This window comes from Cibotium barometz, chromosome 66, assembly GCF_041138505.1.
Source record: "Cibotium barometz isolate CiBa-2024 chromosome 66, ASM4113850v1, whole genome shotgun sequence".
Lineage (NCBI taxonomy): Eukaryota > Viridiplantae > Streptophyta > Polypodiopsida > Cyatheales > Cibotiaceae > Cibotium > Cibotium barometz.
In genome coordinates, this window is record NC_141111.1 from 11,290,186 (window position 1) to 11,402,685 (window position 112,500).

The window sequence follows — 112,500 nt, forward strand, 5'->3', positions numbered from 1 at the left end:
TCAGCTCAACGAAATCTCTTACAAGGTACTTATTCTAGATCACATTACGATCAGAAAAACAGCATTAAATATACCTTTTGAAAACCATAATGCATCGGAAGTGCATTTGTTTTCTTATTTCTTAAGGGTAACACTTGTCGAGTGAAGAAGTCATTATTTATGCTTGTTTCTTTAAAAATTTGACAATACCGTCGTCCCTGTACATAAAAATATATGTATGTTTACTACATAAAAATATATGTATGTTTACTACATACATATATGTACAACGACAACTATATCGTCATACTTATAAAAAAATATACTTAAATATATTTTAACATACAACACAATATACCAAAATCTTTATGATAGTCGAAAGGCACGATATCCCGTTTCCAGTCTTCTTATTTTTTTTGATTCGCGTTAAATGGCTACTAGATACATATATTCTAGCTACTCCTCCAAGCAAATAGTTGAAATTAAAAGATCCTTACTTAGTAGCTACTCAAAGTGAATATTGTGTTTTTCGATTATATACACCATATTTCTATACGATTCTACCTGTGCGAATATAGTTGTGTATGCGTATATAGAGACACACACCCACACACACACATGAGAATTTGGTCATGATAGCCAAAAGACGCGATATCCCGTTTGCAAACCTCTTAGATTTTCATATTCGCATCAAATGGCTATGAAGGCGCAAGCATAGGTATATATACACACACACATATGTGTGTGTGTGTGTGTGTGTGCGCATATATATACGTATCTATTTATATATATATACCAAAATCTTTATGATAGTCGAAAGGCGCGATATCCCAAATGGCTATGAAGGCGCAAGCATAGGTATATATACACACACATATATATGTGTGTGTGTGTGTGTGCGCGTATATATACGTATCTATTTATATATATATACCAAAATCTTTATGATAGTCGAAAGGCGCGATATCCTGTTTCCAATTTTCTAATTTTTTCTTATTCGCGATAAATGGCTACTAGATGCATATATTCTAGCTACTCTAAGCGAATAGTCGAAATTAGTAGCTACTCAAAGTGAATATCGTGTCTTTAGGCTATATGCACCATATTTCTATATGATTCTACCTGCGAATATAGTTGTGTATGTGTATATAGAGACACACACCCACACACACACGAGAATTTGGCCATAATAGCCGAAAGATGCAATATCCTGTTTGCAAACCTCTTAGATTTTCATATTCGTGTCAAATGGCTACAGAGGCGCAAGCATAAGTATATATATATATATATATTTCTATTTATACTTATATACATATGTATATAAGTATAAATAGAAATATATATATATATATATACTTATGCTTGCGCCTCTGTAGCCATTTGATGCGAATATGAAAATCTAAGAGGTTTGCAAATGGGATATCGCATCTTTAGGCTATCATGACCAATTGCTCATATGCTTGTACCTACGTTTATATAGATATGTAAAGCATATATGTGGATGCGTATGTGTGTGTGTGTGTGTGTGTGTGTGTGTGTGTGTGTGTGTTTGTGTGTGTGTGTGTGTGTAAAGCGTATATGATATATATATATATATATATATATATATATATATATATATATATATGCTTATGGATATGTTTTGAAATGTGCAGTTTTTTGTATGGCGAGGACTAAAAGAGAACTGCCCATAGGCAAGGCAAGGGTCCCGATGTTGGTAACGAAAGCTGTTGCTAAACAGAGGAGAAAGGGAAAGCCTATGCATATTTTGAAACAGGCCAAGTGTAGTAGATTTTCTCAAAGGGTAACTATTTTAAGGGAGTTTAGCAAAGCTCAAAAATGTATTGAGCTCTGTATTCCTAAGGCTCCTTTCCAGAGGTTAGTGAGATCAGTTTGTGATCAATGGTCTCTTCAGATGAGGTGGAAGAGAACATGCTTACTTTGTCTTCAAGAGGCAGCCGAGAATATTTCAATGATATGTGTATAGTTGCTGCACACGCACACAGAATCACCATCATGGTTAAAGATTTGGAGACTCTGAAGAGAGTTAGATGGAGATTCGAGAAGCTTCTTTTTCCTGCTGAAATAATTGATCGTCGTCGTAAAATGAGGATATTCGTATGATACTCCCTGTTAGGAAGCAGCGCGATGACATAAAGATCACAGAGGTTACACATGAAGTTAATACAAGAGCCAAGGCTGAACAGGAGGCCAGGTTATAGCAGGAAGCACTGAAGCAGAAGAATGCAATGGCTATGGAGAAGCCTATAGAGGTTGAGCTTTCAAGGGACAAGTTGTACCAGGAGGAAACTGCAGAATTAGATGCTGTTAATTTACATGAATTGTTAAAATTTCTGAATGGTATATATGTCTTCGTAGCCCTGGACAATGGGGAGAGACAACTTAGTCTCCACTTGGTGGACCTAAATATACTAAAGCAAGAGAGAGATCAGATATCTGACTCTATTTTGTATGTTTGTCTAAAGTTAGTTCTTCTTCATCTGAGTCTAATGTATTTGTTTGCTTCAAGTTTGATAATTTATGGTGTTAATGTTTATTTTTTTATTTGGCAGTTTGGTAAAGTGTAAGATCCCTAGACTGAAGTTTTTATTCTTAATTCTCAACTGGCTCCTCTGCTAAGGATCAAAAGTACTCCATCGGATAACATAAGAAGATGGTTTACCTACTACAACTTCAGGGAAGTCAACATGATTATTTTTCCATATGAATCAAGGTAAATATACATATTTTTGATGTTATTTAAAATTTCGATTGATTTAATGTCTTGTTTTTAACTCTGGTTTTTAATGTTTCAGCAATCATTGGAGCCTTGTCTGCTTGGAGGTAGACAAGAAGATTGTTTGGACTATGAAGTCCATTCTAGGCACACAACCTGAATTGAGACTGTGAGTCTTGCTCATTTATGTTACTCTAAATTACCAAGTCCTTCTCTACAATTTCTGGTGTCTTATTAAATTTGTATGCCTTGACAGTTGTATTAAGAGAATGCTTGCAGCTATTGGCCCTATTTGCCGTGTTGAAGGCATTTTTGATTCTACAATCAAGGAAATATCTGTGCCATATCAAACAGATGGCTATTCGTGTGGCGGCTAGAGTACTATTATACATGCAAAGTACCTACTAGACAGCCTGTTTTAACATAACCCTACATGGACCAAGGTAATAAAACTTGTTGATAATTTCTCCCTCAGCAATCATAAATTTATGCTCTACTAAACTTGATGATTTTTTTCCCTTTCACCGCAGTCAAATATTGAAAGATACGACAACCTCTTTGTGGAGCACTATAGAGTAACCATGATACGGATGATCTTAAAATGTGATGAGGAGAAGACCCCACAGAATGAATCTACTTTCCCAGATGAGGTTGAGGTTCTCGTCGAGTATGGAACTGTTCAGCCCCAGAGCCCAACCAGGGGAAGGAGGAGGAGAGTGTTGAGCAAGAGAAGAACGGTGAGGACGGAAAAGGAGAGAAGGAGGAGGAGAGGAGGGCAAAGAAGAGAAGGGTGAGGAGGAGGAGGGCAGAGAAGAGGAGGAGGGCAAAGAAGAGAAGGGTGAGGAGGAGGAGGGCAGAGAAGAGGAGGTTGAGGAGGGCAGAGAAGAGAAGGGTGAGAAGGAGAAGATGGATGAGGAGGAGAAGAAAGATGAGAAGGTTGAGAAGGGCAAGGAAGAGAAGTGTGAGGTGGAGAATATGGGTGAGGAGGAGAAGAAGGATGAGAATGTTTTGGAAGACCAGAACAACGAGTTGGAAGAGGAGGAGGGAGTTGAGCTCAAGGATATAGATGGAGATGTGGAACATACACCTCAAAAGATTGATGTGAGCTAGTAGACAATTTATTTGTAACATTCTTTAAATTGTCTACTAGCCCACTACATTTTTAAGTAGTGAAGGTTTGTAACATTTCTTATCAAACTAATTGAAATGTTTTTTGAATTTAGAGAGTGATAATTGTAGACGTAAAGGGTCTGCTTCTCATCAAAAGGAAATCTGTTCCTTTCAATATTAGCGAGGTGAGAACATTTCGTGTAGGGTATATGCACATGATGCTGAGGCCAGGAGTGGCAGATTTTGTCAAGTTTGTGCTCTATTTTTTCGGGCTGCCATTTGGTTCTCGATGGCTTCGTAGAACTTGGAACCTATGATCAGAGTGCTTTGCACAAAAATAGGTTTTGAGCCAAGTGACTTTTATTTTATCCACGATCAAAGGGCTTGTGAAGTGCATCCCAGTATGTTTCATCCAAGCAAAGAGGGAGTGCCGCTGTACACTAAGCCCTTTGCCATTATTATCCATCTACCTATTGACATACATAATACTTTAGATGATACCCTTGAGAAGGGGATATTTAATCCAGAGCACACTTGTATATCACCCCTACCTTTTGAGGGAGATGTAGATGATAGGTTTTTGGAAAAGACACTAATTCCTTATTTAAAAGGCTTGTACGATTTTTCTGGCACAGTTCCAGAATATGTAAAAAATAATTCATTTAATTGAAGTAAGTTCTTATAAATCAAAGTGATGACTCACATACATTGCAAGCTTTCTTTCATTGCTAATATAAAAAAGAAGTATTGATAATATAAAAATGATGTACATTGTCTTGCAATCAAAATTGTTGATAATATAAAAAAGTACATTGTCTTGGATCAAAAGTACATGGGTAATTGAAGTTACATAGGAATGATAATTACTTTGTTCTGTAAATCTCTGCAAATAATTGTCTTCTCTCTTCTCTGTTGCACCTTGCTTCCATAGTGAAGAAAGAAAGAAAACTCTGACCGCATTTCATTTATGCATTCGTCTATGATATCTTTCCTCAAATGCTATAGACTGCATAGCTCCCGCACTGAAATGGCAGTAAGCAAGGTTGATTTTGCATCATGTACTTCAAGATCTACCACGTTATTGCCCTCTAAATTGGCCGCTTCCTAATCCATTGGAACTAGCTCTCCTTTGATGTAATGAGACTGTTTGTACTAATATGACATGAATGTTTGTGTTGCTATCATGTACTTAACATTCACTGTCTCTGATGCGATCTGGCAATGGATCTCTTCATGCACTTTCCTATCCCAGCTCTTGTCAAGTAAAGTTGCCAAGAATGTAGAATCTAGATTTTTGCAAATGAGCATAGTATTTGCAATTTTAACCTCACAGACATTAAAAAGCTCCACAAAAACAGTTATTGGTAGAGGTAGAGCACAATTTTCACTATCCGTGTGGGACTACTCCCTCGAGTGATCGCTGCATGTATTTGTAAAGCTTACTCTTAACAGATTCTATAAGGCATGAAGAATCAGGAATTGACCAATCTACGTGGTTCCAATCTGCTTGGAGAGGTAACTTTTCCAAGCATCCATGGGTATTGGCTTTGTCTAGTAAATAGTAAAAGTGGTTAAAAAAACCCTGCATCAGCAAGACTTCTTTTAGTCCTCCCCTCATACTGCAGCTACCCAATGTGTGCATGTATCACAGTCATGATCCCAATCATGCACTCAATTGGTTTTCACTCTTCATATGATGAGGGATACACATCTACATACATAAACAATTGAACCTGAAAATGAGAACAATAATTCAATGATTAATGGTATTAATACTGATAACAATAATGAATTACTTTAAGGTTAAGAGGATTACAATTAATTTTATGTAGTTGCAAGGATGATTTATCCTCTCTGCTATGTACAAGCTCATTGTGCATGTAGACATGTTGCACAGGCACCTCCATTATAGTTGTCCTTCCACTCTCTATCTTGAAGTCTTTGATTCTACCCTTCCATGACGTTATGAAAATGTTCTTGTTGCCTGTATGTTTTCGCCTTCTTGGTTGCATAAGCACCCAGGTTCCCTTGGTTATTTGAACTTGTGTCCATTGGTTCTGTTCATTGAGTGTATTGGAGATAAGTACAAAAAACATTGATGATCTAGGTCTCCTTGGCCTTTGAAGTGTTTCTTCAATGTCCTCCGATGTAGGGTATGACCGACATGATATGAACCGATGGTTTGCAGCCATTGTTTAGAAAATATACAGAACTGAAAGATTAGAGTAGAAGGATGAAGGAAAGCAGTGCGTAGCTAGGAGAATGAAGAGAGCAAAACGAGAAGAAGAATACATACGAAGGTAGTTCACTTTAAAATTTCCCTCCTCGACAAGTAAAGACAAGATATCGAGGATGAAAAATTCTCCATCTATACTTGGGCAGTTGTCTTCAATGCAATTTCTGTCAGATTCTCCAAAAAAGTTATATATTTAAGATGAATACGATTGTTTTTGAAATATACATAAAAACTTTTTAAGAAATTTTAAATAAATATAGCTAATTTTCAACGTTACATTGCCTGCTTGCTCAGTGGTTGGCGGCTATTTTCTCTCTCTTCTAAAAGGCCCTCCAAATGACCTCTGAAATGTTCTATTATGCAACACAGGATCCTAGAGCTCCAATGAAAGAAGAAGACAAAGCACCAAAAAGCAAAAGAGAGAACACCACAAACCGATACCTCACGAGAGCTAAGATACCCATCACAGTGTCTTGACAAAGATGCTAAAGCTTCATGAATAACGCCATCATCATCATAGAGCATCTCGAAGCGCAAGTAGTTTCAATGCGCGTTGCTTCCTTGTTCCTCCAGAAATCCCCCTTGCCACCAGCTTACTAACACCATTGTTTTACTAACCCCTGCTTCATAATACCACCTCCCACTTTGATACTAGTTAAGTATTCCGTGCGAGTCTACTCATTCAAGTACTTTTACTCCTCTAATGAGGATGTCCCACTACAAAGGTGACAAAGAAGAAAAAAACATCGAAAATAAAATAAAGAGTACTACTGGTGGGGGCACATACAATAAAGTAAACTCATACGAGCCCATACGACTAGCTGGATACTTAATCGCCAATACTCCACTAACTTCTTTTCATCTTACTAACTCCCCCACCCCCTCTCATTTCCAGAGAGATAGGAGAACCAACCAAGCGCGACAGTTCGCCGTGTGCCTCAAAAACCTCTTACTGATCATTAGGATGCGATTGACTTCAAGAAGGGAAGTATGTTAACCACATATTGGTTAACACATTCCTATGACAACTATGTCTACACTGCAACTATATATTGTAAATCCCATCATTTGATGAGGGAAATGCCCTAAAGACGCTCCCAAGTATTGAGCTTCAAAGAACAGATAAGAGAATCTTGGTTAGTTGGCCAATCCATAGAGAAAAGCCTTGTAACTATGTTTTGGGCATCTGGGGTCACTTACTTGGAACTATAAAAGCCAATTTCTCTGGTTTGTAACTCATTCTCCCATTTGTGCAATAAAAGTGGAGTGTTCTCTCTCTCTCTCTCTCTCTCTCTCTCTTGCAACTCTAATCTAGCATGTGTGGTGTGCTTAGGATTAGGGTTTGGGAGTGATTAATGCTAATCACTTGTTCCCTCTTGCTTCCTCTCTCCTTCTTGCTTGAGTGATTAGGGATACCAACGCGATCGTCTCTATAGCAGAGAGCCCACACGATCTTTGCGAGAGGTTGCATCACCCGTTGGATTAGAGCAACTGCCTCGGTGTGGAAACAACGAGTGCAAGAGGACGGTGGTGAGGACGAGTGGCTATGGTGGAGCTCTTGAGCCTAGCTTAAGCTTGGCAGATAGGTAACTTCCCACGACACGTTAGGGTAGGGTTTTCTTAACAATAGATGGGTCAAGTTGAGCCCAACCCACTATGTGGGATATTACATTGCCACATGGTAGCGGGAGGAGCAGAAGGATAAGATTTCACTCGAGCACATTGCACACGAGCCCTTGGGTGGTGTTGGTCCTAGCGGGTGATGGTAGTGACAACCATGCCTCTTCACATGAGCAGTGTGTCCTTATTGTAGAGGATCTTACATGTGCAGAGTGGCACAAAAAATAGAGCTGATTATAGATTTCAGGTTTATAGACAAAGATGTCTCGTAGTAGATAAGAGGACGGAGCAAATGTATCAACTTATGGAATTTGTGAACTCTTGACTGCACCACCACCAGTCTAGGCCTACCTATAAAGATTTGGCAACTCCCAATAGTCCACTGCTGTGGCATAGCCTCTTTAACATGCACAATGTCCTCGATGTGCATATTGACCCCACCAATGAGAGATGATGATATTGGTTGGGTGCTTTTTGTTGATAGTGACTAAACTCAGACTAGCTAGGTTAGCTCACTTACATTGTACTTAGATCTATTGAGATAGTAACTAAACCTACACTAGTTAGTTAGCTCACATTATGTAGTTAATGTTTATGCTTTATGAGACATGTCTTTATCAAGCATTGTTGCATTCTACTTAGTTAATGTTCATGATTTATGAATTTTTTCATAGCGCTTCGCTTATCATGTTGTCCTTATTGGAGAGTGCATGGAAAGCACTGCAGAGGAGTGATGCCGATGGTGAAACCAAACTTTGCAAGTGTGTGGAGAGGGTTACCCCCCACACACTTGCAAAGTTTGAATCAAATGTTGCTTGTGCATGATAGGGTTAAAAAACCCATATTTACATGAACCACACCCAATATCGACCATATCTCACATGAACAACGTCCAATGTTGAACAAATTTTATGAGTACACACACTTGCAAAGTTTGTCTCACCAGCTCACCATTGAACTTGATGAAATTAGTCTTATCCTTCACCCCCTAGAACTTGTCATGCTCCTTTGGGTTACCCACATTCATACGTGTATTGGTTGGTCTTCTATCCCAAGTTTCATCAATGATTGGTTCTACAATCACCACACCTTTGCCTCTACTACCACGCATGTTTGAAGAAGGCATATTAGCATAAGCATTGTGGATATATTCATAAGGGTGCTTTGATAGGAGGCAAGAGTAAATTTCACAAGAAATTTCATAATTGAGGGTGCTTATGAAATTTCTTGTGAAATTTACTCTTGTTTCCTATCAAAGCAATCAAATAGGCCCTCGATCATGTTTTGAATAGCTTGCATAACCACTTGCAAATCACCTAGAGTTACCTATGATCAAAGGCAAAATTTGGCATAATTGGCTCTTCATTTGGCACTTATCTTATCCTCATTGGTCACTTGATTAGCCCCACATCATTTCCACCTGTATTGGCACCATCCTTCATCATTTCCACTTGTATTGACACCATCCTTCATTTACCTTGGGTCTTGAATTCTTTTCCTAGCCTTCTCCTATTGCCCATGTTCTTTGGTAGCTTTAGAAAGACTCAAAAACACCAAATTGAGCATAAGTAACTCAAATGGAATCAGAATTTGATGTACTACAACTTGCCACATCCACAATGATGAGAGAATTTCTTGTACCACCTTGGATCACACTTCCAACATGTGCTATACCTCAATGTTTTGGGATTTGTGTCGAGCTGTCACTTTTTGGTACACTATTCCATTGAACTCGGATCAGGGTGTTCTTTATATCCACATGTAGGTCTTGATGAGTAGATTAAGGATCCCAAATTTCACATTTCGAAAATCCAACCCTTTATTAACCAGCATTGACTGTGCAAAAAAGTTAACATCGTGAGTACACATCTAAACGAAGTGGTTGATGGCTCACATGAAAGATCTTCATGAGTAGATTACAAAGGTGCAATTACTTTAATTGAAAAGGTTAGGGTTTTGACCTGATGGCCCACTTGAATTGCGAGAAAAATTTGACATAACCTAGCCACAATGTGACCATAACCCCAATCCCAAACCAAACATAGCAATCCATAGCCTTGCCTAATAATCAATTTGTATCACTTTTACTAATACCAATTTGCATCAATTACATTTACATAGTATCCCACTGACCTTGTAATCATTTGTTTTCCAATCAAGTATCAATTTGTAACAAGCATCACTTGAGAAGAGTGTCAAAAAAGAGCTTTTGCTTGTTGATCAGTCGGGCAAGCCTTACCACCCTCTTACCAAATTTTGAAATCAAATGGCAAAAGTTGAGACCATTTCTTTAGCACCATGTAGCTAATCTCTATCCTTACTGCTTTACAAAAGCACTCATGATAAGGAGAATTCAAGACACACCGTATCCTTAGTCTCTTCTCTAGTATGCCAAGAGCTCCCTCTCAACAATCTGGATTCTAAAATGGATGAGGAACAGAAGTACATTGCCAATGAAAGGATAGAGTTGTTGATTCGGTTATAACAGTTGCATGTACTCATGCTTATCATTATGTTTTTCCAATCTTGATACAAGAGGTTAATGGTTAAGGTTGTCCTTCCCATGGTTCAATGGCTTGATAGTCTTCCAATGGTGCTCTTGCTTGAGTGTCCCTTCTGCAGCCATATTTGGTACTGATGTGTGTGAACACACTAGGACTACCCGGACCCTTTTTTCCTCTTTAGAAGGTTTCTTCCCTCATGCTAGTATATACCCATCTTGGAGTATAATTATTATCTTTGTATAGTACACATTCATTATTTATATATCATCTCATTGTGTGCTCCCTTGAGCTTTTCCATTATGTGTGTGTGCGCGCGTATTCCTTCAACTCTGTTTCCAACATTTGGTATCAGAGTATACACTCCCTGCTCTTGCTGTGCGCGCGTATTCCTTCAACTCTGTTTCCAACATTTGGTATCAGAGTATACACTCCCCGCTCTTGCTGCTGCTGTCTACTCTTCACCCCAAGTTGCATGTCTTCTTGAATCGAATCAAAGAGCCCTTCTAGGAGAAGAATGAAGACCTGGAAGTGTATAATACTTTGTACTATAGTTTTTCGATCAAATTTTCATTCTGAGTACGTTTTGGAAGCCATTCGTGCGGTTTTTAATTTTTCTACAGACATCTTCGAGAATAAGATTTGCACTGTTCTTTATCAAATTCTGGAATAGTATTATCATATCTACTACAAACAGGTGTGCAGATATACGTGAAAGCATCTTCAGACACTCACAACACTGGATCTTGTCTACAAGCTACACTTCACCGACATCGATCTAAACATCTTAGGAGTAAAATTTCTACTCACTTTACTCTCCATTTCTTTCATACACCTTGTAAGTCTCCATTGTCAATGGCCTTATTAGCAACCACCTTGGTTGCATCAAAGAATCACTTAGCAATTGTAGGTTACGTGATTACTTGCTTGGGTATTATAAAAAATGACAGATCGTGATGTATTTCGAATATTATCATTAAAGATAAGCTTGACGAGACCAACTACTCGGTATGATCCTATATGATGCAACATGTAGTAGTAGCCAAAGGGCTATAAAATGTTATGATTGGTACTTAAAAATATCATGGTTCATCTTGTGAACATGATGCAAGAGGCACATCTGCAGACATGAACTCAATTTCACATGATACGTTGCCACACAGAAAAGCATACCTTCAAGAACAAACAAAGTGAGATGGAAGAAATACATAGGTACATGTGTTGCTTGCTTTGTTAATCAAGAGAAGAATCATTCCTCACATTCGATCATGTAAGACTACTAGGCATGCTTGGGATGCACCTGCATCATTATACGAGGTACGTAATAAAGCACATATTGCTTATCTACACAAATAATAAGAGTCAGAGCATGTAAATGAAAGAATCCATTGACAATTTCCTTACAAAAATCATCGATTTTAAGACACAATTAGCCAATGTTTATGAAACATATCCTGACAGTTCATTGGTGTCTACTGTCTTGAATGCGTTGCCAGACTCGTATCAAAGTTTTTCTTCTACCATCAAACTCATGATAAAAGACAATCCAAATGCCTTGAAGTTTGAGAAGTTGGTTTATGTGCTCTTGCAAGAAGAGTAATCCAAGTAAAACAAATTTATCACGCGTACATGAGATCAAACTTTTGCAGCCAGTCGCCGACAAAGAGGCAAAGATAAATTCTTTCCTCAAAGTATTTAAAGCCGGAATCAGAGTTATCGAACAAGTCTGCAGACAAGTAAGGCCACAAGCCAAAGAAAAAGAACAAATATAACTATTGTAAAAAGCCTAATCACTACATTAATGAGTGCAACAAAACTGGAGAAAGAGAAAAAGAAAGACTCTGGTGTGGCTATAGTTAATGTGTCAACATCCAATGCAAAAAACAAAGAATTTACAAACTATGCACATAATAATCGAGCTTTCATTGTGCAATGCAATTTTGATCCTTCGCATAAGGATATGTATACATGGCTATTATAAATGTATATGTCTAGAATTTTGACAGTGGTGTTAATAAGCACATGACTTCTCATTGGAGTTTGTTCTTATCACTTGAATCTACTCTACGAGGAAACACTGGTGCATGTGCAAACAACTCCTCATATCATGTAAAAGAACATAGTAAAATTGTTCTTGCTCTGCTGCAAATGGTGAAACACTCACGCTCTCGAACGTATTATATGTACGAGGATCAAGAAAAAACTCGTTATCTGTCTCTACTATCACTAATGCTAGCTTAGTGGTTCAGTTTATGGATGAGAGACTTCCCTCAAAGACACATACTCTAAAGGTCAAAACCTTCGCACAATAAGTGATGAAACCTACCTAAGATCTCGTAGTTCACAAGGCATTTGAAAAGGTACTACTTCTCCATCTCAATCTTGCCCATCTCACATAGTTAGAAATGCTATGAGTACCTTGTGACTATGGATCTCCATATAGCCATATTTCAGATCTCAAACCCTGATTTAACCAATGGCAATCCTTGTAGCATGTGAGGATTGAAACCATCATTGCTAAGGCATAGTAAAAGACCCTAATAAGAGGGCATCTTTGCTGAAAAATGAGATGCCACAATCCATGTGCAAAAGACATGAAGTGGAGGATGGCCATCTACTTGAAAGGAGCCAACTCCTAGTTCTATAATGCCACCTTGCCAAACTGCTCACCAAATATATGGAATAAGCAATTGAAATCCTAGGTAGACAATTAAATAGAAGGAACTAAATCTTATGATGAAGCCGAGTGACAACTTATAAAATTGCATCCACTAGCCCCAAACCCTACAAGAGAGAGAAAATGTGGCAATGACATTAAAGACTTCATTTAATGAGCTTGGCACACATCATAATTTGCTATCTTTCAATCTCTGCCTAACCCTAAACCCTAGATCAAGTCCCATGAAGGTGCCCCACACATGGCTGCTCACACAACCATAAATACAAATACCAAGCTTTCTATGAATCATGAAAATATGAGAGAGAGAGCTCTATTAACGGATATGGATGGCCAAAATGACCTATGAGACCAATACATACATACATAAATGAAGATCATCGAGGTCTTCCCTCAGACAATTCTCCTTCAAACATTCTCCTACCGTCTTTTTTTAGTAATGAACATTCTCCTACTTCCATCCCAGCTATCTCCCTTGATCTGCATCTTGATACTTGATCCATCTTGATATTTTAACGTGTACATAAACAAATGGAAAAATTTGACATCTTTTTCTAAACTTACTGATCGTCTTCATTTAAAGGCTACTTTTCTTCTTTCAATTATCTTGAAGGTCTTTTTAACTCTAAATCTCCTCAATCAATATTTAAATTTTAAAAAGAAAACTTAAAATGAATGAGAAAAATGGTGGGATCCCCCATCCACTCAGTGGCAAGAAAGCAGCTGAACTTTTTCCATATCACTCCTAGAGAATGAGATCTCATCACCAAATTAACATAAATGGCCTTCAAGAAGTATGCAGCAGTTTATCAAGTCAAAATTAAGAGTTTAACAGACCATTTGCTTGTATAAGGTCTTTATATGGCTCAAATAAAACTTCTTATCCAGTGGCAGAGGCAACTCAGCATCAACCCTTTTGCTAAAAAGATACCGTGTAGGTGCTGCTGCATATTGGCTCAAAGCTGCACATCATGCCTACATATTTTTTAGATTAGAAATACCCCCTTACCATTTTGTCACTACTGATTTAGCGGAACCCACTCAAGTTCCAACTCCAGTAGACCACTCTCCACATTCTGAAGCTTTAAACAGAGTCCCTGCATCACTTGCCCATCGTCTTTGAGCCAAATCATACTGTCCTCTACTAGGGCATTGTCAGTAGTTGCAAGCCACTTCCCTATTTGCAAACGACCTCTGTTTTTTATCCCCTCATGTATCCTTGCAGCTGAGACCAGGGGCTGGAGATCCACCTCGGCCTCCCCCATTGTATCATCTGCTGAAAGCAGGTCCTTGTCAAACACTTGCTGCATTCATACAGATTCATAGACATCCTGTAAGTAAAACAACAATGAAGGGTAACATTAAAAGAGTGTGACAGGGTTCATATTTTGAGCAATGATTGAGCTGGTGGTCTGCCTTGTATGTGTAGTTGAAGACATGATAAGGTAGTCCAAGTCAAGGCTGCCTCCTTTTCATGGCCATGATTGACACTTCTTTTATGGGGTTTGCTAAGCATGTAAGTGGCATCAATATAGAGGTGGATTGATGGCGCTTAGAAGAAGTACAGGCTTTTGATTTCTATGCTTGGAGTGGGTGACTTTTGATGTTCTCAATTACTGAAAGGGGTGAAGTTAAGGTAGGATTGATGATTGTTTTGAACTTGATCCTTGGTGTATTCTGGTGAAGGTGTATAAATGGAAGCACGAGGTGTTTACATGCCAAAGTGAAAGACAGAAGCTGTTGCAGTGTAGACAGAGAGGAAGAGAAACCCCAAACACTGGAAGAGGAGCTTATAAAAAGAAAACTCGCAGATCAAGGAACAAAGCTTATCCATGGAGCAGATGGTCTGCAGAAACCTGAACAGAAGGGGTGAGGCATCGGTCAAGACAATGGACAAGCCCATGAACTCGGACCACTGAGCCTGTGGTGGACAGGTTGCCTTCCGCCACTAAGACTTGAAGATGAATGGAAGGACACAGGCAAAGAGAGGCTGGCACCTGGGTTGTCCCAACTGTGAAATACAGTGAGAAGCAATCAACCATTGCCAGGATTGATGGTGCAACAAGAAGGATCAGGCAGGTAGTCAAAGCTAGCTGGCAAGGGCAACACTTTGGAAGCCCTCTAGCTGGACGAAAGGCCAAAAGAATGTAGGAGGCAGCAGTTTGTGAAGCCATCATACAAGGAGATGAGTTGGCGCTTGGATAGTAGCTGTTGCTGGTGGCCAGAAAAGCCATGTCCAGCATGCAGGAAAAAAAACATGGAAGTGGCGCTCAAAACATAATCCTTCCAAAATTACTGAACTCACGCATGCTAAAGTAGTAAACAGGTGTGTCCATACCACTTTAAGAGGAGGAGGGGGACATGGTACAGAGAGCATAAGTTCTTCATTCCAGACTGGATTCAAATTGCTGTTTATTACACGTGTCTTCACAGTCTGCAACACAGATATGTATGTTAGAAACTCCTCTCGTTTTACTTTTAAACCAAGTAGCAAAACTCTCTCATGAGCATAAAATGCCGTGGTAGTCTTTAACAATGCATGTGTGCCTACGTGTGTACACGTGCACGTGCATGTGCGTGTGCATGTGTGGAAGATCGCGACTGACTGAGAGCTGCCCGTGACTGCCCATTGCTGCCTCTGCAGCGCCGGCCGTGTGCCGCCTGTTGCCTGCCCTCACGTTTCGCCTATCCAGTCTCTCGTCGTCTCTGCTGTTCAAGCGCCTACTGTCAGCCCTCCTGTGGTGTGTCCTCCTTTCTTCCAGGTGCGACTGTGTGTGTGTGTGAGTGTGTGTAGTCTTGCAACCTGTTCGCTTCTGTCTTGTGACCTGCTCGCTTCTCACCTGCCCGCTTCTCAACTGCGTATTGCTTGCCTGCATAAGCTTCTCGTGTGTGTGTCCTGATTTGACCGTGTGAACTGCAGATCCAGCCCTTTATTTCTTTTTGCCTTTTCCCTCTCTTCTGAGTGTGTGTGTGTGTGTGTGTGTGTGAGAGAGAGAGAGAGAGAGAGAGAGAGTCGTATTTCAATCATGGCTTCAGGTTTGGATTTTTGTACATATGCTCGAAAAGAAAGACCTGCAGATGCTAAGCGCCGCCTATCAAAGCCTGCATCACAAGATGATGAACTTACTATGGAAGCTCAGTACGTCTTTGACACCCTTAAGGATCACTTTCAGCAGTCACGACAGGAATGGGGCAAACCGGTTCCAGAGGTCACGTACAAATTGAAATTGCCGTCCCTCGTGAATCCTCTCAGGAAGTTGTCTCAAACTGCAGTTATAATTTTCTTTCCAGGAAGAAACCCAGCGGCCAGTGATGTCGCGCAGTGGATTAAGTCCATCCTTGGAGGATGCTTTGTAGAGGGATTGTATTTTGCTTCCAGAGGCTTTTATGAGGTGCATTTATCAGATGCTTCGTGCAAGCAGAGGCTTCTTGAATTCTCTCCCCTGTTTTACGGGAAGCAGATGGTACATGCTATGCCCTGGTCCCCAAACAAGGATTATCAAAGTCTTATACGACATCATTGTCCTGTATGGGTTGAGGTTGTTAACTTCCCGGCCTATATGCGTGGAGAGTTCCCTGGCCTGGCTTCTTCTTTGGGACAGGTCATTTGTCCTCCACGCCCCATGGGAAACCGTAACAGGTTCTGCATTCTCTGGGACACTGATACACCTACCCCTCCTTCTATTGCAGTGGAAGTTGAGGGAGTGCAATTGGGAAAAAAGTATTTTGAATTGAAGTGGGGTGTGTTTGCAGGAGCTTGTTTTGCCTGCCACAAGTTTGGGCATCTAGCCTCTGAATGCCCAATGGTTCTGCATCAGCCCCCTCCCAATGCCTTGCCGCCCCAGACACGGAAAAGAATGAGAATTTGCAAGCTAAGACAGCAAATACAAATGGAGCAAAGAATGCCAAACCAATCAATCAGGTGCAGTCACTTGCTGGAAAAGGAAAAGATAAAGGAAAAGAGAAGATGAAGGAATCTGTGGGGATTGATCAGGATGGTTTTCAACACCCTAAGAAGGTGGTTGTATCAATGGGATGCTTCTTCTCCCTTACCAGGACAGGCTTCTACTTCAGCTCCTGTCCTTCAAAATTGGGTGGGGGTTTTGAAGAAGGGCATCCCCATATGTGATTCAGAAGAAGGGGATAATGCTAGTGCTTTACCTACAATGTACAGAGCCTCTGCAATGTCTCAAAGTGGAGGCTTTTATGGAATTATGTACATAAAATGCAGCCAGATATTGTTTGTTTGCAAGAGCATAATCAACACTCCATGGTTGGTCATCATGTCTATTTTGGCGGTTATGATATATATTATGCTGGTACCACTACCTACTCAGGTGTATGCATACTGGTTAGACATGAGCTGGAGCCTCAGTTAGCCTTCAATGACAACAGTGGTGGCAGATGGATGGTCATACAATGTAATGTCAATGGTGATATTCTTGAGTTTGCATTAGTCTATGCTTCACAGACCTCTGCCATGAGGACTTCATTATGGGATTCTTTATGCAGATATCCATGGAGATCCAATGCATTCATCTGTGGAGATTTTAATAATTCCCCTCTGCCAATAGATAACACCACTTCAAGATCTCATATGCTATCATTGGAAAGGCAGAAATGGGACAGCATGCTTCTTTCTGTGCAGGCTGAAGATTTATGGGTGCTTCTCCAAGGGTCAGTGCCTGGATATACTTTTCATCATAATGCACTTACTACATAGGCTTGACAGATGGTATTTGTTTTACCCTCAACAATTTGCAGATTTTTGCCCTCATCTCCTTATAGATTTCTCATTGGGCTTGTCAGATCATGCCCCATTGTGGATGAATTTGCAGCTTGGCATGCCTCTGGATGATTTGCCACCCCTCTCCAGTAGATTATTGCATGTTAATCAGGCTTATTTCCGACATCACTATTTCCAGCAAAGTATGGCAACTGGCATATGACTGAATGGAGGAATGAGGTTAAATGGGCAAAAAGGACAACACAACAATTGATTGAATTTTCTCAGTTAAGGCCTCTCTTTGATTCAGAAAAGGAAAGAATGAAGCCCCTCATGGATAAGGACTGCTCATCAAAAGTCTTTTTTCAGGGCTTGCATGCTACTCAAAAGAAAAACTCATGCCTAAGGGCAAGGAAGCTAGATGGCTCTTGGACGCACTCTTTCTCTGATCTCCAAGATGAATGCTATTATTTCCAGAAATTATTCTCCGCTCCTGGTTCCCCATCAAATCAAATGACTGAGGCTAGGACTGAATTTCTCCAATATGTTTCTGGAATAGTGGAAATGGATGAAGCTCTTACCTTGGAGAGACCTTTTACTGACATAGAACTTGATAATGCATTGTTCCACCTCAGCAAATACAAGTCCCCTGGCTGGGATGGCCTTACGGTGGAATTTTATATTTCTTTTTGGGATGATTTGAAAGAAGTCCTCTTGCAAATGATCAATGTTGCCTGGCAAGAAAATCAGTTGCCACACTCTTGGAAGCATGGCATAGTCAAACTTGTGCCCAAAAAACATCTGTGTGACCATATGTCACATTGGAGGCCTATTACTTTGATGCCTGTAGTTTACAAACTCATTACCAAAATGATTGTGCATAGGCTTCACAGGATACTGGATGCGGGACTTCATCCTCATCAGTATGGGTTTGTGCCGCGAAGACAAATCCATGACAATATATCCAATGCCTTGACTGCAATTGAATATGCTAAGTATTCGCATCAAGATGTGCTTATATTGCAGGTGGATATTGCTAAGGCATTTGACACTGTTCAATGGGATTTTATCTCTCAAATCATGACCAAGTTGGGCTTTGGTCCCAAGATGGCAAATGCAGTTTACTGGCTTTATTCTAGCTCTACTTCTCAGTGCATTCTTGGGGGTCATCTGTCTCGGTCATGGACATTGGGTCGATCAGTTAGACAGGGCTATCCTCTTAGTGCTCTCTTATATGCCATTGCGACCCATCCCCTTTTAATGTATCTTGATCATCTTACAAACACAGGACAGATGACTGGTCTTAAAATCCCTGGAGCTCCATCTTTTTTGGCACAAGCATATGCTGATGATTCCTCCTTTATGCCACAAAATTCTTCCCGGGAAGTTCAAATGCTTATGACCACTCTTTCATTGTATGGCTTGGCAGCGGGACTGCATGTCAATTTTGACAAATCTAAATTACTTCCCCTGAAACAATGTGACTGGCATTCTATTCTTTGGCCGGGTCAGGTGGTGCATTCCAAAGATGTAGTCAGCAGACATTTGGGATATCCCATAGGATGGCATATCACCACGAAGCAGCAGCTAAAATGGATAATATAAGATATCATGTACTTGCAAGGAAGGCGACTATGCTGCATACTTTTTTCCGCCAACAACAGCCATGGACTTGTATGCTAGCATCCATGTGTGTCAACATGAGGACTTGTGCTTATGGTCATTGGATTACTGATCATTGGGAGGTTGTCATTGGGAGATTTGTAGGGAAGATACCTGGCTGTCCTTTCTCTACTGCTCTGATACTTGACTGGAAACAAGTACTTTCTAAGGTCAAATGGGCTCCTGATAATTGCTCGGGGACAAACTCAATGAGGAAAGAAAGTATTCATTGGAGTGCCATCTTTGACATTCCACTCGCTTTACAGGAACCTGTTTGGGCATACAATCTCATGAAATTGGGAATTAGATACATACATGATGTGGTAGATGATCAGGGCTATGTCTTATCTTTTCCTTAGGCCACTGCTTCCTATGCATTGGGAATGCATCATAGGTCTATATGGAAGAAAATTGCTGATTTATTACATCCTTTTCTACCTGTTCCTCCTATGGCTGACACAGACAGGCTTACGGATTGGCAATTGCAACCCTCTGCTACATGCACTCATCCTGTTCCTCTTTCCGCCTTAACCTCCATCAAAGCTTACAGGCTTCTTCAGCCTGCTCCATGGATTCAGCAACATGCTAATTCTCTGTGGCATATAAGGAAGCCCCTCTCATGGTGGCGGAAGAATCTCGGGATGTTATGGAAGTGTAAAATGCCATTGAAACAAAGACTTTTTCTTTGGAGATGTATGACAGGCACATTGTCAGTGGGGGTCACACTTGCTAAACGTCGCATTGCACCATCCACATGTTTAAGATGTCAGGCTCCTTCAGAGACTTCTTCATTTACTTTGGCACTGCCCATGTTCTAGGATCCTCCTCAGGAGAATTTCAGCTTATCTTCGGCTCCGTTTCCGGAGTCACAGATTTGGGAAACATTTCTGGCTCTTTGGCAGATTTATGAGGTCTTTGTCTCAATACTCAGTATTTCTCTCTTGGGTGAGATATTGGGCTCTTTGGACAATCTGGAGTGAGCATAATTTGGCATACTTGGGTCGGCAGATTCACAAGTCATATGAATCTTTCCGAGCCTCATTGCGGCAATCCTTATATGATGCCTGCCATGAGGGTGATATGGATGCTTCTTGCATAGAGCTTTTCTTTTTATGTTTCTGATCTTTGGGATACTCTCCATTTCGGAGACCTCCCATCATGTAAATTTATGAGCATAAAAATATACTGCACTGGATATTACCAAAAAAAAAAAGTATTGTGTGCGTGTGCATAGAATGGCCTTTGCATGTTTGCCTCAGAAGTGTGCAATCAATTCTTATGGCATACACAATTTCCCTCCCACTCTTGGTGTGGACAAAACAACAGCTTAATTCTTTTATGTCCCAATTGATGGAAGCCTTTTGGAAGACTTCTAACCAGAAAGAAGACCCATGTCTGCTGAAATCTGATTGTATCTACTCCCCTAAAATGCATGGTGGGCTGAATATTCTAAATATTCATTATCATGTCTTGGCTAGGAAAGGCACTATGCTTTCCAGATACTTTGCACAGAGTCAACCATGAACTCTGATGATCTCACATTCCGAAGAAGCAGGGGGAAGCTCGACTCCAAGTCCCAAAAGCTTATCTTTGTGGAATATAACTCTCTTTCCAAGGGATACAAGTTATATGATCCAGAGAGGAACGAGGTTGTCGTCAGTAGGGATGTGGTCTTTGATGAGCATGTTCCGGTTTCCACTGTTGATGAGCTGCCACTTCTTGGAGACCTAGAGGATTCTGATGATGATTCCCAGTCTATTGTTCCTGATGATGATTCCCAGTCTATTGTTCCAGCTGGACAACCTCACTCAGTTCAGGAAGTTGAGCCCGTAGCTGGAGATGAGTCCTTGCAGCAGGCAGCAGGAGGCTCCGCATTCTGTTCGAGTACCCAGGCAGTTAGTGGACACCCTTCGGGAGTTGGGTGTCACGGAGCTTCCCTCCGAATGGACCACAGAGGACAGACCTTGAAGATCGTTAATAGTCTGTGATAAAAGTCATTTAGCGGAGCTTTTACAAGTAAACTATGCTTTGATGTCTCGTATCATGTGGGACAAAGAGCCCACTTCCGTCAAGGAAGCCCTTGGACAGGATACTTGGAGGAAAGCCATGCAGGTGGAACTCGATGCCATTGAGAAGAACAACACTTGGGAGTTGGTACTGAGGCCGTCGAAACGGTCAGTCAGTGTCAAGTGGGTCTTTAAGACCAAGTATGCGTCAGATGGGTCGGTGGACAAACACAAAGCCAAACTTGTGGTATGCGTCAGATGGGTCAGTGGACAAACACAAAGCCAGACTTGTGGCTAAGGGTTATGCTCACCTTTGCACCGACAGCAAGAATGACCACGATTCGGACCGTTCTTGCCCTTGCTTCTTCTCAGCGGTGGCCCGTGTATCAGATGGATGTCAAATCTGCATGCCTTAATCGCGACCTGCAAGAGGAGGTGGTGTATCAGATGAATGTCAAATCTGCATTCCTTAATGTGACCTGCAGGAGGAGGTGTATGTTGAGCAGCCTCCAAGCTTTGTGGTTCTAGGTTCAGAAGGGATGGTTAACAGGTTAAGGAAGGCCTTGTATGGTCTTATCTCTTTCGAGAACGCGCCATGGTCACGTTAATCATCCTTTATGTGGATGATCTCATTCTCACCGGCGGTCATGTGGAGCACATTAGAGTGACGAAGGCTGCCTTGTCAAAGGAGTTTGAGATGACCGACTTAGGCTTACTCCACTTCTTCTTGGGATTGGAGATTTGGCAGACCCCGAGGGGGTTTTTTGTCTCTCAACAGCGCTATGTTCATGAGTTGCTTGAGGCCTTTGGGATGGAGAACTGCAAGCCTATTACGTCGCCGATGGACCCGAACACGAAGCTGGCAATGAATGATCCTTGTGAGCCAGTTGATGCCTCTCTGTACCGAAGGCTGGTTGGTTCATTGATCTGGTTGCTGAACACCAGATTGGACTTGAGCTTTTCTGTTGGGCTGTTGAGCTCATTCATGCAGACACCGTTGAAGTCTCATTGGGGCGCAGGATTTCGGATCTTGCGGTATCTACAGGGTACAAGGATCTTGGACTCTTTTACACGAGGGGGATTGATGGATGGAGTCTGACTCCAAGGATGGAGTGACTCAGATTGGGAAGAAGATCCAGACACGAGGAGATCCACATCAGGCTACAGTTTTTCCTCGGCTCAGGAGCGGTTTCATGGAGCAATAAGAGGCAGCCAACTATTGCCTTGTCATCGACAGAGGCAGAGTACCGGGCTGCTTGTGGTGCTGCTTGCGAGGTTGTGTGGCTGCGGAGGTTGCTTGGTGAGATTGGGTTTCCACAGAAGGAGCCCACAGTCATCCAGTGCGATAACCAGAGCTGTATAGCTATTGCTCGGAACCCGGTATTCCATGCCCGGACCAAGCACATAGAGATACAATATCACTTTGTTTGTGAGAAGATCTTGGCTAGTGACATCTTGCTTCTTTATTGTTCGACGGAGGACAATGCGGCAGACCTCTTCATGAAGTCTCTACCTCAGGCTATGCTCCGGCGGCACTCCAGCTCACTGGGGTTGGTTCCACATCCAGGAGCTTAGAGGGGGTGTTAGCAGTCATCTCCTGTCTGTATATTTACACTAGGGCCTCTGTTGTGGGTGTGCCTGCCCGATTTAGGTGTTTTCTCATTTTTCCCCTCTCCATATTTTTCCCTATTTTTCCTTGGTGTGGGAGGTAGTCCTGTGCTTGTTGGCTGGTCCAGATACTCGCCGACTGACCATGCTGCTCCCCAACTTTCCTCTGCTGCTGCTGGCCGACTAAGAATTGCTGGCCGACTGGAGGAGGGAGCTGGTCGTGTGCTTTCTGGTGGCGGTCGACTGCTTTTCAGCAGGCCGACCGGTCATCTGGGGCCATATAAAATGGCCCCTTGGTCCCCCACACATTGTATCTTGTTTTCCGGGATTTTCTCGTGTGTATAGCAGAGTTATACGCTTCTCTCTCTCTCTCTCTTCATTTCTATGTTTTTCTGCAGTGCACTTGCTCTAGTGTTTTCAGATCTTGTCTTCATCTCCGCTGCATATTCTGACATATATAACAATAACCTAGCTATTATTGGCCCTTGCTTTATTTATAATCTTTCTTCCTTTATTGATAAACTTTCCTACTTTATTTATGAGCTTTAAGCCATTATTAGCCTTAAGCTATTAATTATAAGCTCTTAGCCAATCTAGACCTCATCCTGCTAGCGCCCTTAGCCCACTTGTGAACCCTCTGGGTCCCCACACCTCAGCTAAGCCCTAATGCTAACCTAGGTTAGTCCACGTCTGTCAAATCCCCACGGATCTTCCCTCGTGATCGATCTTGGTTCGAAACTCGAATCCTGCAAACAAACGAACAAACAAACAAGCAAGGGGGTGCAGGCCTGACTCACCTCCCAACCATGACAGCCGTGGGCAAGCCCACAGTCTTGGCTGTCCCCACCGAGCCACGAGCTGAGCTAACTAGGTTGACGTACCGACCAATCTCCTCCTCGTGACGTCCCATACCGCCACGAAGCTCCCCTCACGGGCCTCGAGACTGCTGCCGGCCTCGGCTGCATAAAGCAGGTGCACGTCTACACTAGATCCAGGCTCCAAGACCATAGAGCTCTCACAAACTCGCGAGACTCTCTATAATACAATAACTAACCTTGGCCACCCTTTTATAGGCTCTTGGCCGGTCATCGGGCGTCCACACTTGGCCGCCCGCCCGTCCATACTTGGGTGCCCGCCCGTTAGTATATCCCTAACTCAGCTCGTCAATCAGCCTGCCTAGTTCCAAGCTTCCCCAAGCCTCGAAACTAGTCTTGCATGCGTATAGCACACGGTAGATACACACTATGCACATGACATACTCCCCTTCCTCTAAGAGCTCACTCCTGAGCTCACTAAAAAGCCAGGGTAATCTCTCTGAAGAGAAGTCAATGTCTCCCATGTAGCGTCCTCCTGAACACGATCCTTCCACTTGATCTTGTATTCCGTGATAAGCGTACTACGCAATCTTCGTTCACGAAATCCAAGAATCTTTTCAGGTTCATGCCGAACAAATGTCATGTCCTGGACATCTATAATTTCTTGAGGAGTAACTAACTGATTTGCTCCACCCAGTACTTCCTTAAGTCTACTGACATGAAATACAGGATGAACTTTCACATGAGAAGGCAAATCTAATTCATATGCAACTGAACCAATCCGTCGTGAAACACGAAACGGTCCACAGTATCTAGGGGATAATTTCGGAGATCGACCTGTTCGTAAAGTCTCGGAATCTTTCGGAACTCGCAAATACACCATCGTTCCTTCAGAGAACTCTGAACGATGTCTATTAGAATAAAACCTGTCTCGATCTTGAGCACTTCTAATAGATTCCTTCGCAACTTGTAACATTTCTTGCATATCTTGCAAAAAATTACGTGCTGCATCATGCTGAAGTCCTGAGAATCCTACTGTAACAGGTGATCTAGGTTGAAAACCATACATAAGCATGAAAGGACTAAACCCTGTACTCGTATGCTTAGTGCTGTTATATGCAAATTCTAACATAGGAAGATAATCCTCCCATGAACTCTGTCTTTTGGATACATATGCTCGAAGCATATCCTCCAAAATCTGATGCACTCTTTCAGTCTGGCCATCAGATTGAGGATGATCAGAGGAACTCAAATTCAAAGTTGTTTCCAACTTCTCAAAAACAAGTTTCCAAAAATCACTCGTAAACTTAGAGTCCCTATCACTTGTCAGAATATGTAGCGGAAATGACAACCAAACTTGGGTAGACAAGAGCAAGTAGACTGCAGAAAATAATCAGCACAAGAAACATAGAGAGATAGGTGTGTAAACTCTTCTCTATACACAAGATCCCGAAAAACTGAATGAGAAAGTGGTGGGGCTGAGGGGCAATATATACAACTCCATGTGGGCAGTCGGCCAGCTACAGATGGTGCCCACGACTGAGAAAATACCAGTCGGCTAGCAGCCTGATGCCCACGAGACTGGTGTAAGAACAGTCGGCCAGCAGCCTGATGTCCATGACTGGTGCAAGAGCAGTCGGCCAGCATTGGGGTGCTCCTGGCATCACCTGGCAGCCCTCCCACCACTAGGAAAAAATGGGAAAAATAGGGAAAAAATACGGGGAGTGTGGAAAAATGATATACGGGCGGGCACACCCACAACAGAGGCCCTGGTGTATACAAATAGACAGGAGATGACTTCTAACACCCCCTCTCAGCTCCTGGCTGTGAAACCAACCCAAGGGAGCTAGAGTGCCGCCTGAGCGTAGCCTGAGGTAGAGACTTCGTGAAGAGGTCCGCCGCATTGTCCTCCGTCGAACGATAAAGTAGCAAGATGTCACCCGCCAAGATCTTCTCACGAACAAAGTGATACTGTATCTCTATATGCTTGGTCCGGGCATGGAAAACCGGATTCCGAGCAATAGCTATACAACTCTGGTTATCACACTGGATGACTGTGGGCTCCCTCTGTGGAAACCCCATCTCGCCTAGCAGCCTCCGCAGCCATACAACCTCACAAGCAGCACCACAAGCAGCCTGATACTCTGCCTCTGTCGAAGAAAGGGCAATAGTTGGCTGCTTCTTGCTGCTCCAAGAAACTGCTCCTGAGCCGAGGGTAAAAGTGTATCCTGAAGTAGATCTCCTCGTGTCTGGATCTCCTCCCCAATCTGAGTCACTCCAACCTTGGAGCTTGACTCCATTCCCTCCTGTGTAAAAGAGTCCCAGATCCTTCGTACTCTGCAGATACCGCAAGATCCGCAATCCTGCGTCCCAATGAGTCTTCAATGGCGTCTGCATAAAAGAGCTCAACAGCCCCACGGAGAAGCTCAAGTCCAATCTGGTGTTCAGCAACCAGATCAATGAACCAACCAACTTCCGGTACTGCGAGGCATCAACTAGCTCACAAGGATCTGTAACGGTTAACTTTGTGTTCGGGTCCATTGGCGAAGTAATAGACTTGCAGTTCTCCATCCCAAAGGCCTCAAGCAACTCATGAACATACCGCTGCTGAGAGACGAAAAAACCCCCTCTGGGTCTGCCAGATCTCCAATCCCAAGAAGAAGTGGAGTAAGCCTAAGTCGATCATCTCAAACTCCTTTGACAAGGCAGCCTTCGTCACTCCAATGTGCTCCACATGACCGTCGGTGAGAATGAGATCATCCACATAAAGGATGATAAGTGTGACCATGCCGCGTTCCCGAAAGAGATACAGGTTCGGATCTGCAACCAATCTCTGAAATCCAGTACGAATAAAGAAGGAATCAATCTTCTGATTCCAAGCCCTGGGAGCTTGCTTAAGACCATACAAGGCCTTACGTAACCTGTAAACCATCCCTTCCGATCCTGCAACAATAAAGCCCGGAGGCTGCTCAACGTACACCTCCTCCTGCAGGTCACCATTAAGGAACGCCGATTTTACATCCATCTGGTACACGGGCCACCTTTGAGAAGAAGCAAGGGCAAGAACGGTCCGAATCGTGGTCATCCGCGCTGTCGGTGCAAAGGTATCCTCGTAGTCGATGCCTCGCCGCTGAGCATAAACTTTAGCCACGAGCCTGGCTTTGTGTTTGTCCACCGACCCATCAGCCGCGTACTTGGTCTTAAAGACCCATTTGACACCAATGACTGACCGCTTCGACGGCCTCGGTACCAACTCCCAAGTGTTGTTCTTCTCGATGGCATCAAGTTCCACCTGCATGGCTTCCCTCCAAGTATCCTGTGAAAGGGCTCTTTATCCCGCATGATACGAGACATCAGAGCATAGTTCACATGAAGAAGCTCCGCCGTGTTGCTTTTATCTCGGACTCGATGTGATCTTCGAGGGCCGTCCTCTGTGGTCCACTCGGAGCGTAGCTCCGTGACACCTGACTCCCGAAGGGTGTCTAACAACCACCTAGGTACTCGAACAGATCGTGGAGACTCCTGTGGTCGCGGGGGCTCAAGTGGCGGCTCCTCGACAGTGGATGCTGGAACATGCTCGTCAAAGACCACATCCCCGCTGACAACAATCTCGTTCCTCTCTGGATCATACAACCTGTATCCCTTGGAAAGAGAGTTATACCCCACAAATACCAGCTTGCGGGACTTGGAGTCAAGCTTCCCCCTCTGCTTCTTCGGAATATGTACATACGCGTCACTCCCAAAGACACGGAAGTGCGAGACATCGGGTTTCCTGCCAAAATATGCCTCAAATGGAGTAATATGGGGTACAGAAGTCGTCGGAGAGCGGTTAATGGTACGGACAGCTGTTGCCATAGCCTCACCCCAAAGTTGACGAGGAAGATCACGATGCTCCAGCATGGTCCTCGCCATCTCCACCACAGTCCTGTTCTTACGTTCAACAACTCCATTCTCCGAAGGCGATCCTGTATTGGCCAATTCCCTCTTGATGCCATGATCTGCACAAAACCGGAAAAATACAGTCGAGGAGAATTCACCTCCTTTGTCAGCCCTGAGAGTCTTGACCTGAAATCCAGACTCTTTCTCCACCATCACGTGCCAATCCTTGAACCGAGCAAAAGCCTGGTCCTTCTGGGAAAGGAAGTAGACCCACGTGAATCTGGTACAATCATCAAGCAGCATGAAGTAGAGAGATCCTCCCAAGGATGGTATCTGTTGTGGTCCACACAAGTCAGTGTGAATCAACTCCAATGGTTTCGAAGCCCGCCTGGAAGCCTGCTTCGGAAAGGATTCCCTGTGCTGCTTACCACGTATGGAAGAACTGCAGCGTCCTTTTCTATTACCAAAATCTGGCAAGCCAACCACCATCTGGTCCCGGAAGGCGCGCCGCAAAGCATCCACATTTAAGTGGCCAAAACGAAAGTGCCACAAATCTCCGACCTGAGAGCCTGTCAGTGAGGAGAGTGCAGAGAGCTTGTAGATGCCATTCTCCACACCGCCTTCCCAGACAACTTTGCCTGTCTCACGGTCCCTTAGAGCAACTGAATGCTCCTCAAATCATAGTTACCACGGAACGGGAACGTTCCGGGAACGTCGGATGCTGGAACAGGAGCGGGAACGGGAACGGGAGCGGATCGGGAACATCGCGGAACGCCACGTCATATGACATGTCGGCATTTAGGACTAAAATGACAAAACATTTAAAATATCCAAGATTAAACTTTAAAGTCTTAAACATTAAAAATTTGAAGAGTCCAGACTCCAAATAGAAACTGAAAAGAAAGTACATCGCATGTGGAATCTGGATATATAGAAACTGAAAAAGAAAGTACATCGCATGACAAGTACAAAACTAGCCTCAAGGGCCAAGGTAACTGGTGAGTCCAAGACTAGTCATCAGCAAGTGGGATCTCATCCTCCTGTCCAGGCTGTCCCTCAGTCTGCTCATCCTCATGCTGCTCCACATCATCCTCTCCCTCTGGCTGATCCTCACCATCATTGTCATCAAGATCAAGGCAAAATCCAATAAATGGCTCTGGAGTACACTCAGTCCTGAACTTGTTAAGCAAACGCAAGTTTGCATTAACAAATACAAGGTCATTTGCCTTCTGGACACCAAGCCTGTTCCTCTTCTTGCTTGCAATGTTTCCAAAACTGCTCCATAAGCGCTCACATGGCGAGGAGCTAGCACCCTGGCTAAGCACTCGAATGGCCAATCTTTGCAGCAATGGTGTATCTGCCCCATAATCCTCCCACCACCGTGCACTGGATATCTTGAACCTATCATTCTGTGCATCCTGCAAAGCGAAGAGGCCTCTCTTTTGTCGATAGAAGGAAAGGTCTTCACGAACCCTCCTCCTATCATCTGCACTGGGTACAAGCTTCCTCAAGATATCCTCCCAACCCTGCACAACCTCAGCATCTGTCTCTTGTCCTTTGCCTTGAAATTCTGGATCCACCACAAATGCAGCAGCCTCTAATGCAGAGTGATACTCTGTCCACCTGCTTGTCGCAAGACGAGATAGCTCCTGTCTCCTACCCCCATCCAAAGTCTGTAGAGATAGGTTTCTCTCAATCATCCTGTCCATCCCCTCATACACCTTGCCAATGCAAGGCTCATCTCCATCAAGAAGCCTCAACATAAGAATGATTGGCCGCACAACCTGCAACAATACCTCAACAGTGTCCCAAAAAGTGTCATCAAGCACAATGGACCTGCATCGAATACCTGCCACTGAGGTACGCTCTCGCCATGCATCCCACTCCTCACAAACTACAAGCTGCCTCAAATGATTCTTCACTTCAAAAAGACGCTTTAGCATAAGGAAATTATATGCAAAGCGTGTATCTGAATACTTTAAGAGATCCTTTGGGGATCTCTGTCGATATACAGCCAAAATGTAGTGGTGGCGAGTGATAAATGAAACAATGTGATTGCCCATTTCAATAGAAGGCTCCACCCACTGCATCTTACCAATATCTTTGAGGAGATTGTTGAGCCCATGTGACATGCAAGGAGTGAAGCAAATATGTGGGTACCTATCCTCAATGATCCTCCCTGCTGCCCTGTTTGAGTTCTCTCCATCAGAAACAAACTGGATGACATTATTGGGACCCACGTACTCAATGGCTTCACTCCAAATATTTGCCAATCTCTCTGCAGTTTTGCCTGCCTCTGAATTGTCAATAGCTTTAATAAAAAAGCTACATCCTCTGGAGTAGGCAAGGATACCCTGAATGGAGCGGCTCCTGGTGTCACTCCAACCATCACCCATGATAGTGACGCCACATCTACGCCATACATCCTGAATGGGTCCCAAGGCATCCTCTATGGCCGTCCTCTCTGTGGCTAGAAGTGTAGTGCGCAATGCCTCGGATGAAGGTGGAGCATAGCCCGGTCCGAAAGAAGCAATCTCCTTCACCATATCTGCAAAGTATGGGTTGCGGGCCTTTACCAAAGGAACATCTGCAGCATAAAAAAACCGTGCCACTGATGCATCTACCTGTGCCCTCCTCCCAGGGTGCCATGATGCCACAAGACTAGCCTGCACTGGACCTCGTGAAGCCTGGGTCTGGGAAGCATTTGTTCCATGTGCGGGTGGCTGTGGAGCAGCCCCAAATAATGGAGTAGATGCACTCGCTGAAGATGCCACGCCTGCAGGTGTAGCTGATGATGATGTACCTCGAGGATCAAGAACAGAGGGCCGATGCATCAAGTCTATCTGCAAGTGCCTGCAATCGTATGATATCTGCTCCTGACACTGTAGGGCAAACAGAAATGCCTTTGCCTCTAACCCCCAACAAATGGGCTCGCACACGATCCGTGCCTCCAGTCTTAATGGATCCACAAAAGTGGCACTTCCACTTGCGTGACCCTCCTCCTCTTGCACTATCATATCTGGACACAAGATCCACCTCATTCCACCAAGGGGATCTGTTTTCTGCATCTATGCCACGAGGAGGTGCCATTGAAATTGATAAATGGCTGAAAATTAAAAAAACATGCAAAATGCCCTTGCATGAGACATAAGTAAAGTGTCCACAAAGTGGAAAAAAACGCAGCAAACTAGAATCTCCAAAATCCAATGTTCATTGCGTAAATTTTAAATCTTACCTGCTGAGTGCTCAAGACTCGAGTCACGACTCACGAGTGCCACCCGAGCAAAAGAAGGGGCCAAGAGGAGGTAGGGAGAGTGACAAGTGTGCGAGGAAGGTAGAATGGAGAGTGTGCCCACTCAGCACTGCCTGTAGGCTGTGGGGCAGCCAAGGTTGAAGGGGGCAGCGTGGAGTAAAGAAAGCAGCCAACGTTGCAGGCGCAGCCAACGAAGCAGGCGCAGCCAACGAAGCAAGCGAAAAAAACGAAAAACCGCCGTACGCTGGGAAAAAAAGGCCGCCGGCGACTAGCGATAAGGCACTTTTTCCGGAACGCCCGGAACGTGCGTTCCGCCCTAGCGTTCCGGCTTTCCGATTCGCGTTCCGCCACGCTCCCCGGCAACTGGCCCGTTCCGGCTCCCGTTTCCACGTTCCGGGCACGCCATGCAATTCGGAGCGGCGTTCCGGCGTTCCAGGAAGGCGGAACGCCGTTCCGCGGTAACTATGCCTCAAATTCCACCCGAAAGCCAGTCTTGCATACCTCATGCACTGACAAAAGATGAAAGCCGAGAGCAGGGACATAAAGAACACGGGAAGCATGCTTGCCCACCTTGCCGTCAGGAATAATCTCCATCCGGCCCTCACTATGAATCGGAATAGTGGAGTTATCGCCAATAAAGATACGACCTGACTGCCGTTTCAGATCCAGAAAGAAGTCACGGGATGGAGTCATGTGCCTGGAAGCACCACTGTCGAGAATCCATTCCCGGGTATCCTTCGCGGTGAAGCCAACTGCCTCCTCGCTCGGAGATGATGAAGCATCAGAGTCCACCATCTCTAAGTGCACAAATGCCGGAGTCTTCGCAGCTGAGGCTGAGGAATCAGCACTCTTCCCTGTCCGCTTAGGGCACTTCCTTCAGTAATGGCCTTTCTCGCCACAATCATTACACGATCTTTCGGCCTTCAGCTTCTCTCGTTCTGGATCAGGCTTCTTCTCGGAAGACTTCTCCGGTGAAGCCTTCCCTTTGCCCTTCTTGGTATTACGGCCTTTCGACCGTTGGCCAGTTAAGGCCTCCGAACCTCCGCCGTGAGGGGGGTTCGTGAAACGTTCCTCTTGGTCCAAGACCATTGGCACAAGCTCCTCCCAAGTAATGGTGCTGAGCCTGCCACTCGTGATCAACGAGGAATACAAAGCGGAATACTGACCAAGCAAGTGGGAAAGTAACGTGATGGCCATATCTTTGGATGATATCTCTTTCGCAGCTTGAAGGACTTCCTGTTGAAGGGCCTGCAGCTTGTTAATGTGTTCCCGCATCGTCAAAGACTTTGCAGGGCTCATAACCCGCATCTGCACTTCCAAGGATATCCGCTTCATGGGTGACACCCTGTTGTACAAAGAAGCCAAGTGCTCCCATATGCCTCTCGCCAGCGTCATGTGCTTCACATGGTTGATCACCTGTGGTGTGCAATTGAGGAATATAAACGACCGGACCCTAGCGTCGACATGGTCCCACATGTGTGCCTGTGCCTCTCGGTCCTTCCTCGTCGATAATAACTCCCCTTCCTCAGCTTCTGGCCGTGGCACCCCTATGATAATAAAATCAGCAAGGTCATATGACTCCAAAACTGACTCCATCATGACCTTCCAGATGCCGTAATTGGACCCGTCCAACTGACGATCCACTGGGAACGTGGGGAGAGTCGGAATCTTCACGTGCTTCTCGGCCATCTCTAGTAAATCTGCCATCTCGGAGAGTAACCTGAAAGGGTGGGTGGGTGGGAAAAATCTGAAAATCTGTAAATATGCAAGTGGCTGTCCAGCCCCTTTGCCCGCCTTCCTCTTGCACCTTCACTTCCTGTTCAGCCCGAAACAATCCACCGATCAGCAACCTGTTGCTCCCCCTCTTGCTCAGAAAAACGCCCAAGATCTCCTAGAGCCTAGGGCTCTCATACCATGTCAGAATATGCAGCGGAAATGACAACCAAACTTGGGTAGACAAGAGCAAGTAGACTGCTGAAAATAATCAGCACAAGAAACACAGAGAGATAGGTGTGTAAACTCTTCTCTATACACAAGATCCCGAAAAACTGAATGAGAAAGTGGTGGGGGCTGAGGGGCAATATATACAACTCCATGTGGGCAGTCGGCCAGCTACAGATGGTGCCCACAACTGAGAAAATACCCCACGACTGAGAAAATACCAGTCGGCCAGCAGCCTGATGCCCACGACTGGTGTAAGAACAGTCGGCCAGCAGCCTGATGCCCACGACTGGTGCAAGAGCAGTCGGCCAGCATTGGGGTGCTCCTGGCATCACCTGGCAGCCCTCCCACCACTAGGAAAAAATGGGAAAAATAGGGAAAAAATACGGGGAGTGTGGAAAAATGATATACGGGCGAGCACACCCACAACAGAGGCCCTGGTGTATACAAATAGACAGGAGATGACTTCTAACATCACTAACTATGTCCTGTGGTAACCCGTACAGTCTAAACAATTGCTCGATAAACTGCCGAGCTAATTGCGTAGCTGTAATAGTCTTCCGGGTCGGTAAAATCTAGCCATTTTTGTCAAGCGATCTACCACAACCCAAATAGAATCGTGGCCTTGATGTGTTCTTGGCAATCCGGTAATAAAATCCATGGAAATACTTTCCCATTTATTACCTGGGATTTGCAAAGGATGCAACAACCCAACCTGTCTAAAGCGTTCAGCTTTATTTGCCTGACAAATTTGACACTTGAGAACATAATCCTCTACATACCCTTTCATCTTCGGCCAATAAAAAGTGTGTTTCACTAATGATAGTGTCCTGTGTACGCCAGGGTGTCCTGCAAAAGGGGCGTCTTGATACTCCTTCAGAATCTTGGACCTAATGTCCGGGATCTGTGGTACACAAATTTTGTCATTACGGAATAGCAAACCATTCCGAATCATCCACTGGCCTCCTGCATCCTGAATAGTAGACTGCTTAGTCACCGAGTCTTGGTCAATCAATGAGCTCCCGTCCTGGATCTTCTGCCAAAATGGACCAAAATAATTATCAGTCCTGCAAAGCCCTCTCAATGACTGAAATAAGTCAGTAGAAATCTCGGTGAACGACAAAGTATTCACCTCTCTAATCCGACTAAGCACATCTGCAATACTATTCATGGACTCTTTCCGATAACGGATCTCAAAATCAAAATCTTGCAATAACTCTGCCCAATGAGCTTTCCTTTCTCTCAAATACAACAAAACTGAGAAAAGAACGAAGTTGTTTCACTGTTCGTGGTGTAGGCCAGTCCAAAACCTTCTGAACTCGGTCATAGTCAATGCTCAATCCCTCTCAAGTGATCTTGTGTCCCAAGTAAATGATGTCGGTCATAAAGAACTCACATTTACTCAATTTAGCATATAGTCGATTCTGTCTTAAAATAGATAAGATAATCGTGAGGTGTCTGACATGATCCTCAAGAGTACGGCTATATATCAAAATATCGTCCAAGAACACCACCACAAATTTTCCCAAATGTTCACGAAAAAGATCGTTCTGGCTGGAGCATTGGTTAACCCAAAAGGTAATACGAGAAACTCGTAATGGCCATACCTAGTCCGAAAGGCGGTTCTTTCGACATGCCTTTCATGAATACGTATCTGGTGATAGCCAGTACGTAAATCTATCTTCGTGAAATATTTCGCTCCTACTAACCGGTCAATTAGGTTATCTGATCTAGGGAGAGGATAACGGTTCTTAATTGTCAGCTTGTTCAATCTCTTGTAATCTATACACATTCTCCAAGTATTGTCCTTCTTTCTCCTAAGCAACACAGGTGCACCCCAAGGTGATTTACTTGGACGGATCTGGCCCATCCTCAAGTAATCTTCGAGTTGTTTAGCCAACTCATCTTCCTCAGCTTGGCTCATTCTATAAGGTGGAATACTCAAAGGATGAGCACGAGGGATCAAGTCAATACGATGATCTACTGCCCGTTCACGTGGTAAACCCGATGGCAATTCCTTAGGAAATACATCTTGAAACGAATCAAGTATCTTCTGTAATTCTTTGCTTTCAAACACACTTAATTCATTCACATCCAAGGAAGGGATGAGAAAAGAAGAAAGTGGAATCAATACACAATGGAAAGCGGTATACAAAGAAGAATTCATTATATTTCCAAAATCAATTGTATTTACAAGAGGTCCTTGAGAGGGATGGATACAATCACCTAAAATACTATACTTGGTGCCCCTATGCTGAAAAGAAAAAATATGACTAGACCAATTTATCTGGACGTCAAGAGTCTTAAACCACTCAATCCCTAATAACAAGTCTACATTTTCCTGATGCATAACATAGCATTCCAGAGTATCTTTGTAGTCCTGAATCTGGATTGGAAGCATCTCCACCTTGCGATCCCAAACTTGTCTGCCCGTAGGTAGACGTATCTCATAGGTATGGTTGTTGAGTGTCGTATCAAGACTCAATTTCTGCACAAGTTTGTAGTTAACAAAGTTATGCGAACTGCCAGGGTCTAACAGAATGTGAATTTTATGGCCATTCACTTCTCCATAAACTCGGAGAAGATCATGCATGCCAAATACTTTAGAATTGAACAGACAATCAGAACAAGTACTAGGGCGAGAAAGTACAGTAATTGACTTACCTGTCAAAGACAACTGGTTAGCTGCCTTTGGCTTGGGTCCTGCGTTTGACTTGGTACCCTTTTGCTTCGGGCACTCGTTACGCATGTGTCCTTTTTCTTCGCAGATAAAACAACGTCCTTCCTTCTTGAGCTTTAAAGCCCTAAGGAGTCGTTTCTTCTTCGCTGGTGTCGAACTGGAATTCTTCGAAGGTTGGTCTGAAGACTTGCCTTCAGTCGTATTAGCCATAGGTGCGGAGAACTTTCTTTTATGCTTGTTCTCCTGCTCGATAACGGGTTTCGACTTGGAAGAGACCATCGTATCATCATAGATACGAGCTGAATGGATGGCCTCGTCCAGAGTTTTACATTTGTTATTTTTAACCTGTAATCGGTACGAGTCGGGTAAACCAGCTACGAAAAACCCCAACAGAGTAGTGGGATCCATCTTTGTAGCTTTCATCTGCAAGTCACGGAACTTCTGGAGGTAGACCTCATAAGTGAGGTGCTGCGAGGTCATGGTCAAAGCTGAAAACCGGGCTACAACATCATAATCATCCTCTTTCTTGAGAAATTCTTTCTTGAAAATGTCTTCAAATTGTGTCCAAGTTGTTGGCTTAGGGTTCAGTTTCTTCTACCAAAGCAAAGCTTTGCCGGATAGAAAACCTGTTGCTAACTGGATCCTCTTTCCATCATCATATGGATGAAACTGAAAGTGAACTTGCCACTTGTAAAGCCAAGTGTCCACGATCTCCTTGGTTCGCTGCTTTTGCTCGCCCCTGAACGGTTCCAGAGTAATATTGGGGCCTAAAGCTGAAGCCAAGGTATCCATACCCGAGAAAGTAGAGAGGGTAGTGGTCAATAGAGCAATGGAGTTCTGTAAAGCCTGCATCTGGGCTGCGATTTGTGCCTGACGTTCCGTCGAAGAAGCTTTGAGAGCTACTTTGAACTCTTGGAAATCTGATTTTGACACAAAATCGTCAAAAAGATCGGCATTGGTACCTTCCGTAGCCGGCAAGCCTTCGCGTTCCACAAGGGGCTCCAACTCTGATTCTTGGGTCGACATCGTGAAGAGGGTACGTGGAGAGAAAATTCGATCTTTGCACAATGAAAGTGCGAGCGAACTCGAGAGCTTGAGAGCTTGAAAACTTGAGAACTTGAGAGATGTGTGGCAAGAAGCCCACTTGAGAGGTTTATAAAGGTTTCCCAAAAGCCCAAAAATCTCCAAAAGCTAGGCTTAGCTTTTGCTTTAGCTTTTGTGTTTTTTTTTTGGAATAAATAAATAAATATATATATATATATATATATATATATTAATATACATATATATGGATATATATATTCTCTTTTCTTTTAAAAAAAATAAAATAAAAAATAAAACACCTTAGAAACCTTGGAGGAGTTGTTAAACCTTAAAAAAAAACGAAAGCCCAAAACGAGTGCTTTCCTTGTTTTGTTTTTTTTTTTTCTCAACTCCCCTGGATTAGCCGCCGGCGCTGCTATTGACGTCACCATCTGCCTGCGCGAGTCATCCCGCCGGCGCCACCCTGCCTGCCGTCGACTGCTGCCGGTAGCTGCGCTTCACGCCAGCCTGCGCGCCTGCCACGAGTGCTTGGGCGCCCGCCTGCTGTGCGTGGCCTGGGCGCCTGCCGGCCTGGTCTGGGCGCCGCCTGGGTTGGCTGCGCTAGCCTGGCTGCCTGGCGTAGGCGCTCCAGCGCTGCCTAGGCTAGCTGCGCAAGCTTGGCCGCCTGGCTGCCTACAGGCCTTGGCCGCCTTGCTACGTGCCTGCCCGCTTGCAACGCCAACAAAAGTCGGCCAGCAAACCCACTCGCCACGATCCAGCACTTCTCTCGCTCCCTCTCTCTCGTTCAACAGCAACGAAAAGCAAACATGCTTTTTTTTTCTTTTTTCTGTTTTCTCTCATGCGACTACACATCAATTCACCTCTTTTTTGCAAAAGCAATCAACCCTTACTTAACTACCATCCCATCAACAACATGGGTTTCTTTGATGAAGAAAAAACACATACTAATCTGAAAACTGCAGTATGCACAGAAAAAACAGCAAGCTTTTTTAACACATACCGTTCTTCGACCTCTTCTTCTCTACCTACCGACTTGTTCGTTCACGAGGTATGCTCTGATACCACTGTCATATCCCCACGGATCTTCCCTCGTGATCGATCTTGGTTCGAAACTCGAATCCTGCAAACAAACGAACAAACAAACAAGCAAGGGGGTGCAGGCCTGACTCACCTCCCAACCATGACAGCCGTGGGCAAGCCCACAGTCTTGGCTGTCCCTACCGAGCCACGAGCTGAGCTAACTAGGTTGATGTACCGACCAATCTCCTCCTCGTGACGTCCCATACCGCCACGAAGCTGCCCTCGCGGGCCTCGAGACTGCTGCCGGCCTCGGCTGCATAACGCAGGTGCACGTCTGCACTAGATCCAGGCTCCAAGACCATAGAGCTCTCACAAACTCGCGAGACTCTCTATAATACAATAACTAACCTTGGCCACCCTTTTATAGGCTCTTGGCCGGTCATCGGGCGTCCACACTTGGCCGCCCGCCCGTCCATACTTGGGTGCCCGCCCGTTAGTATATCCCTAACTCAGCTCGTCAATCAGCCTGCCTAGTTCCAAGCTTCCCCAAGCCTCGAAACTAGTCTTGCATGCGTATAGCACACGGTAGATACACACTGTGCACATGACAACGTCCCTAGCCCTAACCCTAGGCCTGTCATGACATAACACCATCTCTATTGGCTGCGCTTTCCAACAACCTTTTAAACCTAATCTGCTATGTTGCTCTTGTTCCCTGCCCCAAATTCACCTAGGGTTGTTTCTTGGCTCAGGATGGACCATCCCCATCCTTAGTATTGCATCCTATAAATGACCATTATGCATTCTGAAAAAGCATTCTCATAGCCTCTTTCATCCTTAATATCAGGGCCCACAATTCTTTTTTTAATCTCGTCTATCCGGACCATATCTCAAAAAATGTCTACATGCATTTGTGAGTTTTTATTGTAATCATCGTTACCAAACATACTATATAAAAACCAATCCATCAATACAAAATGAAAAAAAAAAAGAGCTCTGAAGAATGCTTACTTGGTGCCCAACACTGACAATGACATACGGATCACTCGTTTTCAAATCCCGGACAGCTAAATTTGTTCCTTTGATTACCCGAACTTTGAGCAATCCTTGAAATTCCACCATGCCCACCTGCTGTACCAAGAAGAAACTTCAAAATGATACATTTTCAAGTTTCTCTCAACACATTCATATATCTCTAGTGCTTGCTTTTTAACCATACTAGATGGAGATTTGCATCAAAATTTTTGCTGTCTTTTCTAATCCAGCTCTTCCGTAATGTACGACTCAGTCCAAAAAGGCCAGAGTTGCAGACCGTCTGAGCTAAGCCCGAATTCGACTTGCTAGACGAGCTTCCCTTTAAAGAGTGATGCGAACGTTTGGAAGCTGATGAGGCTATGCGCAGATTGGGCTTCAAAAACTCCTGGTCTTCATACTTGCGCCTGCAACACATTCAACAAGAGCTTTGTCAGGGGAAATCATGTCTACATGTGTATCCTTCATAACCTTTACAAGGGTACCTTATATAATCTGAGCGTTCTTCAACTGATGCATTTGGTGCAGGCTTTGTAACATCCTTGGGGAGATATGCTTCATAAATTGCATTAGCTGAAGCATTCCCACCAACTGCTAGCATTGTATCGACCTGACTGTTTGTCCAATCATCTAAAGTTACAGATAAAACCTGGAAGAAATACCAGTTTCAATCATAAGGTGACACGTCTCATCAATGTCTACTATTTATGATATATTGTCTACACACAAAAAAAAGTGTTTACACTTTAAGATTTGATAGAAACAAAATTGAAAACTCGTGCAAGAATTCCTATTTGGCTTCTGAGAGAGGTGGCCGTATGGTAGTACCAATGTCACATCAGACATCCCCTGCTATTGTCTTTTTTGCATTGACTTCCATGCCTTGTCTCATGCAACTTCTACCCTCATTGCCAACCCCCTGTTTAGTTGTACTTCCGCTCATGCATCTCCTCCTTTTAATATTGCCTCTTCTTCCATCTACAACTCTTATCTTTCCTCCATTGTCTGAGATTCCTCAGGTCCTGGTTTCCACCTTGCCCTGCTCAGAAACCTTTTCCTCCTTTTATTTTCCACCACCTTCCCCATGAATATCTTGGAGCTTCTCCTAGCTGTCAAGCTCCCCTCTCCCTGTTCCCCTTCCTCATCCTATATGCTCAGCATAGTTTGCCCCTTCCCCCGGTCGTTATATGCCAACCCGACTTTGCCTCCTCAGCACCAGGGACACCCTTGCATGGTTCAAGCCAAGAACCCCCAATCCCAGTCAAGAACCCAGCCAACCCCGCCAAGGACCTCTTCATCCCTTCCACTGGCCCCTTGTTGTACAAACAGATTTCCAAGCGCACCAAATGACCTCCTCTCCAGACACAGAAAATCTTCTCTCAGAAGACACTAAGGATTTATTTGCCATGCTCGCTTGTGAAGACACTAAGAGATGCAGAACTGATGAGGGCCCCCAAAATACAACTAAAGAAGGAGATAATGCAACAAGTCAAGAGCCACCTGCAAGAACTAAGAATGTCTCGGTAACTCCTAACATTATTAAGTTTGCTATTAAGCACTGCATGCCATATTCTTATTAGTCTAATACATGGCCTTAGACCCCCGATAGAATATATATGGATTTCAGCTAACTAGACTGTTAGAGGCTGGGTTGTTGATAAAGCTGAGTTCCTTCCCAATGGATCCATTTCCTTCCAAGTTTAGCTCTCCTCAAATGGCCAAAGAAGCCCTGCTTGAAAGACAATGAACCATTTAGAAATCAGCCTATCACCTTATCTTTGTGGAACTCTTCATTCCATGCTCAAAAGCCAAGAACACTCCATATTCCTGTTTGGGTTGAGCTCCTAGACATCTCCCCTCCCCTATTATCCCTGTATTCTTCTTTCTTGTGTGAGCCCCTTGGCAGATTTCTTGAGGATGACAGCCATTACAAGAATACTAGTCATTGAAAGGTCATTTATTAAAGACTTCCCTAGAAAAAGTATCCTAGGCAATAGGAGAAAGAACCCTAGTCCTCCTCCCCCGATTTGTCACAATCCCCAGGGGTAAGAAGGATATCCCTACTACCTCCTCCTCTCCTACATTTGACGCCTACTCTCACAAAATAAATTTGCTGTCCTGGCTGAAGATGCCTCTCTTCCCTACTATTTCAAAAAAGAGGAGGGACATAATCCTGCAATGGCTGACTTTGAAGACACTGAGAAAAAGTCACATGCACTTTCTAGTGTAGTGCATGGTGGCAAGATGGCTCATCATCAGTGCAACATTGAATAGTATTAGAACCCTTTTAGGGGTGATATTTGTCACACGTCATGACCCCATGGTAATCCTCAGTCCAGGATATGTTAGGCACGAGCTACGTAGGTCATTCCTCAGCCTTAGTGAGTGAGTTAGTCAGTCGAAGTCCCTTAACCCACTTGGAGAGAATCATTCATGCATATAGATTTGCATCAAGACATGTGAAATTTTTGCATGGCGTTCATCCCATATGCATTTAGGCCATCTAGACCATTGCAGAAGCCTCATAACTTTATCTAGTAATTTTTCCATATTTTATAGTATTTATTTATCATTTTTCTAGCATTTAATACCATCATTAACCATTATTATCCATAATATTCAGTCATGTAGCTTTAGGGAACCAGTCAGCCAGCCCTACAGCCAACCAACCAGCCTCTTGTGCATAAAAATAGCCTTCAATAGCATTCATATCTCATCTATTTCAACAATCAGCATCAAGCGCTTCAGCATTTCAGTATTCAGCCCATAGATCACATCAGCCTTCAGCATTTTGGAGAAGCGTTTCATCCTGCAGTCCCAGTCCCAGGAGCATCAACGCATGAGCATCCAGCCCTCCATCAGCAAAACGTAGCAGTCTACAGCATTCAGCCATCAGTAAACCTTGCCATTTCTGCATACAACCAGTTTTCAGCATTCATCTCTTCATTGTTTTGCTACAGCCATCCGGTGAAGATAACCAGCATGCATTCATTCATTTACAGCATTCATACATAGCCTAGAACAGTCACAAACAACCCATATCTCAGCCTCAGATTTGTGGCCTTCCTACATTCCATTGGCAAGAGTGCATAGGCTTGAGATCGATCATTATTGGTGCTTCTATAGCCATGTACAGTTCAGCCCGACTCTTGGTCTTCAGAGATCTTGCGTTTGGCTTATCTACAGTCCAAAGTCATTCTCTTCAAAGTAATAAAGCAAATACTCCTAGTCATAAGAGGGGGCCCTTCGATGGGTAATTCGGACCCAATCTGGTATACAGTTCTATCTCTCTCTAAATCTCATAGGCCGAGTTCGGTCTTTTGGAAGACGTTAATAAAATCTTTCTTACTTTCTTTCTTTCTTTCTCTCTCTCTCAATCTCTTAAAAGTTTGAAGTGATAAAAGTGGATTGCTAAACTCGCGAAACTCAACATATAGAAGGCAGTGTGAGACTTCTGTGACAGGATCCTTAAACATTGGTATCATATTCAACTTGTCCACACACACCACATCCTAGCATGAGGGCATTCTTGGATGGTCAGACTTTGCTCTAGCACGACCATCGACTTCACCATCATGTCTACAGAGGATGTTAGAAGTCATCTCCTGTCTATTTGTATACACCAGGGCCTCTGTTGTGGGTGTGCCCGCCCGTATATCATTTTTCCACACTCCCCGTATTTTTTTCCCTATTTTTCCCATTTTTTCCTAGTGGCTGGAGGGCTGCTAGGTGATGCCAGGAGCATCCCAATGCTGGCCGACTGGACTTTCCTCAGTCGTGTGCATCTGGGCTGCTCGCCGACTTGTTCTGACCAGTCGTGGGCATCAGGCTGCTGGCCGACTGGTATTTTCTCAGTCGTGGGTTATTTTTCTCAGTCGTGGGCACCTTCTGGAGCTGGCCGACTGCTCACATGGAGATGTATATATTGCCCCTCAGCCCCCACCACTTTCTCATTCAGTTTTTCGGGATCTTGTGTATAGAGAAGAGTTTACACACCTATCTCTCTGTGTTTCTTGTGCTGATTATTTTCTGCAGTCTACTTGCTCTTGTCTACCCAAGTTTGGTTGTCATTTCCGCTGCATATTCTGACATGGTATCAGAGCCCTAGGCTCTAGGAGATCTTGGGCGTTTTTTTGAGCAAGAGGGGGAGCAACAGGTTGCTGATCGGTGGACTGTTTCGGGCTGAACGGGAAGTAAAGGTGCAATAGGAAGGCGGGCAAAGGGGCTGGACAGCCACTTGCATATTTTCAGATTTTTCCCACCCACCCACCCTTTCAGGTTACTCTCCGAGACGGCAGATTTACTCAAGATGGCTGAGAAGCACGTGAAGATTCCGACTCTCCCCACGTTCCCAGTGGATCGTCAGTTGGACGGGTCCAATTATGGCATCTGGAAGGTCATGATGGAGTCAGTTTTGGAGTCATATGATCTTGCTGATTTTATTATCATAGGGTTGCCACGGCCGGAAGCTGAGGAAGGGGAGTTATTATCGACGAGGAAGGACCGAGAGGCACAGGCACACATGTGGGACCGTGTCAACGCCAGGGTCCGGTCGTTTATATTCCTCAATTGCACACCACAGGTGATCAACCATGTGAAGCACATGACGCTGGCGAGAGGCATATGGGAGCACTTGGCTTCTTTGTACAACAGGGTGTCACCCATGAAGCGGATATCCTTGGAAGTGCAGATGCGGGTTATGAACCCTGCAAAGTCTTCGACGATGCGGGAACACATTAACAAGCTGCAGGCCCTTCAGCAGGAAGTCCTTCAAGCTGGGAAAGAGATATCATCCGAAGATATGGCCATCACGTTACTTTCCCACTTGCCTGGTCAGTATTCCGCTTTCTATTCCTCGTTGATCACGAGTGGCAGGCTCAGCACCATTACTTGGGAGGAGCTTGTGCCAATGGTCTTGGACCAGGAGGAACGTTTCACGAACCCTCCTCACGGTGGAGGTTTGGAGGCCTTAACTGGCCAACAGTCGAAAGGCCGTAATACCAACAAGGGCAAAGGGAAGGCTTCACCGGAGAAGTCTTCCGAGAAGAAGCCTGATCCCGAACGAGAGAAGCTGAAGGCCGAAAGATCGTGTAATGATTGTGGCGAGAAAGGCCACTACTGGAGGAAGTGCCCTAAGCGGACAGGGAAGAGTGCTGATTCCTGAGCCTCAGCTACGAAGACTCCGGCATTTGTGCACTTGGAGATGGTGGACTCCGATGCTTCATCATCTTCGAGCGAGGAGGCAGTTGGCTTCACCGCGAAGGATACCCGGGAATGGATTCTCGACAGTGGTGCTTCCAGGCACATGACTCCATCCCGTGACTTCTTTCTGGATCTGAAACGGCAGTAAGGTCGTATCTTTATTGGCGATAACTCCACTATTCCGATTCATAGTGAGGGCCGGATGGAGATTATTCCCGACGGCAAGGGGGGCAAGCATGCTTCCCGTGTTCTTTATGTCCCTGCTCTGGGTTTTCATCTTCTGTCAGTGCATGAGGTATGCAAGACTGGCTTTCGGGTGGAATTTGAGGAGCATTCAGTTGCTCTGAGGGACCGTGAGACAGGCAAAGTTGTTTGGGAAGGCGGTGTGGAGAACGGCATCTACAAGCTCTCTGCACTCTCCTCACTGACAGGCTCTCAGGTCGGAGATTTGTGGCACTTTCGTTTTGGCCACTTAAATGTGGATGCTTTGCGGCGCGCCTTCCGGGACCAGATGGTGGTTGGCTTGCCAGATGTTGGTAATAGGCAAGGACGCTGCAGTTCTTGCATACGTGGTAAGCAGCACAGGGAATCCTTTCCGAAGCAGGCTTCCAGGCGGGCTTCGAAACCATTGGAGTTGATTCACACTGACTTGTGTGGACCACAGCAGATACCATCCTTGGGAGGATCTCTCTACTTCATGCTGCTTGTTGATGATTGTACCAGATTCACGTGGGTCTACTTTCTTTCACAGAAGGACCAGGCTTTTGCTCGGTTCAAGGATTGGCACGTGATGGTGGAGAAAGAGTCTGGATTTCAGGTCAAGACTCTCAGGGCTGACAAAGGAGTTGAATTCTCCTCGACTGTATTTTTCCGGTTTTGTGCAGATCATGGCATCAAGAGGGAATTGGCCAATACAGGATCGCCTTCGGAGAATGGAGTTGTTGAACGTAAGAACAGGACTGTGGTGGAGATGGCGAGGACCATGCTGGAGCATCGTGATCTTCCTCGTCCACTTTGGGGTGAGGCTATGGCAACAGCTGTCCATACCATTAACCGCTCTCCGACGACTTCTGTACCCCATATGACTCCATTTGAGGCATATTTTGGCAGGAAACCCGATGTCTCGCACTTCCGTGTCTTTGGGAGTGACGCGTATGTACATATTCCGAAGAAGCAGAGGGGGAAGCTTGACTCCAAGTCCCGCAAGCTGGTATTTGTGGGATATAACTCTCTTTCCAAGGGATACAGGTTGTATGATCCAGAGAGGAACGAGATTGTTGTCAGCCGGGATGTGGTCTTTGACGAGCATGTTCCAGCATCCACTGTCGATGAGCCGCCACTTCTTGGAGATCCAGAGGAGTCTGATGATGATTCCCAGTCTACCATTCCAGTTGATCCACCTTAGTCATCACAGGAGGTTGAGCCCGCAGCTGGAGTTGAGCCCCCGCGACCACAGGAGGCTCCACGGTCTGTTCGAGTACCTAGGTGGTTGTTAGACACTCTTCGGGAGTCAGGTGTCACGGAGCTACCCTCCGAGTGGACCACATAGGACGGCCCTCGAAGATCACATTAAGTCCGAGATAAAGCAACACGGCGGAGCTTCTTCAGGTGAACTATGCTCTGATGTCTCGTATCATGCGGGATAAAGAGCCCACTTCCGTAAAGGAAGCCCTTTCACAGGATACTTGGAGGGAAGCCATGCAGGTGGAACTTGATGCCATCGAGAAGAACAACACTTGGGAGTTGGTACCGAGGCCGTCGAAGCGGTCGGTCATTGGTGTCAAATGGGTCTTTAAGACCAAGTATGCGGCTGATGGGTCGGTGGACAAACACAAAGCCAGGCTCGTGGCTAAGGGTTATGCTCAGCGGCCAGGCATCGACTACGAGGATACCTTTGCACCGACAGCACGGATGACCACGATTCGGACCGTTCTTGCCCTTGCTTCTTCTCAGAGGTGGCCCGTATATCAGATGGATGTAAAATCGGCGTTCCTTAATGGTGACCTGCAGGAGGAGGTGTACGTTGAGCAGCCTCCAGGCTTTATTGTTCCAGGATCGGAAGGGATGGTTTACAGGTTACGTAAGGCCTTGTATGGTCTTAAGCATGCTCCCAGGGCTTGGAATCAGAAGATTGATTCCTTCTTTATTCGGACTGGATTTCAGAGATCGGTTGCAGATCCGAACCTGTATCTCTTTCGGGAACGCGGCATGGTCACTTATCATCCTTTATGTGGATGATCTCATTCTCACCGGCGGTCATGTGGAGCACATTGGAGTGACGAAGGCTGCCTTGTCAAAGGAGTTTGAGATGACCGACTTAGGCTTACTCCACTTCTTCTTGGGATTGGAGATCTGGCAGACCCAGAGGGGGTTTTTCGTCTCTCAGCAGCGGTATGTTCATGAGTTGCTTGAGGCCTTTGGGATGGAGAACTGCAAGCCTATTACTTCGCCGATGGACCCGAACACAAAGTTAACCGTTACAGATCCTTGTGAGCCAGTTGATGCCTCGCAGTACCGGAAGTTGGTTGGTTCATTGATCTGGTTGCTGAACACCAGATTGGACTTGAGCTTCTCCGTGGGGCTGTTGAGCTCTTTTATGCAGACGCCATTGAAGACTCATTGGGACGCAGGATTGCGGATCTTGCGGTATCTGCAGAGTACGAAGGATCTGGGACTCTTTTACACAGGAGGGAATGGAGTCAATCTCCAAGGTTGGAGTGACTCAGATTGGGGAGGAGATCCAGACACGAGGAGATCTACTTCAGGATACACTTTTACCCTCGGCTCAGGAGCAGTTTCTTGGAGCAGCACGAAGCAGCCAACTATTCCCCTTTCTTCGACAGAGGCAGAGTATCGGGCTGCTTGTGGTGCTGCTTGTGAGGTTGTATGGCTGCGGAGGCTGCTAGGCGAGATGGGGTTTCCACAGAGGGAGCCCACAGTCATCCAGTGTGATAACCAGAGTTGTATAGCTATTGCTCGGAACCCGGTTTTCCATGCCCGGACCAAGCATATAGAGATACAGTATCACTTTGTACGTGAGAAGATCTTGGCGGGTGACATCTTGCTACTTTATTGTTCGACGGAGGACAATGCGGCGGACCTCTTCACGAAGTCTCTACCTCAGGCTACGCTCAGGCGGCACTCCAGCTCCCTGGGGTTGGTTACACAGCCAGGAGCTGAGAGGGGGTGTTAGAAGTCATCTCCTGTCTATTTGTATACACCAGGTCCTCTGTTGTGGGTGTGCCCGCCCGTATATCATTTTTCCACACTCCCCGTATTTTTTTTCCTATTTTTTCCATTTTTTCCTAGTGGCAGGAGGGCTGCCAGGTGATGCCAGGAGCATCCCAATGCTGGCCGACTGGACTTTCCTCAGTCGTGTGCATCTGGGCTGCTGGCCGACTTGTTCTGACCAGTCGTGGGCATCAGGCTGCTGGCCGACTGGTATTTTCTCAGTCATGGGTTATTTTTCTCAGTCGTGGGCACCTTCTGGAGCTGGCCGACTGCTCACATGGAGATGTATATATTGCCCCTCAGCCCCCACCACTTTCTCATTCAGTTTTTCGGGATCTTGTGTATAGAGAAGAGTTTACACACCTATCTCTCTGTGTTTCTTGTGCTGATTATTTTCTGCAGTCTACTTGCTCTTGTCTACCCAAGTTTGGTTGTCATTTCCGCTGCATATTCTGACAGAGGAGAGTACACATTAGCAAGAAGACGCCTCCCCTGAAGGAGACCTTGCTCTTCCGCCTACTATAGATACCATAGCTCTACTCTGAGCTCAGAACCAAATTCTTATGGAGCGTCTCCAACTTTTGGAGGCAGTAGCAGCAAAACCCACACCTCCAGTTACCCCCGACTTTGTCACTCTCTTCTTTCAGATGGAACAGCAAAGACGAGACAATGAGGCCAGTCGGCGGGAAGAAAAGGCAAATAGAGGAGACTATGAGGAAGCCCAACGCAGGATCGATGAAGACTGGTGTCAGGCTGAACTCGCTGCTCGGGAGCACCAACAAGAGCTCAATCGAGAGCGCATGTTACTCGAACACCAAAGGGAAAAGGAGGCCATACATCTGAGGTACTAGCACACCTCTTCAGTTTCCCCAGCCATAGGTGCCACCAGCCAGAATCTTGCAACATTGACCACCATCATCCGAACTCAACCAAACTTTAGTAAGTATGATGGTAAGTGTGATCATTTAGCAGTTAATCAATTTATTCATCAATTTAATGCTCATTTTCCTTTAGCAAGGATCATAGACCCTCAGGATAGAGTACACGTAGTGGCTCTCCACCTTACGGGTGAGGTAATCACTTGGTGGCAGCATTAGTCTAGTCTTCATACAGACTAGACCACAAGTGTCACAGCTTTTAACTGGAATACATTTGTCCATGACCTAAAGACCAGATTTCTCTCTCCCCAGTATTTGACCAACCTAGCAGATGAGTTCTATAGACTCAAACAGTCTTGTTCTGTCACACTTGCTTCAGTTTTCCGAAAAGGTTATAGCATTAGCACAACAATTAGGGTTATCTGAGTAGGCCAAGATGGATCAATTCATTCATACATTAGATCCTAACATCCGGTTTACAGTTCGTAACTTTGAACCCAATACATATGATCGAGCTTTGACTCTGGCTCAAAATGAGAAAATGACGATGAACGGAGGCAAGACTAAGCAGTCGTCACAGTCTAGTACCAAATCCCAGCAACAGCAATTTGCTCCGCAACCAGGGAAAGGTAATGCATCTTCTAAAGATGCTAAGAAGGACGGCAATAATACCTCTAGTTTAGGGGATAAGAAAGATAAGGAATCCAAGCCTAAGAAAACCCCGAAGGAAAAGGCTAAAGCAAGCATCATCGGAGGCTATCTTCCTCCAGAGGAGCAAAGAAAATATCAGTCCGAAAACATATGTTTTTTCTATCATACCATTGGGCATAGTGAGAAGGATTGCTAGAAATGGCAAGCGGAGCAAGCCTCCAAAACCCCTTCTTCCATAGTTACCACCACATCTCCTGCTCCTCCAGCCCCGCCTACTACCACAAACGCAGCAGTTCAACTTTTGCCTTCTATGCATTCTATGCCATCCATGGTATTTGATGCTAAGCAGGAGGGTGAGAGCGATGTTGCATAGAAAAGCCTCATCTGAGGTTATGGCTCTACCAAGGGCAAATAGTTTGTAGTCCTATTTGACATGGGCAGTTCTGAGGATGCCATCTCTCCCTAGTTGGCTAACAAAATGAGTTGTACATTAGTGCCATATCATTTGGATGTCGACGGGTTCACACTTGGTCTCCGCACCCACATATCTCAAAAGGCACAACAGTTTTCCTAAAAGGCCTCATTCCAACGAGATTTCATCGTCTCGCCTCTTTTGGGATGCGACTAGTGGTTTCATCAGTATGAGCCTATTCCCGGTTGGGGACAAGACACTTTTACTATTTGTAAAGGTTTTCCTGAGCCCGTCATGATTCGTGGGGACAGAAGCATTCTTGGCATCCCATTGATTTCTCATCTCCAGGCCCGACGAGCTATTCGCAAGGGAGCGAAAGGAGCATTGTTTATGTTCGTGCTCAAACAGCCATTACCTCATTGGTAGCAGCTCACTCATCTTCATCCCCAATCCCATAGTTAGCAAACCTCATGTCTCGACATCATGACATTATGCTTACAAACGATATCCCACCCAATCTCCCCCCCTTCCGTCCTGAGGACCATCATATCAATTTGGTGCCTGGATCAAAACCTCCTAGCAAGTTCCCCTATCATCTTTCCAAGACTTTAGAGGACGAGCTAGAAAAGCAATTATCTGAGCTCCTCCGAGCCACATTCGTTCGGTCATCTTCCTCACCATTTGTTGCACCCCTCCTATTTGTCCAAAAGAAGGACAAGTCTACACGCCCTTGTCTCGACAAGTCTTCCTCACCATTTGCTGCACCCCTCCTATTTGTCAAAAAGAAGGACAAGTCTACACGCTGTTCAGTCATCTTCCTACCATTTGCTGCACCCCTCCTATTTGTCCAAAAGAAGGACAAGTCTACCTCATTGGTTGCAGCTCTCTCATCTTCATCCCTAGTACCACAGTTAGCAAACCTCATGTCTTGACATCATGACATTATGCGTACAAACGATCTCCCGCCCAGTCTCCCCCCATTCCGTCCTGAGGACCATCGACCTCAAGAGTAAATACCATCAGGTCCACATTTTCAAAGCTGACATTCCAAAAACAGCTTCCGAACAAAGCGTGGTCACTACGAGTTCGTAGTCATGCCTTTTGGGCTTACCAATGCACCCGCAACCTTCAATAAAATGATGTCCAGGATTTTTGCAGTCCTCATTGGCAAGTGTGTTTTCATATTTCTTGATGACATAGTCTTCTCAGCCACTGCGGAGCAGCATGGAAAAGACGTAGAGAAAGTCTTGCAACTTTTGCGAGATAATGGGCTCTACATAAACGCCAAAAAGTCTATCTTCGGTGTTATCAAGGTTCAATACTTGGGCAATATCATCAGTTCCGATGGGATTTGAAACTCGCGGCGGGTGCCCGGGGGACTAGGGCCTTTGACACACTTGTTGATACCATCAATGCATGTTAAAACACTTAAACATGGCCACAGCCTTAACACACATCCATCATCACTTTGCATAAAACATAAAGCTGGACAAAACATCCACAAATGCTGAAAATGGAGCTTGCATGTGTGACACCGCATAGAGGCCGGAATGGGCCGACCCCCCCCTTGGAGTATTTTATTACCCAAGGAGAATAATATCATGTACAAGCTTTGAGGGCCTTACTCTCCCCACGGGAGATGCAGGATTATCCATATACAAATGCCATAACACAGCCCAACACGAGGCTACCAAGTCGGAACATAGGCTGTAGAAATGCCGAGCCAACATCATAATCCATATACCTCCGTGTGGGTACTGATTCTTTCCCAAAAACCACGGGTCTTCATGCAATAGAGTTGGTACAGCAAGTACCACTCTCCATTCAGCAGGTACAGTAGGTACAATGGCTGGTATAGCCGGTACAGTGGCTGGTACAGCTAGTACAACAGGTACAGTGGCTAGTACAACAGGTACAGTGGCTGGTACAGTAGGTACGGTGGCTGGTGCAACAAGTACAACAAGTACAAATGCTGGTACAATAAGTACGGTGGTTGGTACAACAAGTACAATGGCTGGTACAGCCAGTACGGTGGCTGGTACAGCAGGTACAATGGCTGGCACAGCCAGTACGATGGCTGTTATAGCAGGTACAGCAAGTACAAATGTTGGTGCAACAAGTACAATGGCTAGAAATCATAATAAATGATTAAATACCCTTGCCTTTAGTATTTCTTCGCGATGGAAGCCTCCAAAACAGTCCCCAACAGTCGGTATTCTTCATGGGCAGCCTTCAAGAGAGAGAGAAAGAGAGTAGCCATCATTAGGGCAGCCTTCAATGGTGGTAGAGGCTAGTGTGCAGCAAGAGAGCCTCTATTAATGAAGAGAGAGGGCTCCAATTTATAGATTTGGGCCTCCCATGAGCTAAAATGGCAAGAGAAGGCTACAATGACAAGTGGAGAGCCACACAATAGCTGAAGTGACAAGTGTGAGGCCACTTGTCTCATTTTGATCCACTTTCTAACAAGTGTCAGGCCACTTGTCTCACTTTGGTCCACTTTCTTGCCACATGCCCAATCTAAGAGATGGGTCCTTCCATAAACTTTATCTCTAAAAATATCCCAACTGGTAGACATTCTGTCATAGGCACTTTGCCAACTCTTGGTATCTCCTCAATTCCAGATGTAATGACGCGAACAGAATTTCCATCGAAGTCGGGCCAAAAATAGCAACTCTCCTAAATTTTAGGAGTGTGGTCATTTGTATTCTAGGATAATCTCCCATTCCCAAAGCTTGTACTTTCCAAATATTTAAACATCCTGGAGTCCACCAGACCCCTTTGAGACTGGGAAATGTCCAGGCTGGTGACATCCTCCGCAACTTCTTAAAAGTTGTCCGCAACTTTAAGCTTCAAGCCATATATTCAAGATATAATCATGTCCCATCGATTGGGCGAGACGAGACAGTCTCAAAAATCCAATATAACTGAAGAATCCATGTCCCAAAGAAATGGGCGAGATTAAATAAGTCTCCATAATACCAATATCAAAATCATGTCCCAAGATAAATGGGCGAGACAAAAACAGTCCCATAAGTCCAGATATCATAATCATGTCCCAAGATAAATGGGCGAGACAAATCAGTCCCATAAGTCCAGATATCATAATCCATGTCCCAAGTAAATGGACGAGACAAAACAGTCCCATAAGTCCAGATATCATAATCCATGTCCCAAGTAAATGGGCGAGGCAAAATAAGTCTCCTGCCAACAAGACATTGGTCCACATGACCCTTGGCATAGACATAAGTCCCGTCATGTCCACTTTACCACTTGCACTCCGTGTTGGTACTCTGACCACACATGTTGGATGAGAGGTGGGCTCAAGTAACAAGATAAAACAATCACTCGCAGGCATAGATAACCTGGTGTTCCATAAGCATTTCCGCTACACATAGTTTATAGGCATTTCGGCCACCAATAGTTTGTAGGCATTTCGGCCACCAACTCACACTACCCTCTCAAGTGCCCATGTTCCCTTCCATTTGCTCTCTATTGTTCCACCCACACATGGTAGAAACAATCTTCAAGACAGCACATACGACAAGAGAACACTACACAGGGTATGTTGTGCTTGTCAGTACCCTTTGAAGTGCCCATGTTTCCTTCCATCTCCTCTCTATTGTTCCACCCTCACATGGTAGAAACAATCTTCAAGAGAGCACGTAGGACAAGAGAACACTACACAGGGTATGTTGTGCTTGTCACTACCCTTTGAAGTGCCCATGTTCCCTTCCATCTGCTCTCTATTGTTCCACCCTCACATGGTATAAACAATCTTCAAGAGAGCACGTAGGACAAGAGAACACTACACAGGGTATGTGAATCATGAGTTTTATAAGTCCAATGCATCCCAAATAAAGGGAGCCATAAAGAATAATCCATCCCAGTAAAAGGGAGTCATAAACATAATCCATAAACCTGAGGATGGATCCAAATCCCTAGAAAAGAAGTCCAAGAATCCATAGACCTGTATACCATAATCCTTGTATACCATAACTCTTACCACATACTCTGTGCTAACCACACACCTTGGAGTAGAGATAGACTTTATCCATAAAAGCATCATATCCATGAGATATCCAAAGATTTCTTCTCTATAAACTCGGACAGATTCGTCCATAGAAATTGCTTGTGAAGCCCAATATCTATATAAATCTCGTCCACGAAAGAAATCTCCATGGATATAATCCATCCCAATAAAGGGAGCCATGAAAAGAATTCATCCCATTAAAGGGAGCCATAAACAATGTTTCCCTAAAACCATCTCAAGGCAAACAACAACACCTTTCTCCTTGCATAGCTGTACAAGGGTTAGTGAACATAAAAAACTCGCAGCGGGTGCTCGGGGGACTAGGGCCTTTGACACACTTGTTGATACCATCAATGCATGTTAAAACACTTCATAGTAAATAGCCAAAGCACCAACTTTGCAAACTCAAAAGTATACTTAGCTTTTCTTTGCCAGGTTGGTCATGAAGCCAAAAGAAATATCTCGTCACCATATCCTTAAGATATCCTGAGATATATCTCCATATAGCTTGCCTGTAAGCTTGATAATATAATCCACAATATCCATATGGAAAGAGTGCTAAACGTGTGCACATAAAGCCAACTTCACACTTCCACGATAAAATTCTGTGAATTCATAAATCCTTAGATCAACAAGGTGTCTACTCCTCATGCTCTTGCTTCATAAGCTATGAAGCGGCTGGCCATGCTTAACAACAATGATGGTAAGTGTGGTCCCCACTTGAGATCTTTTCTCTTCCTTATTGATAGAAGGAAGCCTCTGCTTCCAAGAAAGCCTATGCTCTGATACCACTGAAACTCGAGGCGGGTGCCCGGGGGACTAGGGCCTTTGACACACTTGTTGATACCATCAATGCATGTTAAAACACTTAAACATGGCCACAGCCTTAACACACATCCATCATCACTTTGCATAAAACATAAAGCTGGACAAAACATCCACAAATGCTGAAAATGGAGCTTGCACATGTGACACCGCATAGAGGCCGGAATGGGCCGACCCCCCCCTTGGAGTATTTTATTACCCAAGGAGAATAATATCATGTACAAGCTTTGAGGGCCTTACTCTCCCCACGGGAGATGCCGGATTATCCATATACAAATGCCATAACACAGCCCAACATGAGGCTACCAAGCTGGAACATAGGCTGTAGAAATGCCGAGCCAACAACATAATCCATATACCTCCGTGTGGGTACTGATTTTTCTCCAAAAACCACGGGTCTTCATGCAATAGAGTTGGTACAGCAAGTACCACTCTCCATTCAGCCAGTACAGCAGGTACAATGGCTGGTACAGCCGGTGCGGTGCCTGGTACAGCCGGTGCGGTGCCTGGTACAGCCGGTATGGTGGCTGGTACAATAGGTACAGCAAGTACAAATGCTGGTACAGTAGGTACGGTGGCTGGTACAGCAAGTACAGTAGCTGGTACAATCGGTACGGTGGCTGGTACAGCAAGTACGGTGGCTGGTACAGCAGGTGCAATGGCTGGTACAGCCGGTACGATGGCTGGTATAGCAAGAACAGCAAGTACAAATGTTGGTGCAGCAAGTACAATGGCTAGAAATCATAATAAATGATTAAATACCCTTGCCTTCAGTATTTCTTCACGATGGAAGCCTCCAAAACAGTCCCCAACAGTCGGTATTCTTCATGGGCAGCCTTCAAGAGAGAGAGAAAGAGAGTAGCCATCATTAGGGCAGCCTTCAACGGTGGTAGAGGCTAGTGTGCAGCAAGAGAGCCTCTATTAATGAAGAGAGAGGGCTCCAATTTATAGACTTGGGCCTCCCATGAGCTAAAATGGCAAGAGAAGGCTACAATGACAAGTGGAGAGCCACACAATAGCTGAAGTGACAAGTGTGAGGCCACTTGTCTCATTTTGATCCACTTTCTAACAAGTGTCAGGCCACTTGTCTCACTTTGGTCCACTTTCTTGCCACATGTCCCAATCTAAGAGATGGGTCCTTCCATAAACTTTATCTCTAAAAATATCCCAACTGGTAGACATTCTGTCATAGGCACTTTGCCAACTGTTGGTATCTCCTCAATTCCAAATGTAATGACGTGAACAGAATTTCCATCGGAGTCGGGCCAAAAATAGCAACTCTCCTAAATTTTAGGAGTGTGGTCCTTTGTATTCTAGGATAATCCCCCATTCCCAAAGCTTGTACTTTCCAAATATTTAAACATCCTGGAGTCCACCAGACCCCTTTGAGACTGGGAAATGTCCAGGCTGGTGACAGGATTCGATTGGTCCCCTCAAAGGTTCAAGAGATCTTGGATTGGGACATCCTTCAGACCGGAGATCCGTCTTTCGTAGGTCTTTGCCAAGCCTATAGCACTCATGTTCACCAGTTATCCAACCTTGCAGCAGCTCTCACCGACTTGCTCAAGGAGGTGAAAACTCATAGACAAAAAGTCAGTCACAGACAAGGCGCTTGATGCATTCCGTGCACTCCAGAAACCTGTCTGAGAAGCACCTGTTTTGAAGTTAGCATCTTGGAATGAACCTTTTGAGGTCATTACTGATGCCAACAATGTAGCCATAGGTACAATTCTTGAGAAGGACAATAGACCATCCAGGCTTGTTTCTTGTACCGGTACGAACCTATTCATGCCGTACGGTTCATACAATCCTGGGTTGTTTCTTGTACCGGTATGAACCTATTCATACCGTACGGTTTCGTAGGGTACGATTTTCCCCCCTCCCTCCCAAACTTGAGAGAAAAATTCCAAATGCTTTATAAAAAAAGAAATCTTGCTCAATGAAGATCCCAAACGTCCACAATGCTTCACAACTTTTGTGTCCACTCAGACTCTCAATATTCCATATGGGATTACTGAGAGAACTAAAACATCTGGCAAGGTAGACTGGTAGTGTACACTTGATTGGTAGGATGAGAGTCTTGCTACATCACTTGGAGATCCTAGGCTAGACAGACAGATTCTCAAGTTATGTACAAGGGAGAAGATTTGGACAGGGCCCTAAACCTATAGGCTATCACCCTAGATGTACTGCTCGTATTTGTGCAAGGACGGTCCCTTAGACCTTTGGTATCGCATTACCTATGCAGGCTCTTTTTTGGAGACGACTGGGAGACCCAACTGGGAGAGACACATCTCCATGTTCTGGTTCCTCAAGCATTGTAGACTCCTTCCCCCCTCCAACCTTCCCTCACATTCAAGCTTAAAGGTCCATAGTTTGTAACTGTTTTTTAAAAAAAAACCGTATTTTATCGTACGGTATCCCAAAATATCATATCGTACCAAAAATTTCCGTGGAGTATCGTATCGTACGGTATCGTATTTTCGTACCATGACAACTATGAATAGATACGTGGCCTACTAAAGTCGAAAGTTAGATGTCACCGAAAAGAATTATTCGGTTTATGACAAAGAGCTTTTGGGTGTGATCATAACACTCAAACATTGAAAGTCTTTCCTTTAGACAAGTGTTCATAGTCAAAACAGACCACCAAGCACTTAAGTGGCTTCAAATCATCCCAGGTGCCCAATGGAGTGATCGGCAAGCCAGATGGAGTCAGATCTTCCAACAATTTGGAGCAATGATCGAGTACATCCCTAGTAAGCATAACCCACTCTCGCAGACACTATAAGTTGAAAGGCCAACATCTAGGCAATGCAGGAGTCTACCATTCTCGAAATCACTGGAAAAGACTTAGATAGCATGAAAGACCAGCATGTCAACTCCCCCGAGTTTGGTACTCAATACAATTTGGCCCTCACCTCTGAGCCTGGCCATTACTCAGTGCAGAATGGTTGGTTGTTCTATAAGAACCGCCTCTATGTCATTCGGAAAAAGCGAGCAACTCTTCTCCATGATGCCCATGATTCCTTAGCTGGAGGACATCGAGGTATCAACAATACCCTCAAGAAATTGGAACGGTCCTTTTATTGGCCAAAAATGAGACGTGATGTTTATTCACATGTTCAAGCTTGTAAGATTTGTCAAAAGATTAAGGCTCCACATACAAAAAAGGCTAGGTTACTTCAACCTTTGCCTATCCCCGACGGACCTTTCATCGACATCTCTATGGACTTTGTAGGGCCTCTACCAGTATCCACCGAATCCTGTAATACTTAGTGTTTTACCATTGTGGATCGCTTCAGTAAGTTCTTGCTCATCCCATGCAAGCATACGGCAACAGCTGAGGACGTTGCCCGCCTTTTTCTAAAGCATTGGTACCCAATTTGTGGTTTGCCTAGCACCATTATATCAGACAAGGATTCCAGGTTTACCTCGCATTTTTGAAGGGAATTATTCGAAAACTTTGGAACCAAGATACAGTTGTCTAGTACATTCTATCCACAAACAGATGGCCAGACAGAAATCTATAACCAATTGGCCTTTGATGTTCTCAAGTCATATTGTTATGACCAATAGTCCAAATGGGAACATTATCTTCCATTGGTCCAAGCCATCTTGAGCAATGCTCATTCATCCAGTGTCGGACGGACTCCGTATATGAGGTAATCTTTGGTCACCGTTTCTCTTCTCTTTTGACAAGAATGGTGTCTCCATCTCTTGAGGCTAACAAAACGACGGAAGCATTTTCTGAAATCATTGACTCAGTTAAGGTTAACCAATGCTCCAGCCACTTTCCAGCAAATGATGAACGATCTTTTTCGTGAACATTTGGAAAAATTTGTGGTGGTGTTCCTGGATGATATTTTGATTTATAGTCGTACTCTTGAGGATCATGTCAGACACCTCACGATTGTCTTAGCTATTTTAAGACAGAATCGACTATATGCTAAGTTAAGTAAATGTAAGTTCTTTATGACCGACATCATTTACTTGGGACACAAGATCACTAGAGATGGATTGAGCATTGACTATGACCGAGTTCAGAAGGTTTTGGACTGGCCTATACCACGAACAGTGAAACAACTTCGTTCTTTTCTCGGTTTTGTTGTTTTTCTTCGGAAATCTATACGGGAGTACTCTCAGCTCACACTACCGATGACAGACTTATTGAAAGGTCATGGACGTAAGTACAATCAGCCTATCACTTGGAATAACGATTTGGATATGGCCTTCAGACTTTTGAAAGATAAAGTCAAGGAAGCACCTATCTTAGCATTACCTGATCCTAGTCGGCCTTATGTTCTTGAAACTGATGCCAGTGACTATGCTATCGGGGCTGCTTTATTTCAAGATGATAGACCGGTTGCTTCTGAAAGTAAAAAGCTTGACGACACTCAATCTCGTTGGCCAACCCTTGAGAAGGAGCTTTATGCTGTGATTCATGCTCTCAAGGTTTGGAGACATTATTTATATGGCTCCAAGTTTGTGGTATTGACTGATCATCAGTCAATCAAGTATGTGTGTGATGCGGATGATTTAAGAGGCAGGAAAGCTCGTTGGGCAGAGTTAATGCAAGATTTTGATTTTGAGATCCGTTATCGGAAAGGGTCCATGAATAGTATTGCAGATGCGCTTAGTCGGATTAGAGAGGTGAATTCTTTGTCGTTCACCGAGATTTCTACTGACTTACTTCAATCATTGAGAGGGCTTTGCAGGACTGATAGTTATTTTGGTCCATTTTGGCAGAAGATCCAAGACGGGAGCTCATTGATTGACCAAGACTCGATGACTGAGCAGTCTACTATTCAGGCTGCAGGAGGCCAGTGGATGATTCGGAATGGTTTGCTATTCCGTAATGACAAAATTTGTGTACCACAGATCCCGGACATTAGGTCCAAGATTCTTAAGGAGTGTCACGACGCCCCTTCTGTTGGACACCCTAGGGTACACAGGACACTATCATTAGTAAAACACACTTTTTATTGGCCGAAGATGAAAGGGTATGTAGAAGATTATGTTCTCAAGTGTCAGATTTGTCAGGCAAATAAAGCTGAACGCTTTAGACAGGCTGGGTTGTTGCATCCTTTGCAAATCCCAGGTAATAAATGGGAAAGTATTTCCATGGATTTTATTACCGGATTGCCAAGAACACATCAAGGCCATGATTCTATTTGGGTTGTGGTAGATCGCTTGACAAAAATGGCTAGATTTTTACCGAATCGGAAGACTATTACAGCTACGCAATTAGCTCGGCAGTTTATCGAGCAATTGTTTAGACTGTACGGGTTACCGCAAGACATAGTCAGTGATAGGGACTCTAAGTTTACGAGTGATTTTTGGAAACTTGTTTTTGAGAAGTTGGAAACAACTTTGAATTTAAGTTCCTCTGATCATCCTCAATCTCATGGCCAGACTGAAAGAGTGAATCAGATTTTGGAGGATATGCTTTAGAGCATATGTATCCAAAAGACAGAGTTCATGGGAGGATTATCTTCCTATGTTAGAATTTGCATATAACAGTACTAAGCATACGAGTACAGCGTTTAGTCCTTTCATGCTTATGTATGGTTTTCAACCAAGATCACCTGTAACAGTAGGATTCTCAGGACTTCAGCATGATGCAGCACGCATGGTTAGTTAGTACGAAAGGTACGATACGGTACGGTACGATAAAATACGGTACTAATCGGTACCTTAAAATTTTTTGAGGTACGGTACGATATTAGTACGTTTTTTTTAAAAAATACTTCCTAAACTTAAAAATTGTAGACAAGAAGTTACAAAATAGTAGAACCATGAACATAATGTCATCATGCCATTAGAGTACAAAATTGCTACAAAAGGATAGGCCAAAAACTCATGGCATGGGCGACCGCCAACATGCGTACATACATGATACTACATACTACAATACATCATCGATGGGCTAGAAGGAGATAGATGCCCAATGCCTAGAGAGCTATAACATATCAAAAGTCTACATCATCACCAACATCTGCATGATCACTACTAGAGTGTCCATCAAGAGAGTTCTCTGAAGAGGACTCTTCGAAGGTGGACGAGACACTCTGGGGATCATTCTCGCTAAGTAGGTTGCCATCATCATCAAACAAGGGCTCTCTAGGCAGTGGGGTATCATCATGAGGGGGCAATGGAATATCATCATGAAGGCGGGGATTGGAGCTCGAGGATCCCCGCCTCACATATGTGAGGAGGCCACCCTTTGCCGATGTCGAAGGCGGAGGCCTATGAACTCCAACTGCTCGGCCCCGTCCATGCTGACTCCTGGTGCTGCGACTATCTGCTGCCACAAGCTCACTATAGAGCTCCATGAAGATTGCCTCCTCCTCCTCATCAGGTTGTTGATTGACACTTGCAAAGTTTTCACTCGTCAAGGTGAAAGTGTCAACATTGACCTACACATTAAGGCACAAAAGTTAGAGTCTGTACAGTGTACACAAAACTTAAAAGTTATGAGTCATGACAAGTTAGAGTCTAGACTTGTCACTTACTTGCTTGGGACTACCCATACTAAGAATGCCCTGCATCATGCGCAAGTTAGTGCGGCAGTAGACCAACCGCTCCAACTGTCGTGTGCTCAGTCGATTGCGTATCCTCGTGTGTATGAGAGAATAGGAACTCCAGTTCCTCTCACATGCACCCGAAGAACAATCCTGGGCTAGGACCCTTAAGGCTATGGGTTGGAGATGCTCTAGTCCATACCCAAAATTGTCCCACCAAAAAAGGGGCTTCACAAGTGACTCCCTCCTCCAGCAAGTGGGAGACGAAAAGGAGGTTTGACCTCTCTGATCAACATAGCAACCCAACTCCTCTAGAAAGGCATTGTGCTCATCAACTGGCACAGCTCGAAGCATATATGCATCCCGATCTTGTCGAAGCTCCCTATCGGTGCAAACTACTGGAGACTTGTAGGCTGGATGTACCAATGCTGCAAACCCGTGGATTGGTTTGTGCATCCACCTCCATCTCTTCTGTGCAATCTCCATGATTTGTGCTCGCTCCTCAGATGTAATGTCTGTGCAAGCCTCCAGCTCCACAAGGGCAGCTCTAAAGAAGTGGACAAGAAGGCCCATGGTGGACCCCTCGCAATCTGTCATCCGCAAGAGCCTATAGAATGGAGTCATAGCAATGACAATTGCTCGGACTCTAGCCCAAAATCTCTCCTCTAGGCAAAAGCGTTGCATGGCTTTGGCCTCTTCAGTGACGTGCTCATCCCAATCGTTCCACATGGTGGAAACAACTGTCTGGCGAAGGGCGGGCCTCACATCGTATAGACGCTCCAAAACCAGCCACATGTAGGCAAAGCGGGTGGCTGATGGCTTCTTCAAGTCAAGCTTGCTATGCTCACGAAACATAGCAAGCACCTTCACCTTTAGCATGAAGAAGTTGACAATAGATGTAGCTTGTTGCACAATCCTCTTCACCCAGCCGAGCTTCGCCACATCCTCCATGAGTAAGTCAATGCAATGACTCGCACATGGAGTCCACACAATGGTGGGGAATTCCTCCTCAAGCAAGCGGCCCATGCGTCGACAATTTGATGCATTGTCGGTGATGACTTGCACCACGTTTTGAGCCCCAACCTACATGGTAGATAAATCATATGAGTTGAGGGCTTTGCACAAATGACAAAATCAGCCACACTTAAGTAAAATAATGATTACCTCTATGATCGCTTGCCTAATATGGCGGTAGATGAAACTCCCGGTTGTCTTTCTCCCCCTTCTCCCGGTGTCAACCGCACGCAAGAAGTATGTGCCAAGCGGGCAAGACACAAGGATGTTGATAATGCCACGCTTCCTTTGATCACTCCATCCATCTGTGAGAATAGAACATCCATACTTCGTCCATGCGGCTCGAATCGGGTCAAGGGCTCGATCAATTCTCTCCTTCTCTTCATCAATCTTCCTTGTGCGCATAGCCGTGTAAGAGACCCCCGTCCACCCCTCACATGGGCCCACATTTGCAATCGCCGTCACCATCTTCTTCCATTGCTCCTTTTGGAGTACATTGAAGGCAAGATTGCATTCAATAATGGTGCGAGCAATCTCTATCTCCGCAAGGCGTTGCCGCTCCTTAAGGAATGCAACCGAACCTCTCACACTACCCGTGACTTGGTGGAGAGAGGGTTGCACCCCTTCACGCTCCACCACCCTTTGCCTTTTGCCCGGTGCGGAGGCGGACCGTGCATCCGTGGAAGTGGCAGTGGAGGATACACCAATGAAAGAGCCGGTGGCCGCTTCATCATGTGCCGATGGTGGTGCCGGTGGTGGTGCCGGTGCGTGTGTTGATGATGCTCCTCTACTTGAATTTGAGCCGCGGCTCATCTTCCACGAAATGTCATCGGCAATGCTTTGCGGAATCTCCTTGCATGGGGCAACTTGTCCCCCAATCTTCGAAAGGTGTTGGAGAAGCCTTGTTGTTCCACTAGTGTATGACTTGCCGCAATATCGGCATGTCCAATGATGGGAGTTGGACTTCTTGGTGTCCTTCTCCACATTGAGGCAATGCAAATCAAAAGCCTCATGCTTCTCCCGAGGCATGATGGATAAGAGAAGGGCTGAAGCGTGGAGTAGAGGAGAGAGCGTAGAGAAGATGAAGTACGGGAAGAGCTTGGAGGAAGAGAACTTGGAGTAGAGGCTCAAGTGGGATGGAAGGAGCTTGGAGGAGGGTGGAAGAGGGTGGAGGAGAGGCTTGGAGTAGGGCTTGGTGCTTGAGGCTTGCTTGGAGTAGATGGAGGAGAGGCTTGGGCCTTGAGGCTTTTATAGAAGGACTCAAGAGAGATGAAGGCAAACAACCAAAAAAAACGGGCAGAAAACGGCTAGAAAAACGGGCAGAAAACGGGCAGTTAACGGCTACTTCCAACGGACAGAAACGGGCACTTCCAACGGGCAGATCCAGGCGATTTTCGTACCTAATCGTACGGATACGTACGGTACCGTACGGTACGATTCGTACGTACGAATCTGTCCGTACGACGTACGGAACTAAGCCTGGCAGCACGTAATTTTTTGCAAGATATGCAGGAAATTTTACAAGTTGCGAAGGAATCTATTAGAAGTGCTCAAGACCGAGACAGGTTTTATTCTAATAGACATCGTTCACCTAGAGGTTCTCTGAAGGAACGATAGTGTATTTGCGAGTTCCGAAAGATTCCGAGACTTTACGGACAAGTAGATCTCCGAAATTATCCCCTAGATACTGTGGACCATTTCGTGTTACACGACGGATTGATTCACTTGCATATGAATTGGATTTGCCTTCTCATGTGAAAGTTCATCCTGTATTTCATGTCAGTAGACTTAAGGAAGTACTAGGTGGAGCAGATCAGTTAGTTACTCCTCAAGAAATTATAGATGTCGAGGACATGACATTTGTTCCGCACGAACCTAAGAAGATTCTTAGATTTCGTGAACGAAGATTGCGTAATACGCTTATCACGGAATACAAGATCAAGTGGAAGGATCGTGTTGAGGAGGACGCTACATGGGAGACATTGACTACTCTTCTTCATAGTGATTATCTTGAGTTGGATTAGCTTGTGATTAAGTTAATTACATCATAATGTTTGTGATTATCTTTGATCCTCCCTAGATCTTCATTGCAACAGGCTGCACCTGATAGGCCACCATGTCTGCAAGACACCTCCTACTCAAGGGATTTCACGTGGTCTAACAAACAAGATCCTCCCTATTTCAGGACAGCATTCTTGACGTCAGATGCTCCAGAGTTCTATCTTGGGGTTTCTCTCTTCTGATCTGGCCCTTTGCACCAACATTCGATGCATTGGGTATTTGGGGTTGAACCATCTTGGGCTTCCCATTGTTGTACTTCATCTCTGCGCTTTGCACAAGTGAGAGCACCTCCTCGAAGACCTCAAGCTTAACCATACACACATCCCATTGGATTTGTCTCTCAAACCCATATAGAAACTGCCTTTGCTTGTCCCCATCAATGTGCCCAACTGTAGTGACCTTGTTGGCAAACTGTAGGCCGGGTTGCAAACTCTACCGCAAGCCCCAAACTTGTCTTCAAGTCTGTCAAGATAATGCGGCAGAAGAAACTGCCATTTTAAGTCCGTTACAAATTGATCCCATTCGTAGTCTGCAACACCATGTTTGGTGTGGACATTGGACTTGGCCTGCCACCAAACAATGGCATCGCCCGTTAGTAGGTGACAGTTCGCAAACACAACTTTCTCCTTATCTGTCCTACTAACCACTGAAGCATAGGCCTCAATCTGATGCAGCCAAGAATGCAAAGAAGTGGGGTCGAGGTTACTGTCATCATACTTACTAAAATTAACCCTTTGTGTTCCCTGAACTCAAAGAAGACGATGTGGTCTTGCAGTCGAGAACGAGGGCAAGGAGGAACCTCTCTCTGTCTGGTGTCATGCCTTTTCCACATTCTGTTGCTCTCTCCAAAGATCTTCGTTCACCTTTTGTTGATGTTCCTGGTCTCATCGACAAGTCTCTTCATCTTGGTGCATCTTTGACACCTGGGCATCAAATTATACCTCCATTTGGTGCATGGCATTCCCGTTCCAAAGCAAAAAGTTGCTCGAGTCCAGGAGACGGATGAGTCCGAGAAGAAGGTTGGGGTTCGGGTGATATTTAGGAAAGGTATTCCTAATTTGATCCCAGATGGCAAAGGATGATATTGATGGTCAAGAGATTCAACACTAGGCACCACATACAAGATCCTGACCAAAGCCTTCAACTTTTCTGTCCAAAACGATGTCAACACCAGTGCACCCATGATGTGACAGCCCACCAAGGCAATCGGTCCACAAGAGGCGCACACATCTGCATGAGCTGGGATAGCGTCGCCAGGTAAGGCCCCACCCTACTTGACCAGCCCTCCCTACCCAAAAGACCAAGCTTGCGGGGAGTCAAAATGTAAGGAGTATCACTAGACTATTTGTCTTCAATCTTCCGCACTTCCCCAAGTGTGGCATGACTAGCACCTCCTTCACCCTCTTGCACTCCCCATCATCCATGGAAGATTTCCACCTTCCGACACTTTCCTCCCACATCATTTGTGGCACCTAAGCAAGCTTCATCTGGGATGCAAGTAACCTAAATTGCACAGGCCACAACAGAGGCCGAGGGCTTTGATAAAGAGTTAGCAAAGCTCCTGCTGCGCTTCAAGAAGGCCTACCACATACTGGATCGGGCCTTCCTCCAGGGCACAATGCAGCAGATTGGGTTCTTGGGAGACCTAGGCCCAATATCCCCCGCCAAGTCTTCATCCACATGATGAGTGATTCTCCCTCACCCCTTCAGTTCGGCACCAATGCTCCCAGTGGAAGCCAAGAACTTCCTAGCCATACAAGACATAGGCCTACAGGGGATGCCCCTTCCGGTTAGGACTCCAGAAAAAACTTCACTCTGCATTTGCGGACAATGGCACAGATTATAAAGCCAGCACAGAGGGTAGCCTGAAGAGATTTGCAGTCGCTTGCTTGCCTCGGGTGCACCAATTAATAAGGATAAATCTTAGGACTTTAAGGTGAAGTGTCCCTGACACCAGCTTGGGGAGCAAAGGAGTGTTCCCAATGAATTCCTAGGCATGCTCGAATCAGATACCTTGGCTGCCATCTGGGAGTGGATGTACCCCTAGCGCAGCAGGCAGTACCCCTTCTTGCAAGCATACTCACGATACTTAACTTTCCTTGGCACACCAGTCAGCGGTGGGTCAGCCAGGTTTTCCTTGCCACAACGTGGTATATTACCTCCTGTTGGTCTTTCGCTCGCTACACCTTGCCACAATATGGTATTTGGTCTTTCTCTCTCCTGTATTGCCTAGATCCAGTAGCTGTTCCAAAATAATCTTAGCCAAGAAAAACTGGAGGATGGATCCGAATGATAAAGAATGGCAGAGGTTAAGATCCACCTGACTCATGGAACAAGAGCTAAGCCATAGGACTATGTGGGGCCAGCATTCTAGGCTCCCTAAGAACTAAAGGACCTGTCCAGCTGGTGGCTAGAGACATACAAACTTACATAGGTCAAGGGTTGTTAGAGTTGCTCAGGTAGGGTTCGGAAAGAGGTTCACATAGAGAATTGTTATGAGCCTAGACCAAGCTTGCTGAAGACTAGCTGCAAACCTGGAGAGGATGGATCCAGATGATGAAGAATGTCAGAGGCTAAGATTCATCTGACTAATGGCAGCTGGGGTCCCCGTTGCCTAGGAGTGCTTCCTGCAATAATGCAGGCACCTGAGCTTAGGCCCTCAGTGACTATGCTCCAAACCTTTACCTAGGCCCCCAGTAATATGTTGATTATATTCTGTACTCTTTTCAGCTGTTTTAACTGTTTCATATAAGCTAAGTATATTTTCACGAAAATAATAAATAAATGGCCAAGGCTAACTACTTGGTTGCCTATGAAAAAGGAGGTGTGAGCAAGAATGGTAATTTATGCATAGTGATTCTCAGAAATTACCAAAACCATGCAGCAATAATGTAATATATGCTGTGATATCTTCTGCTATCCTCTCTTACATTTCTGGCCAAGAGTAGGAACTTGTGCAAAGCACAACAGTACCTTGGATACGTGTACCCCAAGGCTTCGATGGATGCCAGAGCATTTAATGCAGATGAAAACTCCAAGATTTGTGGACCTGCATGTACAGTAAGAAATAAGCTTCTAATCCTATCAAAATACTTTTAAAAATGATACAAATCACAAAGTCAACGAAAGCATTAGTAGACAGAAAACAAAAGAAAAAAAACAAAAGATAGGAGGTTGATGTGTCCCCCTTGGTGTAAAGGTAGTCCAAGTTCCACTGTAATTGGAAACTGAAAACAGAAAAATGCCTATGACATCTCTCTCGTAGGAACTTTTGAAGCAACTACATGGACTGAAACTATGTTTTTGTCTACCTTTCTAATTCGTTTCTTTTGAAGCGACTACATGGACTGAAACTATGTTTTTATCTACCTTTCTAATTCGTTTTCAACCTGGATTGTGCTCTGACAACTTCTTCTTGGCTTGATACATTAAAATATATTAATGTCAGAGCTTGCTAGGGTTATGAAACGACAAAATATATCATACAACTGTTTTAACCTCATGTAGCATACAAAGAACATGAATATGATTTAGGTAGTCGTGGTTATGGTGCATATTATCATGCCAAGCTTTGTGACATGTGTTGCTGTTCCATGCTTCCATGGCCTTCCACCTTAACCAGGCCCGCCTACGAGGGGGGCAGAGGAGCCAGGTGGGGTTTTTGGATTTTTATTCTATTTTTTGTTTTCTATTTTTTTGGGAGGGGCAAGGAGACACAAAACAATATATCAGCACATTTCATGTCTGCTCGTTTCACGAGTTGGACCTCATCCTTTTACACGGATAATAGTGTAATGCAAGTGTGGCCAAACTTAATTCAGGTATATGGCTGGCCTTTACAGGCTAAAAAACTCTCAGCTGCTTTTTGTAAGGCTCATGATGGCTTGGAAAATGCCTGGCTTTTAAAGCGTTAATTTCTCACAAGTAAGGCACAGAGGATAAGATACTCACGCCCACTTTGGATCACGAGCATTACAATCCACACAAGCATGATTTTCTGGTTGAGACATCAGCTCTTTCAGTGCATCCATTGACTCTGCCACCATGAGGAACCATGAAGTTAAAACCTCAACACAAAGAGACTGCCAAAACAGAAACAATGATAAACAAAAACCATTCCAAAAGACAATTTTATTAATGTCTACCAAAAGGCCAGAAAAGGTTAACAAGACCATTAGAGTTTGTGAAGGGCAACCAGCATGCGCACCAGTATGTGATATAAAGAAAAGCTAGCTATATAGAGAAAACAGAACTAACTAATAGAAAAAATGTTTCGTGCATAAAGCTAGAATAAGCTGAAGAAAACTGATATAGGCACTCACAACACCACTGCAGATCCTAGAGTGCAAGGCTCCAGCATTGAGTAAGGGTTACTTCTCGAATACAATCATACAACGTAGTCATGCAAGCCAGTAAAAAGAACATTGCATCAAGGTGTAGCAACATGATGTCTCTATACCATGGTCCCTAGTATCTATGGGCTCATTTGGGTCAATGGTATTGTCACGATTTGTGACTAATATCTTCTATAATCCTTAATTACACCTTAATCACTGATTATTAGTGAAAAGGTGCCTCGAAATGTTACTATGAAGGGTTACTATGAAATGACATGTCTCATTCAAGAGACAACCATTCGTTTAAACGACATAACTATTCATCCAAGAGTCACAACCCTACACTGGGGATGCGCCCCTTCACTTGTACCTTTTCCGGCCTTATTTAAGAATGGCCCTGGTATCAGAGCACGTCAATTGCTGCCTTGTGATGGGGTGTTGGTGTAATGCGGTTGATTAACGAGCCCTAATCTTTTGATTAAATAACCATTCATGAGAATAACTTTAGACAACAAATCAACACTCTCTCAACACATAAATGACACAATACTCCACACGAAGACCGGGCCCCCTTTAGGAATAACTATATTCCAAAATAGTGATACAAGGTACAAGATAGTAGGTTCCACGCACCAAACTCCAAGTTTCATGAATGAAATACGATACCACCGCCTAAGCCCAAGGCAAGGGGAGAGTCCAGCCTCACACAATGCTCTAGACGGTTAGGCGCTCACCGGGCTTTTGGCCAAGCCAAACACTTGTAAGACATGCTCTAAACTCTTCTAGCTATGCCCATAAATCTAGATGCACTCATGGAGCTACCCATGGTCTTCAATTAGAACAATTTTACACATGAAAATCTGAAATTTCAGGAAAAGGGTAATTTACCTGGCACCTCCCACTTTATTCAATGAAATTGCCCTCAAAAGAATATAGATTATTCCTCAGGATTTTTTTTTAACAAAGTGTATTGGCTAATTAAATTCAGCATGGTATCACCATCAAACAAGATTGAATACAAATGATTTGGAATCTCCTAATTTGTACGTGATGGCTTACTATACGTCATGGTTCTTCACAAGTAACTTTCCCCCTTCAAGAAATAGAAAGAGATGGTGATAAATAAACTTCTAAAATGACTTTGCATGTTCAGCTGAAGGAAAACTTATTGAGCTGGCATGGGCGAGCAGATTCGTCGCCATGTCATCGTTTTTATTTTTTGCTTCAGGGATTTTCGATCATTCTGATTTTGATTCCGACCTCCGTTTTTCCAAAAGATGGTGTAGGAGATGGTTGTTAGGGTTAGGGTTTTGGAAGGCACACCAACAGGAAGCGTGTGAGAGAAAGAGAGGAACACGTTTGCTCATATATTGATAATGAGCAAAAGGAGTACAATAACCACATATAAAAGATGTGCCTAAAGTGTGTTCACATGGTCCGGCCATAAACTGTGCCAGGTGGACCAAACCACTATAAGTGAAACTAAGCTAAACTGGGGGAAAAAACCTCCACTAACTGAAGTAAAAAGTGCCCCAGTAACCTACTGATGATCACTAGCACTCCCATGGGTGCATACACAGCATAAAACCCAACAAACCCCCCTGGAGTGATATGTGATCACTGTACATCATCCACCAAAAGGAAACAAATTCAAAGCAGTGCGGAATGCTTCGAATTTCGGACGTGGTAGTGCCTTGGTGAAGATGTCTGCCACATTCTGATCTGTAGGGCAATAAATCAAACTGATATCACCTGCCTGGAGTCTCTCCCGAACAAAGCGATAGTGAATCTCAATGTGTTTCGTGCGAGCATGAAACACAGGATTCCTGGCCACGGCAATGGCACTCTGACTATCAGTATAGATAGGTGTAGACTCCTTCACTGAAATATCCATATCAGTCACATAAGACGACGCAGCCATACACACTCAACGGTAGTAGTGTAGGCTGCTCTGTACTCTGCCTCACAAGACAAAGTGGCCACTGTGGTCTGTTTATTGCTTAGCCAAGAAATACATGAAGAGCCAAGAAAGAAACAATTTCCACTAGTGGAATGTCTGGTATCAAAATCACCAGCCCAATCTGAATCGTTGTAAGCATATAGCTGCATGTCACCCCCCTCAGGATAAAGCAATCCAAGAGACAAGGTACCCTGCAAATACCGAAATACACGCTTCACAGCTTGCCAATGTGACAATTGCGGGCTGTGCATGAATCTGCTCAACTGAGATACGACATACTGAATATCTGGCCGTGTAGTACACAAGTAAATAAGGCACCCAACAGCCTGAGCATATATAGTGGCATCAAATAAAATACTGTCATCTTGTAGTGACAGTTTCATCCCAGGCTCCATAGGAGTGCTGATAGGCTTGCAATCCTGAAATTTGAACTTCTCCAGAAGTTTAGCAACATACCGAGATTGCAACAACCCAATGCCTCTGTTATCCTGCACAAACTGTATGCCCAAATAGTAGTGTACGAGCCCCAAATCAGACATGGCAAATGTCTGTTGCAGTATCTCTTTAAAAGCTGCAATTTTGTCATCATTTGATTCCATAAGCAAAAGATCATCTACATAAAGACTGATGACCAACAGATCTTTCTCTTTTTTCTTTACATACAAAGTGGCTTCTGACGGACTGTTCACAAAGCCTTGAGTGAGCAGGAAAGCATCTATCTTTGCATACCAAGCTCGTGGAGCTTGTTTCAAACCATACAAGGCCTTTTTCAGCCTGCATACTTTCCCTTCATGACCATGTTCCGCAAAACCTATGGGCTGATGTACATAAACTTCCTCCTCGAGGTCCCCATGTAGGAAAGCAGTCTTGATGTCCAACTGATGAACAACCCAACCACGATGTGCAGCCAATGCAATGACACTCCTAAGTGTCGACATACGGGATGTAGGAGCAAATGTCTCCTCATAATCAATGCCCTTCTTCTGTGCATAGCCCTTTGCAACTAGACGGGCTTTGTACCTGTCAATGGATCCATCTGCATGTCTTTTCAACTTATAGACCCACTTAGTACCAATTGCTTTCTTGCCTTTGGACAGATCAACCAAATCCCATGTCTGATTCTTTTTAATAGAATCAAGTTCATCCTGCATGGCTTTGTTCCAATGTACATTGTCTCGTGCATCCACAAATGAATCGGGCTCATCATCATCCTGTAAACTAGCTGCCATAACCATATTTAAATCCATGATGTGTGCATGCTCATTGGTCCGTGTCTCCCTACGAGTACGGCCAGCAAGAGGAGCCTCTAGATGGCTGTCCTGTAATGTCCTCAAATACCATCTAGGTATATGTCTGACCTGTGGAGCCTGTTGCCTCATATTTGGCTCAACTTCTGGCTCAATCTCCTGCTGAATTTCTGCACCACCTTCATGATTAACTGGCTGCCCTGCACCCTCATGGGTTGGATCACCAACTGTGGAATGAAACTCCATAGGTAGTAGGCCTTCAAACACATCATTTTCAGCCTGATTTGCATCATAACTAGCCATGGATATTTCTGATTTTTCATCAAAAATCACATCCCGACTAGTGAATATCTTCTTGGACAGTGGGTCATATAACCGGTAGCCCTTGCTCTCACGGCTGTACCCAACAAAAATACATTTTGTGGCTTTATCATCCAACTTCCTCCTCAACTCTTTGGGTATGTGTGCATATGCAAGACACCCAAAAGTACGAAAGTGTGATACCGAAGGCTTGCGGCCATGCCAAGCCTCAAAAGGAGTAATGGAAACCAATGCCTTTGTGGGACATCGATTCAAAATATGACACTCCATGAGTGACCAATTCTTCCTTTCTGCAACCCCATTTTGGGGTGGAGTATAAGCAGTAGTATACTGATGCTTGATACCTCTACTCTCAAGAAAGGAATTCAACATGTGTGACACATATTCCCCCCCTTGGTCAGAACGGAGGGTCTTAACCTTGCATCCTGACTCTGTTTCAGCAAGTGCTACAAAGGCCAAAAATGCATCATATACCTGTGATTTCCGTGTCAACGGATAGACCCAGCATATACGAGAGAAGTCATCAATAAATGTAGCAAAATAGAAGCAACCTCCTAATGACTTCGTCTGCATGGGACCACAAAGATCACTGTGTATAAGCTGCAACTTTGCAGTTGCTCGTAGAGCCTGATCACGTGGAAAGGAAAACCGATGCATTTGTCCCAAAATACATCCTTCACATATGTGATCTGGAGGCTTCTCCATAAGAGGTAGGTCTGTCAACATGTTATGTCACTGCATAAGCATAAGACTACCAAAATTTACATGCCCCATGCGAGCATGCCATAACTCCGCATCAACCATAGCTGGAGTAAGAGTGAATGCATGATAAGCAGACTGATCCACTGGCTGAAATGCATCCAACTGATAGAGTCCATGACATAATGTACCAGTAAGCATCAAGGTCAAGGCATTAGCTTTGTCTCAGACCATGCATTTGTCATCATCAAAGTTGACTTGCATACCACACTGTGCTAAAGAAGAAATGGATAACAGATTCTTCTTTATCCCTGGTACATATAAGGCATCTATAAGGCGAAGAATAGAGCCATCAATGGCTGTGAGCTGAATCTCCCCAATGCCACGAACTGGATATGAAGCATTATTGGCACACTGAACGATCTTGCCAACAGGGGCAGGGCATACATTACAAAACAAATCCCTGCGAGATGTAATATGCTTTGAAGCACCACTATCAAAATACCAAGTACATGCATGCCCAGTCACACTGAGTGCCTGTGAAGACCAAGAGGCATCATAACTGCATGTGTAGAAACAGTAATCCCTGTCTTCAACAAAGGAAGCAGTCTCCGGAGGAGCTTTAGAGGTATCTTTTATAGACATCCCAGACTCCTTCTCCTTCTCTTTGGCAATCCTCTTCCTACACTCTGTGATGTAGTGACCTGGCTTCTTACAGTAATGGCATTTGCCCTTCTTCTTGGGCTGTCCATCACCTTTCTTGGTATCCTGAGATGAACCACCATCACTTAAATTCTGATTTGAACTCTTTGGCTGAAACTTGCCTTTCCCTTTTTGACCTGTCACAAATGCTTGTTCAGCACTTGTATTCATGTTCATGTTCTTCCTGATTTGCTCTTCTTGTAACAAGAGAGCAACAAGTTCCTGATACTTTAGGGGCTCAACAGCATTCCTCATGCTAAGGTTCAAAGAGGTATGAAAAGCCAAGTAGGATCTTGGCAAAGAGTTTAAGATGGTGGATACAAGCTGTGTCTCAGGAATAATCTCATCCACATTGATGAGTTGCTCTCTCAAATCCTGCAGCTTGTTCAAGTGGCTAGACATATCATCTCCTTCATGCATCTTCTGGTTTTCCAGCTCTCTTTTCAAAAATGAGATCCGTGCCTCATTACGAGCAGCATACATTTGCTCCAAAGTCACCCATGCATTCCGTGAAGAGCCAACTGAACGAATATGAGGTATAATAGACCTCAGTACTGACAATGCAATAAGTGATAAGGCTTGTGCATCTTTGGCATCCCATGTCTTCTGGGCATTTGTTCTTTGAACAGGCTATGGCTGAACCGGTGCCTGTGCCTGTTGTCCTCTTCCACGAGCACCCCCTTGAGGAGGAGTCTCTGGAGCCAATGGACCTGGACGTGGTTCATCACCACTAACAAAATCCCAAATACCTTTTGCCACGAGCACATTTCTCACCATGAAACTCCACAAGGAGTAATTCATGCCATCCAGCTTGTCTTCCTTAGACAAGTACGTGAACACATCACTCCGCTGTTGATTTGCCATTATGCCAGTGCACAATGTTGTACCTGTGTATCAAAAAACCCAAAAACAACAACCCTGAAAGCAACTGTCTTTCTGGAGGGCACAATGAGTCAGATGGGGTTCCCTGTGGAGTGGATCCATGGTATTTCAAGACTTTACTCGGTCTCTCAAAGTCAAGTTCTCATTCAGGGAGCCCGTGGAGACAGATTTCCCCTCCCGCGATTGGTCCGACAGGGCTGCCCTCTTGCACCTTATCTTTTCTTATTCGTCGTCGAGGCCATGGGCAGTTTTCTCTCAGCTCAAGAGATGGGGCTCCAAGAATTGTCTCTCCCCCTCCGTACTCAAGAGGAGCTGCTAGACTCAGAGTTTGCAGATGGTACAGCAACTTACCTTTCTGGAGATATGCGAAATCACCAGAGATTCGCTAAGGCGATCGAGATCTCCTATGGCGCATCAAGAGCGCAGATCAACTTGCAGCTTCTTGGTAGGCTCTGCACCAGCCCCGACTTGGCGTCCAATTGAGGCTTTCCAATGGATCGCGAGAGGCACTCCAGTTCGCTATCTTGGATATCAGGTGGGTATCGATCTCTCTCCAGTGCAGCAACTCGCCTTCTTCTTCTAAACATTCGGAAGAAGCTTTTGTATTGGAGTTCCGTGAGGCTCTCCCTAGCTGGTAGAGTGATGGTGGCGAACTAGGTCCTTCTTGCCACCATGTGGTACATTACTTCTTGTTGGACCTTCTCCCAAGCATGTATTTGTAACGGGAGGCCTACCAAGGCCAAGGTGGCAATGCAAAGGGAACCTACACATCATTGACCCTGCTTTTCAGAGCCGCGCCCTGTACAGCAAGCTGATTGTTAAAGGACTGTGAAAATAATACCCAATATTTACCCAGCCCAAAAAGGGCCGCCTTCTTTGCTGGCCGACCAAATAAAACCTCATAAATATGAGGCCCCTCCCCTTGCTCACGTGCAACCATCAACTTACGGGGTCCTTGGCACCTTGCGTTCTTTTCTCCTCTGCGTTCATCGCATGCTGAACACCTCATGGACTGCACATGACTGAGCGCATCACCAACTCCTGCTCACAGCGCATCGCCATCTCCTGCTGGTCAGCACACAAACGGCTCACATCAGTACTCAGGCCGCCTACATCAAGTTCGTTTTGCAGCGTTAACTGCTGTTGGTCTGGCTGCTTACATCAGCCTTACCATAGTGTTTTCACCGCCTACATCAAGATCATTTTGCAGCGTTAACTGCCGTTGGTCTGGCCACCTACATCAGCCTCTCCACAGCGTTTTCGCCGCCTACATCAGGTTCTCCTGCATCGCCTACATCAGGCTGACAGCAGCGTTTACATCACCTACTGTTGCTGGACTACATCACCTACATCAGGCTGACTTCATCGTCTACATCAGGTTGTCTTCAGCGTTTGCATCAGGCTTATATCAGCGCTTTCATCAGGGTCACTCCAGCTCTGTTAACTGCGTTTTATGGGACAGCAGATCTCTGCTTATTCGGAGTCTCACATAGAGCTCCTGTACTGGACTTCATCTTTTATATTCACATCACCATTGCATACTGTGTGTTTTACTCTGATCTTTCATATATTTGGTCCTTTGGTCTCTTTTGCCCTCACATGGTATCAGAGCAATCGTGAGCAAAGGGATCGAAGACCTAGAGAGTACACACCATGGATCGTCTACCCTCAATTCCGGAGGATCAGCTTTTCATACCAGATACTGACTCTCCTTATTCCGATATAGATTACACAAAGGATGGAACTCCTCATTCACTGGAGAGCCCTGTTCGAGGTCTTTCATTGGGAGACGACCAACCTACTTTTACCCACTCACCCTCTTCACCCTTGACGTATGGTTTTTCTTCTCCAAGCGTATTAGCCGTTACTTCCAGAGGAGGATACATGCCCACAGCCAGTGTGCCAGTATTGGACCTAGGTATTCAACCTCAACTGGAGAGCTCTGCTTCTCATTCTAGCCGACAAACTGGACTTCAGTATGGGACTCTTTCTCAGGAAGGACACGTACCTCCTCAATCGTTCGGAGATCCATCATCATCCCTGTCGGTGACCGCGTCAGGTTCGTATGTGCCTATTAGTACGTATGTTCCTAACTCTGCATGGGTATCTTCTTCTGTGGCACAGGTTCAACAAACGGTACCATCAACTACCCTCGATCCCTGGCATTTTGTGAACCCTAATAGAGGAGGGTCTAGGAGTATAACTCACTCTCCGACTTCCGGTGTTCAAGGAGGTAACACTATTTTCTCCTCTGGTTCACTTTCTGTTCCAACTCCTAATGTGTTATGGAATACTGCCCAAATTCAAACTCAAAACCCTCCCTCCCAACCCATACCTCTTCCTACTAGTGTTGGCATGCAATCATCACTACTTGCACCTCTTTTGGGTCTTGCGTATGGTTTGTACCCATCCCAGTTATCTTTTAACACGACGCCCTCTAGCACTGCGGTCCCACCCGGCATTCCAGGGTATCAGGTGGTTTACCAACCCATCTCTGGCACTGGTGTTTTTCCCAATTATGTGCCCTCTCCAGGTTTCGTACCTCAACCTAGTATTCCTCCTATGCTAGGTCCCCAAAACTTGATTCCATCTTATGGAGCACCCTCGACAGGTCCTTCATCCATGCCTGGTCTGTCAAGAATCTAGCTGCGGAAGCATTACACACACGCACACGCAGAGAGAGAGAGAGATAGCCGAACAAGCTTGATATTAATTAGCAATGAAGTTGAGATTACAATGGTGGGTATAGAGCTTATTTATATGCTCTCACAAGGGTGACCGACCTATACATGATAATTAGTTAATTATCTATAAAGGTGGTTCCCACATGAGATGCATAACTTTAACACGCCCTCTGCAGCTCATAGTGGGCATAGATGGGAAAGCCAAGTCGATGACGATGCAACCATGGACACCTCAGCATTTGCAACTACTGAGTACACCTTGGAAAATGCACCAATCAACCTGTCTTCACAAGAAAATGCCATCTTGAGCTTCAGCTGCCACATAGAATAATGAATTGTAGATAACTCCACATTCATGATCCCCCATTCGTTGAACTGAGAACACACACGTTCAAGAAATCCTCTGAACATTGAACTGTCGACACATGACGCCCAAAATTCTCTGACAATGAACCAAGAACTCCTCCCGTCCATAGTCTTACCACAATGAATTGCAAACAAAAGCACGTCCATAGTGTTGCCAAGCCGTTCTTCTCGCCAGATGCATGTGCTTTGAACTCCGTCACACGGTTCCAATACACCTGATGGAAGCTTTGATTAGCCCCCTCTCCCCCTCACGTGCCTCTCTCTGGCTGAAACATGTGAGGGGAGTATCTCCATAGTTACGTTGAAGTTGACACCTCCCAATCCCCCTCTGCTGCAATAGCCCGAAGAAGATAAAGAGTCTCACTGCTCCTGGATAATGGGAACCCTGGTCCAAATGGCTTGCCACAAGATGTTAGCATGGAAATCATCCGCAACCTCGATGTCAACCAATTGATTATCAGGAAAACTATCCTTTGTGAACTGGAAACTGCCAAAGAGTGTTGGTTAGGGTCCTCGGATCTGAGTCTCGGAACCAACTCCACAACACGGAAACTTTGTTGTACACATGTCCACTGGTACAGATATCCTTGTCGCTTCATAGCCAAATCAAATACTTTGCTCATGCATGGAGAGTCCATCACAGTTGTAGCTAGGAAACACCCGCCAAAATTCATCAAGGCTCTCGGATTTTCTTGTTCTTTGGTCCACTTATATAGACATACTAGTCTCTTTGAGAATCGCCACCAGGTACCCCTGCCAGAATCTTGTCAACGCTCAACATGTGAACGCTCCATCGAGGTCCACTCTTCAAGGTCAACCTTCCAAACTTCAGCAGAAACATGATGAGGTCCCGGGTATGCACAATGATCAAGTCATAGTTCAAGAAAATCCACATCCATGTCCTTGACGACAACTTGAATGTCAGGTAAACAATCCTGTGTGAAGTGCTCAAGTTTGGCATTGCAAAATGTTAAAAAGAAACTCTATGCGCAACCGAGGGTTAGCGTGGGAGCACTTGCTTGGGCAACTCCGAAGGCTCTGGGAAAGTGGCTTGTAGAGCTTACCGTGCATGGGAACGATGTTTCAACTGTCCTGGACAAGCTTTTCACTTAGGCGCGGGAACAAGATCTTTGATTTCACAAAACTTTTAAAAAAAAATTGAAGCGCTGATCCGTTGGAAAATGAAACGCAGCACCTGTATGTGCTGTCGCTACCGCCTCCACTGTACGCGCTCCTCTCGCTCCTCTGTGCTTAGCTTAGCCCGCTCAGCCTTGCTGCTCTTGGTGTCTCCAAGCTGGCCACCAGACAAAAAAACGCTGCTCTCACTTTGCATACACTCCTGCTAGACAGAAAACGCTGCTTGCCTTGTGCCTTGCTTGGCCTGCCTTGCGCCAAACGCTACTTGCCTTGTGCCTTGCTTGGCCTGCCTTGCGCCAGATGCGGGACCACAAAGAAAGACGTCAACCACCGCCTCTGCTACTGCTGCCCATGCAACTGGTGTACAGCCTGCCTGCAACGGTCAACCGCCAGACCTTGCTCACAACGCCTTCTCCACGTTCTGCTACCTACTGCCAGGTGCCTCGCCTTCTTCTTCTTCTCCTGCTGCTCCTTGCGTGGTGCTGCCGAGAATCACGAGCCTAGGGCTCTGATACCCTGTCAAGAATCTAGCTGCGGAAGCGTTACACACGCACACGTAGAGAGAGAGAGAGAGAGAGAGAGAGAGAGAGAGCCGAACAAGCTTGATATTAATTAGCAATGAAGTTGAGATTACAATGGTGGGTATAGAGCTTATTTATATGCTCTCACAAGGGTGACCGACCTATACATGATAATTAGTTAATTATCTATAAAGGTGGTTCCCACATGAGATGCATAACTTTAACATGGTCTTGGTGGACTGTCAGGTTTCTCTCCTCAACACTTACACTCTGGATATGGACACCAGCCTTGCTGGACTCCCCCACCATCTTCCTTTCATGTTTCTATGTCCTGAAATGCTTTCACAGAAAAGACTCGTTTTAACGGGTCTAATTATACAACCTCAGCTAATCTTATGGAGCAAGTTTTCACATCCCAAGGTTCCTGGAACCTTGTAAAGGGCCTTGAACCAAAACCCCACCCTTCTCTAGTACCTCCTGAAGTCATCAGCCATTGGGAGGCTAGAAATGCCACTGCTATAGTGGAGCTCATGCAAGGCCTCCTGTCCGAGTTCCATTCACAACTCCAGCAGTTCCCCTATGTCTCTGACAGATGGGCACACCTCGCAACAAGGAGATGCCGCACGTGATCGTACGCATCGCATTGATCTTGAGCATCAAATTCAAATTTTTTCTATCAAAGAAGGGGATGACCTAACTGTCAAAGTGGCCGAATATCGGCACCTTAACGCCGATTTTGCCACCACTGGCTCTGCCAAGTCCCAGGAAGATCAGGTTATCACTCTTCTAAACAAGTTGCCTCCTAGCTTCTTTACTTTTGTCACACAGACCATTAGTTTAGAGCCTATACCTAACCTATATGAGTGTGAATGCCAACTCTTGCGTTTCGCTAGGTTGCATGACCAATTTCATCCCAAGAAGTCATCCTCTCCCTCCACTCAAGAGGGGCCCCTTGTGTCCAATACAACCTCTACTCAAAAAGGACAGCAAGGGAAAGGGAACAGCAACTTAGGAAATCAAGGCAAATCTCCCAGCAACCACACTGATTCCAAAAATCATGCCTCCACACCCATTCCCTACTGGCAAAATATTCCCAAAAAGAATAGATTTTGCACTTCTTGCCAAATACCTGGCCATGTTGATAATGAGTGTGATTTTAAAAACAAGGAAAATAGAGGCAACACCTCCAACCCCACTACCTCCACCCACCAAAACAACCAAGGTGGTAGCAATGCCCCAAATTGGCGATCCGGAGGGGGTAGCAATCCTACACCTACTCTACCACGCTCCATCAACAAGGAAATGGTTCTACTTGGCCACGTTCCTCCCACTGGTGAGCTAATAGTCAGGTTGCTCACGCCCCACCTTCCCAGTCACTTTCTTTCACCACTCCTGAAGAGATGTCTGATTGGTCTTCCCTCACACCTCATCCTGGCCCCTCAGCCAATATTGCTCAGGTCACACTTAAGATTGATTTCAGTCGCCACTCCACAAAAAGGAAGAAACGAAGGCCTAACTAAACAAGGCCATCCGCAAGGAAAGGCCACTACCCTCATTCAGATTTGTCAGTTACCTGATAATCCCTCTGTGCCCATTATTGAGGCCCCTCCAACCCTTCCTTGTGGTCATCCTGTCACTTGGGTAGTTGACAATGGCGCTACTCACCATATGGCACGTAATGCTGACATTTTCATTTCTCAGCGTCCCGTTAAGGGACAAGTTTGATGTGGCAACAACACAATGATGCCCATAAAATCCATTGGCACTGTCTTATTTAACACCAGCACTAGCCCCAACCAGGCTACCTTGGACAATGTCTATCTTGTCCCTAATTTAGGTCTCAACCTTCTTTCTGTCTCCCAACTTACCCAACTCGATCGTGGTGATTACTTCAACAAACGAGTTGTTGAGGTAATTGATGAAACTACTGGTCTTGTTGTTGCCAAAGGACAAGCTCAGACGGATGGTTTGTACCGAATTTCCACTTTTCTAACTGAGCCTTCTTCAGCTGACAACTTGACTCAGAGTTTCATCGGGTCCGGGCCTATGTGACCCAAGCTCCCTCCGACCTTGAACGACTATGGCACTTTCGCTATGGTCATCTACCCTATTCCACTCTCTATGAGCTATCTCGAGACAAGTTAGTTGAAGGTACACCTAGCCTCAAACTGACAAAGGATGTCTGTCAGCCCTGTCAACTGGGTAAACAACATCGCTCCCCATTCCCACAACATGCTACTCATCGGGCTTCGGGAATCCTCCGGTTGATTCATTTCGACTTGAGTGGCCAATCCCCAAGACCTTCCTTGAATGGATCTCTATACTACATGCTAATTGTTGATGATTATTCAAGATACATGAGGGTATATTTTCTAAAGCATAAATCTGACGCTTTCCAATACTTTTCCACATGGGTTCGGTTAGTCACAAATCAAATGGGCGTCTCAATTGGGACTGCTCGCAGTGGCAATGGGAGTGAATTTATCTCCCATCAATTTTCTCAGTTCTTGCAAGATCATGGCATTCAACGCTGACTCACCTCCACCAACTCTCCCTCACAGAATGGAGTGGTCGAGCACAAGAACCAAACAATCATGGATATGGCACGCTCCATGCTTTTTGCAGCTGAGCTGCCTGAATGCCTCTGGTCAGAATCGGTCAACACTGCGGTGTATCTTCTGAACCATGCCCCATGGTTGTTGTCAAATCCCCATGGATCTCCTCGTGATCGTTCCTGGTTTGAGACTCGAAACCTGCAAACAAACGAACAAACAAACAACAAGGGGGTGCAGGCCTGACTCACCTCCCAACCATGACAGCCGTGGGCAAGCCCACAGTCTTGGCTGTCCCCACCGAGCCACGAGCTGAGCTAACTAGGTTGACGTACCGACCAATCTCCTCCTCGCGACGTCCCATACCGCCACGAAGCTGCCCTCGTGGGCCTCGAGATTGCTGCCGGCCTCGGCTGCGTAAAGCAGGTGCACGTCTGCACTAGATCCAAGCTCCAAGACCATAGAGCTCTCACAAACTCGCAAGACTGTCTATATCCCCAATAACTAACCTTGGCCACCCTTTTATAGGCTCTTGGCCGATCATCGGGCGTCCACACTTGGGCGCCCGCTCGTCCATACTTGGGTGCCCACCCGTTAGTATATCCCTAACTCAGCTCGTCAATCAGCCTGCCTAGCTCCAAGCTTCCCCAAGCCTCGAAACTAGTCTTGTGTGCATGTAGCACACGGTAGATACACACTGTGCACATGACATACTCCCCTTCGTCTAAGAGCTCACTCCTGAGCTCACTAAAAAGCCAAGGTAATCTCTCTGAAGAGTAGTCAATGTCTCCCATGTAGCGTCCTCCTCAACACGATCCTTCCACTTGATCTTGTATTCCGTGATAAGCGTGTTACGCAATCTTCTTTCATGAAATCCAAGAATCTTTTCAGGTTCATGCGGAACAAATGTCATGTCCTCGACATCTATGATTTCTTGAGGAGTAACTAACTGATCTGCTCCACCCAATGCTTCCTTAAGTCTACTGACATGAAATACATGATGAACTTTCACATGAGAAGGCAAATCCAATTCATATGCAACTGAACCAATCCGTCGTGTAATACGAAATGGTCCACAGAATCTAGGGGATAATTTCGGAGATCGACCTGTCCGTAAAGTCTCGAAATCTTTCGGAACTCGCAAATACACCATCGTTCCTTCAGAGAACTCTCTGGGTGAACGATGTCTATTAGAATAAAACCTGTCTCGGTCTTGAGCACTTCTAATAGATTCCTTCGCAACTTGTAGCATTTCTTGCATATCTTGCAAAAAATTATGTGCTGCATCATGCTGAAGTCCTGAGAATCCTACTGTAACAGGTGATCTAGGTTGAAAACCATACATAAGCATGAAAGGACTAAATCCTGTACTCATATGCTTAGTACTGTTATATGCAAATACTAACATAGCAAGATAATCCTCCCATGAACTCTGTCTTTTGGATACATATGCCCGTAGCATATCCTCCAAAATCTGATTCACTCTTTCAGTCTGGCCATTAGATTGAGGATGATCAGAGGAACTCAAATTCAAAGTTGTTTCCAACTTCTCAAAAACAAGTTTCCAAAAATCACTCGTAAACTTAGAGTCCCTATCATTGACTATGTCTTGCGGTAACCCGTACAGTCTAAACAATTGCTCAATAAATTGTCATGCTAATTGCGTAGCTGTAATAGTCTTCCGGGTCGGTAAAAATCTAGCCATTTTTGTCAAGCGATCTACCACAACCCAAATAGAATCGTGGCATTGATGTACTCTTGGCAATCCGGTAATAAAATCCATGGAAATACTTTCCCATTTATTACTTGGGATTTGCAAAGGATGCAATAACCCAGCCTGTCTAAAGCGTTCAGCTTTATTTGCCTGACAAATTTGACACTTGAGAACATAATCTTCTACATAGGCCAATAAAAAGTGTGTTTCACTAACGATAGCGTCTTGTGTACCCCAGGGTGTCCAGCAGAAGGGGCGTCGTGACACTCCTTAAGAATCTTGGACCTAATGTCCGGGATCTGTGGTACACAAATTTTGTCATTACGAAATTGTAAACCATTCCGAATCATCCACTGGCCTCCTGCAGCCTGAATAGTAGACTACTCAGTCATTGAGTCTTGGTCAATCAATGAGCTCCCGTCCTGGATCTTCTGCCAAAATGGACCAAAATAACTATCAGTCCTGCAAAGCCCTCTCAATGACTGAAATAAGTCAGTAGAAATCTCAGTGAACGACAAAGTATTCACCTCTCTAATTCGACTAAGCGCATCTGCAACACTATTCATGGACCCTTTCCGATAACGGATCTCACAATCAAAATCTTGCATTAACTCCGTCCAACGAGCTTTCCTTCCTCTCAAATCATCCGCATCACACACATACTTGATTGACTGATGATCAGTCAATACCACAAACTTGGAGCCATATAAATAATGTCTCCAAACCTTGAGAGCATGAATCACAGCATAAAGCTCCTTCTCAAGGGTTGGCCAACGAGATTGTCGTCTAGCTTTTTACTTTCAAAAGCAACCGGTCTACCATTTTGAAATAGAGCAGCCCCGATAGCATAGTCACTGGCATCTGTTTCAAGAACATAATGCCGACTAGGATCAGGCAATGCTAAGATAGGTGCTTCCTTGACTTTATCTTTCAAAAGTCTGAAGGCTATATCCAAATCGTTATTCCAAGTGATAGGCTAATTTGACTTACGTCCACGATCTTTCAATAAGTCGGTAGTGTGAGCTGAGAGTACTCCCGTACAGATTTCCGAAGAAAAACAACAAAACCGAGAAAAGAACGAAGTTGCTTCACTGTTCGCGGTATAGGCCAGTCCAAAACCTTCTGAACTCAGTCATAGTCAATGCTCAATCCATCTCTGGTGATCTTGTGTCCCAAGTAAATGATTTCGGTCATAAAGAACTCACATTTACTTAACTTGGCATATAGTCGATTCTGTCTTAAAATAGATAAGACAATCGTGAGGTACCTGACATGATCCTCAAGAGTACGACTATATATCAAACTATCATCCAGGAACACCACCACAAATTTTTCCAAATGTTCACGAAAAAGATCGTTCATCATTTGCTGGAAAGTGGCTGGTGCATTGGTTAACCCAAAAGGTAATACGAGAAACTCGTAATGGCCATACCTAGTCCGAAAGGCGGTTCTTTCGACATGCCTTTCATGAATACGTATCTGGTGATAGCCAGTACGTAAATCTATCTTCGTGAAATATTTCGCTCCTGCTAATCGGTCAATCAGGTCATCTGATCTAAGGAGAGGATAACGGTTCTTAATTGTCAGCTTGTTCAATCTCTTGTAGTCTTTACACATTCTCCAGGTGTGGTCCTTCTTTCTCCTAAGCAACACAGGTGCACCCCAAGGTGATTTACTTGGACGGATCTGGCCCATCCTCAAATAATCTTCGAGTTGTTTAGCCAACTCATCTTCTTCAGCTTGGCTCATCTTGTAAGGTGGAATACTGACAGGATGAGCACCAGGGATCAAGTCAATACGATGATCTACTGCCCGTTCAGGTGGTAAACCCGATGGCAGTTCCTTAGGAAATACATCTTGAAACGAATCAAGTATCTTTTGTAATTCTTTGCTTTCAAACACACTTAATTCATTTACATCCATGGAAGGGATGAGAAAAGAAGAAAGTAGAATCAATACACAATGGAAAGCGGTATACAAAGAAAAATCCATTATATTTCCAAAATCAATTGTATTTACAAGAGATCCCTGAGAGGGATGAATACAATCACCTAAAATACTATACTGGGTGTCTCTATGCTGAAAAGAAAAAATATGACTAGACCAATCTATGTGGACTTGAAGAGTCTTAAACCACTCAATCCCTAATAACAAGTCTACATTTTCTAGATGCATCACATAGCATTCCAGAGTGTCTTTGTAGTCTTGAATCTAGATTGGAAGCATCTCCACCTTTCGATCCCAAACTTGCCTTCCCGCAGGAAGGCGTACCTCATAGGTATGATCGTTGGGTATCGTGTCAAGACTCAATTTCTGCACAAGTTTGTAGTTAACAAATTTGTGTGAGCTGCCAGGGTCTAGAAGAATGTGAATCTTATGGCCATTCACTTCTCCATAAACTTGGAGAAGATCATGTAAGCCAAATACTTTAGAATTGAACAGACAATCAAAACAAGTACTAGAGCGAGAAAGTACAGTAATTGACGTACCTGTCAAAGACAACAGGTTAGCTGCCTTTGGCTTGATCCTGCGTTTGTCTTGGTACCCTTTTGCTTTGGGCACTCGTTACGCATGTGTCCTTTTTCTTCGCAGATAAAACAACGTCCTTCCTTCTTGAGCTTTAAAGCCCTAAGGAGTCGTTTCTTCTTCGCTGGTGTCGAACTGGAATTCTTCGAAGGTTGGTCCAAAGACTTTCCTTCAGTCGCGTTAGCCATAGGTGCCAAAGTCTTTCGCCTACATAAAGCTCTTTATGGGCTTAAACAAGCACCCCAGGCGTGGTATCATCACATCGACAAATTTTTTCACAGCCAAGGTTTTCACCCATCACACTGTGATCCCAATCTCTATATTCACACTGATCAGGTGATGGTTTGCTACCTTGTACTGTATGTCGATGACCTAATTATTTCAGGTTCCCATCAAGCCAAAATGGTTGATATCATGGCACAGCTCAGACAAACTTTTGAGATGACTGATCTCGGTCTTATCTCATATTTCCTTGGCATGGAGGTGATCCAACATCCTGATGGTATTTTCGTGTCTCAACAGAAATATTGTCTCCAACTCATTACTTCCTATTTTCCTGATGGTGCTATCCCCGTGGCCACTCCATTGGATCCCACCGTTAAATTGTCAAAGGAAGTGGACTCACCTCCACATGAAGAGCGAGTCTACCGACAAGTGGTTGGGAAACTTATTTGGCTCACAAATTCTCGTCCTGATATCTCCTATTGCACATCCATTTTAAGTCAGTATTTTAATGCTCCCAAGGAGCCACATTGGAGTTCAACGATGAGGGTTGTTCTCTATCTAGCAAGTACCTATTTGTATGGACTTCACTACAGTCGTGAGATCACCTTGCATGGTTACACGGACTCCGACTGGCTGGTGATCTCGATTCCCGACGTTCTCATGGTGGTTATTTGTTCTAGCTCGGATCTGCCCCTTTCTCTTGGTCTAGAGAAAAGCAGGACACCGTTGCAGGTTCTTCAACAGAGGCCGAATACCGGGCCCTCTATGATGCCACCACTAAGGTTATGTTGTTAGAAGTCATCTCCTGTCTAGATTTATACACCAGGGCCTTTGTTGTGGGTGTGCCCGCCCTTATGAGGTGTTTTCCCATTTTTCCCCACTCTCCGCATTTTTCCCCTATTTTTCCCATTTTTTCTGAGGCTTGGGAGGGCTGCCAGATGATGCGGGGAGCACCCCAGTGCTGGCCGACTGGATCTTGATCAGTCGTGGGCTTCAGGGCTGCTGGCCGACTCCCTTTTACCAGTCGTGGGCATCAGATAGCTGGCCGACTGCATTTATGCAGTCGTGGACCTCTTTCTTCAGTCGTGGACACTTTTAGTGCTGGCCGACTCCCTTCCAGGGAGGTATATATAGGTCCTTAGCCCCCATCCCTTATTTGTATCAGTTCTCGGGATCTTCTTGTGTATATAGAGCAGAGTTACACGCCTACATCTCTCTCTCTCTTGTGCTGTTTTTCTGCCTGCGTTTTTGCTCTTGTGTTCCCAGATTTAGTCATCATCTCCGCTGCATATTCTGACATGGTATCAGAGCCCTAGGCTCTAGATAGGTCTTGGGATTTGTGTGAGCAAGAGGGGGGCTGTTTTGTGGCTGATTGGTGGACTGTTTTGGACTGTTCGGGAAGAGGAGAAGCAAGAGGAAGGCGGGCTGATTTGCTGGACAGCCACTTGCAGGTTTTAGTTCTTCTTTGTTCCCACCCACCCACCCTTTTCAGAGTACATCCCCGCTATGGCAGATCTGTTTGAGATGGCCGAGAGACATGTGAAGATCCCGACACTCCCCACGTTCCCGGTGGACCGTCAGTTGGACGGGAGCAACTACGGCATATGGAAGGTGATGATGGAATCCGTTCTGGAGTCCTACGATCTCGCCGATTTCGTCGTTGTTGGTGTTCCACGGCCGGAAGTAGAGGAAGGGGAGTTACCGTCAACCCGAAAGGACCGGGAGGCCCAGACGCAGATGTGGGATCGCGTCAACGCCAGGGTCCGTTCGTTTATTTTCCTCAATTGCACACCACAGGTAATTAATCATGTAAAGCATATGACGCTGGCCAGAGGTATATGGCAGCATTTGGCCTCACTTTACAACAGGGTATCGCCCATGAAGAGGATTTCCTTGGAAGTATAGATGCGGGTTCTGAGCCCTGCAAAGTCGTCGACCATGCGGGAGCATATTAACAAGCTGCAGGCTCTTCAGCAGGAGGTTCTTCAGGCTGGGAAGGAGATATCGTCAGAGGACATGGCCATAACGTTGCTGTCACACTTGCCCTCTTCGTACTCAGCATTCTACTCGTCGTTGATTACCAGTGGCAGGCTCAACACCATCACGTGGGAGGAGCTTGTGCCCATGGTCTTAGACCAGGAGGAACGATTCACGAACCCTTCTCAAGGTGGAGGTTCGGAGGCCTTTACTGGCCAACGGTCGAAAGGCCGTAACTCGGGCAAGGGGAAGGCTTCATCGGAGAAGTCTTCTGAGAAGATGTCCGACGCTGACCGCGAGAAACTGAAGGCAGAGAGGACCTGTAATGATTGTGGCGAGAAAGGCCACTACTGGAGGCAGTGTCCCAAGCGGAAGACCGAGAAGGGTGAAGACTCCTCAGCAATCATGAAGACTCCGGCTTTTGTGCACCTGGAGGTGATGGACACCGATGCTTCATTTTCTTCAGGCAGGGAGGAGATTGGAGGACTCTCCGCAACGGATACTCGGGAGTGGATTCTCGATAGTGGTGCTTCCAGCCACATGACTCCTTCCCGTTCCGGTTTACAGGATCTCTGCAGGCTTTCTGGTCATATTCTTACTGGGGATACGTCCACTATCCCAGTTCACAGTGAGGGCAGGATGGAGATAGTTCCCGATGGCAGAGGGGGGAAGCATTCCTCCCAGGTGTTGTATGTTCCGGCACTTGGTTTTCATCTGTTGTCAGTGCATCAGGTTTGCAAGACTGGCGTACGGGTGGAGTTTGATGAGCATTTTGTTGCTCTTCGGGACAAAGCAACAGGCCAAGTGGTTTGGGAAGGTGGAGTGGAGAATGGAGTTTACAGGCTTTCAGCACTCTCTCTCCCAGGTCCTCAGGATTGTGATGAGTGGCAGTTTGGTAATGGCTACTCAAGTGTGGATACACTGCAGGTGCGGGCTTTCCGAGACCAGGTGGTGGATAGCTTGCCAGTAGATGGCAGCAGTTGGCAGGAACTTTCCAGTACTGATGTTGGTAGTTCTTGTGTTCGTGAGTCAGAGGAAGCTGAACAGGTCACTTATGCTCTGATGTCTCGTCGTGTTCGGGACATAGAACTTCCAGTAGTTGAGGATGTTCTTTCCACGGGGACCTTTCGGAAAGCCTGGCAGGTGGCAGGTGCTTACCTGCAGAAGGAGGTGGTTTCTCCAGGCTTTGTGGTTCCGGATTCAGAGGGGGTGGTTGACATGTTTCGTCAGGTTTCCAGGACTTGCTTGTGCATCGTAACAGGTGTTGATCCTTGTGAGCAGTGTGATGTCTCTGTGACTCAGAAGCTGTATGGTTCATTGATCTGGTTGATGGACACCGGATTGGACGGGAGCTTCCTGATGAGGCAATTGAGCTCTTGGTTGCAGAGGTCTCTTTGGGAGGCAGGATTGCGTTTCCTGTGGTTTCTGCGGCATTCGAAGGATCATGGACTCTTGTACACAGGAGGGGGATTGTTGGATGGAGTCCGACTCCACGGTTGGAGTGACTCGGTTTGGGGAGGAGATCCGGACACGAGGAGATCTACTTATGGCCCAGGAGCAGTTTTCCGGAGCAGGAGGAGGTTACATTGCAGGTTTGGGCTTCCACTGGAGGAACCCATGGTCATCCAGAGGCACTTTGTTCGTGAACAGATCGTTGCTGATGACATCTTGCTAGAGTTCTGTTCGACGGAGGACAGTACGGTGGACCTCTTCACAAAGTCGCTCTCAGGATTTGCTCAGGCGGCACCCCAGCTCCCAGTGGTTGGTCACACAGCCAGGAGCTGAGAGGGGGTGTTAGAAGTCATCTCCTGTCTAGATTTATACACCAGGGCCTTTGTTGTGGGTGTGCCCGCCCTTATGAGGTGTTTTCCCATTTTTCCCCACTCTCGGCATTTTTCCCCTATTTTTCCCATTTTTTCTGAGGCTTGGGAGGGCTGCCAGATGATGCCGGGAGCACCCCAGTGCTGGCCGACTGGATCTTGATCAGTCGTGGGCTTCAGGGCTGCTGGCCGACTGCCTTTTACCAGTCGTGGGCATCAGATAGCTGGCCGACTGCATTTATGCAGTCGTGGACCTCTTTCTTCAGTCGTGGACACTTTTAGTGCTGGCCGACTGCCCTTCCAGGAAGGTATATATAGGTCCTTAGCCCCCATCCCTTATTTGTATCAGTTCTCGGGATCTTCTTGTGTATATAGAGTAGAGTTACACGCCTACATCTCTCTCTCTCTTGTGCTGTTTTTCTGCCTGCGTTTTTGCTCTTGTGTTCCCAGATTTAGTCATCATCTCCGCTGCATATTCTGACATATGTATCTTCGTCAACTACTTTCCGACACCGCCTCTACCATCTTCGTCAACAGTCAGAATGCGATTGCCCTTGCTAGCAACCCTATTTTTTCTAACCGTACCAAGCATGTGGGTGTCCGTTTTCACTTTAACAGGGAACAAGTTGAGCTTGGTACCATCCAACTTCAGTACATTTCCACGGCAGACAACCAAGCAGACATCCTTACAAAGTCCATCAACCGCCCCATTCTCGAGCGTCTTCGCAATCGGATTGGCATCGGTCCACCACCATCACCCTCCGCTCATCGAGAGGGGGATCTGCCTCTCCCTTCATTTTTTTACCATTTTTGTATCGGGCACATGAGTCAGTGAAAACCCCATGAGGGCACGGCTCCTTTGAAAACCCAAAGCATTGCATTTTTTTCCATCCTGCATTCCCTATGCACACCATTCTATTTTGTGTTTGGGACGCATGTGTGAATGAAAACCCAAAAATGGTCATTCATGCATGTGAAAACCTCTTGCATTGTGGCATTCTTCCACTACTTCTCATTCCCAGATGCCTCGTCAATCATTGAAATCCTCATCTTCGACAACCAAATCTTTTTCCCCTCATCTTCTCTCATGATCCCTTTTTGGTCTGAGAGGGGAGGTGTGAAAATAATACCCAATATTTACCCAGCCCAAAAAGGGCCGCCTTCTTTGCTAGCCGACTCCCATGCTGGCCGACCAAATAAAACCTCATATAAATATGAGGCCCCTCCCCTTGCTCACGTTGCAACCATCAACTCATCGCATGCTAAACACCTCGTGGACTGCACATCACTGAGTGCATCGCCAACTCCTGCTGGTCATCACACAGACAGCTCACATCAATACTCTAGCTGCCTACATCAAGTTCTTTTTGCAACGTTAACTGCTGTTGGTCTGGCTGCTTACATCAACCTTACCACAGTGTTTTCACCGCATACATCAAGATCATTTTGCAGCGTTAACTGCCGTTGGTCTGGCCGCCTACGTCAGCCTCTCCACAGCGTTTTCACCGCCTACATCAAGTTCTCCTGCATCACCTACATCAGGCTAACGGGCTAACAGCAGCGTTTACATCACCTACTGTTGCTAGACTACATCGCCTACATCAGGCTGACTTCATCATCTACATCGCCTACATCAGGCTGACTTCATCATCTACATCAGGTTGTCTTCAGCATTTGCATCAGGCTTATATCAGGGCTTTCATTAGGGTCACTCCAGCTCTATTAACTGCATTTTATGGGACAATAGCTCTCTCTGCTTATTCGGAGTCTCACATAGAGCTCCTGTACTAGACTTCATCTTTTATATTCACATCACCATTGCATACTGTGTGTTTTACTCTAATCTTTCATATATTTGGTCCTTTGGTCTCTTTTGCCCTCACAAGGACTCCTTCCCGATGGTGAGCCTTGGAAGAAATTCCTCTTAGCCCGGATGCCCGAGTCTAGGGGACCCTTGGCCGCAAAGTACCTGATGGATCTTCACAGAGATGCGGACCCGCGGATTTAGCCCTGCCTTTGAGGAGAGATTTGCAACTAGTTTACTCCGAGCTTGGGATCACCTCAAGCTGGCCCTTAGACAACTAGCTCCGGTTGCTTCATAGGAGCGTCTTCGACAGCCATTGATCTAAAACCCCTTGATCCGTTTACCCAGTGACCACATATTAGGAGCCCGACCTCATGTATCATGGGCGCATTAAGTTTAGGACCTGCCAAGTCTCTTGGACATTGGCTTGCACACAGACAGTTACCCCGGAGATTCAAGAGAGAGCCAACTTAGCATCGATATTGACTCTGCTATTCCTCAGAAGTAGTTGATACCTATCCTAGACCCGTCCCTCCCAATAAGGCTAGGAGTGTTTACTTGGCATGATATTCTTCTAGTAGTCCACAGGGTGTACAAGGACAGTGGTTTGCTCACTTTTTCAATTGATCCCCATGACGGATTAGAGAGATCCGAGCCCCCCCTGGAGGATTTCAGTGGATGCACCTTACAACGGGAGAAGATGATTCGATTTCAATCACGTGAGTGGCACATAGACCCCGCACTGGCCAAGGTAGCTAGGGAGAGATTCTGGCGGCTATGGATATGAGAGAGCCGACCTCTCACGTGCCTCTAGTGGGACCCGGAAGAGGAGACTTGGCATGATCCCGCTGATCGGGAGGAGACTCTAGATGCCCCCTTTTTTGCATATACAGCGCGGCTAGACCGCAAGATCCAGATGCCAAAGATAGATGGCACCGCGACAACAGCAGTACATTGGTAGTCACAGTGCCTCTCACAACGTTTCCTCTCAAATTTTTGAAAGAGACTCTAAGATAGTTTTCAGCCTAGAAAGATCGCCCTCTTCCTTTGGAAGATGGCACACAAGAGCTTGGCGGTTGGCACATGGTTGGCAGTTGCAGGTCAGCCAGTAGCTTGCCCGAGGTGCAGCCACCCTCAGGAGACTCAGTGACATTGTCGTTGGGATTGCCCGAAGGTTCAACAAATTTGGCTGCGGATTCTCCACATCTTCACGATGGATAGAACCTTGACCAAATCATTACATGGGACAGTGTCGCTTGGGCCACAAAGGCTGAGGTGGTCATGCCTTATAAGAAGGATGGTGAGAGACTAGCCCTTCAGGTCTCTCACCTCTGCATGTCATTAGTACCAATCACAGCCCCATCTACTAACCACTGGAGACCAAACTCATGCCAAAGATGAGAGATTTGCAGTAGCATTACACCCTGGCACATATGCCGAGCTAGATGCAACAAAGCCATCAAGGGTACCCACACTTCACCTGCAGAATCCATCAAGATAATTTGGCTCGACATCATCCATACCCTCCTCGGTCAGTGGGAAAGTTGCATGGTGGGCTCTGACCACATGCGGAAGCGGCGGGAAGCTTTCATGAGGCTTTGGTGGCATGGCCCATTTGACATTGATAGAGGTGGTGATCCCACTTGGCATTACAAGCCACCTGTGTGGTTGTCTTCTCCTCATAGAGCGGCCAACGGGAAGAGAAGCGTATCTTTCCCCTCTTTTGATTATTTGATCTCTACCTTGTACATGAGGCGAGTTTGTATCTAGCCCTTTGTGGTTGTATTTAGCCCTTTGTGGCTGTTTTTCATTAACTAATAGAAGCATCTTTTTCCCATAAAAAAAAAGAAGGTGATTCCCCTAGGTATCCCTTTATTCCTCAGGTAAAAAGTTGTTTTCAGCATCCATTGACCTTCCAAAACAAAGGAGAGGCTCTGCCCTATATCACATCCCGGCCGACCTCACCCAAATTCATCCAATCATATGAAATAACAATAATCTATGGTTCTGACTTTTTAAAAAAAAATGTATGCTATATTTGCAAAAAGCTCAACCCCAGTCTGTATTCAAAGAATCGCCACAGAGAACAGCCCTAGAAAATCAATCCCACGCCAACCGATTGTCAAACAATCACAAGCCAAACATCGGTCAAACACTAGTCAACAGCTGCTCAACCATGGTTAGAATTCACTCAATGCGAGCCAACAATGGCTGGAAGAGTATCTGCACGACAGGCAGGCACACCCAGACCATGATTTAGTTGTGAATTCTAACTGACTTTCTTACATGATCACAAACACCCCTCATAGTGAAACCAGCAACTGCAATATTTGGATTTGATTCAGGTTTGGACAACACTTAGGTTCCATCAAAAAAAATTGATCTATCTGTGCGATTTGATCAGATGGATTTTTACTAGAAGAAGTCAACTCACATGAAATGTAAAGAGAACATCAACAAGTGGGTATTATAAAAGAGATATTCCTGCTTAGCAGTAATGTAAAAGAGAAGTGGACATACCTGGAGTAGCTGCATCCTCATCCATGGCAAAACCCTTGTCTGGTGAAGCGGATGTGTTGGGTAGTGATGGATTACCCTCTCCCTCTCTCCCTCTCTCTCTCTCTACAGCCCAGCAAGGCACTCCGTTCTAGAATGCACCTTGAATGCTTTACCTTGCTGGCCGAAATCCCATTTCTTTGATTTTAAAAATGGCTTTTTGTCGGTCCTTCAGATGCAGTCCCCAGTGTGCGCTTGCTTCACAAACATCATTCATCAGCAATGGTACCTGTAAAACCCTAATTTCAGTGCATTTCGCCATCACACAGTTAAACAAATAACGGATCCACCATTGATCACTTACAGAGCTAGCTATGAGTTCCGAACCTCTTAAAGATCGCAAGGCTATGACTATCGGATCCCAATATATGCACAATCCTGCAGCAGAACAAGCTTGCAAAGCAAAGCGAAAAGGGCAGACCGCGCAGGCTAGATCTTCTTCTTCTGTACAGAAAGATGAAGAGGAGCCAGGCTGAGACATATAAGATAACACGAAGGGTTTAAGGACTCATTATGTGAAGAGCCTGCGTTGTTAGAAAGGACGCCAACGCCATAGCCGAGGTGAGACAAGGCGATCATTGCACTGGGCTATATGCATACGTGTGCACGGCACACGCACCGGACACTGCTGGACGATTTTGGGAGTCAGGGCCCGGGCATACGTGTGTAACAATGACTGCCGGCTTTTTGTTTTTGTTTTTCCCCTTCTTCAACAACCACTATCTTTGAAGAGGGGTATCTAAAAAACTAGTCAATCGTATGACTAGGAACCTCAAGCCTATGAGGTATATCTCCCCGCTGTCATGGTTGCGCGACCGTGTCATGGTTGCGCGACCGGCATCAAGTAGTGAGACCGTCGGTTCAAGTGAGATGCATTTTGGAAGTGAGACTGTCGGCTCAAGTGAGATGCATTTTGGAGGGAAGTGGACGTGAAAAATAGAGAGTCGTACAAAGGTCACCATTTGCTCGGAATGATGTACTCGAAATTCTTGAAGCTTGCTACTCGACCCATGACAGTAGGGCCTTTCCCTACTCCATCATTGCCACTCTCCTCCCATCATAGAGAGAAGTTTGTAAAAGTTCTTACTTTCTAACATGTTGCATAATGCATTCCATGCTCAAGACATGAATCCAGAAAGCATTGTTTAATTTAATGATGTTGAGGAGATTAGAGATTTCACACACAAGGTCATGCTTTTGAAACTAATGTGGTAAGGTGTTGAAATCCTATGCATGAGGTGCTAAGTTCAGAACCTGCTAGTTAACGACGGTATGAAAAAACACATTGACGACGGTATGAAAAAACACACTCATACAAACACAAAGATCCAAAAAAAAAAACATACCACAAGAAACGTTCTAGGTGTGGTTCTAGGCGTGTGTATGTAAGCAATGATGTCATAGCTCATGCCAGGTGTCATTGTCTATGTGTGTGACGTCGATAAAAATAAGACTCTAGGCCTTTACAAGCATTGGACTTAGTGAAAGATTTGCACATCATTAATCTAATCATCATTGAATCATGCAACACTATGAGCTTAATCATCTCTCTCCGTAGAACTCCCATCCACCTTAGCCCTGTAAACCCTAACCCTAAACGTGACATTTGGTATCAGAACCACTGCCCGGCGAACCTTATTACCCATGTGACAGCGCAATCTCTATTTATTTTTGGCGCGAGCTTCAGCTCCCCGTACAGCGCCGCCATTCTGTAGCCAGGCTGGGCGGGCTAAGAAGGCAAGAAACCTAGCTGAGCTGCCTCTCCCTTGGGTAGAGCTATGCCCATCATGGGCTTCCTCGGCGAACCAGGTTACAGTAGGCAGCGGTCGGAGACAGGAGGCAATGTCAACGAGGAGGCTACGGCGACTGGAGACGGGAGGAGACGCAGACGGCGACGGACCGGAGCTGAGAGGAGGAAATACCGACGGTGGTGGTCAAATACGGCGTCGCGTCGGCATCTTTTGATGCAACGAGGAGGCTACGGCGACTGGAGACGGGAGGAGACGCTGACGGCGACGGACCGGAGCCGAGAGGAGGAAATACCGACGGTGGTGGCGTCGGCATCTTTTGATGCTGGCAGCTCGTCTCATCGATGAACATGCATCTTCTATTGAGTAGCCTTCTTTGTCTGGCCTAACTTTTCTTTTTATGGGCTAACTCTGCTTCTCTCTTTTTGGCATGGAGTGGCACTGGTTTCCCAACATGGCACACAAAGATGCAACTAATAATCTCATACCATTGAGATGAGTATTCCTCAATTTGATCATAGTCTCATATCTAGATTATTTTGATCAGTGTAGACATCATGGAAGATATCATTGAGATGAATCTTCCTCATCTAAGCCAATGACAAAGTAGGCAGCAAAGAGACATTGATCGTCGCTGAAATGGTCATAGCAAAATTCTATAATGCTTTGCTAGAAAACTTTGGAAGTCACTACAAGAAAGGAGGTATTGTGTTCATTGTAAGGCTTTTGGTTATGACATCTCACAATGTATGTGAATTCACACAACCACCATTTCAAAACCAAGGTGCCTCATGCACATTGTTAGTCTTCATGAGTTAAACACTTGCAAAACCAAGGATAGAAATTGCTAAGGAAGCAGTTAAACAAATAGTGCAGTGCTTATATATTATCGTGGACCACACAGCCATATTTTTGTTCTGAAAAACTCAAAAATTCATAGCTTGAGTATCCCCTGGTTTTTAGTGCCGACTTTTTGTTATGATTTCATATCCATGGCTTCATACTTTGATCACCTTGACCTTTGACATGAGTCTATTCCATCTTGTACCACTTGGTTTTTCACGTCCATTTTTTATTATGATTTCATATCCATGGCTTCATAATTTGATCACCTTGACCGTTAGCTTGAGTATCTCTTGGTTTTTTATGTCGACTTTCTGTTATGATTTCATATCCATGGCTTCATAATTTGATCACCTTGACCTTTAGCATGAGTCTATTCCACCTTGTACCACCTTATGGTGGATAGCATAACTTTTGGTCCAATCAATTTTCATCCTTTTTTTATAATTAATCTAAGATCTGAGTTTCTCCCCCTCTAGTCTGTGGTAGTTTATCATTATCTGCTTGTGGATGGATATTGATGATGGAGATCTTCTAGTTCTCTTCTTGAGGTGCATATTTCCTCTTCTAGCCAACTGATAAAACTGGTCGCTCGCTAGATCAATGACAAAGGCTGGGATAGTTTCCTCCTCAATTTTGCGCTTACCCTTGTCACTAATATTGCTTTCCTTTTTTTAGCTTTGATTCGGTCAATTCCTTTTGCTTTTCAGATTGCTCATCAATGGGACAAGGCTTTACTTGTAGTTTTTGTTTCCACACCATAGCCTTCTTTCCCTTAGTGGCCTCTCTCCCCTTATTGATATTGACCTTTGCATTCCACTATTGTTTTTGTTTCCACACCATAGCCTTCTTTCCCTTAGTGGCCTCTCTCCCCTTATTGATATTGACCTTTGCATTCCACTATTGTTTTTCCTCTAACATTTCAATGGTTGGTGCCTTAACCTATTGTACCCTTTTTGGTAATTTATGTAGCACCTTGGTAACTGCATCGTTAGCATTGCTCTTGGCACCCAACAATTTTGACTAGGTTTAGCATGCTTATATTTTTTGTGAATTCGTTGGTGGCGTTACTCATTTTAGTTTTGTAGTAGAGGCTCTTTTTTCTTTTATTTTGGTAGCCAAACCTCCTTATTTCCTTCATAGTAACCCTATCCTTTAGAAGGCTGACCGAAACCCACTGCATCCTTACTTGTTAATGTGAAACTTTGCTACTTTTAAGAATTGTCAAAGCTCTCACCTTACCTTTTCTTGATTTTGATTTCTTAGTTCATCAAATTATCCTTGGAGCTTGAACTCCCTAGAATCATTGTCGAGGTCCGATCTTTGTTTTGGACTTTGGGACCAAAAAGGTATCTTCGTGTCATTTTTCATTTACATTTGGATGGTCCATTCCTTCCATTGTATGGGACAATCCAACATAGCAATCAATGGTCTTCCTAGAAATACCTGCTCTTTTATCACACCTACAAGCATGAAATGACCCACTATATATGTTTTATAATGATCTAGGACTGCACTTAGGTTCAATACATGATCTTCCTTAGCCTTCTTTTGGGCTAATATCTTCTTGACTTCTTGCTCTGCCTTGATCAAGGCCTTATTTCAATTATGTCTTTCTAACTTAGAAAGTTGTGCCTCAACTTTTACTAGGGCTTGGGGTTCCTCTCATTCCCTTACCAAAGATAGTAATATTTTCAAGCTCCACCCTAATTCTTTGAGAATTCTTCGTGCACTTTTGTGGCCTCAATGTATCTTAACCACCACTGGCTTCATAACATGTTGTTACATCTAGCGTGGTAGCACTTTCGCCTTAATCATCTTCTTACACGCTTTCCTCTCGGTAATGTCTCACTATCAGAGGTTGTCAACTTTGTTTCACTCATTTCTACAATAGTCCCCACTCTCATCATTATAAACAGAAGTCAAGTTTCTGTGCATCATTTCATCCAAATCTATGTACTTAGTTCCCCGAGCAGGGAATACATCAATTTTTAACAATATCTATGTTGGTGGATGACCAACACATATGATTTAGCATGTTAATACATTACAATCAAGTGATAACATAAATAGATATCAATACAATCAAGTGACAACATGACATATCTCTGTATTTTTGTATTTTTATGTTTATGTAAAAGCTCTCTCTAATTGTTGATAATCATTCATTACATTATGACCTTACCCTTTCCGCTATATGATAATTGAAAAAGATATAAAGTGATGCATACTATTTTAATTTGCAAGTTGATATCTAAATACAAAAAAATAATGAATAAAGTGACTTGTTTTAATATTTTATGGGTAACACTATAGATTAACACCTAGGACACCTAGTGGCTTGTTCACCCTGTGAACAAACGATAGATCCACATGTGAATCCTACAGATAAGTGATAGTATATCCAGATGGAGTAACTTCTTGATTAAAATCCTGATCAAAATATCATAATCTGATTTTTTCTTCTAGTTGTTAGAACTACACACATCAATAACTTGTGCATGTGGATATGTTCGAGAAAACATTTGAATTTATCGATTAAGAAAAGTTGGTTGGCCTCTAGACAACAACAACCAAATATGTATCTGCATTGTCATCTTCAACTCTCCAGCGTACTTGATTACCTTAGCCAAGGAGTCAAAAGACTCTACAATGTCGTATTCAAGATAATTTTTGATGAGATCTGGATGGATTCTCCGATGCTGGAACACATTGATCGAAGGGGTGGGTGTTGATCCAACAGAGGGACTGGTTGTGGTTCTCCTCTACCATAATGATGAACAACTAACTAAATGCCATTCCATTCTTTAGGAAACTGTATCTAATTTTGTCTAAGAAGTTCATTTGCATTCTAAATATATGTGGAATAGTTTTTAAGTTTTCTTTTAGATGTTTGAACTGTCTTTGCACTAAAATTAGATTTCTCTTCAAGCACATTTTTTATACTTTGTAAATTATCTAATCTTTATGAGACTTTTTTTTTCGTATATTTCATTTTATCTTCATATTCATTCAGCTTCTTGATTGCAGTGTTAAGCTCTTTTGAAGATCGATGCCTCTTTGGAGTTGTTGAATGAGTTCTCTATCTTTTTTCTGTTACTCAATAATCTCTGCTTGATTTTTCTCTAGATGTGCTGGTTAGCTACTTCAAGAGCTATCATCTCATCACTCAGCTCTTTTACTCTGTTTACATACACCAAATCTTTCTCACATACAATTTGCAAATATTTTGAATGCTTCAAATTTTATGCCTCATCTGCAAGCCCTTTACTCTTATTAGATGAAGATGGTTGAGAAATTATTGTTATTCTTGTTGTTCTTGTCTCAGTTCTAGTTGTAGCCTTTATCTGCTCTTCAGACTATTCGGTAGAGCTGCATGCTGGGGCCTCTGGATCCATTGGATTCATCTTTCCAATTCCAGAGTATTAGAGCATCCGGTCGGTAGGTCGGTAGGACGATTGAAGAAGAATCTGGTCGGTAGGTCGGTAGGTCGGTAGGACGGTTGAAGAAGAATCTGGAATTACTCCATATAGCCATCATATACATCTTGTAAAAGTCGTACATAATGGGCTTGATATGCATCCATTTCAATGACAACTCATAAACTTTTGAATCTTGTTATGATTCCATTACAGCTATTTAGCTCTTTAGAATATGCAACTAGGCTTTGTCTTCATAAGTAGTAACCTCTATCTGGATGCATATAGAAAATAAATGTTGATGATAAAATTTATTTACCCAGAGCTCTGCAATATATTTCTTTTATAAATCTTGAAGCTCCCCTTATTACTTATCTTTGGTAGATTGTGCTTGGCACAAATCTTGAAGCTCCCCTTATTACTTATCTTTGGTAGATTGTGCTTGGCACAAATCTTGTTGCATGGCCTTTAGAGACTGGCTCATGATTTTGATTTTCCAAAGCTACCAACTGGTTTCGGATGGTTGGAACTTTTGCCAACTCGGCTTGCGTGTTCTAGAGTTGAATTTTCAGGGTTGGGTTTTCTGCTCCTTCAACTGTCATTAAGCTTCTTACCCAGCAAGGAACACTCCATAATGTATAAACAAACTAATTACAGTAGGTTTAAGCTTACTTCCTTATGAAAAACTATTAATGATGAAGACATCACAGGGGTTTTAGTGTAGCTTGCTTGGACCCTTCTCCAGTTTTATTACAGTGATGTGTCTAGGGATTGGTGTTTCGACTGCTATCCCCTTGCCACTTTCGTTACCTTGGTTGCTAGTGTTGTTGCCTTCTCTGCTTTTACTTTCTTATTCTGTTACCTCATTCTCATTAACATGTCTAGTCCTGATCTTTTTCTTCTTCACAAATTGGAGGTTAGGGGGTTAATCCAAAAGCAGCAATTTGTGGGGGAACAGTATCTTGGCTTGTGTTTAAGCCATTGGCCACCAATAGACTAAGGAGTAGTTTTATTTTTTCTTGATTGTTGCATATTCAAATGCTTCACTTTTGCAATCAGTTGATCACACAATAGGGTAGACCATGACACTTGCCCATGTCTCTCTTGGACATATAAGTGGTCTTATGTGTTAACACATAAGTGGTCTTATGTGTTAACATGAGCATCTCTATGATGAACCATAAATGGAGGTGATTGATGGGGTTGGAATGATTGGTTGTCTTGTGCTCTTTACTAAACCACTTCGAGCCAAAGAATGCCCCCATCTCTTCCTTGATTGTGCCACAGTAATGTTTGTGGCACTCTCCAATAGCAATATGAGGTATTTTTATACATATTATGGTAGATCAATGACATGCATACCATCCATGGTGCAACTCTACACCATTCTTTTACATCTGTTGAGTTGGGTTGCTATATCAAGATTGTTCATAGCCTCTGTCCATGGAAAGGATGCGAACCGCAACAAGCCCATCTTTTCTAGGAGCACCCAAGCCTTGGTGGTGTTGGTATTGACATCCAACTAAATGGAGAACTTGTCAAACTCCACCATGTTGATGATGAAGCATAGTGACGTAGAAAGTGAACGAAAGCTAGAAAATGATAAAGCAAGGATACATGGAGTGCAAAAAAAACAGTAGATAGAAACGCATAATAGGAGGATGGACACTCATGAAAGATAAATTTACTATGTACATAGAATGATGATGACAGAAGTAAATGTACACATTATCAATATGACAAGGTGGTGAACAAAATCATGAAAAATCCCTACCCTTATAGTAATGATAGATGTCAAATATTCCTTCCCAAGGCTCAATGCATGTGTGCACATTATTTAAGACGACAAGGTGGCAGAAAAAAATTGTGAAAAATCCCTACCCTTATAGTAATAATAAATGTCAAATGTTCCTTTCCATGACTCAATACATGTGTAACATGTGGCATGCAAAGTACAAAAAAAAGAATAAGCATGAACTAATTCTAATATTTTACAATTGAAAACCATTTATCAGCTTTGATAATTTGACACTAACAATTGTTATAAGCTCAAATGTTCCGGATCCAATCCTTTCAAATATCTGGTATGGACATATCTAGTGAAGCTTTAGCTTTTCAAGCTATGGACGCATCCTTGAATTAAACAATAAGACCGGGTCACTAATATCAAAGATTCGGCACTTAGAATTTCAGTCAACCCAAAGCTTTCTTCGATGCTAGATGACAATTGCATAACCACTTCTCATCCACAAGATAATCTAGCAATAATTGCCACTTGTAAACTTGGCACTATAAATTCCATGGGAACTACCTCTAGCCCATGAAAAATGATTGTGTGGCTGACTTATAAGTAGTTTGAAATGCCCATAAAGTGGGATGCAGCTTCTGATCCCAATCTATCTGGTTCTCATTCACTTCTTTCTTCAAAATTCTTTACAAGATCTTGTTAGAAGCCCATTGGCCTATGGATAGTACACTATAAAACTCTTATCAATTATCATGTGTTATTGGATCAACTTTTATATACTGTATTAAGAAAATGGCTACCTTGGTTATGCCTGACTAATTCTATTAGACACCTAAACATTAGCAATGCCTGACTAATTCTATTAGACACCTAAACATTAGCAATGCCTGTCTAATTCTATTAGACACCTTAACTTTATCATTAAGAAAATGGCTACATTGGTGATGCCTGTCTAATTCTATTAGACACCTTAAATTTATCATGATCAGCTCATATAGAAATTTGGCCACTAAATTGGCTTTATTATCCCTCAAAGCTTTGGCTTCTATTCATTTGGTACGATAATCCATGGCCACAAAAATCTACTTATTGTTGATCTGCTGAGAGTAGGAGGTTTCAATGGCCCAACAAAATCCACACCCCATTTTTGAAAGGTTTCCAAAGGTAATACAGGAGTGTGAGGTATCCGATCTCTTACATTTGGCTGGCCTAGTCTTTGACAAACATCACACACGAGCAAACTTCCAAGCATCCTTTAACACCATCGGCCACCATAATCTTGCTTGAATGATCTTTCAGCTTGTAACTTCTCTAGAAAAATGGTCACCACTTATACCTTGATGGGCTTCCATTATACTACTTGCTGCTCATGTGACTGCACACATCAACGAGAACAATCTGATTGATGTCCATTTTGTACAATTGTCCTAGCAATCACCAAAGATGTTTTGCTGCACTGTGCCAATCTCATCCAGTGATCCTGATTCATTCCTTCCAAAAGCCAAAAAAAAAAAAACAAGCATCTCATCATACTAATCTAAGGGAAGAGATATTTAAAATAGATCAGCATCTGCTAACTGATCCGATATCCAATTTGGTGGCTCCCTAGTCTTAATTTTGGACAAGAAATTTGCTACCATTGCATGCTAGTTTCATCGGATGTGTGACAAAGAGTGAAATCAAATTCCTACAATATCAGCATCCGTTTTGCTAATTTTGGGCTTATTTACTAAAAACAACAAGACTTGGTGATCATCCCAAGAGCTTTCCTTTTTATAGTAAAATCATTTATTTCCACTCTAGACGGAATCCAGCTGGCATAATACATCAAGCAAAAAGATCCATTATCAAATTCTTACATGAGCACACTCCCCACTGCCATGTTGAATGCATCAACAAACACATAGAACGATCTGGACCAATCCAATAGTTGAACAATTGGGGTAATAGCTAATATAATATGTAAATATCTTAAAGATTACTAACATTATATTGTCCAATCATACAATCATACAGAACCTCTTTCTTTATAATGAGATACATAGGATATGCCACATCTGCTAAGTATCTCAAAATAACCAATTGTGCCACTTGATTTATCACAAGAATCACCCTAATTCGTTGATATTGCAAGGTGCCCTCAAAGCTTTAATTACTTTCACTTTTTTTGAATCCACTACAATTCTGGTTGCGGATGCTACAAGTCCTAGAAGGATTCCCTTGGCTACCACAAAGGCACATTTAACTAAATTCAGGCTTAAGCGGGTAGAATGACATTTTTCTAGACATGGTGCTAGACATAGAAGATGCTCCACTGTTTTGTTGAAAACACTAAAATCATTCAAGAATACTCGTATAAAAGTGACTAAATATTCAAAAAAAAATCTTGAACCATTCTTTGAAATGTGGCTAGAGTATTTTTTAGGCCAAAAGTCAACACACTAGAAGCAAAAGCTCCCCTGGATTCTGTCAACAAAGTCCATCTTCTTTGGATCCTCCAAGGCCATCAAAACTTGATTATATCCACTAAAGCCATCTAGGAAAGAATACATTTTATGACTTGCTAATACTATCCAACACTAAATCTGTGAACGAAAATGGGAAAGAATCCGTTTGAGTTGTATTAAATTTTCTAGAATCCACACATACACGCAATTTTCTTCTAAACTATTACTGGTGATAGCTAAGTCATTTTATCCATTAGATAAATAAATCCCACCTTTAAGAGTCTATCAATCTCTTCCTTGACCTAATTAGGGTTTATCTACTATCTATACTACTTGACTAGAACATCTTTCTTAAGATTAATATGATGTTGATAAAACTAAGGATTTACACTCTTCATATCTTTATAACTCTAGGCAAATACATCCACATATGATTTTAATAACTCATGGAGTTTCTTTTTAAATTTTGGATCCAGTTGACTACTGACCCGTACCATCTTCCGATCCTTCTCATCTCCCAAATTCATGTCTTCTAGATCATCTTCTATCAAAATAATGGGGAGTATGCACAACGGAAGCAATAGTTGATGGCAAGATAGAGCAACATATATGAGAGAGAACAAGAACACAAGAAGGTTTGGTTTTTTTTTTTAAAAAAACTTTGATGATTGAAAAAAAAACAAGGTTTTTAAACCTTTGGGAGTGCGTTTTTTTTTTCTTGTGAAAAAACGCACGAGTTGCTGCGTGTTTAATGAGGCTGCTAGCACTGCTGCTTGTTCCTTGCTTGCAGTGTTACAACAGCATCGACAACACCAGGCGGCACAGAACAAAGAGGCTGCAGTCGAGACGGACCCATTGGATGGCCACCGTCGACGGATTTTTGATGCCATACGGCGACGGCAAACTGATTGAAGTGTTCTGCCACATTGGATGGCACGACCGTCACCGTCGACGGACTGTGCTACCATACGGCAACGGCAAACTGATTGAAGTGTTCTGCCACACGCGTGTTGCCTGTGCGTGATGTGGAAGAAAACGACACTGCTCTCGATTTTGTGATGCTGTGATGTAGCCAGAAAGGCTTTCAAACGCAGGCGGCAGGCGCACTGTAGGATCAACGAACATTAGATGTCGTACGCACTTGAAAGGCTCTCTCGCGTTTGAAGCTTCAAAGGCTCTCTTCCTTGCGTTTTGGCTAAGGCGACCTTTAGACTTGCGTTTTGCACAAGATGGCACTTGCATTTTTGGAGCAAGGATGCTCTTTCTCTTGCATTTTTGATATTGCATGCTTCTACTTGATGCTTTTGCCCTCTTTAATCAAAGAGAACATACCCAGCACGCCTTCCACTCCTTCAGACCCTCACGAAAAAGCTCTCGACACACGGCTCTAGAGCCTCGAAGAAGATGAATGACGAAAAACATAAACGAAACTCTTGGACAAAAAAAACCCAAAAATTACCAAATTTTGTTTGCGTTTTTTCATTCTTATCTTCTCGCTTTCTCCTTCTTCTTCTTCTTCTTCTTCTTGTCGATGGTGAGGATCATCTCCTCTTTGATGATGCTCTTTTGTTGCCTTCCTTCTTGATGCCTTTTTACTTCTCACCTTCTTCTACCACCATCCTTCTTGAAATGGCTTATGATAGTGAGAGAGAAAGAAAAGGGGATTGAAGGGGAACTTAGCCTTTGCAAGGCTCTGATACCATGTCAAAATAATGGGGAGTATGCAAAACGGAAGCAATAGTTGATGGCAAGATAGAGCAACATATATGAGAGAGAGCAAGAGCACAAGATGTATAGAAAGCTTCTATATTACCTTCTATTTCAGCCACTCCAAAGTTGGCTTGACCTTCACCCTCAAGTGTTGTGTTGTTACAAAAAGTGAGGCCTCCAGCCCTTTATATAGGGTTCACCAAGGGCTAGGGTTGGGCCAACCCTGGATCCCTTTTCCACCCACATGCCCACTTTATTTGGCGTGTGTTCACACCTACATGACCTCTTTCTCTCACCCTTTACCGCTTGTACGTCATATATTTCAACATCTTCCTTAACTTAGTGAGTGTACTTTATTTCTCTCTTATATACTTCCTACATTGCCATTAGAGCCTTGATTTATTCTGGCATGCTCACTTCATCCAAGAGGTTAGCTTAGAGTACTAGTGATGTATGTAGATCCCCGCTAGTTAGGGTATACTGAGACATGATTCGGTCCACAACAAATCTAGATTCTGAGTGAGAATTTCTTCCTCCTTATCAATATCTACCCCCTCTAACCAATTCAAGTCTTTAGCACATATTGGGTAGACTGATTGCTCTGTAACATATTTCTAGATGCCACCTATAGCTAAAGCTTCTTCTTTCAGTTCCAAATTATAATCTCATCAATTCCCTAGTTATGCTTGATTTTTGCTTATTCATCCAAGGTCTGTCCAACAACATTGGGTAAGATCCAAATATCCCATCCATCTTTAACACAATAAACGCTATTGGGAAATCACATCTTGCTATCTGGATATCTGTACTTTGGATTAGACTACTAAGAGGTTTCACTCTTCACTGTTAGCCATTCTGGTTTGAAATGGGACTGGCTCCAGCTCTCACTCCTTAATTCCCAATTCCCTATGGGTAGCATCCGAAATAGTGCTCACTCCCAACTTGCCTTCAAGGATGAGTCCCTTGATGGTCTTACCATGTATCTGAATTATAGCTTCTGGAACCGCTGCACATCCCAATCCACAACTGGCTATACCTTGAATGTTGTACTCACCTCTTCCTCTTCTATCTTCTTTTCCTTATCTGGATGTGCTTCAGCGACCTAGTTTGTATCCACAAACTTTTGGATCAACTGTATTATCAATAATTAAGCACCAAGCAAATAAACAACTGATCCGAGGTCATATTGAGCATCATGTCTTTAAGATCTTCCCACATATTATACTCAGCATCATTTAGTATATCAGTAGCCCCTAGTTTCGCCTTTATTTTGATTTTCCTTATCGGGGTATGCTTCCCTATTTCACTTTTATGTGATGGGGTATCCTCCCTCTGTTTTTTGAAGCATTATGCTTCTAGTTTCTTTGATACAGCTAACTTTCCTTTTGGATAAACACCATCCAACTAGATTTCCTTCACACATTCAATCCATGCTAGTGCTCTCTAGATTTCCTTCACACATTTGGTCCATGCTAGTCCTCTTTGACCTTCCATGACCTCTTTGGCCTTCCATGCTAGTCCTCTTTGGCCTTCCATGACCTTACTGCTTTCTTCCCCGATTTTAAATTCTTCCAATACTATCCTAAACTGTTGCGCCTTCTTTTGTTCTCTGAGTTGCTTCAAATTGGCAGCTTGATAGAGTTACTTCCCATACCTTTTTCATGTATCTACGGAGTTAGACCATTCGCCAAACCATTCGCAACCTCCTTAGCTTGGGAAGGAAATTCTTGAGTGTTTTGGATCACCCCTTGTGCTTCTTGCACTAACTTGGCACACTCGTTGTTCTTCCCCATCCATGAGTTTCTCCTTCATCCTTGGCACTTCTTGGCTCCCTTCTTCTGGCATGGGTCCGTGAGACTATGTGACCACCAATATAGCCTATGTGCTAGACTATCTTCCACTAGTAATGGCTTGATTTGGACCATATTAACTACTACGGCCTTTGAGATAGAACCCTTTACTTGATTCAATTGTAGCTCCATTTGATGGCACTACCAAACCAAGAATTCTAACTTTTGGTGCCCTGGAGCCTTATAGTAATAATATTGAAAAGTGCTTTTGGGTATCCCCCTTAGTCTATCTCACCTGTATAGATTATACAATGGTGGGTTGGTGCTAACTGGATTAATAGGGGTCACTTGAATTGCTGCACTAGAATTGCAGGTTGTGCCAGATCTGTGGCCTCATTATGGATAATGAACTCAACTATTATGCTAAATAAGCCTCAATAAAATGAGTAGTGGTCTAGCATATTGTATAGGCATATGGGGTTTGCTTATAGTCTTCCTTGGTATGATCTTGATCGGAGCACTTGGTACACCAAACATCCAGTCAAACTTCAGATCTAGTTTCTCTTACACTGCCTCCAGTGAGCTTTGCCAATATTGCCAACATTCGATCCTTTACTTTCTTATTTGGCTTCTAGATTTTCTTCTTTTGATTATGGTTCTTTGAATCTGAATCCAAATCCACATTTGAGTCTTCGTCCAAAGTGTCCACTTCCTGGTCCGAATCCAAGGAATCTGTATCCTACTTATGCTTTCCCTTCCTTAGGAGTCTTTTTGTCAAACTACATTCAAAACGTTTAGTGGCCTCCACTAATGCATTCAAACTATGGGCTCCACTGATGCAATAGCTGGTTTTAACTTTTTACGCAATCCACATATAAATTGCTCCCTATTAAGGCTTCAACAGGTTGATCTACGTGATCTATCCTACAAAACTTAGCCACATACTCTTCTATTGGTAAACTCTTTTGCTCCAGATGATGCACCTTATCTAGCACTTATGAGGACATCTTATCTTTCTAGAAATGATAAACGAGGGCATCTCACGGGTCCTCAAAAGTGAAAAAATTATTGGGGCCATATTGAGCATGTCAATTGCCATCAAAGGTGCCACTAGAAGCATTTTTCTTTGTGACATTGGAGATAGTGGGTAGCATGCCAGATACTCTCAAGGTTGGTGACATGGGTATCTGGATCCTCCTCTTTCTTTTCAATGAACTTTACACACTTGAGAGACACCTTGTCTTTGTTCATCTAGTGGGTTTAGGCACATGCTAAGCGCATTTAATGGTGCAACAATACATCCAGGTCATACACTTTACCTTATATGAATATCCCTTAATCACGTGGTCCACTCCACACTTTTTACATGTAAATGCTAGATCTATGATATCTTATTGTGAACCTTGCTACTACTTGTTACTACTATGCTAAGCAGAAGTACCTAATTTGTGTTAGCTCTCTTCTACCCTATGAGGTCCCTAACAATGAAATCATTGTATTGTAGGCCTCCAAGTTGTTGCATTCATGTCTCTCTCCTACCTTTGGATAGAGGTTTAAAACACAGGCACTGGTGTTTCTCCTTGCATAACGTAAAGGCTAGGCACAATATCTGGCAGCTCCTCAAATAGTCATGATTAAGTTCAAACTCACACTAACGTTCACTTTCTTCCAATAAAAACTTGATTGATCAATGTAATATTTGGTGGTGGTAGGAGAGGTGGTGTCGCAAGGGTACATAGGGTACCCTAAAAATTCCTCATGTGTATCCTTGTCCTTGCAAAGATGTAGGTCTTGTATTACCATGTTGGGGTGTTGGGGTACTAGTATAGCTAGAGTTAGAGTTAGTCTAGCTATTGGAACTTGTGCTAGAGGTAGTTGAGCATAATATTTTTACATTAATGTCTCATGATTTCCAAGTCATTTTCAATGTGCACAATATAGCAATGGTTTGGGGCGCAGATGTAGGCATTCACTACTTATATGATTTTTTCTACATATTGAACACTAGACTAACTCCCTTCTCAGATGAAGGTAAACATTACTAGGATGTTCCCTTACCTCTTTCAACGACCTTTTCTAGAATTGCTGACATGAGTGTATCAAGACTCATGTTTTTTTTGCCTACCAGCCCCTACTGTTTGAGTTAGAACGCCTACCCGCCCCTACTGTTTGAGTCAGAATGCCTCAACACAACTCAAGATGGCACCGTTAAACATGGAGACTTTAACGGAGTCTTGTTTTACCCACCCTCTAGTAATTTTAACATGTTGCCCTTAAATTCTATGACCAATTTGCAGTATACATCCAATGTGGTTGGTTTAGATATATGATCAGATAGTCATGCATTCTAGGGTCTCATACTCCCTTTGAAGCAGAGTGATAACTGGTCATTAGTGAGCCTCTCCCAAAGCTTACAGCAAGAGTTCAAGTGCTTAAGACAAAGATACATAATCCCTCATTGACTCATGCTCTTATTGCTTGATGTTGTAGAGTAGAGCTATGCCACTGGGCTCCACTTATTATCACTTCTAAACAAAGCTGGGTGCAAAGACATTCTTAAGCTATGTGACATCAACTTTATCTTTAGGCTTAAGCATCCTATATCACTGGTGTGCCTTACCACCTAACACTAGGGAAAAATAATGGATCTTAGTGAGCTCATTAATGTGTTCACATGTTTAATAAATGGACTCCAAGATCTTCACACCTTGGATGGGATCCCCATCTCCATTGAAGATTTATATTAATAAGCTATATAATATGGTTTCATGGGATTCTTCATTGGCCACTGGGCTCCACTTATTATCACTTCTAAACAAAGCTGGGTGCAAAGACATTCTTAAGCTATGTGACATCAACTTTATCTTTAGGCTTAAGCATCCTATATCACTGGTGTGCCTTACCACCTAACACTAGGGAAAAATAATGGATCTTAGTGAGCTCATTAATGTGTTCACATGTTTAATAAATGGACTCCAAGATCTTCACACCTTGGATGGGATCCCCATCTCCATTGAAGATTTATATTAATAAGCTATATAATATGGTTTCATGGGATTCTTCATTGGGGTATGAGTGTGAGTAATTCCAAACTCCCCCAGCCACCCCCTACCTATTTCAATTGTCATCCTTAACAAGTCAGTTGGAGTAGTTGTTGCAGTTAAGGTTGGGACTAGGTTATAAGCTGCTTCCATGAAATGTACATTTTCTCTGCCTCTTTCCCTCCCTGTTCGTAGATGAATCTCTCTGTGATACTCTTCTCTACCTGATTTTTGGGGAAGAATGGGATTTCAACATTCAGTGCTTCTCCCCTTTGGGGAAATCTATCTTTCTCTTGCACATGTAAGCAAGGAATTCATGATTGGTTATCAATCCGTTAATAACTTCCTTACTGTACAGCTATTATTTGGTAGTTTTCCACTATCCTTTTAATGTGCATTCCCTCTGCCAATGCTTGTGGAGGTCTTGGGCATGTGCCCCAACATCTAATCTTGCCTTCATGTTTAGAAGTTTATCTTCCTCGATCAGCCTCTTTGCTTTCTCTCTTTGTTCTCCAAACATATCCTGGTCAATGAGAGCTATTGTCCACATCTAGTCCTATTAACTTATGTTTCTTCCTTTAAATTGTTTCTCTGTCCCCATATAGAGGTCTTAAACATAGGTGTCCTTGCTATTACTTCATATGTGGTTAGTGTTCTTCTTGATGATGCTCTTTGAATCAATGCCTCTAAGCTAGGACCATCACCAGCATGCCTACCCATCATGGAAGCATATTACTTAGCACTTTGTAATAAGGTGTTTGCCATATCAAATACACATGAATCATCATAGAGAGTAATCTTAGTTTTATATCCTTCTCCAACTAGCCAGCTCCAACGCATGCTCCCTGGTAGATTTTCTAGATTTGTTCTTGGAGTACATCCATCTTCTAATGGGTTCTTTGCCACCGAAATAATAAGAGAAAACTTTAGTCACTTGTATTAATTTTGTAAGTAATACCATGAAAGATGTATTCATGAATCTTACCATAGATATAAGGTTATCCCAATGTGCCACCCTCACCTCCAACCAATTCAACCATATGTCCATTGATGAAATATTATTCTCTCAGACATTTCCTGCATGCCACCATTTTTTGATTTGGTTTACCATGCCTCCTCCTTTGTCTTACACAACCTCCATTTTTCACACATTGTGAGGTGCTCATTTCTCACATGCTCCTTCTGAATTTTCATGTATTTTGGTGTAAGATCTACTCCGAGTGAAACAAACATGAGTGTTCTAGCTCTTCCATTACATTCTTTGGGCCCTTCACATAGCATGACATAAAATTCCAATTGTTGACAACTTGATGGGTGTGATCAAATTGTAGCTAAGAATTGTTTAAATCACCAGTTTATCCCTGTCTCATACTATTTACTAAGTTGACACCGGATGTTGGTCCCTTAGTTGACATTTTAAACACAAAGCATGTATCTTCAAGTAGCCCTTGGCACAAGTGAAACAGCTTCCATGGAAGAAGGAATATGTTGACCTCCTTTTCAACAAAAGAATACTATCAAACCCTTCACCAATAGGCATTCTTGATTTTTTCTCTTGAGCAACAATCCTCCTAAGCCTACACACATTAATGAGCAAATTCAAACATACAAAATCGCATTTAAACACATCTAAGAAACAAGTGTTACTCAATAAATAATCACACCTTTGGTTTTCCATGAGTGGGACTAACTCTTTAAGAAAGTTAGCCAACTCTGCATCCCCAACTATTGTGGACCCCTCTAGATCATCGGCTCTCATCATAGATGGCATAATCTCCTTTGTCACACTCATCTGAACCTTCTTTGAACCTACATTTTTAGCCAGGACATTAGCAAGACCAACTTCTTTGTTTTCTCAATCTTTGCCTTAGATGTTCCTAGCTAAATAGGATGTTTATGTTCACCTATATAAACCATGAGTCATGTCATCTTATCATCATGGGGCATTACATAACATTGTACATTTACATGTGTCAATGCATTGTGCATGCTTTCGACAAAAATCACACACTATTTTATTATTTTTTATCCAGTCCAAGTAGACCAAGTGTGATTTTCTTCTAGGCATATCCTCTAAAGTAAGTCCTATTAAATTTTTTATGATTAGCATAGAAAGGATAAGATCTCTTGTGGAATTCCAATGAGCTAATAACACAATAACTCACTCTCACCATGCATTGGTTGGATGGACATATTGGTTGTTATGATCCTTGTCAAATAGGACCACTTAATTTTTGTTCCATCCCATCCATACCATTTACTTTGCTGAATGTAGGAGAAAACTACATGATGAGATTATTATTGTAAACCCTAGGCACTTGTGTCACCTGTATTACATTCTTTATACTCCTAATCCAAGATCTTAACACAT

At 44.1% G+C, this 112,500-nt stretch overlaps 2 protein-coding genes across 6 annotated transcripts; both read right to left on the reverse strand.

Annotated features, from left to right (window-relative positions):
- Positions 1 to 13,581: 13,581 nt before the first annotated feature.
- On the reverse strand, positions 13,582 to 93,982 carry LOC147602770 (putative ADP-ribosylation factor GTPase-activating protein AGD13). Of its 5 annotated transcripts, none has more exons than XM_086797686.1 (9): positions 93,712 to 93,982; positions 93,349 to 93,613; positions 67,306 to 67,390; positions 66,328 to 66,403; positions 39,012 to 39,175; positions 38,714 to 38,933; positions 38,506 to 38,625; positions 15,199 to 15,294; positions 13,582 to 14,164 (listed from the first exon to the last, which is right to left on the reverse strand). In XM_086797686.1, the coding sequence occupies exons 2-9, from the start codon at positions 93,371 to 93,373 to the stop codon at positions 13,880 to 13,882; spliced, it is 1,071 nt and encodes a 356-aa protein (XP_086653812.1). In that variant the 5' UTR covers positions 93,374 to 93,613; positions 93,712 to 93,982; the 3' UTR covers positions 13,582 to 13,879. The 5 variants fall into 5 exon arrangements, with proteins under 5 accessions (XP_086653812.1, XP_086653811.1, XP_086653813.1 ...); XM_086797685.1 differs by having other exon boundaries at positions 93,689 to 93,982; XM_086797687.1 differs by having other exon boundaries at positions 38,506 to 38,622; positions 93,689 to 93,981.
- On the reverse strand, positions 61,414 to 62,322 carry LOC147602771 (uncharacterized). Its single transcript, XM_086797690.1, has one exon. It carries the CDS (start codon positions 62,320 to 62,322, stop codon positions 61,414 to 61,416), a length of 909 nt encoding a protein of 302 aa, XP_086653816.1.
- Positions 93,983 to 112,500: the final 18,518 nt, after the last annotated feature.

Bases quoted from the DNA above. Each gene is read 5' to 3' on its own strand.
- LOC147602771 (XM_086797690.1), bottom strand. From the start codon at position 62,322: ATGCCTCGGGAGAAGCATGAGGCTTTTGATTTGCATTGCCTCAATGTG.
- LOC147602770 (XM_086797686.1), bottom strand. From the start codon at position 93,373: ATGGATGAGGATGCAGCTACTCCAG. The intron at 15,295-38,505 runs GTAAGCATTCTT...TCTGTGTTGCAG, and splicing joins TTGTCAGTGTTGGGCACCAA to ACTGTGAAGACACGTGTAAT. The intron at 14,165-15,198 runs GTATGGACACAC...GTATGAATGCAG, and splicing joins CCCCTCCTCCTCTTAAAGTG to CAAGTGTTTGACAAGGACCT.